The sequence below is a fragment of the Amblyraja radiata genome, chromosome 15, assembly GCF_010909765.2.
Source record: "Amblyraja radiata isolate CabotCenter1 chromosome 15, sAmbRad1.1.pri, whole genome shotgun sequence".
Classification (NCBI taxonomy): domain Eukaryota; kingdom Metazoa; phylum Chordata; class Chondrichthyes; order Rajiformes; family Rajidae; genus Amblyraja; species Amblyraja radiata.
In genome coordinates this window covers 4235033-4379211 of record NC_045970.1, presented here as the reverse complement: position 1 = coordinate 4379211, position 144179 = coordinate 4235033, and the positions used below count along the sequence as shown (strand labels likewise).

The 144179-nt window shown below is 45.1% G+C and overlaps 1 protein-coding gene across 2 annotated transcripts; it reads left to right on the top strand.

Annotated features, from left to right (window-relative positions):
- The first annotated feature begins 35380 nt into the window (after positions 1-35380).
- pank1 (pantothenate kinase 1) lies at positions 35381-134449 on the top strand. 2 transcript variants are annotated; one of them, XM_033033554.1, is made up of 8 exons: positions 35381-35617; positions 35660-35764; positions 99576-99928; positions 106813-107066; positions 112997-113173; positions 117589-117712; positions 122661-122786; positions 132060-134449. In XM_033033554.1, exons 1-8 carry the CDS (start codon positions 35473-35475, stop codon positions 132117-132119), a joined length of 1344 nt encoding a protein of 447 aa, XP_032889445.1. In that variant the 5' UTR covers positions 35381-35472; the 3' UTR covers positions 132120-134449. The 2 variants fall into 2 exon arrangements, with proteins under 2 accessions (XP_032889445.1, XP_032889446.1); XM_033033555.1 differs by lacking the exons at positions 35381-35617; positions 35660-35764 and adding an exon at positions 41285-41608.
- Positions 134450-144179: the final 9730 nt, after the last annotated feature.

The following is a 144179-nucleotide window of genomic DNA, read 5'->3' as shown; positions in this document are numbered from 1 at the left end:
GACAGTAATGGATGAATGCTGATGCCTTAATCCAACTGTCTAATGCTTGAATCAGCCTGAGATTCACTGACTTTAATGCTCTGGTATTAGTTTTAGTAATTGATGTTTGCTAAGTGGTATAATTATTTATGTAGAGACAATGAACTGCAGATGCTGGTTAATACACAAAAAGACACAAACTGCCGGAGTAACTCAGCAGGTCTGGTGCAACCTCTGGAGAAAATGAATAGGCAACATTTTGGGTCAGGACCCCTCTGCAGATTCATTTTTTGTGTAGGAAGGAACTGCAGATGTCGGTTTACACCAAAGATGTATACAAAAAGCTGGAGTAACTCAGCGGGACAGGCAGCGTCTCTGGAGAGAAGGAATGGGTGACGTTTCATCACAGAATCATCACCTATTCCTTTTCTCCAGAGATGCTGTATGACCTGCTGTGTAACTCCAGCTTTTTATGTCTATTTGCAATGTTTTGTGTTTGTTTAATGAATGCACCACATTGTTCTTGAGCTTGCACATTGTGAAATTTGATTGGTGATGAATTGATAAACTTCATTACTAATAAAGTAGGGGCAGATGAGAGGAAAGCTTAGAAAGGGTAGAGAGAAGATTTACGAGGAAGTTGCCAGGACTAGTGGGTCGGAGCTATAGGAAGAGGGTGAGTAGACTGGGACTCTATTCCTTGGAGAGCAGAACGATGAGGGGTGATCTTATAGAAGTGTATAAAATCCTGAGAGGACAAGTCAGGTCGATACACAGTGTTTCTTGCCCAGAGTAGGTGAATCGAGGACCACAGGACCTGGTTTTAAGGTGAAGGGGAAAAGATTGAATAAGAATTTGAGGGGTAACATTTTCACACAAAGGGTGGTGGGTGTGTGCAACACACCACCAGAGGAAGCAGTTGAGGCAGGGACTATCCTTACATTTATGAAACAGTTCGACAGGTACATGAATAGGACAGGTTTGGAGGGATATGGGCCAAACGCGGGCGGGTGGGACTAGTGTAGCTGGGACATTTTGGTCTGTGAGGGCAAGTTGGGCCGAAGGTCCTGTTTCCACACAGTATCACTCTATGACTATGAGTCCATGAGATCAGCTTCATCTGACACAGCATATTATATTTATCTGTTTTAACAAAGCTTTTATTGGAAGTGAATTCAATAATATGCAGCAATTTATTGTTCTACCGGTAGTGGATTTAGAAAGACATGAGTTTTGCAGCTGACCATTCTGTCCATCACAACTATATTTACATATATTACATATAAGAGGAGTTACTTAGTTGCTATTTGAATGTTGGTCAATTTTGCTCTCTGCTCTAGGTGCTAAGACAGATTGATGAAAAATAAATCCCTGGTAGCTCCGGCCAAACCAGGAGAGAAGGCATTAAGAGTTAGCTATATAATTTGAACAGCAATTCATGATTGATCACCTCCAGAAGGCGACTTCTGTCATCAAGGATCCGCACAAACTGGTTCTTGCTGCTTCTATCAGATAGGAAGTCCCATACCACCTGGTTCAGATTCTTAAACCGGCCTGCACAACACTAATTCTACCTCAGTAACGACATCACAAGCCACCTCTTGCACTACCATGGACTTGTTTCCTCATTCTATTCTGCACATGTCTTGTTTTTTGCACAGTCATTTATTTTCATGGTCCTGTAGAATTTATGAATAATTTAAGTAAGAATTATATATAATTTATGTTTTTTGTTTTGTGTCTGATTCTATGTGCCGATGAAATTGCTGCGAGCAAGGTTTTCAATGTACATGCACCTCACCCTTCCCCACATGTATCTGTACCTCACACGTACCTCATGTACACATGTGTAGAAAGGAACTGCAGATGTTCGTTTATACTGAAGATAGACACAAGGTGCTGGAGTAACTCTGTGGGTCAGGCAGCATCTCTCGAGATAAAGGATGGGTGACGTTTCAGGTCAGGACCCTTCTTCAGACTGAAAGTAGAGGGGAGGGAACTGGAATTAAGAAAAGGCCAGAACAAGAAGTTTACAACATTGATTTCTATAATTTTAAACAACCCCCCCCCCCCCCCCGCCTAGCCATCCTCCTAGTTCCACTGTACATATCCTTGTGTCCCTTGTGATCACCTCTTCCCAGCCAACAATCCTTGGAAGGGCTCCTCCCTTCCTTGGCTATCTGTTGCCAGCCCTGCTTTGTTCTGGCCTTTTCTTACCTCCAGTTTTTGTTTTTAGTTTTAGTTTTAAAGATGCAGTGTGGAAACAGACCCTTTGGCCCACCGAGTCCGCACCGACCAGTGATCCCCGCACATTAACACTCTCCTACACGAGGGACAATTTAAACATTTTTACCAAGCCATTTAACATACAAACCTGTATGTCTTTTGAGTGTGTGAGGAAAATAATAATAAAAATAATAAAAAAAATAATAATAATAATAATAATAATTAAAAAAAAAAAAATAAAAAAAAAATAATAATAATAATAATAATAATAATAATAATAATAATAATAATAATAATAATAATAATAATAATAATAATAATACACTTTATTGTCATTGTAAATACATACAATAAAATTTCAGGCCGAGCCCGAGCGGAGCTCCAACATAACAGATAAATAATGACGACAGTATAAACAACAAAAACAGCAAGAAAAACATTGTCAAGTCAGAATTTGCAAAATTTCACAATATAGTGTTGTGGCAGTATAAATATTGACTATGGGGGCTGTGTGTTCAGTGCAGAGTTCAGTGTGGTGATGGCCTTGGGGTAGAAACAGTTTGTTAGTCATGTGGTGTGAGCTTGATGGACCTGTAGCGTTTCCTGTGGGCAGAAGGGCAAACAAGTGATGTGCGGGGTGAGATGGGTCCTTTAGGATGCAGGATGCCTTCTGCAGGTGGGACTAGTGTAGCTGGGACATTTTGGTCTGTGAGGGCAAGTTGGGCCGAAGGTCCTGTTTCCACACAGTATCACTCTATGACTATGAGTCCATGAGATCAGCTTCATCTGACACAGCATATTATATTTATCTGTTTTAACAAAGCTTTTATTGGAAGTGAATTCAATAATATGCAGCAATTTATTGTTCTACCGGTAGTGGATTTAGAAAGACATGAGTTTTGCAGCTAACCATTCTGTCCATCACAACTATATTTACATATATTACATATAAGAGGAGTTACTTAGTTGCTATTTGAATGTTGGTCAATTTTGCTCTCTGCTCTAGGTGCTACGACAGATTGATGAAAAATAAATCCCTGGTAGCTCCGGCCAAACCAGGAGAGAAGGCATTAAGAGTTAACTATATAATTTGAACAGCAATTCATGATTGATCACGTCCAGAAGGCGACTTCTGTCATCAAGGATCCGCACAAACTGGTTCTTGCTGCTTCTATCAGATAGGAAGTCCCATACCACCTGGTTCAGATTCTTAAACCGGCCTGCACAACACTAATTCTACCTCAGTAACGACATCACAAGCCACCTCTTGCACTACCATGGACTTGTTTCCTCATTCTATTCTGCACATGTCTTGTTTTTTGCACAGTCATTTATTTTCATGGTCCTGTAGAATTTATGAATAATTTAAGTAAGAATTATATATAATTTATGTTTTTTGTTTTGTGTCTGATTCTATGTGCCGATGAAATTGCTGCGAGCAAGGTTTTCAATGTACATGCACCTCACCCTTCCCCACATGTATCTGTACCTCACACGTACCTCATGTACACGTGTGTAGAAAGGAACTGCAGATGTTCGTTTATACTGAAGATAGACACAAGGTGCTGGAGTAACTCTGTGGGTCAGGCAGCATCTCTCGAGATTGAGGATGGGTGACGTTTCAGGTCAGGACCCTTCTTCAGACTGAAAGTAGAGGGGAGGGAACTGGAATTAAGAAAAGGCCAGAACAAGAAGTTTACAACATTGATTTCTCTAATTTTAAACAACCACCCCCCCCCCCCCCCCCCCCCCCCCCCCCCGCCTAGCCATCCTCCTAGTTCCACTGTACATATCCTTGTGTCCCTTGTGATCACCTCTTCCCAGCCAACAATCCTTGGAAGGGCTCCTCCCTTCCTTGGCTATCTGTTGCCAGCCCTGCTTTGTTCTGGCCTTTTCTTACCTCCAGTTTTTGTTTTTAGTTTTAGTTTTAGAGATGCAGTGTGGAAACAGACCCTTTGGCCCACCGAGTCCGCACCGACCAGTGATCCCCGCACATTAACACTCTCCTACACGAGGGACAATTTAAACATTTTTACCAAGCCATTTAACATACAAACCTGTATGTCTTTTGAGTGTGTGAGAAAAATAATAATAAAAATAATAAAAATAATAATAATAATAATAATAATAATAATAATAATAATAATAATAATAATAATAATAATAATAATAATAATAATAATCTTTATTGTCATTGTAAATACATACAATAAAATTTCAGGCCGAGCCCGAGCGGAGCTCCAACATAACAGATAAATAATGACGACAGTATAAACAACAAAAACAGCAAGAAAAACATTGTCAAGTCAGAATTTGCAAAATTTCACAATATAGTGTTGTGGCAGTATAAATATTGACTATGGGGGCTGTGTGTTCAGTGCAGAGTTCAGTGTGGTGATGGCCTTGGGGTAGAAACTGTTTGTTAGTCTTGTGGTGTGAGCTTGATGGACCTGTAGTGTTTCCTGTGGGCAGAAGGGCAAACAAGTGATGGGCGGGGTGAGATGGGTCCTTTAGGATGCAGGATGCCTTCTGCAGGTGGGACTAGTGTAGCTGGGACATTTTGGTCTGTGAGGGCAAGTTGGGCCGAAGGTCCTGTTTCCACACAGTATCACTCTATGACTATGAGTCCATGAGATCAGCTTCATCTGACACAGCATATTATATTTATCTGTTTTAACAAAGCTTTTATTGGAAGTGAATTCAATAATATGCAGCAATTTATTGTTCTACCGGTAGTGGATTTAGAAAGACATGAGTTTTGCAGCTAACCATTCTGTCCATCACAACTATATTTACATATATTACATATAAGAGGAGTTACTTAGTTGCTATTTGAATGTTGGTCAATTTTGCTCTCTGCTCTAGGTGCTAAGACAGATTGATGAAAAATAAATCCCTGTTAGCTCCGGCCAAACCAGGAGAGAAGGCATTAAGAGTTAGCTATATAATTTGAACAGCAATTCATGATTGATCACCTCCAGAAGGCGACTTCTGTCATAAAGGATCCGCACAAACTGGTTCTTGCTGCTTCTATCAGATAGGAAGTCCCATACCACCTGGTTCAGATTCTTAAACCGGCCTGCACAACACTAATTCTACCTCAGTAACGACATCACAAGCCACCTCTTGCACTACCATGGACTTGTTTCCTCATTCTATTCTGCACATGTCTTGTTTTTTGCACAGTCATTTATTTTCATGGTCCTGTAGAATTTATGAATAATTTAAGTAAGAATTATATATAATTTATGTTTTTTGTTTTGTGTCTGATTCTATGTGCCGATGAAATTGCTGCGAGCAAGGTTTTCAATGTACATGCACCTCACCCTTCCCCACATGTATCTGTACCTCACACGTACCTCATGTACACATGTGTAGAAAGGAACTGCAGATGTTCGTTTATACTGAAGATAGACACAAGGTGCTGGAGTAACTCTGTGGGTCAGGCAGCATCTCTCGAGATAAAGGATGGGTGACGTTTCAGGTCAGGACCCTTCTTCAGACTGAAAGTAGAGGGGAGGGAACTGGAATTAAGAAAAGGCCAGAACAAGAAGTTTACAACATTGATTTCTATAATTTAAAAAAACCCCCCCCCCCCCCCCCCGCCTAGCCATCCTCCTAGTTCCACTGTACATATCCTTGTGTCCCTTGTGATCACCTCTTCCCAGCCAACAATCCTTGGAAGGGCTCCTCCCTTCCTTGGCTATCTGTTGCCAGCCCTGCTTTGTTCTGGCCTTTTCTTACCTCCAGTTTTTGTTTTTAGTTTTAGTTTTAGAGATGCAGTGTGGAAACAGGCCCTTTGGCCCACCGAGTCCGCACCGACCAGTGATCCCCGCACATTAACACTCTCCTACACGAGGGACAATTTAAACATTTTTACCAAGCCATTTAACATACAAACCTGTATGTCTTTTGAGTGTGTGAGGAAAATAATAATAAAAATAATAAAAATAATAATAATAATAATAATAATAATAATAATAATAATAATAATAATAATAATAATAATAATAATAATAATAATAATAATAATAATAATAATACACTTTATTGTCATTGTAAATACATACAATAAAATTTCAGGCCGAGCCTGAGCGGAGCTCCAACATAACAGATAAATAATGACGACAGTATAAACAACAAAAACAGCAAGAAAAACATTGTCAAGTCAGAATTTGCAAAATTTCACAATATAGTGTTGTGGCAGTATAAATATTGACTATAGGGGCTGTGTGTTCAGTGCAGAGTTCAGTGTGGTGATGGCCTTGGGGTAGAAACTGTTTGTTTATCTTGTGGTGTGAGCTTGATGGACCTGTAGTGTTTCCTGTGGGCAGAAGGGCAAACAAGTGATGGGCGGGGTGAGATGGGTCCTTTAGGATGCAGGATGCCTTCTGCAGGCAACAGGATCTATAAATGTCTATCAGGACAGGCAGGTGTGTGTTGGTGATCTGTGCTGTGTTGATGACTCTCTACAGAGCCTTCTTGTCAGCTGCAGAACTGTTGCCGTACCACACCAGGAGACCATGTGTCAGGACACTCTCCGTGGAGCAGCAGTAGAATGACACTAGCAGCTGTTGTGACAAGTTGACTTTCCTGAGAGTTGTTAGGAAGTGAAGCCGTTGTTGTGCTTTCTTTACCAGGGAGTGCGTGTTAGTTGACCACGTGAGATCTGCTGAGATGTGGGTGCCCAGGAACCTGAAACTGGAGACTCGATCCACTCTTTCTCCGTTGATGTACAGTGGGGGATGGTCACCCTGCTTCTTCCTGAAGTCAAGGATAGGTTATTTTGTTTTTTTGGTGTTGAGTACCAAGTTGTTCTCTGAGCACCAGCCTATTAGCCTCTGTACCTCCTCCCTGTGAGCTGACTCATCGCCCTCAGTGATCAGCCCCACTAGTCGTGTCATCTGTAAATTTAATGATTGTGTTTGTGTTGTGGGTTGGTATACAGTCATAGGTGTAGAGAGAGTAGAGGAGGGGGCTCAACACACAGCCTTGTGGAGCCCCTGTGCTGAGTGACAGAGTGGGAGAGTGGTGGGGGCCCATCCTGACTGACTGAGGCCGGTCTGTTAGGAAGTCCTTTATCCAAAGACAGATGTTGTGTTTGAAGTCGAGGTCGGACAGCTTATGGAGAGCAGTCTGCTGGGTATGATTGTATTAAATGCAGAGCTGTAATCAACAAACAGCAGCCGTGTGTATGGTCCCTGTTGTTCTAGATGGAGCAGTACAGTATGGAGGGCAGTGGCAATGGCGTCATCTGTTGATCTGTTGGCTCTGTAGGCATATTGGTGTGGATCCAGGGTGGGTGGGAGAGCAGCCTTGATGTGCTTAAGGACCAGTCTCTCCAGGCACTTCATGATTATTGGAGTTAGTGCAACCGTCCTGTAGTTGTTGAGGCAGGTTATGGCTGTCTGCTTCAGAACCAAAGTTCTCGGAGTTCTCAGGTCAAGGAGAGAACATACAAACAGGCAAGCACCCATAGCCAGGATCGAACCTGGGTCTCTGGCATTGTAAGCGCTGTGAGGCAGCAACTCTACCGCTGTGCCACCATGCCACCACAGTCCCGCCCCCACCAACCACCCTCTACTTACAGTCTGAAGACCTGACCCAAAAAGCCACCTTTTTGTCCAGAGATGCTGCCTGACCGTTGAGTTACTCCAGCACTTGAGTCTATCTTCACTACCTCACCATACATGCTTGTGACAGTAAACTCAACTTGACTTGATCCTGCAGCTTGCCAACAATCAGAATCAGTATTTAGATTCATCTGTTTGTTGCGGATTTGAGACAGATTACTGTAAACTCTGATAATGATACTAAGTTGTGGGAGATTTTACAGGATGTATAGTTTGTGGAATCCCGCATATGTATAATGACACCAAGAGTGGGAAGTAAGAAGAAACTGATGTGGGAGGAAACCGGAACACCTGGATGAAGCCCACATGGTCACGAGGAGAACATGCAAACACCACACTGATAGCACCCCAGGTCAGGATCAAACCCAGATCTCTGGTGGTATGAAGCAGGTGTGCAACAGTGCAGTCAATGACCCATTCATATGAATGGAGAGGAATCGTAGCATTGGATTAAGGCACTCATTCTACAACCATTGATGTGCAATTTGTAGCTCTTCATGATGGGACAGCATGGTGTCACAGCTGGTAGAGCTCTTGCTTCTCAGCGCCAGAGACCCGGGTTCAATCCTGACCTCAGGTGCTGTCCGTGTGGAGTTTCCATGTTCTCCTTGTGACCGCGTGGGTTTCCTCCGATGCTCCGGTTTCCTCCCACATCCCAAAGATGTGCAGGTTTGTAAGTTAATACCACAATACCTCAACTCTGGTCAAGAAGGCTCACCAGCGTCTCTTCTTCCTGAGGAGACTAAAGAAGGTCCATCTGTCTCCTCAGATTCTGGTGAACTTCTACTGCTGCACCATCAAGAGCATCCTTACCAACTGTATCACAGTATGGTATGGCAACTGCTCTGTCTCCGACCGGAAAGCACTGCAGAGGGTGGTGAAAATTGCCCAACGCATCACCGGTTCCTCACTCCCCTCCATTGAGTCTGTCCAAAGCAAGCGATGTCTGCGAAGGACTGCTTTCACCCCAGGACTGGGGCCAAGGAAAGAGCGTTCACGTCGCGGCCCTGTTTCAACCAATCTTTCCACCACCACGCACAAGAAGCACAAGAAGCGCAAGACAGACACCATTGTGCAGATGCCGAGAAGTGTGTTCAGCTCTGGCTGAGCAACTTCTAATCTTGTGTGTGGACTCGATAAGAAGAAGAAGACCCCAGGACTGCTCTCACCCCAGCCACAGTCTGTTTACCCTCCTACCATCCTGGAGGCGCTACAGGTCTCTCCGTTGCCGGACCAGCAGGTCCAGGAACAGCTTCTTCCCTGCGGCTGTTACATTACTTAACTCTGCACCTCGGTGATTGCCAATCACCCCCCCCCCCCCCCCCCCCGGACACTCCTTCCCCCAGAAAAATTGCACTACTACAACTGTATGTACGTATATATATTTATTGCTCATTATTCTATGTTCGCTCTTCTAGGGAGATGCTAACTGCATTTCGTTGTCTCTGTATTGTACACTTCACAATGGCAATAAAGATTGAACCTGAATCTGAATCTGTAATTGGCTGCTGTAAATTGCCCTGAGTGTGTAGCAAGTCGATGGGAAAGTGGGAGAATATATAACTAGTGTGAACAGGTGATCAATGGTTGGCATGGACTCAGTGGGCCGAAGGGCCTGTTTCCGTGCTGTATCGCTAAGTATCTGTAATTTCTGCATTAGAATATGATATTTTATTACAGTAGAGTGCCATAATTATGCCACATTCCCTGTCATATATTGCAAACAATATAGTACCAATAAAAACGGTTATGGGGCTTTCTCCTACGGGGCGACTTGATGCAAGAGGTAACCAGAGTTGAACATCGTGGGAACCTCGTACGATAACCGTACGGCATTCGTGGACCACCGTGGACCACCGTGGCGCTAACGGCAGGTACTCGTGTAACTTGTTGACTCGGGAGAAAATTCAAGCAAGCTTGAATTTCTCCAAGAGTGACTTGTACACTTGTGGTTGAACATTGAAACATTATATGAACGTAGTGGCCAGTGCGATATCCGTAATAACTCTTGCGGTTACCGTGGGAACTCCTGCGAACGGTGAACCCGGAAGCTGGACAGAGGTGACAGAAGGTGAGTAAAAAAGGAGGTCTCAATATCGCCAATGGAACATGTGTCCATCGAGGACGTCCCACCTCATTGTCATTGTTGGAGAATCTTTTTCACTGGAACACTTGCAGAGATGGCTCCCAGAAAAGGTCAAAGAAAGGGGGTAAAGCATGTCAGAAAGGCTTTTGCCATGCAGGAGAATGAGGAGGAGACGCAGCAAGAGAGACAGGTGGAGAGGCAACAGGAGATGCCACAGTTAACACTGCCTGTGGGCTCCTTGGAGCAGGGAGAGGGTGACCGTGGTGGATTTCAGATCGCCTCCCCAGTAGCCGTTGTAGGAATAGCCTCAACAGACGCGTATATAAAGGGAAGATGGCAGAAGGTAAGGCCATATAACTTCACCAGGGAACAAGAGGGGGAACTTGTAGAATGGTACCAATTCAACGAAATTCTTTACGATAAATCCAGAGAGGATTACAGAAACAGGGAGAAAAAACGGAACCTGCTGGAGACGAAGGCTGCGGAGTATCCCGGGTGCTCATGTGAGTATATATAACGATATATTAGTACATCAACAGGAAAACCATTTAATGTTATCCATGATTTAAAAACATACATTACTATTGATGTAAAAGTGCTGTTTTTGCAGTTAACTTAAACTTCGCTTATAAGTGTGTCTATGCCCTGCAGCTGCAAAGTAAAAAAGTCGCAGACAGCTTTTACACGCTCTGTGTTTGAAGTTGGAATCATGTCTCCAAGAGCCATAAAATAAATTATGCATGAGGGCAGGCAATTCTCACTTGTAATGCTTGTCTTAAAAAAGGCTATCTGTATTTACAAACTTGTGCTCAGGTATCCAAGAAGCACAAGAAATACCACATTAAATGCGGAGGGCAGACTCTTAAACAGGCCTCTATTTACTGTCCAGAACTTTCTCATTACAGTGTCAGTCTTCTTCAGCAGAGGTCCCAAATTATTCTTCAGCTCATTAAAGAGCTCGGGTGAAATTCTGACAAAGTTTGTGAATGCACTTTTATCTTCTTCGCACAGCACATTAAGCAGTTTATCATATTGTCCAAATAGAGGTCTCCGTTGAAAGATGGGCTTCACCCAGTGAGACTTCCTCTTAATTCTCTTTTTAATTAATCTCACCCTTCTGCCTTCACGCAAGCGTCCTCGATTCACATAGAGGGCTGCTGCATACAGCGCGTCAATGAAAAACACCACCATCCTGTACTCGAAACTACTTAGTACAGGCATGTCTCCAAATGAGCCAATTCAACCAAGGGAGGATATTTATAGTGTGTGAAAAATAAAGTGACATCATTTGTGCCACGTCATGATTTAACAACACTTCACAGTTCACAATGTTCATTCAAGATTTAACGGAAAGCTCGGGAGACGGACAAGTCACTCGCACAAATAACAGAAATGCCGAGTACCCGTGGGAACTCTTTATCTACCCCCCGTTATATTGTGTGATATCGTGCTAGACCACGACCACTTCACTCTGGTTACATCCTGCGTCAAGTCGCCGCGTGAGAAAGCCCCATTAGGGAATAGAAAAACATATCAGATAGTTCTGCATTTGCACAGAACAGAGACAGGGCCACAGTACAAGATCATAGCTCAATGAAGGTGCCGCACAAGTAGATAGGGTGGTAAAGAACATGTATGGTATGGTGCCTTCATTGCTCAGGTCAATGAGTATAAGAGTCACAAAGTCATGATACAGCTCTTTTTTAGGCCATATTTGAAGTATTGCATGCAAGTGCATGTAGCAGAGGGTTATGGATCATATGCATGCAGATTAGATCAGTTTAACTACTGATCATGTTTGGCACCAACATTGTGGGCTGAAGGGCCTGTTCTTGTACCGTACTGTTCTATGTTTTATTAGACGGTGAATGCACAATAGGAGAATCAAAAACCAGAGGACCTAGATTTAAGATGAGAGGGGCAAGATTTAATAGGAACCTAAGGGGCAGGACGGAGGGTGGTGAGTATATGGAATGAGCTGCCAGGGAAGATAGTTGAGGCAGGTAATGTAACAGCATTTAAAAGACTCTTGGACAGGTACATGGACAAGAAAGGTTTGGAGGGAGATGGACCAAATGCAGCCAAATGGGACTAGCTTAGATGGGGCATCTTAGTTGATGTGAACAAGTCGAATAACTTGATGACTCTCATTGCAGAAATACAATGTTCTCTACACAACATACCTTCCCATCTAGTCTCAGATCAAACTTGGAAACATTATCTCCTTGGGGTCATTAATGTTAAGGACCATGAACATCAGGTACGTCACGTTATATCCGTGCAGCCCAAAAATGAATCATTCATTCCAAATCTTGGCAGATGGAGTTTAATCTGGGCAAGTATGAGGCTTTGCATTTTGGGAGGTCAAATGTAAAGGGAAAATATACAATTAATAGCATGATCCTTAACAGCATTACATTTTATCTTTGTGTGCTTCATTGTCACCTTCCCCTAGCTAACAATGATCTATTCTACATTTTCTTTGATACTTGTCCCACTTTGATGTCTCATTTTCACACCTTAAGCCCCGTCCCACTTATGTGTCCTTGGCACGCTAATTACGTGACCTCGTCATCGTGTTGAGGCGCAGGGGTATCGTGTGAGCCGCTCAGGACGGTGGTATGGAGAAGCGCGGAGGGGTATGGAGTTGTGCGCGGTATCGCGCAGCGCTTTGGGATTTTGTAGGAAAACTAAACCTTCGCGCACCTCCGGCGTGACGTAGCGCGTACACGCGCAGGCATATTACGGTCGCACACAGGTGTCTTGACGTTGTACACGTAGCGAATTGCATGGTAACGTCACAGTGCGATGCCCAAAATCAGTCGGCCTGCCTTTTTTGCATCAACAATAAAAGCGCGCGCGATTTGAAAATCCTCACCACACTCACCGCGTTTCTTGCCAGCTGTAACGATGCACAGCGCACATTAAAATTTTGTTTCTTGTTTTTCAAGACGTTATTTGTTTGCTTGCACTAATTAAACACTTTAATTCTTATAAAGTCATGGGTCTTTGTATTTATTGCAAATAAATCCACCTACAACTTGATTATTAAACTTCAGTGTAACCTTTTCCTGTAGTGGGAAAAGCAGTTTGTTAATCATGGCATTGATCTCACATATGGAAACCACGTCTAATCATGGAAAGCATCTCACATATAAAAACATCGATTTATTAGACAAATAAAACACACACAGACATTAAACTACATTAAAATGCAAAATGTCTCATGAAACGTCATATAAAGCAGACAAAGGCATTTAACCACTTTTTAAATTATGGCATTTCTCTGAAAGTCCGATGTGTGAGGCATTATTATTATCACAGTATTACTAGTTTAACATACAAAAATCCTCCATTAACATACGTAGATCCTCCTTTTATGAGATCCCGTAGTGGTGGTGCTCCGTTTGTGGTGTGGGATGTTTGCTGCTGATCTTCAGCACATGTCGTTCTGCCAGGGTACACTGCCCAGCTCGCTCAGAGTTGTAGTAAGCACAGAGATGGTCTCTCTGCTCCTTGGCTCCTTTGTTGCTGGTGTTTCCTTGCAATGTGTCTAGTGCCACCATCGGTGCAGCCTGTCTTCCAGCTCTCCATGAACCTGGTGTGACTTCTCCTGTCTGTTTGTCCATCGTGTCACCCTCCACCATGGCTGCTGCATCTCTGGTGGGGATCAGGTTGTGGAGGACACATGCCGCGTAGACAATGGTCTGCACATTCTCGGGCTCCTGCTCCATTGTAGTCAGCAGGAATCTGAATCTGCTGGCAAGGATACCAAAGGCATTTTCCACGACCCTCCTGGCCCTGGACAGCCTGTAATTAAAGATCCTTCTCTCCCTTGACATCTGCCTGTGAGGGTATGGCTTCACCATCCATGGCCTGAGTGCGAAGGCATCATCACCAACCATTGCTTAGGGGATGTCAGGGTTGTCTTCTCCCGGCAAAGGCACTGGATCAGGAAGGCCTGCTCTCCCTTCTTCCAGTGCTTGCCCAAGGCAGGTCTCTCTCCAGATCCCTCCATCTGTGGCAGTGCCAGGTGTGCCCACATCCACAAACAGGAAGTTGTAGTTTGCATTGACCACAGCTAGCAGCACGATGGAATGGAACTTCTTGTAGTTAAAGTACACAGAACCTCCCCTGGGTGGACACCAGATGGCCACATGCTTCCCGTCAACTGCCCCACATGTGTGCAGGAAGTTCCATCTGGTTTGAAAGCCGTGCGCCACTCTCCTCCACTCGTCAGGTGTACTAGGGCAGTCAATCATTTTTACATATGCATTGTTGATGGCGTCACAGGTCTCTCGGACAACCTTGCTGATGGTGTAGTGAGCCACACGGAGGCTGTAGGAGAGGCTCTTGTAGGAATCCCCTGATGCAAGGTAACGGAGGGTGATGGCTAGGCGTAGGCCCAGAGCCTTCCTTATGAAGGTGTCCGTTTTCTGCAGAAGAGAAACGACTTGTGTCTTTAGCTCCTGAAACGGGTCAGGGGGGATCTTGGTGAAATTTCTAAAGGCAGCCTCATCTTTCCGCTGCAGATCAGTCATCATGGTCTCATACTGGCCCAAAGTGGGTTTCATCCGGAACAAGGACCTTGTCCACACAGACCTCTTCCTGGGTTTCTTGTTAGCCTTCCTTGTTGTACTCCTGCCTGGCTGATCTGTAAGCATGAGGGCTGCTGCTAACGGAAGTCTCTGTTGCTGTTGTAGCAATGCATTCTGTATTTCTTCCATGATGATCATGGAATAGCAGCCAGCAACCCCCCTTTTTATGCGCAAATGACATCACGCAGTGTGCTGGTGCATGGAGACGCATGAGGCGCGTGATGACCCGCGCGACCGTCGCTTCCGGCCTGTTGCGCCAATCGCATGCAAGTGGGACAGGCCCTTTACCGTTCCTTACCTCTCCCTCTCTTCTGACTCTGAAGAAGGGTCTCAACCCGAAACATCTTCTATCCAGAGATGATGCCTGTCCCTCTGAGTTACTCCAGCATTTTGTGTCTATCTTTGATATTAACCAGCATCTGCAGTTCCTTCCTACACAATAACTGTGTATTATTTAATGTGTCGTGGAATAGACAGGGAGGTTGAGAGGAATCCAATATTTCCCGTTGAAGGGGAATGTTGCTCTCAGTAATTCTGCCAACTTGACGTAGAAAATAAGCAGTATTTGTCAAAAATACAATCCAAATCACCCAGCAGCAACTCTGACTCAGTTAGGATGAATGGCGGGAGACAGCAATTTGGTAAATCCTCATTCATTATTAAATCACATGGACAAAAAACTTACTTCACGTATACACCCACATTGTGTGATTACAGTTGAGTCACACTCAGTGCAGGAGTCACTTAGATAGATAAAATAAGCTACATTTATTATAATTAACCAGAGTTTTCTTAGATGTAGCTATTTACCTCAGTGTGCGTAGTATTTATGGAGCAATTTAGATAATACAGTACTTCGCATTTTCTATCAATGCAACAAAATGTTATGTTGCTGCCATAAATAACCAACAAGCATTTTGCTAAACCAGCCATAATAAATCCACACAACTACATTATGATGCACTATTACTTCATTTTCTAAATGTCTGCAAGCTAAATTATTATAGGAAACATTGTCCTTTTATTGCTTTTGAGCAATCCACTCTGTTGTGTAAAAGGTGCATTTTCCTCAATTCACATGCAATAAATATTAATGTGGTATGTTCCCAAGCATACAGTAATATACAAAACACAACGTTTTGTACACAGTGGTGCAGCTAGTAGTGCTGGTAGAGCTAGTAGCTCACAGAGCCAGAGACCCGGGTTCGATTCTGACCTCGGGTGCTGTCTGTGTGAAGTTTGCAAGTTCTCCCTGTGACTGCGTGGGTTTCCTCTGTGCGGTCCGGTTTCCATCCACATTCCAAAGATGTGCAGGTTTGTAGGTTAATTGGATGCTGTGAATTGCCACTGGTGTAGGGAGTGGGTGTAAAAGTGGTACAACATATAACTAGTATGAACGGGCGATTGATGGTTGACGTGGACTTGGTGGGCCGAAGTACCTGTCTCAATGCTGTATCCCTAAAGTAAACTCAATTCAGATTCTCAAGAAGGGCCCAAACCTAAACCGCAGCCTGTTCATTCCATCGCTAGATGTTGTCTGACCAGCTGATGTCCTCCAGCACTTTGTGTTTTAGAAACATAGAAACATCGAAAATAGGTGCAGGAAGAGGCCATTCGGCCCTTGGGGCCAGCACCACCATTCATTATGATCATGGCTGATCGTCCCCAATCAATAACCCGTGCCTGTCTTCTCCCCATATCCCTTGATTCCACCTATATCTATATTATATCTATATATAAAAGTCTCATCTTGACCACTTCCTGTCTGCGCTGTATATTGATTTTAGAAAAAAAGCTACCATATATCACTATGATTTTGCCCATCTTACTCACAGTCCTCCTCCGCTGAGGCAGCCCCGATCGACGAAAAAATAAAAAAGTTATGAGTGTTTCAAAAATCTTGAGATCAGCTGCTTGGTCCTCTCGCCTGTCAATCACGATGATGAAGGTAACGCCCCTTCCGGGGCGGGGGGGGGGCAGGACTATATAACCCCGGATGCATGGACGTGAGTCAGTCACTCTGAAAGATCACGAGGGAGAGGCCATAACTGTGAATCTAAGCTGTGAATCAACTGAACTGTGAGTCTGCAATGTACTTGCAATGACTTATGTGTTTAAGAAGGAACTGCAGATGCTGGAAAATCGAAGGTAGACAAAAATGCTGGAGAAACTCAGCAGGTGCAGCAGCATCCATAGATGCTGCTGCACCCGCTGAGTTTCTCCAGCATTTTTGTGTACTTGCAATGACTGATTTGTTAGCCCTTAATGAACATGCAATGAGCTGTTTGGCCTGCCCTGTGCTTGAAACTGCAATGGAAATGGAAATGAAATGAAAATGCAATGAGCTGTTTGGCTTGCCCTGTACTTGAAACTGCAATGGAAATGGAAATGAAATGAACATGCAATGAGCTGTTTGGCCTGCCCTGTGCTTGAAACTGCAATGGGAATGGAAATGAAAATGCAATGAGTTGTTTGGCCTGCCCTGTGCTTGAAACTGCAATGGAAATAGAAATGAAATGAAAATGCAATGAGCTGTTTGGCCTGCCCTGTGCTTGAAACTGCAATGGAAATGAAAATGCAATGAGCTGTTTGGCCTGCCCAGTTCTTGAAACTGCAATGGAAATGGAAATGAAATGATAATGCAATGAGCTGCTTGGCCTACCCTGTGCTTGAAACTGCAATGGAAATGGAAATTAAATGAAAATGCCATGAGTTGTTTGGCCTGCCCTGTGCTTGAAACTGCAATGGAGATGGAAATTAAATGAAAATGCCATGAGTTGTTTGGCGGGAGGGAGTGGAGGAGGGGGTGTGCAGGAGGGGGTGTTGTGGGGGGGGGGGGGTGGGGTGGTGGGGGGGGGGGGGGGAAGAACAGGGGTGGGGTAAAGGGGGTGTGTGTGGGAGAGGGGTGTGTGGGGAGGGTGAAGGGGGGGTCTGTGGGAGGAGGGGGACAGGGAAGGGGGGGTGTGGGGAGGAGGGGGAAGGGGGAGGGGGTGTGTGGGGAGGAGGGGGAAGGGAGGAAGGGGGGGTCTGTGGGGAGGAGGGGGAGAGGGGAAGTGGGGGTGTGTGGGGAGGAGGGGAGGGGGAAGTGGGGAAGGGGGGTGCGGGGAGGAGGAGGAGGGGAGGAAGGGGGGGTCTGTGGGGAGGAGGGGGAGGAGGGAAGGGGGGAGCAGGAAGAGGGGGTGTGGGGGGGATGGGGAAGTGGGGGTGTGTGGGGGGGAGGAGGGGAGAAGGGGGGAGCAGGAAGAGGGGGTGTGGCGGGGGGAGGGGGGTGGAGGGACTCCACTCAGCGGCCACCAGCCACGGCACCACACAGCACCTCCCGACTCCACACACACACAAAGTGGAATCTAACTACTACAGTTCTGACCCCAGACGTATGTGGAGTGGATTATGCTGCATCATGGATTACAATGGGAAAAACAGGAGCACTGTGCAGCCTACCGCCTCGCTCCCGGACGAGCTTAACACCTTCTATGCCTGGTTCAATGCAGACAACACAGCACCCACCATGAGTCCACGGGTGTGCAGGGGGACTACCTCACTGACCCTACAAGCGGCAGACGTGAGGCGGTCCTTCAGACGCAAAGCTCCAGGGCCGGATGGTATTCCAGGGCGGGCTCTCAGGGCGTGCGCTGATCAACTGGCAGAGGTGTTCACCAACATCTTCAACCTCCCCCTGAGTCAGTCTGTGGTTCCCACTCCCTTCAAAGCATCCATCATTGTTCCTGTTACAAAGAAACCATTAATTTCCTGTTTAAATGACTACCGTCCTGTCGCACTGACACATCATGAAGTGCTTTGAGCGGCTAGTCAAAACTCACATCTGCTCCTCTCTCCCTGACACCTTGGACCCTCTTCAGTTTGCGTATAGACCAAACAGGGCCACGGACCATGCCATCGCCATGGCAACTCACACTGTGCTCACCCATCTGTACAAAGGGAATACATATGTGAGAATGCTCTTCATTGGCTACAGCTCGGCATTCAACACTATCATTCCCTCAAAACCCGTCCCCAAGCTCCTTGATCTTGGACTGGAGACCTCCATCTGCGGCTGGATATTCGACTTCCTGACGGGCAGGCCCCAGGTGGTGAGAATTGGCAGCTACACCTCTTCCTCACTGGTCCTCAACACAGGTGCACCACAGGGCTGTGTGCTCAGTTCTCTCCTGTACTCCCTGTTCACGCACGTCTGTACTGCTAAGCACAGCCCCAACATCATCCTAAAGTTTGCTGACGACACGACCATCCTGGGCCTCATCACAGACAACAATGAGACGGCCTATAGAGAGGAGGTAAAGGCACTAAACAGCTGGTGTCAGGAAAATAACCTCTCTCTCAATGTCAGCAAAACTAAAGAGATGATCGTGGACTACAGGAGACAGCAGGGGAGTGGACACCTCCCCATCCACATCGGTGATGCTGAGGTTGAAAGGGTCAGCAGCTTCAAGTTCCTCGGTGTGCACATCACTGAGGACCTCTCTTGGTCACTGCACACGGACACAGTAACTAAGAAAGCCCGCCAGCGGCTCTTTTTCTGAGAAGACTGAGGAAATGTGGCATGAACACCAAACTTCTACAGATGCACCATCGAGAGCCTGCTGACGGGCTGCATCACAGTCTGGTACGGGAACTGTTCTGCCCACAGCCGCAAATCACTACAGAGAGTGGTGAAGGCGGCATAGTACATAATTGGCAACTGTCTCCCATAGAAACAAAGAAACATAGAAACAAGGTGCAGGAGTAGGCCATTCGGCCCTTCGAGCCTGCACCGCCATTCAATATGATCATGGCTGATCATCCAACTCAGTATCCTGTACCTGCCTTCTCTCCATACCCCCTGATCCCTTTAGCCACAAGGGCCACATCTTCTTAAATATAGCCAATGAACTGGCCTCAACTACCTTCTATGGGAGAGAATTCCAGAGATTCACCACTCTCTGTGTGAAAAATGTTTTACTCATCCCCAACATCAGGAACAATCTTCCTGCATCTAGCCTGTCCAACCACTTAAGAATTTTGTAAGTTCCTATAAGATCCCCCTCAATCTTCTAAATTCTAGTGAGTACAAGCCGTGTCTATCCAGTGTTTCTTCATATGAAAGTCCTCCCAGCCATTCAGGGTACACAGCATCATCAAGGACCACAGCCACCCAGCACACAGACTGGTCTCCTTGTTACCGTCATGCAGACGATACAGGAGCATGGCTGCACGTACCACTAGACTTAAGAACAGTTTTTATTATCATGCCATCAGGCTTCTGAACAGAAACACATCATATATGTTGATTATTTTATTTATTATTGTCTTTTACCTACCAATGTCACTTTTATCTTATCTTTTTTTTACATTAATTTTATCCTTGTAATATCATTGCTGAGGTGACGCGTTGTCTTGTCAAAAACATTTCATTGTACCGTTGACTCTGTGTTAACCTACGTATGATAAATAAAACTGAACTGAACTGGACCTCCCGACTCCACACGAAGACCTCGGAGAAAACCCACGCAGGTCACAGGGAGAACGTACAAGCTCCGTACAGACAGCACCCGTAGTCAGAATCTAACCCTGGTCTCCGGCGCTGCAAGCGCTGCAAGGCGGCCACTCTACCGCTATACCACCATGACTGCCCATGCTGATTTTGCCAATCACTTTGTATCATTATTCATTCTTCAGTGACTAGAAAGAGGTTTTCATTCTTTTTCTACATACACTATTCATGGTTTTAAATTCCTATCAGTTTTCTCTAATGAAGCAACAGCCAAGTAACTGATCCATTGCCTGAGATCTTTTTAACAAATGTCCACTGTAGCCTTTGCCAAAACCTACATATTCTTTCTCATGAATGGTGCACTGAATCGAAAATGATGCTTCACCTGGTTTAGGATAATTTCTGCTCTCTGTGGCTTCACCTTTACAAAGTTGCGCATCTCCTATTAGCTGCTTGATCAGAACCTCTTCCCTGTCATTCTACGATTTGTGCACCAATTCTTCTTGAGAGGATTAGCAGAGAACATTCTGATTCTCATCTTCCCTCCAAGAAAATTAGAACCTGTCCCATCCGGATTAAGAAATGTATCCACTTAAAGCACTACCAGCTATTCCCTATATATTCACATGTCTATCTAAAAGTATTTTTAATGCTACAAACGTATCTGCCTCGACTACCCAGCCCTGGCAGCTCATTCCAGGCACTCACCACCTCCGTGTAAAATATCTTGCCCCACACATCTCCTTTAAAGTATACCCCATCTCACCTTCTATGCCCTCTGGTATTTGATTTTTGTACCCCGGAAAAAGGCTGTGACTGTCTACCCTGTTTATGCCTCTCATATTTGTTTATACTTCTATCAGGACTCCCCTTAGCCTATGATATTCCAGAAAAAACAATTCAAGTCTGTCCAACTGCTCCCTGTAGCTAATACCTTGATACCAGCATCATTGTGGCAACCTTCTTTTACACCCTTTCCAAAGCCTCCACATCCTTCCTGTACTAGGGCGATGAGAATTGCATGCTGTACTGCATGTATCCCACTGTATTATTTGACAGCCGTCCTCACAGTCCATGGCCACAGCAATCTTGGTGCAATCTGCACATTTACTCACCAACCCATCTACGTTTACATTGAAATCATTTGTATGTATCACAAACAGCAGAGTTCCCAGCACAAATCTTTGTGGAGCCCTAGTGGTCACAGACTTCCAGCTTCCACTTAGTGTCATTCCACCACAACCTTCTATCTTCTATCAGTAAGCCAATTCTGAATTCATACGAGAAAGTCACTGTAAATCCTGTGCATTTAAATCTTCTGGATCAGCCTACCATGTGGGACTTAATCAAATGCCTTACTAAAATCCTTGTAGACAATATCTACCACCCTACCCTCATTGATCACCTTCATCACCTCCTCAAAAAACCCAATCAATTTAGTAAGACACACCATGTCCTATGACCGTCCCCAATTAACCCATTCTGTTATAAAATGGGAATAAATCCAATGGTGAAGAATCCTCCAATAGCTTCCCGATGACTGACATGAAGCTCAGCGTCCTATAATTACCTACATTCTCTCTAATTACCTTCTGAAATAAATGACCAACATTAGCTACTCTCCAGTCCCCCACAAACTCGCCTGTAGCTGGAGAACACTAGAGATGTTTGACAAGGCTCCTGCAATCTCCTCTCCTGCCTCACTCAGGAACCTGGAATAGATCCCATCAGGTCCTGGGGATTTGTCCACCTTAATGCTCTTCAGGAACCTCAAACCTCCTCCTTGTTAATCTCAAACCGCCCTTGCGTATTTGTGTTCTCCACACTGATCTTATCATGTTCCTCTTGGAGAAAACAAATGCAAAGTACTCATTTATTAACTCACCTACGCCCAAGGCAAAAATTCCTTCCTTTATCCATGACCCAGGTTACCCTCTCGTTTCCAATGTCATTATAAAAAGCTTTGAGATTTCCGTTAATCAAACTTGTGGCCCCTTTTGGCCCTTCTAATCACCTGCTCATGTTGTTGCCTCCTTTCTTTATATTCCTCAAAGGCCCAGGCAGATTCTATCCTCTTTAGCCTTGCACTATACTTCTTTTTTCTTTTACTTTTTGACCAAATCTACAATCCATGCAGTGTTTTCCTGAAAGGTCCAGCCTTCTCTTTTTAGACTTTAGAGAGACAGCGTGAAAACAGGCCCTTTGGCCCACGGAGTCTGCGCCGACCAGTAAGCCCCCTGTACGCAACATGTTCCAGACTGATTCCTGGGATGTCAGGACTTTCATATGAAGAAAGACTGGATACACTCGGCTTGTACTCGCTAGTATTTAGAAGATTGAGGGGGGATCTTATAGAAACTTACAAAATTCTTAAGGGGTTGGACAGGCTAGATGCAGGAAGATTGGTCCCGATGTTGGGGAAGTCCAGAACAAGGGGTCACAGTTTAAGGATAAGGGGGAAATCTTTTAGGACCGACATGAGGAAAACATTTTTCACACAGAGAGTGGTGAATCTCTGGAATTCTCTGCCACAGAAGGTAGTTGAGGCCAGTTCATTGGCTATATTTAAGAGGGAGTTAGATGTGGCCCTTGTGGCTAAAGGGATCAGGGGGTATGGAGAGATGGCAGGTACAGGATACTGAGTTGGATGATCAGCCATGATCATATTGAATGGCGGTGCAGGCTCGAAGGGCCGAATGGCCTACTCCTGCACCTATTTTCTATGTTTCTATGTGCGCTGCACTCCAGGCTCAGGGCACAAACTCTTGCCTTTCTCATTGAAGGGAGCTCCAGTGAGCGCTGTGCCAGTGCAGATATAGCCACAGTGAACCAGGGTAAGCACGGCAGCGAAGCGAGAGGGGTGTCGGCGAGGAGAGTGGAGGTGGGTGAGTGAGAGTGGGGGATGTGAGTGGAGGGAGGTGGGTGAGTGGAGGGAGGAGGGTGAGTGGAGGGAGGAGGGTGAGTGGAGGGAGGAGGGTGAGTGATTGGAGGTCAGAGCGTGAGTTCCGGTAGTCAGATAAAGACGTGCCGCCGAGAACAGAGGGATCCGCCAAGTGGGGGGGGAGATGGGCCGCAAGAAGCACGATCATAAGATCATAAAGGGTAGGAGTAGAATTAGGCCATTCAGTCCATCAAGTCTACTCCACCATTCAATCATGGCTGATCTATCTCTCCCTCATAACCCCATTCTCCTGCCTTCTCCCCATAAACCTTGACACCTGTACTAATCAAGAATCTATCTCTACCTTAAAAATATTCACTGACTTTGCTTCCACAGCCTTCTGTGGCAAAGAATTCCACAAATTCACCACCTTCTAACTAAAGTAATTCGTCTTCATCTCCTTCCTAAAAGAACGTCCTTTAATTCTGAGGCTATGACCTCTGGTTCTAGATTCACCCACTAGTGGAAACATCCTCTCCACATCCACTCTGTCCAAGCCTTTCACTATTCTGTACGTTTCAATGAGGTCGCCCCCCCCCATTCTTATAAACTCCAGCGAGTTCCGGCCCAGTGTTATATGGGCTCATCATAGGTTAACCTACTCATTCCTGAGATCTTTCTTGTAAACCTCCGCTGGACCCTCTCCAGAGCCAGCACATCTTTCCTCAGATATGGTGCCCAAAATTGCTCACAATATTCCAAATGCGGCCTTATAGAGCCTCAACATTACAACCCTTTGTATACAAGCCCTCTCGAAGTAAATAGGATTTGCTTCTTTACTACCGATTCGACTTCCAGATTAACTTTTTGGGAATCCTGCACCTGCACTCCCATGTACCTTTGCACCTCGGATTTCTGGATTCTCTCCTCATTTAGAAAATAATCTACGCTTTTATTCCTACTACCAAAATGCGTGACACCACACTTTGCTACACTATATTTCATCTGCAACTTTTCTGCCCACTCTCCCAACCTGCCCCAGTGCTTCTGCAGAGTCCCTGCTTTCTCTATACTACCTGCCCCTCCACCTATTTTCATATTATCCGCAAACATGGCCACAAAGGTGACAAAGCCTTCAATCCCCTCATCCAAATCATTAATATACAACATGAAGAGTACCAGCAGTGAGCCCTGCGGAACTCCATCGGGACTATATTGAGTACTTAATAACTTTACAGCACCCTGTACAAATGAAATTGTTTGTATTGAATACAAAGCAAAGAATTTCACTGTTCCATGTGACAATAAAGTATCACTTCATTCATTATAATAAATAACTAATTAATCACTATCCTACACACTAGTGATAATCTACAGAAGCCAATTAACCTACAAACACGCATGTCTTTGGGATGTGGGAAGAAACCATACCCGGAGAAAACCCACGTGGTCGCAGGAAGAACGTACAAACTCCACACAGGCAGCATCTGTAGTCAGGATCAAACCCAAGTCTCTGGCGCAGTAAGGCAGCAATACTGCTGCGCCACCGTGCATTGTCCATTCTAAACAATTAAAAAACGTATGGAGTTGTCTAAAATGCTCTGTCACTTTAACCAGTCATCTTGCTGCAGTTCCCAGTACAAGGTCCAGTATGGTCCCTTTGCGGATTGGGCAATCCACACACTGTTTCAAGACACCCTCTTGCATGCACATTACAAATTCTACCCCATCTACGTTTTTGGCACTGAGCAAGGCCCTGTCAATATTGGGGAAGTTAATCAACCTGGAGAAGGGTCTCGACCCATTAGTGAATTTCAGCAAAACATTTGGTTGAACAGATTCAGGAGAGATTATAAAATATATTTCCACATAACAATAAGAATTGTGGTAGACAAATCTCCAAGTTAGACAAATCTCCAGGGCCTGATCAGATATATTTGAGGACTGTGGGAAACTACAGAGGAAATTGCAGGATCCCTGGTCGAAATCTACGAGTCATCTTTGAGTACAGGAGAGGTGCCGGAAGACTGGAGGGTGGCAAATGTTGTGCCTCTATTCAAGAAGGGCTGCAGGAAAATTGCTGGGAACTATAGGCCAGTGAGCTTAACATCTGTAGTTGGAAAGTTACTAGAGAGTATTCTGAGGGATAGATTATACAGGCATTTAAAGGCTGATTAGGGATAGTCAACATGGTTTGGTATGTGGGAGGTAATCTTTCACAAATCTGACTGAGTTCATTGAAGATGTGAACAAAAAGATCGATGAGGGCAGAATTGTAGATGTTGTGCACACAGAGAACTGTGAGGTGTTGCATTTTGGGAAGTCTAACATGGGCAGGACTTACACAGTGAATGGTTGGGCTCGGGGGATGTTGTAGAGCAGAGAGATCTAGGTGTGCAGGTGTGGCCAAGTTTGCAAATGACACAGAGATAGGAGGAAGGGCAGGTAGTGTGGAGAAAGCAAGGGCTCTACAGAAGGACTTGGACAAGTTGGGAGAGTGGGCTGAGAAGTGACAAATGGAATACTCTGTAGCAAAGTATGGAGTCACGTATTTTGGTAGTTGGAATAAAGGTGTAGACTATTTTCTAAATGGGGAGAGAATTCGGAAATCGGCAGTGCAAGGGGACTTGGGAGTGCTGGTGCAAGATTCCCAAAAAGTTGAATCTGAAGTAAGAAATGCGTATGCAAAGCGAACATTTATTTCAAGAGGTCTAGACAGGGATGTAATGCTGAGGCTTTATAAGGCACTGGTCAGGCCGCATTTGGGATATTGTGAGCAGTTATGGGCCCCATATCTGAGGAAGGATGTGCTGGCTCTGGAGAGGGTCCAGAGGAGGTTTACAAGAATGATCCCTGGAAGGAATGGGTTAACATATGATGAGTGTTTGTCAATAGACAATAGACAATAGGTGCAGGATTAGACAATTTGGCCCTTCGAGCCAGCACCGCCATTCAATATGATCATGGCTGATCATCCCCAATCAGTACCCCATTCCTGCCTTCTCCCCATATCACCTGACTCCGTTATCTGTATATTCTGAAGCAGAGAATTCCACAGACTCACAACTCTCTGTGTGAAAAAGTGTTTCCTCGTCTCTGTTCTAAATGACTTACCCCTTCTTCTTAAACTGTGGCCCCTGATTCTGGACTCCCCCAACATCGGGAACATGTTTCCTGCCTCTAGCGTGTCCAAACCCTTAATAATCTTATATGTTTCAATACGATTCCCTCTCATCCTTCTAAACTCCTGGGTATACAAGCCCAGCCGCTCCATTCTCTCAGCATATGACTGTCCCGCCATCCCTGGAATTAAGCTTGTAAACCTACACTGCACTCCCTCAATAGCAAGAATGTCCTTCCTCAAGGGACCCAAACTGCACCCAATACTCCAGATGTGGTCTCACTAGGGCCGTATACAACCTACAAGGGCCCTATACAACAATTGTCGGCACTGGGCCTGTACTCGCTGGAATTTAGAAAGATGAGGGGGGACTTCATTGAAACATGCAGAATAGTGAAAGGCCTGGATAGAGTGAATGTGGAGAGGATGTTTCCATAATGGGAGATTCTTGGACCAGTGGCTATATCCTTAGAGTAAAAGGACATACCTTTAGAAAGGAAATGAGAAGTAATTTCTTTAGTCAGAGGGTGGTGAATCTGTGGAATTCATTGCCACAGTCAGCTGTAGAGGCCATCAATTGATATTTCTACGGCTGAGATTGACATATTTTTAATTAGTAATGGGGCCTTTTCATGGGGCGAGTTGACGCAAGATGTCACCAGAGTGAAGAGGTCGTGGTCCAGCACGAGTCTCGCACGATATAACGGGGGTAGATAAAGAGTTCCCACGGTACTCGGCATTTCTGTTATTTGTGCGAGTGACTTGTCCGTTTCCCGAGCTTTCGCGTTAAATCTTGAATGAACATCGTGAACTACACGTGACACAAATGATGTAACTTTTTTTTTCACACACTATATATATCCTCCCTTGGTTGAATTGGCTCATTTGGAGACATATTTTACTGTGTATGTGGGAGACACAGATGGACTGAGCACAGTACCTCGGTCTTACTGTGTGTGGGAGAGGGGGAGAAAGAGACGTACACTCACAGAGGCAGAGTCTCTCAGCCTGTGTAAGAGGGAGGGAGAGAGAGAGAGAGGCACACACAAGGTGGATGTGAAATCTCACCTGCCTGTTTCAGTGACAGACACCCGCCGCCAGTAAATGAAGACACCCCCATCTGTCTCCCCCTCCTCTCCCTCGACTCCCCCACCTTTCCCTCCCAACTCCAGTCCCGTCCCGACCCCCTGGGAAACTGAATAGAGCAACAATATAGATATAGAAACTGAAACAATATAGAAACTGAATAGCGCAACATGGCAAAAACATTTCTGACACGCTTTACCCCCTTTCTTTGAGATTTTCTGGGAGCCATCTCTGCAAGTGTTCCTGTTAAAAAGATTATCCAACAATGACAATTAGGTGGGACGTCCTCGAAGGACACATACTCACCTTCTGTCCCCTCTGTCCAGCTTCCGGGTTTACCGTTCGCAGGAGTTCCCACGCGCTATATCTCTAAAATCTGAAGTTAGGTAATGTCTAAAGGAACTGCAGACGCTGGTTAATGCTGGTTAATACGCACAGAAGGACACAAAATGTTGGTGTAACTCAGCAGGTAAGTCAGATCTGGGAAGAAAAACATAAAAAGCTGGAGTAAGTCAGCGGGTCAGGCAGCATCTCTGGAGAAAAAGAATAGGTGACGATTCGAATCGGAGCCCTTCTTCAGACAGCCTAATCGGAATTGAGTCTGAAGATGTGTCTCGTCCCGAAACATCAGCTTTTTTTCTCCAGAGATGCTGCTTGACTCGCTGAGTTACTCCAGCTTTTTGTGTCTGTCTTCGGTTTAAACCAGCATGTGCAGTTCACTCCTTACACGGGTCTCTGTACAACATTGATTGGTAGCGTTCCGGACCCCTGGCCCGAGGACTCCGACCTGTATCTCTCAAAGAAGTACATGTGAAAAATTTCTCACGGACCATAAAAATGCGTAACCTTTCAGTAAAGTCCCTTTTAAAGTCCCTTTTAAAGATTATAGTTATTTTCTTGAATCTCATTAACATAACTCATGAATAAGTTGATGTCCATATGCGGATGCAAATCTTTATTTTTATTTATTTTTTAAATTCAATCCCACAGAAGATAATTTTTACTCACCTTCTGTCCCCTCTGTCCAGCTTCCGGGTTCACCGTTCGCAGGAGTTCCCACGGTACCCGCAAGAGTTATTACGGATATCGCACTGGCCACTACGTTCATATAATGTTGCAATACTCAACCACAAGTGTACAAGTCAATCTTGGAGAAATTCAAACTTTCTTGAATTTTCTCCCGAGTGACCAAGTTACACGATGACCTGCCGTTAGCGCCACGGTGGTCCACGGTGGTCCACGAATGCCGTACTGTTATCGCACGAGGTTCCCACGATGTTAAACTCCGGTTAACTCTTGCGTCAAGTCGCCCCGTGAAAAGGCCGCTTTAGGGTGTCTGGGGTTATGGGGTGAAAGCAGGAGAATAGCATTGAGAGGGAGAGATAGATCAGCCATGATTGAATGGTGGAGTAGACTTGATGGGCCAAATGGCATAATTCTGCTCTTGGAACTTATGAACATTAGTAGAATAGGAGCAGATCGCAGCAGGTTGATGAGAGGGTGGAGGGCCAGGGGATAGTTGAGGCAGTTACTATATGAGTATTTAAAAGATACATGAGTAGGTATATGGATAGGAAATCTTTAGAGAATATTGGACCAAATGTGGGCATCTTTGGCTTGCATGGGCAGGTTGGACTGAAGGCCCTATTTCCATGGTGTATGCCCCTATGACTCTGACCTATTGGTTCTAGGTTTTCTAAGCCAAGAAATGTATCTCCACATATCTTCTACTATAGATGAGGCTCTCACCAGGATCTCTTCTATACCCCGTAACTCTGCTCTCACTCCCCATCCCCCCACTCGTAACAAGGGCATAGTTCCCCTTGTCCTCACATTCCACCCTATCAGCCGTCACATACAACAAATAATCCTCCAACATTTTTGCCACCTCCAACGGGATCCCACCACTGGCCACATCTTCCCATCTCCTCCCCTGTCCGCTTTCCGCAGAGACCGCTCCCTCCGTAACACCTATTGCCTATTTCCTCCGTTGCCTATTTCCTCCGCTCCATAGATGCTGCCTCACCCGCTGAGTTGCTCCAGCATTTTTATCTACCTCCACATATCTCTCAATCTCTCTCAGAAATGTGTATATGATAACGTGATCACTTCTTGCAGCCTCCAATCAGTAAATAGAGATTTTATGCAATCTCCTCTCATCACAGCATTAAAGCACAAAGCAGCTTGAAATCCAAAATAAAAGCAGATGATGCTGGTAATACTCAGCAGGTCAGGCAGTATGTTTAGTCTAGTTTAGTTTATAGATACAGCGTGGAAATAGGCCTTTCAGCCCACCGACTCAGCAACGACCAGCGATCCCCAGACACTATCCGGGGACGACAGATGGCACAATGGGCTAAGTGTTCGGCTGGCAACCGGAAGGTAGCCGGTTCGAATCCCGCTTGGAGTGCATACTGTCGTTGTGTCCTTGGGCAAGACACTTCACCCACCTTTGCCTGTGTGTGAATGTGTGTGAATGTGTGTGAGTGATTGGTGGCGGTCGGAGGAGCCGTAGGCGCAGATTGGCAGCCACGCTTCCGTCAGTCTGCCCCAGGGCAGCTGTGGCTACAGAAGTAGCTTACCACCACCGAGTGTGACTGAGGAGTGAATGAATAATGCGATGTAAAGCGCCTTGAGTATTAGAAAGGCGCTATATAAATCCCATCCATTATTATTATTATTATCCTACGCACTAGAGACAATTTACAATTTTACTGAAGCCAATTAACCTACAAACCTGCACATCTTTGGAGTGTGGGAGGAAATTGGAGCACCCGGAGAAAATCCACGTGGTCACGGGGAGAACGTACAAGCTCCATACAGACCGCATCTGTAGTCAGGATTGAACCCGGGTCTCTGGCACTGTAATGCAGCAACCCTACCACTGTGCCACCGTACTGCCACTAACGTGCGAAGAGAGAAAATCCGTTAACATTTCCAGTTAAAGGTCTGATGAAAGGTCTTTTTTATTCTCTCAATAGTTGCGGTCAAACTACTGTGCATCCCTAACATTTTCTGTTATACAGTTATAGAGTGATACAGGTCCTTCATAGAGTCATACAATTATACAGCGTGGAAATAGGTCCTTCATAGAGTCATAGAGTGATACAGCGTGGAAACAGACCCTTTGGCCCAACTTGCCCACATCGGCCAACATGTCCCAGCTACACTAGTCCCATCTGCCTGCATTTGGTCCATATCCCTCCAAACCTGTCCTATCCATGTACCTGTCTAACTGATTCTTAAATGTTGGGATAGCCCCAGCCTCAACAACCTCCACTGGCAGCTCGTTCCATACACCCACCACCCTTTGTGTGAAAAAGTTACCAGTCAGATTCCTATTAAATCATTTCCCTTTCACCTTAAAACTATGTCCTCTGGTCCTCGATTCCTTTACTCTGGGCAAGAGACTCTGTGCATCCGCCCAATCTATTCCTTTCATGATTTTATACACCTCAAAAAGATCACCCCACATCCACCTGCACTCCAAGGAACAGAGACCCAGCCTGCTCAACCTCTCACTATAGCTCACACCCTCTAGTCCTGGCAACATCCGTGTAAATCTTCAATGTACCCTTTCCAGCTTGACATCTCTCCTATAACACGGTGCCCAGAACTGAACACAATATTCTAAATGCGGCCTCACCAACATCTTATACAACTGTAAAATGACCTCCCAACTTCTATACTCAATACTCTGACTGATGAAGGCCAAAGTGCCAAAAGCCTTTTTGACCACCTGCAACTCGACCTTCAATGAACCATGCACCTGTACTCCTAGTTCCCTCTGCTCTACAACACTACACAGAGGCCTACCATTCACTGCCCATTTTAGACTTCCCAAATTGCAACACCACATTCCCTGCATTAAGCAATTCTTCAGCCCACCTGGCCAATCGATCAAGATCCTGCTGCAATTTTTCACACCCATCTTCACTTTCTGCAAAACCACCCAGTTTTGTATCAACTGCAAACTTGCTAATATTGCCATGTATGTTCTCATCCAAATCACCGATGTAGATGACAAACAGCAACGGGCCCAGCACCGAACCCTGAGGCACACCACTAGTCACAGGCCTCCAGTCCGAGAAGCAACCTTCCACCATCACCCTCTGCTTCCTTCCATAAAGCCAATTTGCTATCCATTCAGCTATCTCTCCTTGGATCCCATTCGATCTAACCTTCCAGAGCAGCCTACCATGCGGAACCTTGTCGAATGCTTTGCCGAAGTCCATGTAGACACCATCTACAGCTCTGCCCTCATCAACCTTTTTGGTCACACCTTCAAAAAACATTCAGCTTTGTGAGACACGACCTCCCATGTACAAAACAATGTTGACTATCCCTAATCAACCCTTGTCCATCTAAATCCTATCCCTACAGATGTTAAGCTCACTGGCCTATAGTTCCCAGCATTTTCCCTGCAGCCCTTCTTGAAACGAGGCACATTTGCCACCCTCCAGTCTTCCAGCACCTCTCCTGTATTTAAAGACCATTCATAAATTTCAACCAAGGTTCCCGCAATTTCATCTCTGGTTTCCCACAATGTCCTCGGATATATCTGATCTGGCCCTGGAGATTTGTCTACCTTCATACACAATGGTACCTTCAGCACCTCTTCGACTGTAAGACAGACTGACCACAAGACGTCGCCTTACCTGGAGCCTGGACTCTACACTGGGCCTGAAGCCTCCACGCTGCTTACTCCATCTCTCCTGGGTTTGACTCCACTGGGTCCCAGTGCCACTCTGCCCAGCCTTGCTAACCTCAGTGGCTGTTCCACTGAGTCTTCCCCATCCCCCTCTAACTATGTGACCCCTGCTCTTCCCCACCCACATTACAGCCCTCACCATCCCCATCCCCTGACCACCCACCACCCCCCCACCACCCACCCTCCCCCCCACCACACATCACCTCGTCCCAAGTCCACCTACCTGCCGAACGGTCTGTCCTCAGCAGAGGACTTACCTTTGTCCCCCTCAGTCCCCACCTCAATGAGTTCCGCACCCACCACGACTTGGAGCTCTTCTACCGTCGCCTCCGCCTCACAGCGCACTTCCACGGGAAGGAGTCCTCGCCCCCCATTGATGACCCCTTTTCCCGTCTCCAATGCAACCCTTCCTCGTGGAACCCCCCTCGTGACCTCCCGGCTTTGGAACTCTTTATCCAAAACTGCCGTCGCGACGTCAACCGCCTCAACTTCTCCACTCCCCTGTCTCACTCCAATCTCTACCCCCCTGAAAGCACTGCCATCGAATCACTCCGCAACAACCCAGATTGGGTTATCAAGCCAGCCGACAAGGGAGGTGCCGTGGTAGTCTGGCGCGTCGATCTCTACAAAGCTGAGGCCACGCGCCAACTCTCGGACACCTCCTCCTACTTACCCCTGGACCATGACCCCACTGACGAGCACCAGGCCACCATCTCTAGCACCATCACCGACTTCATCAACTCCCACGCCCTGACCGACCGAGCCTCCAACCTCATCGTTCCCCAGCCCCGCATGGCCCGATTTTACCTTCTCCCCAATATCCACAAATCTGACTGTCCCGGTAGACCCATTGTCTCTGCCTGTTCGTGCCCCATCGAACTCATCTCCACATACCTTGACTCCATACTATCCCCCTTGGTCAAATCCCTTCCTACCTATGTTCAAGACACCTCAGACAATCTCCGCCGCCTCCGCGCATTCCATTCTCTAGGCCCTCACCCCCTCATCTTCACCATGGACGTCCAGTCACTCTACACCTCCATCCCCCACCAGGATGGCCTCACAACCCTCCGGTTCTTCCTCGACCAGAGGAGCAACCTATACCCAGCCACTGACACTCTCCTCTGCCTAACGGAGCTGGTCCTTACCCTCAATAACTTCACGTTTGACTCCTCCCATTTCCTCCAAACACAAGGCATAGCTATGGGCACACGCATGGGCCCCAGCTATGCCTGCCTCTTTGTCGGGTACGTCGAACAATCCTTGTTCAATACGTACCAGGGCCCCATCCCCGACCTCTACCTCCGTTACATCAACGACTGCTTTGGGGCCACCTCCTGCACCCACACACAACTGACTGACTTCATCCACTTCACCACCAACTTCCATCCGGCACTGAAATACACCTGGACTACAACGGGGATTCCCCTCCTCCACCATAGATGAGGCTCGCACCAGGGTCTCTTCCATACCCCGCAACACTGCTCTCTCTCCCCATCCCCGCACTCGCAACAAGGGCAGAGTCTCCCTAGTCCTCACCTTTCACCCCACCAGCCGGCAAATACAACACATAATCCTATGTCATTTTCGCCACCTCCAACGTGACCCCACCACTCGCCACATCTTCCCATCTCCCCCAATGTCTGCCTTCCGCAAAGACTGCTCCCTCCGCAACTCCCTTGTCAATTCTTCCCTTCCCTCCTGTACCACCCCCTCCCCGGTCACTTTCCGTTGCAACCACAGGAAATGCAACACCTGCCCCATCACCTCCCCCCTCGACTCCATTCAAGGACCCAAGCAGTCGTTCCAGGTGCGACAGAGGTTCACCTGTATCTCCTCCAACCTCATCTACTGCATCCGCTGCTCTAGATGTCAGCTGATCTATATCGGTGAGACTAAGCGAAGGTTGGGCGATCGTTTCGCCGAACACCTCCGCTCAGTCCGCAATAACCATCCTGACCTCCCGGTGGCTCAGCACTTCAACTCCCCCTCCCATTCCCAATCCGACCTCTCTGTCCTGGGTCTCCTCCATTGCCAGAGTGAGCAACACTGGAAATTGGAGGAACAACACCTCATATTCCGTTTGGGGAGCCTGCATCCGGCGGGCATGAACATTGAATTCTCCCAATTTTGTTAGCCCTTGATGTCTCCTCCCCTTCCTTAGCCCTCGAGCTGTCTCCTCCCATCCCCCAGCCCTCGGGCTCCTCCTCCTCCCTTTTTCCTTCCTACTCCCCGCCACCCCCATCAGTCTGAAGAAGGGTTTCGGCCCGAAACGTTACCTATCTCCTTCGCTCCATAGATGCTGCTGCACCCGCTGAGTTTCTCCAGCATTTTTGTGTACCCTGACCACAAGACACTTCCATTAACTGCCCCAAGTTTCTCCGTCCTCTGGTTTTTCTTCTTGGTAAAAACAGAGGCGAAACACTCATTGAGGACCTTACACATCTCCAGTGGCTCCACACAGATTTGATTGCTTTGGTTCCTGAGGGGTCCCATTCTCTCTCTAGTTACCCTTTTCCCCCTTATGTACTTATAAAATCTCTTTGCCGTCTGCATTGATACAATGAGCTCTCATCTTCTTTAGCAGCCTCACCTTATCAAAGGCCTTCTGAAAATCTAAGTAAACAACATCCACTCTCCTTTGCCTATCCTGCTGTTTACTTCCTCAAAGAAATCCAGCAGGTTTGTCAGACATAAAACAATGCTGACTTCAGCCTATTTTATTATGTGCATCTAAAAGGCCTGTCTCACTTAGGCGATTTTTTAGGCGACTACAGGCGACTAGGCTGTCACCACATGGTCGCCGGGGTGTCGCCTGTATGGTCGTGAGTCATCTCCTCAGTCGCCCAAAGAGTCGTAGTATTTTTCTGGTCGCTGCTGGGTTTTCAAATGTTCAAAAGTCGGCGACCGTGGGCTTGTCATAGCTTGTCTTCTCCTGACGTAGGTGCTGTCGTAGGCTGTCGCCAGGTGACGTAGGTTGTCACCGGTGCTGACTTTGGTGAATTCCATTGTGGTAGTCGCTGGCAGTCGCCTAAAAAATCGCCTAAGTGGGACAGTCCCATTAGTCCAGTCGCCGGTTTGTTGGCGACCTGCTACGACTATGACAGTCGCTGCAAGTCGTCTAAAAACTCACCCAATGGGACAGGCCCTTAATTATTTGGAAACATCATCTTTAATAACCGGCTCTAACACTTTACCAACCACCGGAGTCAGGCTCACTGGCCTTTTGTTTTCCCCTCTTTTGCTTTGCTCCCTTCTTGAACAGCGGAGCAACATTTGTAATTTTATACAGTTTTATAAAGAGTACTCAGAAACCTCATCCTTTATAATGGAATCTAAAATGTTGCCCATAAAGTAAAAGAGCAAGGAATCTGCAAGTAATAAAGGGGGTGGCTGGGTGAGGAGAGCGTGGAGACTGGGGTGAAGGGATTATTGTGTAGGTGCTGGAGGAGGGAACGGTAGAGGGATGGGGTGTTGGAGGGAGAGTGGGGCGGGGAATGGGCGGCTGCAGCGCTGTACAGGGCGGGTACAAGGCACAGGCGTGTCTGTGTGTGTGGGTGACGCCGGGCGGGAGGAGCGGAGCGGCGATATGACCGTGAGTGACCTCGCAGCGCCGTGGGAGCGGGGCTGAGCGGAGCGGGGAAGGGAAGGCAGCGAGCAATGGAGGGCAAAGCCCCAGCCCAGCCCCGGACCGACGCCGCTGCAGCCGCCGCTCCTCCCGCCACCGCCGCCCAGCCGCGCAGCAACGGGCTGCAGAACGGCTTCCACACCGGCAGTGGAGGCGGCGGCGGCGGCAGCAGCAGCGGCAGCTTCCACACCAACAGTGGAGGCGGCAGCGGCGGCAGCAGCAGCTTCCACACCAGCAGTGGCGGCTTGCAGCACGAACACGGCTCCCCCGCTAAGAAATGTCGCATCCGGAGGAGGCTGGATTCCGGCAAGAGAAACAGACCGCGTAAGTGAGGGGGGAAGGGGAAGAAGGGAAGGGGAGAGGGAGAGGAAAGGGTGACAAGGGCGGGGGTGGCCAGGTGGAGAGGCGGGGGCAGGTGTGTTGCTGCTGCTACTGCAGGGAATGGGACTGTGAGGAGACGATGCAAATGTGTGGGTGCATCTGTGCGGAGGCGTGAGGCTGTCTGTGAGATGTACACGGGTAAAGGTGTGTACAGTGTGGAAACAGGCCCTTCGGCCCAACTTGCCCACACTGGTCAACAATGTCCCAGCTACACTAGTCCCACCTGCCTGCGCTTGGTCCATATCCCTCCAAACCTGTCCTATCCATGTACCTGTCTAACTGTTTATTTGATGATGGCATAGTCCCAGCCTCAACTACCTCCTGTGGCAGCTTGTTCCATACACCCACCACCCTTTGTGTGGGAAAAGTTACCCCTCGGATTCCTATTAAATCTTTTCCCCTTCACCTTGAACCTATGTCCTCTGGTCCTCGGTTCCCCTACTCTGGGCAAGGGATTCTGTGCATCTACCTGATCTATTCCGTTCATGATTTTGTACACCTCTATAAGATCTCCCCTCATCCTCCTGCGTTCCAAGGAATAAAGATCCAGCCGACTCAACCTCTCCCTATAGCTCAGACGCACGAGTCCTGGCAACATCCTCGTAAATCTTTTCTGAACCCTTTAAAGCTTTATCTTTCCTATATTTTTCCTATAACATGGTGCCCACAATACTCTAAATGTGGTCTCACCAACGTCTTGTATAACTGCAACATGTCTTCCCAACTTCTATACTCAATACTCTGACTGATGAAGGCCAATGTGCCAAAAGCCATTTTGACCACCCTATCTACCTGGTGTACGGCGTGCAAGTGGAGTGTGACATGTTGGTTGGCTTGTGTGCGGTGTTAGGTGGATACATTTACCTATGCATACTGTTAAGTTGCTGAAGATCGACACAAAATGCTGGAGTAACTCAGCGGGACAGGCAGCATCTCTTGAGAGAAAGAATGGGTGACGTTCTGAGATCCTTCTTCAGAGATGCCGCCTGTCTGCTGAGTTACTGCAGCATTTTGTGTCCATCTTCAGTGTAAACCAGCATCTGCAGTTCCTCACTACACTATCAAGTTGCTGTATGTGTTGCAGGTGTATGTATGTGGAGTGTGAGAATGTCGTGCAGACACATGAATAAATACAGAGACACAAGCAACTGCAAGGGGTCACAGTTTAAGGATAAGGGGGAAATCTTTTAGGACCGAGATGAGAAAAACATTTTTCACACAAAGAGTGGTGAATCTCTGGAATTCTCTGCCACAGAAGGTAGTTGAGGCCAGTTAATTGGCTATATTTAAGAGGGAGTTAGATGTGGCCATTGTGGCTAAAGGGATCAGGGGGTATGGAGAGAAGGCAGGTACAGGATACTGAGTCGGATGATCAGCCATGATCATATTGAATGGCGGTGCAGGCTCGAAGGGCCGAATGGCCTACTCCTGCACCGATTTTCTATGTTTCTATGCAGTTGCTAAATTCTTAAGCAGAAAACAGTCTGAGATACTCGGAGCGTTAGGCAGTATCTATGGGGGGGAATGGACAGACCACATTTCAGTGTGGGACCCTTCTTCACAGCTGATTGTATAAATGCAGATGTTTAGGCCTGTGGTTATATTATGAGGTTAAAGTATAGATCGCTGCACAATGAATTAGTAATGATGTAGATGTGTGCAATGGGATTGTACTGTGATTTTATTGAGAGATGATGGCGCATATGAGGAGGTGTTGCATGTGGGTGTAGTTGTGTGAACAAATGTACACATTAGAAAAACAGATTAAAAGGTAAATATGTGTTTGGGTCCAAATATAGAGGTACAGATAAGCATATATACAATTACAAATACAAATGTGCACTGAAATGCAGTGGGATGTGCATAACTGTAGCATATACTGAGGTGTAAATCGATGTGTGTAAATATGCAAATACAAATATTCAAATGAATTTGCTTGTTGGATTGTACAAGCGTAGCAAAGTGCATGGTGATGCATTATGGTCGAAGGAATAAAGGCGTAGATTATTTTCTAAATGGGGAGAGAATTCAAAAATCAGAGGTGCAAAGGGACTTTGGGATGCAGGATGCCCAAAGGCCAGGCCGACCCTGCAACGCCGCCAGGACAACAGAAGTCAAGATCCCTGCACTTACAACAACTGGGACTTGAAAATGGGGCCAAACTAGCGACTCTGTGTACTGTCTCAGTGTACTACTGCTATACGCTTGTACTCCATCTGAGATGCTTATCTAACATGTATCTAAGTGCTTATGCATCGTAATACTTGTACTGAATTTTGTAGAAAAATGAATTTCACTGTACCTCAATAGACAATAGGTGCAGGAGTAGGCACCTTCGAGCCAGCACCGCCATTCACTGTGATCATGGCTGATCATCCACAATCAGTACCCCATTCCTGCTTTCTCCACATATCCATTGACTCTCCTAATCATTAAGCGCTCTAGCTAACACTCTCTAGAAGGCATCCAGAGAATTGGCTCCACTATATTCTGAGGCAGAGAATTCGACAGATTAACAACTCTGGGTGAAAAAGTATTTCCTCATCTCCATTCTAAATGGCCTACCCCTTATTCTTAAACTGTGGCACCTGGTTCTGGACTCCCCCAACATTGGGAACATGTTTATTGCCTCTCGCGTGTCCAATCTTGTATGTTCCCTCTCATCCTTCTAAATTCCAGTGTATACAAACCCAGTTGCTCTATTCTATCAACATACTACAGTCCCGCCATCCCGGGAATTAACCTCGTGAACCTACGCTGCACTTCCTCAATAGCACCAATGTCCTTCCTCAAATTAGGGGACCAAAACTGCACACAATACTCCAGGTGTGGTCTCACTAGGGCCCTGTACAACTGCAGAAGGACCTCTTTGATCCTGTACTCGACTCCTCTTGTTATGAAGGCCAACATGCCATTAGAATTTTTCACTGCCTGCTTCTTCTTACTGAGTCCACACACAAGATTAGAAGTTGTTCAGCCAGAGCTGAACACACTTCTCGGCATCTGCGTACAATGGTGTCTGTCTTGTGCGTGGTGGTGGAACAGGGCCGCGACGTGAACACTCTTTCCTTGACCCCACTGCCTGCTGTACGTGCATGCTTACTTTCAGTGACTGATGAACAAGGACCCCCAGACCTTGGTACATGTGACAATTAAAATCCCATACCTTGCCATACTAAAAGGTTAATTTGCAGGTTAAGTTGGTAGTAAGGAAAGCAAATGCATTGTGAGAGGACTGGAATATGAAAGCAAGTATGGAATACCAAGGCTTATAAGGCACTGACCAGGCACATTTAGAGTATTGTGAGCAGTTGAGGGCCTGTCCCACTTGGGCGACCTAATCCGCGAGTTCTGGCGAGTTTGCCCTCGACTCGTACTCGCTGCATGGTCGACACGAGGTCATAGGATGTCTTCGTAACTCTGCTTCATGCTCGAGAGTGGTCTCCGCGTACTCGAGGCCTCATCTAGTTTGCGGCGTTTTGTTTCAATATGTTAAAAAATGGTCGCCATGGAAAAAATCAATACTTTCTTTACTCGTAGGCTTAGTCGTAATAGGAGGTTGGCATGTTAGGCGTAGGTAATCGAGGGTAGTCGTAGATAGTCTTCATCATAGTCGAAGGGAGGTTGTCTTCACTCTCCACTATTCGGTGTCCAATTTTCCCGAAGTTAGTCCTAGCTAGTCGAAACTAGTCTTCAACATGGTCGAAGGAGGTCTTATACATAGTCAAAAGAGGTCTTCAACATGACATTTTTTCAAACTCTTCTAAACTCGCCAATTAGGTCGCCCAAGTGGGACAGCCCCTTTATAATACATTTATAGTATTGTGAGCAGTTCTGAGCCTCAAATGTGAGGAAGGATAAGTTGGCTTCAGGGAAGGTCCAGAGGAGGTTTAGAAGAATTATACTAGGGATGACCGGGTTAACATATGAGTAATGTTTGATGGCTCTGGGCTTGTATTTGCTGGAGTTTAGAAGACTGAGGGGGGAATCTCATTGAAACTTACCCAATAATGAATGGTCTAGATAGAGTGGATGTGGAGAGGATGTTTATACTAATGGAAGAGTCTAGACCAGAGGGAACAGCCTCACAATAAAACAAATACTCTTAAGAATGGGATGGAGAGGAATTTCTGTAGCCAGGGGGTGGTGAATTTGTGTAATTCATTCCCACAGATGGCTGTGGAGGCTAAGTTATTGGGTCATTTTAAATTGGAGATTGATAGGTTCTTGATGAGTAAGGTTGTTGTTGGAGGTTACAGGGAGAAGGCAGGAGAATGAAGTCGAGAGGGAAAGATAGATCAGCCATGGTCGAATGACGGAATGGGGTACAAATGGGGTACGAATTTCACTCGATGGGTTGAATGGTTTAATTCTGCTCCGATGTCTTGTGTTCTTCTCTACAAATGTCTAAGGTGCAAGTGTAGATATGCTGGGTGCAGGGGTGTATAATCACAGTTGCACAGAAGAGATGCATTGATGCGTGATACAACAAATGCACGTCTTTAGAAGGTGGGAGAAAACCGGAGCACCCGGAGAGAACCCACATGCTCACAGGGAGAACGTACAAACTCTGTACAGACAGCACCTGTGGTCAGGATCGAACTCGGGTCTCTGGCGTTTTAAGGCAGCAACTCCACCTTTGCCAACTGTGCTGCCCTAGTTTTCATTGTGTGGATGTGTACAATTATAAAGGTACATGGTGAATGTACAGATATGTGCACTATAGAGCAAGCGGTACACAGTTGCATGCCCCCATGTTACACATTGCATATTGAGAGGCCGATCTGAAATGTGACTGCATAGTTTTATGTTTAAAATTATGCAGATGCTGGAAAAATCGAAGGTAAACAAAAATGCTGGAGAAACTCAGCGGTTGAGGCAGCATCTGTGGAGAGAAAGAATAGGCGACGTTTCGGGTCGAGACCCTTCTTCAGACTGATATCGGGGGGGTGGGGGGTGGGGGGAGGCGGAGACTGTAGGCTTGTGGGAGAGCTGGGAAGGGGAGGGGTAGTTTTATGTGTAACTTTACAGATTGAGTAGCATGATTACAATTTTGGATGCTTGCGTTGTAAAATGGGGTGAGACAAGGTGTGGATGGGTTCCAAAGATGCAGGTTTTTGTTATACGTGTGCCTGGTGTATATGTGTAGATACTGAAAGGAACGCACATATGTTCAGGGCAAAAAAAAAAACAGACTGGAAAGTATTAACAATGAATATATAACCCATAATTATGACGCACCACTTTCTTTGAGTGTGTGTGTGTGTGTGTGTGTGTGTGTGTGTGTGTGCGCGCGCGCGCGGAGGGGGGGGGGGTTGGGTTTGGTGCTGTGGTGTGATCAGTGTTAATGCTGGATCTGTCTGCAGTGTGTTTTGTCTGATTGGGCAAATCTCTCAGGAGGTTGTGGTCTGTTGCTAATATTCATTGGTGACTTAGTGAACCATCTGTAATGGCCAATAAAACCTCTTCATGTAAAATACACCCACTGACACCAGGAGAGAGGTAACTTGATTCCTACCAAAGTGCAAAGGCAGGTTTCTGGTCCACTTTATTTCTGGTCCACTTTATTTCTGGAGGTGCTGAATATCGGCAAATTCAGTATAAATGTACATTTATTCATTCAGAACCACTTCTGACCGAGTGGGCATTACAACATATCTGTTTGAAACTTCCTTTGAGGAAAGGATCCAGCAAAGTGTTTGCCGGTTACTGTGCCTTGTGTCTGGTGATACGCTGTTATAATGAAGCTGAAAGAAACTATGAAGATGAAAGATGCAAAAAGGCCATGTAAGTACCATGCCTAATGCAACTTTGCCTGTTGAGTTACTCCAGCATTTGGTGTCCTTTTTCAGGCTGAGGAGTGAGTTTGTGGGAGACCCTTCAATTTATGATGGGATTTGATAGGAAAGATAGAGAACAGATTTCTTCACCTGAAGGAGATCCTGAACATGGAACTCATTGACTCATGGAGTAGTTGAAGCAAGTAACAGTCTTGCACTTGAGGGCAAGCCAGATACATAAGTAACATTATACTGATAGTGTGTGATGCAGGTGGACATTAACATCAGCATAAATCATTAGCTGAGGGACTTCTTCTTGTAGTTGTTCATCTTGGGTGCTTTTATCAAGCTGTGGCAAGCCATGTTACTTAGTTTTTGGTGTGTTGTGACTCAAACTTTGGAAGGCATTTATAAATGTCTGTGTTAATGTCAAATGTTCGATTAACGTTAGACACACATTGATCCAATATAAAATTGTACACTGATAATATTCTCAAAAACAAAATTAAATAAAATCTTTCCAAATGTCTCTCCCATCTGTGATAAGTGCCTAACTAAAGAGGCAACAATAGCACACTCATTGGTTTCCTGTGCAAAACTTCAGAAATTTTGGAAGGAAATTTTTGAAAGCTTTTCAAAAATATTTAAATTAAGACTGGACCCAAATACAGAATTGATTATTTTCGGAGCAAGGGAAGACTGTTCCGAACTAACTATATTTCAAAGATGTTTCCTAAACTATGGTTTGATATCGGCAAAAAAACTTATACTTAAATTCTGGAAAAACGCTCCTATCCCATCGTTGAAAATGTGGATCACAAATATGTCGGAAATATTACATCTCGAGGAAATGAGACTCGTTCTAGCAGGAAAACAAGATCAATTCTTAAGAATATGGTCACCTTTTATTGATTTATTACGTATAATATGGTGCAGCATAACCCTTGAAAGTTATTGTTTTAGAACTAGGTGATGGGTGTGAATCGTTATGAATTAGGCACATTCCCTTTCTTTTTGTTTAGCTCTACCTTCTTTGGAATCTTTACTGATTTCCTTTCCCTTCTTAAGGCCCTCTTCTTTGGGGCCTTGTTTTTTTTTCTTTTTTCTTCACATTCTCAAGCACGCAGTCTACTTAACCATCATCATTCATTTAACGCCCACTACTGCGGACTACACTTCACTACTATCCTCATTCTCCTCTTCTTTCTCTTTTCTCTTTTTCGATTCCAGCTTAAAGTTTAAAAAAAAGAGAAGCTGTACTCGAAATGTATTATGTTGCATATCATGATTAAGGTGCATGCACAATGCTTTTAATAAATAAATAAATAAAATAAAATAAAATATAATAAATTTCTGAATGAAGTTTCAGTTCAGTTTATTTTATTGTCGAGGTGCAGTGAAAAGCTTTTGTTGCGTGCTACCCAGTCGGAATTCAAGTTGAAGCTTGGGAAGGGGTATAGACTTTGCTGAAAGCCAGAAAGTATGTTGTTGGCATCAGAGAGGCAGTTGTGATAGTTGTCAAGAATGGAGAGTGTTGCCCCCTGGGTCGGTTGTGAACTGTTGCCATTTCAGATTTTTCACCAGCGTGAATTGCCAATTTTATATTTGATACAGGAAGAATTGTTGAATTAAAGGAGGCAGCTAGAACTACATATAGGGCTTAGAGTCCAAATGTAAATAGTGGCATGTAGCAGTTAGAGCTATTGGCTCTATCAAAAAGCAGCCCAGGTTTAATCCTGACCTCGGCGACCTGTGTGGAGTTATCGTGATCTCCCTGTGACTGCGTGGATTTCCACTGGGTGTGATGGCAGGTTAATTGTCGATTGTAAATTACTTTGTATAGGCAAGTGGGAAAATGAATCGAGGAACTATGGGCATAGAGGAGAGAATAAGATGGTGAATGGGACCGATAAGATTACTCGTATAGATGGAACAAAATTCAGTGACTAAAAGCTCCTGAAAATCTTTGAATCACTTCCCTCTGGAAGGCGACTCCGGACTGTCAAAGCTGCCACAGCCAGACATAAAAACAGTTTTTATCCACGAGCAGTTACTCTACTCAACAGCCAAAAATCTGTAGCCTCCCTTTGATCTGGTATTTAATTGGTTCACATGCTTGATCAATGGTGTTTTATCATTAATGTTTTATTATTATTAATGTTTAGTGTTTTCTGGGTCATTCATAACTGTCACTATGTCATGTTACTTGTGGGCGGAGCACCAAGGCAAATTCCTTGTATGTGCATACTTGGCCAATAAACTTACTTAAATTGAAAATCAGGCCAGCGCGAAGAGAATGCACTTTAATGTAGGATCTCCAGGCATCCAAACACATTGACAACCAATGTTAGATATGGAGTGACTGTTATACATGTAGAGTTGTAGCTTAAAATTTAGAGCATTTTCTAAATGGTGATCGGAAGTGAAAACTAATCTTGAAATAATTCTCACCAACTTGGTTTGTCATTTGCTCTGTTCAGGCTGTCAACAAACTGCACAGAGCTGTGAATGCATCTGTGAATGTAGCCTGGTCAATCTCAGCGATGGACCCCATCTACACTTCACACTGCCCTGGGAAAGAGACCAAAGTGAACAAAGACCACTTACACTTCCGTCATTCCCTCTCCACTGCTATCAGCCTGTGGAACAAACCTTTTTATAAGATAAGGGTGTAGTCCTGATCTCCCAATCTTGTCCCATGACAATCCTTGAACTTTTTTTTATCTGCACTTTCTCAGCAGCTGTAACCCTCTATTCTACACTCTGGTTATTTTTTCTCTGCACTACCTGTGGGCTTGTGCATGCTTTGATTGTATTTATATTTGCTTTGATTTGACTGGATGGCGCCAAGAAATATTTTTTTGCTGTATCTTGGTACATGTGACAATAACAAACTGATACTAATATTAAGCCTCATTTACCAATTGCTGTGGATTTTTGATGTGATTTTTTTTGTTTTTTTTGTTAATAGACCTGAATGATCCATTAATCAATTGCTTTCCTTGTGGGCAAAATAGAACAGTCCAGCACAGGACCAGGCCCTTTGGCTCACAATGTCTGTACTGAACACGATGCCAAGACCATCTTGTATCTGGCTGCGCATAATCCATATCCCTCCATTCCTGCACATCCATATGCCTATTTAAAAAGCCTCAACACTACTATCATATCGGTCTCAACCACCAACTTTGGCAGCGTGTTCCATCTGCTCACTCTCCTCTATGTAAAGAGTCATAGACTCATAAAGCGTGGTAACGGGCTCTTCAGCTTAACTTGCCCACACCTACCAATATAAACTACTTGCCAACCCCTTTAAACTAGGCCCACCTGCCTGCTTTTAGCCCATAACCCTCCAAACCAACCCTATCCATCAGGCACGTGCCCCCAAGGTAGGCACTGCCTACCCTGACTAAAATTATAACATAGTAATTACTAAATTTAAATAGTAAAGGCATGGGAGAATTATGCCTATCTAAGAGATCGATCTCTTAGGTAGGCATAATTCTCCGTGCCTTTCATCCGTAGCACTTGCAACACGCGAAGGTCTGTGCAGTCCACGTGCCGTCAGCACTGCTTCAAGCCGTCAATGACAAGCGGGGCTGAAGGCAGCAGAAATTCTACCTTTGCTGTACTGCGCAGGCGCAGTAGTCTACTGCGCATGCTCAGGCGCTAGTTTCTTGGTGGGGTTTTCAAATATGGATTGTCATTATCTGAAGAGTATCTTCGGAAACAAAGAGAGAAGAATGGAGTTCGTGATTGAATTTACTCGGCTGTGGGAATGTAAGGATTTGTGGGAAGCGGCTGACATGAGCGAAGTCGGCGAGCGGCAGGTGAGAGGTGTTCAGACGGAGAGCACTGCCAAAGGTGAGCGGGCCGGCAGAAGGCGCTGAAGTGGTGGCCAGTTCTGCTGTCGGGTCCTGGCGGCCGCTCGCAGCTACCCGAGTTGCTTCCCTCCCCGGCTACAATGCGGTGGCTCGGCGCCCAGAGCGCTGCGGCAGTGGTGAGTGAGTTACTGGCATTATCCCCGACCCCCTCCTTCTCAACACTCCTGCCCTCCACGCAACTTTACCCCTGGCACAGACTCTCCACATGCTGTGAAAGGAACTGTCCCTCCCAATTGGTCCCTTGAACAAGTGTTGTCATTCAATAAGATGACAACTGATTCAACATTTTCCTGTACTTCCGTTTTTCCCACTATCTCTCCACCTGCCATCACCCTTCACCCCCCACCCATTCAGTAATTCAGAATAAAGGAGACTTGGAAGCCTTGGGCAAATTGAATTGTTACTGTCTTTATTTTTATTTTTTATTTTTACGGAGAGAACAATCTGCGCATGCGCGGTTTAAGTTATTTTTTAAAAGCCGACTGACTGCCTACCCTGAGTAATTACTCACGGCACGTGCCTGCTATCCATGTACTTGTCTAAATGTTTCTTAAAATAAAAATCGCCCAACACATCTCCTTTAAAATATGCCCCTCTCATCTTAAAGATATGCACTCTAATATTTGACTTTTCCAAGCTGGGAAAACGGTTCTGACTATCTATGCCTCTCCTGATTTTATATACTTCTATCATGCCTCCCCACAGCCTCTGGTGTTGCAGAGAAAACAATCCAGATCTGACCAGGCTCTCCCTGCGGGCTGCTATAGGCCCATTAATCCAGGCAACATTATAGTACATCTGCTCTGCACCCATTTCAAAGCCTCCACAGCATTGGAGAAGAAGAATTCTGAAGAAGGATCCTGACCTAAAATGTCACCCATTCTTTTTCTCCAGAGATGCCGCCTGACCAGCTATGTCACTCCAGCACTTTGTGTCTATCGTTGGTATATAGCAACATCTGCAGTTCCTTTTTACTAAAACCCTGTACATCCTTCCTGCAGTTAGTTGACCAGAACTGCACAGAACATTCCAAATGTGGCCTTAAAGTCCTATAAAGCTGCATTGTGACACCCTGACTCTTATACTCAATGCCATGACCCATGAAGGCAAGCATATCATATGGCAGCTTTACCACTTGTGTTGCCCCTTTCAGAGAGCTATGGACATGGATCCCAAAATCCCTCTGTACATCAATGCTGTTGAGCGACATGCCATTCATTTTATTTTTGCCCCTTGCATTTGACTTCTGAATGTTCAACGCCTCACACTTGCTCGGATTAAACTCCATCTGCCATTTCGCCTCCCATTTCTGTAGCTGATCTCTATCCCGCTGTATAGCTTGACAACCCACATCATAGTCCATAGTTGCTCCCTCTTAGAACCAGAGACACGGGTTTGATCCTGACTACGGGTGCTGTCTATATTGAGTTTGTACCTTTTCCCCATGACCGCGTGGGTTTTCTTCAGGTGCTCCGGTTTCCTCCCACACTACAAAGTCGTGCAGGTTTGTAAGTTAATTGGCTTCGGTAAATAATTAAAATTGTCCCTAGTGTGTAGGATATTGTTAGTGTACACTGATCGCTGGTCGGCGTGGACTCGGTGGGCTGAAGGGCCTGTTCACGTGCTGTATCTCTAAACTAAACTATTCTGCCTATGGGTTGATCAGAAAAGATTTGCATCCACAAAAAGGAAATGCACAAGAAAAAACGAATAGTTGAAATTATAACCACCCAGAGTCGGCCGTTCAGATCTGTTCTGCAATTCTATTAGAAGTCCTCTCCCAGTTCAATGATTTATCTCCTAAACCTTTAATGGTGAATCATATTATTGATATTGGTCATGAATATTTCGATTAGCTCGATATCTATAGTCATTTGGCGGAGAGTTCCAGAATTCCACCAAAGTTTACACTAAATGCTGGAAACTATCAGCTTGTCAGGCAACCTGTGTGGAAAGTTACAGAATTTGTGTTTCTGGTCAATGACCTTTCAACAGAGCTCTTGGAAAGCCGTCAACCTGAACTATTCGAGGCACAGCAGCTTGCAGAAGCTGGAATCTTGCAAAACAAGAGCATCTAAAGGAAGGCAGCAGGTTGAGCAGCATTCTGGCGGGAAGAGGACAGTCAACATTTCTGGTCATTTCCATCCACAGATGCTGTCTGACCTGCTGACTTCAGATTAAAGGTAAACACCAGTGACAATAGCTCAGTTTTTGTCTCTTTGGATGTGTCCTGATCTGTTTGTTCCAGCAATCCCCTTTATCACATTTCGAAGTACAAGAGTCTAACCCTCATAATTCCAACCTGCTCTTTTGGTTTTTCTCTCGCTAGCTACCCTCATTACTCAATTAATTGAATGGTACAAAGGTATTTTAGCTCCTGGACAGCCTTGGTCTCATTCTTATCGTAGGCATCCCCCTTGTTCGCTCCAACTTCTTTGCAACTTAAAACACTTGTTTTCTCACTTTTCCATTCTGATGAAGGGTCTTTGACCTGAAATGTGAACCGTTTCTCCCTCCACAGATACCTTCTCGCTGAACATTTCCTGCAATTTCTACTTTTATTTCTGATTTCCAACATCTGCAGTTTTTGAGCTTTTCATTTTATGCATCGTAGAGTCATAGAGTGATACAGTTTGGAAACAGGCCCTTCGGCCCAACTTGCCCACACCGGCCAACATGTCCCACTTGCCTGCGTTTGGTTCATATCCCATGTCCTATCCATGTACCTGTCCAAATGTTTCTTAATGAATGAATGAATAAGTTTATTGGCCAAGTATTCACATACAAGGAATTTGCCTTGGTGCTCCGCCCGCAAGTGACAACATGACATACAGTGACAGTTAGGAATGACACATAAAACATTAAACATTAATAATAAAACATTATTGATTAAACATGTGAATTAAATAAAATACCAGAGCAAAAAGAGGCTACAGATTTTAGGTTATTGAGTAGAGCTACTGCTCGTGGAAAAAGGCTGTTTTTATGTCTGGCTGTGGCAGCTTTGACAGTCCGGAGTCGCCTTTCAGAAGGAAGTGATTCGAAGAGTTTATGGCTAGAGTGAGAGGGGTCAGAGATTATCTTATCCGCTCACTTCCTGGCCCTTGCAGAGTTCAGTTCCTCAATGGGGGGAATGTTGCAGCCAATAACCTTCTCAGTTGATCGGACGATTCGCTGCAGCCTCCAGGTGTCGTGCTTGGTGGCCGAGTCAAACCAGACCATGATGGAGAAGGTCAGGACAGACTCTACGATGGCCGCCTAGAATTGGACCATCATTGCCTGTGGCAGATTGTGCTTCCTCAGCTGCCGCGGGAAGTACATCCTCTGTTGTGCCTTTTGCCTGTGGAGTCGATGGTTGCGATACTACCTGCTCCAATTACCTCCTCTGGCAGCTTGTTCCATACACCCACCACCTTTTGTGTGAGAAAGTTAGCCCTCAGATTCCTATTAAATCTTTTCCCTTTAGCTTAAACCTATGTCCTCTTGTCCTTGACTCACCTACTCTGGGCAAGAGACTCTGTGCATCTACCTGATCTATTCCTCTCATGATTCTATATATTTGTAGGTTCATAATTTAACGTGTGAAACTGAGGATCATTGTGGATGATTGGATTTTACCCTATCCAAGCCCATTACCTTCCAACTGATGCAGTCTGCAGAGCTGGCAGCAATCCTATAGTTAGGATCTGATCGTTAAACATTGTGGTTTTGTATCCAGCCCTCAAGATAAACACTAAACTTGATTAGATTTTCTAGTTGTACTCTGTACTGTGGACGTTGAATTTGTGTACAGAGGCACAGTTGTAAAATAGTAAGATTAAATGAGAACTTACCAGTTTAAAGTTTGATCTGTATTTTATGAGGAGTTACGATGAGGGATTACGTGAAGAACCCGTTCAGCACGCATGCGCGACATACTTCAAAGCAGCGGTGTGGAATCACAGAAAGACAGTAATTGAAATAAATATAGTAAAGAAAAGGAGAGCTTAGATACCAGTTTGATCTCTGTTATTCAATTCAATTCAATTCAATTCAACTTTAATGTTCTCGCCATTATAAACAGTAGCTTGTGTTCTGGGGTTGTCCCCATAAATTTTAAACATGCTGTAGTGCAACCACTACTTAAAAAACCAGGCCTGGATCAAACTGATCTGTCCAATTTTAGGCCGATCTCCAAGTTGCCTTTTATCTCCAAGATCATGGAGAAGGTAGTTTATGCGCAGCTGAAACTCTTCCTGGATGAGCACAATATTCGGGAGGTTTTCCAGTCTGGATTCAAGGCTATGCATAGCACAGAGTCGGCTCTGCTAAGGGTCTTCAACGACATCCTCCTGGCAAACGACTCAGGTAATTATGTGGTTCTTGTCTTGCTGGACCTATCTGCCGCCTTCGATACAGTGGACCATGGAATTTTAATTTCCAGACTACAGCACCAAGTGGGCATTTGTGGCAGTGCCCTGGGATGGTTCAGGTCCTATCTGGCAGACAGAACCATGCGGGTAAGCCTTGCTGACTTTGAATCCTCCTCCACTCCCTTGGTATATGGGGTTCCACAGGGCTCAATTTTAGGGCCCCTGCTCTTCTCCTTATACCTACTTCCTCTGGGCTCAATTTTAAGAAGGCATGGCATCTCCTTTCACTTTTATGCAGATGATAGCCAGTTATATATGCCACTCAGGAAAGAGGAAGACTATTCTCTAAAATCACTTCTGTCTTGTCTTGAGGACATTAAGTCCTGGATGGCCTTAAACTTTCTGGGACTTAATGAAGAGAAGACAGAGGTGATTTTGTTTGGCCCCAATGGCTGCCGTGAACCTCCCTTTGTTGACTTGGGTCCACTGGCATTGTCTGTAAAGCCAACCGTCTTGAACCTGGGTTTTAGGATGGACGGTGATTTTAAACTAGACAAACAAATAGGCGCGGTGGTTAAGTCCAGCTTCTTTCACCTAAGGAAGCTGGCAAAGGTGAAGCCCATTCTCGAGCGGGAGCATTTTGAAACAGTAATCCATGCCTTTATTACATCTAGGCTGGATTACTGTAACGCACTCTACTCTGGAGTCGCACGAGCTTCATTGGCTCGTCTCCAGCTTGTTCAAAATGCTGCCGCTCGCCTTTTGACTGGAACTCGAAAGAGGGAGCACATTACGCCAATTTTGGCCTCCCTACACTGGCTCCCAGTGCACTTTCGAGTTCATTTCAAAATTCTTTTATTTGTTTTTAAATCATTGAATGGGCTCGCCCCGCCTTACCTCTCTGAGCTGCTCCACCTATATGCTCCTGCCCGGTGCCTCAGGTCAGCTGATCAGCTGCTCCTTGAGGTACCAAGGTCTAAGCGGAAGCTCAGAGGGGATAGAGCCTTTTCTGTTGCTGCTCCGGCACTCTGGAACACCTTGCCGTTGCACATCAGACAGGCCCCCTCACTGTCCATCTTCAAATCCTCCCTAAAAACATATTTTTATTCTTTGGCTTTCGACACTGGCTGAGGCATTGCTCCTGTTTTTAGTGCTTTTAATGTCTTTTAATTTTTAGTGTGTTTTTTATAGTCCTTCGTTGTACGGTTTTTAATGGTTTTTAATTGTTTGTAATAGCTTTTTGTTCATGATTTCTCATGTACAGCACTTTGTGGCAACTGTAGTTGTTTAAAGTGCTTTATAAATAAAGTTATTATTATTATTATTATTATTGCACAAATACTGAGTATGGGTACAACGAAATGCAGTTTTGCGTCAGTCCGTAGTAGTGCAATATAGAAATTTAAAAAAAAGAGGATACAGAATAATAAAAAATACAGAATAATTAAACAATGGGGACGGAGGGTGGGAGCGGAGGGCACGTAATCCCTCATCGTAACTCCTCATAAAATACAGATCAAACTTCAAACTGGTAAATTCTTGTTTAATCTTACTATTTTACTTCGGAGTCACGTGAGTGGACTACGTGAAGATTTTAAAGCTCTGTGATTTCAAACCGTGTAACAGTTCATACTTCACTCACTGCCCAAGTCATTTGAGGGAGGAAGTATGTTATCGTAATCAACCATGAATCTGTTTGTCAAAAACAATAATGGTGTTTATTAACAATAACAAAAAAACAAATTGCTCCCCCGGGCTAAATTATATATTTGCAGATTGTAATATTTTCTCTGCAAATGAAGCAGGTTCTGCCAACGGCTTATTATCAAAAGTTCGAAACGTTCTTTCCCCAGACCACCCCGCTGTAGCCAGGATGTGGTCTATTGGTACGTCCATTCTCTTAGCCGCCGACGTGGATGCTGCCCTGGTGGAGTGAGATTTATACATGTTAGTATTTATACCAGCGGCTTTCATCACCTGCTTGAGCCATCTTGAAATGGTTTGGCTCGTCACCCGACCATAAGGTTTCTTGTGGCTGACCCATAAGGCTTTTTCTCCCTCGATGGATTTTAGTTGTGTCAATATAGTTCAGTAGATGGGTCATGGCACATAACCGTGGTTCTGGTGGGTAGGCCCGGAATTCCATGACTGGATTTGATGTTCCTGGCCTGCTCTGTTTGACCAGCCCCTGGATAGTAAATGAGACATGGTCTGGAGTTATGATCATGTTATCCAGTCGTAATAGGTGAAGTGACTGGACTCTTTGTGCTGACACAAGTGACATCAGCATGGCCATCTTCAGAGTTAATTGTTCCAGGGTGAGGGACCTGGCTGGTGACCATCCCCTGAGGTATGTCAGGACCACACTGACATCCCAGATATGGGTGTACCTTGGTCTAGGGGTGTTGGAGTTAAATATCCCCCTCATGAGTTTGACCACCAGCGGGTGGGATCCCATGGCCTGTTGTCCTGGTGCCTGTATTAAATAGGCAGACAGAGCACTTCTGGCTGTGTTAATGGCGCTGTAGCTGAGTCCATCATTATGGTGAAGGCCTGCCAGGAACTCCAGTACATTGGTTACTGTTGTGGTTGAATAAGTGGTTCCTGTATCCGAACAGTATTTCTCCCACTTCTTGATACTTGATAAGTATTGTTTCCTTGTGGATACACGGTGGGATGCTGTCATGGTGTTGATGGTGGTTTCTGACAATCCCAGGCCCAGCAGAGGCCTTTTCAAAATCTGCAACCCAGGAGTATAATTATATCGTGGCATGGGTGGCTTATGCCAGATACTGGGTGGGTTAGCAATTCTGGGCTACTGGGAAAAGTCATTGGGGTCTCGACAATCATGTCGAGGAGCACTGGCAACCATGGCTGTGTAGGTCAGTCGGGTACTATCAAAATACATGAAGCAGAGTCCATCTGTATTTTGCGCAGTACCCGACTGATGAGGCAGAAGGGAGGAAATGCATAAAAGAAGAAATTTCCCCAGTCCAGTGCGAACGGATCTACCGCTGCTGCCTCGGGGTCTGGTTCCCAAGCGACATACATAGGAACCCGGTGATTTAGTCTGGATGCAAATTGATCGATATCTGGCGTGCCATATTGCTTGGTAATTTTAGCAAATACTTTGGGATTTAACATCCATTCGGTGTTGTCATTGAATTTGCGTGACCTGGTGTCTGCCACTGTATTTAGCTTACCTGGCAGGTAAGTTGCTGATAGCCAAATATGTCTGTCGACACACCATTGCCAGATTGTGTTGACCAATTTGGCACATGATATCGATTTTATGCTGCCCATATGGTTAATATAGGCCACCACCGTGGTATTGTCTATTTGTAAACGAACATGCAAGTGATGCATATTCGTTGAATATGCTTTTAATCCATAAAATGCACCCAACATTTCTAGATAATTTATGCCCAGTGTAAGTAGTAACGATGACTCTAGGTTAGTCCATCTACCACCTGTGCTGGATATGGAATTAGTTGCTCCCCAGACTTGAGCACTGGCATCTGTTTGAATAATTAACATAGGGTTAACGATGATGATAGGGCTGGAACTATGCCAAATGTTCCCTACCCACCACTGTAACTCTGATATTGCTTCAGTGGGTAATTTCATGACTCGGTCAAAGTGACCTGCATGTCGTTTTAGTGCCTGCACTTTTGCTCTTTGTAAGTTTTGATAGTGCAGAGGTCCAAATTGTGTAGCTGGGAATGCTGCTACCATCTTTCCAATTACTCTCGCCACTTGTCGAATGGTTGGTCGATCGTTGACCATTAAATTGTTACATGTTTGTGCCAATTCTGCTGTTTTGTCTTTTGGCAAAGTTACAGACATGTGGACTGAGTTAATTGTGAAGCCCAGATAGTCCATGGTTGTGGATGGCGTCAACTTAGATTTATCTGGATGTAAGACAAATCCCAAGGTTTCAAACAATTGTTTGGTAGCTGACACAGCTGATATAGCCAGTTTTGCCTACTATTAAGATATCATCAAGATATGCCATGACAATATGTTTTTGTTTTCTTAATATTGCCAAGGCTGGTTTTAGTATCTTGGTGAATAATCTTGGGGCTGATGTTAACCCGTTAGGCAATGCTTTAAACTGCCATTGTTGCCTCATCCAGGTATATTTCAGGTATCTGCAATGATCCTTATGAATGGGTACTGAATAGTAAGCATCTTTAAGGTCGATGCTTGCCATGAAGTATCCTTTGGAAATCAGTTGTTTGGCATTTACAAACGTTTCCATTTTGAAATGTATATACTTAACAAACATATTTAGTGAAGTTAAGTCAATGATGATGCGACATCCACCATCTTTTTTGGTTTTAGTGAATATATTAGAGACAAATTCCAAGGGTTCATGTTTGTTTTTTTCAATGATACCCTTTGTGATTAGCCTCACCAGTTCAGCTTGTCCCTCTCGTTTTTCTTTAACTGAGAGGGAAAAGACCCTTTGGGGTGAGTGCTGAACTGGTGGCAAGTTTTCTAGAGTAAACCCTATTTTGTATCCACGAATGCTGTTGAGTATATACTTGTCATTCGTGATAGACTTCCATGCTTGCACAAACAGGTGTAATCTCCCCCCTGTTAGTATAGAACCCCCACTTTTTATATGCTGGTAGGAACCAGACCCACCTACCTCCATGGTTACGGGTGTTTCTTCTGTTTCTTTGTCGGACGATGAGTCTTCTGATATGTTGTCTGATGTGTTGCTGTTGGTTGGGGGTGGCGCATTTTCCATGGGGTCCGCTCTGGGCCTTGGCCTAAAAAAGGCTTCCGGTGGTGATGTGCGGACCCCGAGCTTTCACCAGTCTCATAGGGTTGACGTCGACTGGTGGACGCGGTGGGGTACTGCCGCTTGGGTTTAGTGGGTTTGCTCGTCCCGGGGCCTGCCCTCATGAGGCCAAATGTTTTGGACTCCTCCTCCATGTCTTTTACTTTCTTGGAGAGGTCCTTGCCGAAGAGCAGGATTTGTCTGATGATAGACAGCTCTGTGGTCGGCGTCTTGCTCAAACCTGCGAATTTCAGGTTGAGGGCAGGTCTTATAATCTCTTTACGGAGGTTGTTAATTTCGAACTGGGTATTGCACAGCAGTGCGAGTGTATCCTGCTGATTCGTGGTCATATCCACCCCACCCACGGAACGATCATATGAAGTGATGGCTGACGTCAGGAGCCTGAGGATCCGCTGTAGTTTGAGCTCTTGATTGCGGATGTTTGGCCCAACGTGCCCCCAGATTTGGCTATTGACAGCCGGCACGTTGAGCGAGGCGCAATTCTCTGGGGCCGAATACAGCTATAGGGCCTCATTAACTACCTGCTCCTGTAGGGGCTTGAAGGACAGGTAGTTAATGCTGGCCGCCAGTTTTGGCTCTAATGGCCATCCTGCACGTGGAGCTGTCACGTAGCGGTCTACCACACCCATCAGCTCTTCCTGGTCCTGTACCCCAAGCGTACTCCCGACATCTTCGGCAGTGACCCCTCTTCTTGACCAGCCCAGACCTGGTCGCCAAAGCTGCCCTCGGATGAGGGGGAAGCGATGGCCAGTGCGTTGTGAGGCACTGTGGTGGGAGTGCCTGAACTCCCTTTGCGAGACTGCTCCTCTCGAAGCAAGTCTCGCTGGAGCATTTACTCCACGAGCCGCTCCAAGCGGCTCAAGCGGCTGTCTCAGCTCCGCGCGGGCGGTGAGACGTCCCCGTCCGAAGAATTGGATACCACCGGCCGGTTGGTCTTCCGTGCTGCTTTACATCCAGCCTGCTGCTCAGGCTGCGCTAGTGGGACTGGGCTCGGCACGGTGTCGGGGATGGCGGATCGCTGAGTTAGCGGTCCTACCGCTTCTTGTCCCCCACTGATGGAATGCTCCTCCGTTGGAGTCGAACGGGGGGCAGACTTCTTGGTTTGTCTTGTTTTGCTCATTGTTCCTGGTGAGACAAAACAAAACACTTCTTTTTCGGAAAAAATGACCTCAGAATAAACTTACCTAACGGTCCGTCTTTTTTAAGCTGTAGCAGGAGCGCCTGACTCCCGCTGCGTCGCTGTTGCACTGCGTGAATGCTCATGTCGCGCATGCGTGCTGGACGGGTTCTTCACGTAGTCACTCGCGTGACTCCGAAGTAAAATTCCTAGTTTCTCAGCGTTAATAGAATATACCAGATTTGCCTGAAAAGGTGCCCTTTCATTTTTTTGAACTACATTTAGCACAATTTTGATCACTCATTTGATGTTGCTTTACTTTGCCAATTACTTGCTTCACACTTCACAGTGCCTCCAAATCCAGTGTAATCTTATACTTGGATGTAGAACTCTGCATACAATCCAAATCTTTGATATAAACCCGAGGCTCAATGCAATGAAGATAGACACAAAATGCTGGAGTAACTCAGTGGGACAGGCAGCATCTCTGGAGAGAAAGAATGGGTGACGTTTCGGTCCAGGCCCTTCTTTAGGCTGACCCAATACAGTGCGTGGTAAACACCATTTGTTAAATCATATTAATCAAAGTACAAAAAACTTTCTTCTTCAAAAGTTATGCAGCAAACTCTACACCTTTGATCCTTTGTTCTGCCTCCTGCTTCATAACCAACTGTCAACCATTTCAGAAAATGTATTTCCAGTGGCAATGCTTTCATATATAATCCTTGCATGGAACCTTCCCAGATACTATGTGGGAGTCGCTGTGAAGACATCTGTGTGTATTCTCTCTATCCATAATGTTAGGATTCATCCTCGAGTTAGTTCCTCAATTCACTTAGATTGGCACCTTGCTTCGTGCTCAAGATGACTTTTCAAAAATGGGAGCACTGGTGAAATTGGTACGTATGAGTCGATAGATGCAAAATGCTGGTGTCACCCGGGTTAGACAGCATCTCTGGAGAAAAGCAATAGGTGACGTTTCGGGTCGGGTTAATCAGGTAAGAACAAGAAGGCAGATTATTATTTCAATGGTGTCAGATTAGGAAAAGGGGAAGTGCAACGAGACCTGGGTGTCCTTGTTCATCAGTCACTGAAAGTAAGCATGCAGGCACAGCAGGCTGTGAAGAAAGCAAATGGCATGTTGACCTTCATAGCGAGAGGATTTGACTATTGGAGCAAGGAGGTCCAACTGCAGTTGTTCAGGACCCTAGTGAGACCACACCTGGAGTATTGTGTGCAGTTTTGGTCTCCTAATTTGAAGAAGGACATTCTTGCTATTGAGAGAGTGCAGCGAAGGTTCACCAGGTTAATTCCCGGGATGGCGGTACTGACATATGATGAAAGAATGTATCAACTGGGCTTGTATTCACTGGAAATTAGGAGGATGAGAAGGGATCTTATAGAAACATAAACATTCTTAAGGGATTAGACAGGCTAGATGCCAGGGAGAAATCTCTTGGCTGGAGAGTGATGCAGTGAAGCAGGGGCAGAGGGAAGCAGCAGGAACCCGTACCACCAGGGCAGCCTGCCATGTGGAGCTGGAGCTGCTGGTGCCCTGTACTGGCCCACAGTCACGCTCCTGGCCAGCACGCAATCCTGAGATACACATCTGGGCATTGGCCGACTGCACTACTCACCCCACCCTGCACATCGCCAGCCCTCACTGGCAGCCACCGTGGGGGGGGGGGGGGGGGGGGGGGGAAGGAAGGAGGACCCGAAGAGGGGGAGACTATGATGAGGAGGGAACAACAATGGGGGTCCCGGCGTAGGGGGCCACCGTGAGGAAGGGGGTAGAACAAAGGGGGAGTCTGACGCGGGATACTTTGTAACTTTGTCAGTGTCCTTTATGTGGCGACTCTTTGCATACCATGAGTATGTAAAATATCAAGTGTGACTTGTCACGTGACAATAAAGTTTCATTCATTCATTTAGTCTGTGGGCTGATTCCTTGCTGCGAAAGCATGTGTACAGGGCAGGAATTTGGACAATTCTTGCCCTATAATCTGTGTGAAGGCCAATGGTTTGTGTCAGGCTCTCAACAGCCTGGCCCAAAGTCTATACAAGTCCAGATGACATCTCCTGCGTCCATTCAGAAAGGAGGAACAGGAGCACTGTAATGAATCGGCACCCAGTAGCCTGAACTAGTAACAAATGCTGTGAGTATATATGATAGAGCCCGTGGTGGCAGGAGATGTATTAGTTCTGCTCAAAGTTCTGACCATTTCTGAAATTCTTTGTGGGAAAAATTCAATCATCACTTTTAAGAGGAATTTGATATGGCCCAAAAAAGGAAAATTATGTGAGTGAAAGTGAGTGCATTCCTCCAGCTTTTTTTTTTTAAATTTGAGGACCCAAACCGTAATGATGAGCTGAATACTTGGCCTACTTTGGACTACCCCACTGAATATCGGTTCATTATGGAGCCCACTATAGCCTACTTCTCACAGATGCTGACTCGCCCGCTGGTGCATTTATAACAAACACTCGGGTTCCTCAGTTGCTGATGATGTTCTCCAGTAATCCTGCACCTGATGCTGATCATCAAAATGGAGACTGGGTGACACTGCAGGACTCTCGCTTAACTTTTTTCCCCTGTTGCCAGCCGGGCAACCGTGGCAGCTTTTTCGGTTGCCAAATGACAGTTTAGGTGGTCATTTAAGATGGCTTGCATTGACGTGTGCGATAATGTGCTCGAACGAAGTGCGTAGTTACCAGTCGGAATTATGCTCAATGAAGCATTCACATGTTATTTCTGCTTCAAATAAAGTCACAAATTAAATACATTCACCAATCAAGACATGATATATACCAGAATGACATGCAGCAAAATTACAATACAGTATCTCATCTCTTTTTACACGATGAAATGAATGCAATTTCTATTATCTCTTTCCACTTCCAAACAAAAATATGGTTATTCAGCGTATGATCAACCACGGTGAGACCAAGCGCAGGCTTGGCGATCGCTTCGCACAACATCTCCACTCAGTTCGCAATAACCAACCTGATCTCCCAGTGGCTCAGCACTTCAACTCCCCCTCCCATTCCGTCCTGGGCCTCCTCCATGGCCAGAGTGAGGCCCACCGCAAATTGGAGGAACAGCACCTCATATTTTGCTTGGGTAGTTTACACCCCAGCGGTATGAACATTGGCTTCTCCAATTTAGGTAGTCCTTGCTTTCTCCCTCCTTCCCTTCCCATTCCCAGCTCTCCCGCAGCCTACTGTCTCCGCCTCTTCCTTTCTTTCCCCCCCCCCCCCCCCCCCGACATCAGTCTGAAGAAGGGTCTCGACCCGAAACGTCGCCTATTTCTTTCGCTCCATAGATGCTGCCTCACCTGCTGAGTTTCTCCAGCATTTTTGTCTACCCATTCACACAAGTTCTGTTATCCCACTTTCCTCACCCACTCCATGCACATTAGGGGCAATTTTACAGAGACAAGTTAACCTACAAAGCCAATGCGTCTTTGAGATGTGGGAGGAAACCCACATGCTTGCAGGGAGAATGTGCAAATTCAACACAGACAGTGCCCGAGAACAGGATCGAACACAGATCTCTGGCGTGTGGGACAGCAAGTCCACCAGCTGTGCCACTATATTTTATTTTCCAACACGCAAAAAATTATACGTTGATAACTTTGGTTACTAAAAAAAAAGAAACGATCCATTATCAGTCTTAAATCTCTAAGTGACAGAGAATTACCATCAACAGAGGCACTTAGAGATTGGGAACAAGAATTAATGATAAAAATCTCGAAAGAAACATGGGAAAAGTATTTGATATATATACATAAATGTTCGATTAATGCTAGACACAATTTAATTCAATTCAAAATACTACATAGACTATATTATTCAAAAACTAGGCTGAATAAATTTTACCCAAATATTTCTCCCATCTGATAAATGTCTCTCAAAATGCCAATATTCCACATTCTTTTGTTTCTTGTACAAAACTTCACAAATTTTGGTGTGATACTTTTGATATATTCACAAATCTATTTAAGATAAAAATGGAACCTAATACTGAAATGATTATATTTGGAGTAATGGGAGACGGGAACAAATTAAACATATCCCAAAACTCATTTTTTAATTATGGGTTAATAATAGCAAAAAAACTCATACTCAAATTTTGGAAAAATACAACTATACCAACGCTCAAAATGTGGATTAGAAATATGTTGGACACAGCACACCTTGAAGAAATGAGACTTCTCCTAATAGATAACCAAGATCAATTCTTAACGAGTTGGCCTCCATTCATTGACTTTTTGGATTCATATGGTGCAACAGTATCGTAAAAATCAATTGTTTCAGGTATGGGTGAAAGATGATCAACAATATAAAAACTCATCTCCTATCGTCTATTTGCTAATCTCTCTCCTGCTCTCTCTTCTTTCTTATTTCTCTTCCTCACTCTCTCTCTTTTTTTATACACACTACACGTTTTTCTACTCTCTACTATCTCTTTCTTATTTCTCTCTTTAAAAAAAAAAAATGAAATTGTACAGAGAATGTATCATGTTAACATATATTTGGCACCTGGAAAAAGGTACCACTGTATTGTACTTCTAATAAATAAATAAAAAATAAAAAAATCTAAAAAAAAAATCTCTAAGTGACGCTATGTCCCCCTTTACAGCTACTGTATGTTTTAATTCAGTTATTCACTATTTTCCTTAATCTGACTCGCCAATGACATTCCATTACCCCTTTTGGCCATTCTAATCGCCCGCCTGAGTTCTTTCCAACTAACTTTATATTCCTCAAGACCCATCTGATGAACCTGACACTCGCTTTTTAAAAGACACAAAGCTGGAGTTTTGACCCGGAATGTCATCCATTCCTTCTCTCCAGTGATGCTGCCTGTCCCGCTGAGTTACCCCAGCTTTTTGAGTCTATCTTCAGTTTAAACCGGCATCTGCAGTTCCTTCCTACACAAATGTTGCTATGTGGAAATAGATGTTAGAAAATAATCTGTTTAGCAGTGGCAGTGCTTGCAAATCTGGCACTTGTATTTTAATGTGTCCATTCAAATTAATTTAATCTGCAGTAGAATCCTGTGTCTCATTTGATGAACAGTGAAATACTATGTGTGATGTTATGCAGGATGCTCTGTGTTATCTTTACTTAGTTATTTCATGATAGTTAGGGCTTCAAAATGAAAAGCAACAGGTGAGTGGGTGGCAAAAGTGGAATTAAAAGCCCTGCAATTTTTAGCAGTTTTCCAGTGAGGATGTACTGAACAAGAGTTTAATGTGATGCTGACTCGGTCGTTTTAATTCACGGTGATGGTGGCACAGCGGTAGAGTTGATGCCATACAGCGTATGCAGCGCTGGAGACTCAGGTTTGATCCCGACTACGGGTGCTGTCAATACGGAGTTTGTACATTCTCCCCGTGACCTGCGTGGGTTTTCTCCGAGATCTTCGGTTTCCTCCCACGCTCCAAAGACGTACAGGTTTGTGGTTAAAGGCCATTCTCACGTTACGAGCTGACGCAAGAGGTAACCCGAGTGAAGGGGCCGTGGTTGAGCACGATATAACAAGTGAAAGATCAAGAGGTTAACCGAGTTCCCACGGGTAGACGGCAGTTTGCCGTTTACTTGTCATTTCTGCGATGTTCCCAGTTCGTCTCCTGAGTTACTCTTGAGCCAATCCTGATTGAAGTTTTGTTTTAATAAGCAACAGTGTTATGTTTTAATAAGCAACAGTGTTAAAGAAGACCTCTCCATTCTGTGGCTTTGTTTTAAATATAGAATTCAGCGCGGCCGCATCTATTGATGTGACCTACAAAGGGAAAATGCGCACCATCCAGTGCCAGAGCAGTTATACTTATGATTTGTTTGAAACACACAGGTTTGATATGTTTTAATTGAATTTACTGCCATGTCTACACACTGCGGGGAGACGGGAGATTAAATCTTTGAATGTGGACGGATGTGCACATCAGATTGTTGTGAGACGGCGCTCAAGGTTCGCCTCCTGAGTTGCTTCGGTGCCCAGGCGTGAGTTGAGATGGAGAGAGGTTGGGGGGGAGGGTGCGTCATTAATCTGTCTGGGGTGACATGGCTCTTGGGTTAGGCTGGGATCATTCTCTGCGGGGTGATCTTAGTGCGGGAGACAAGTGTAGGAGAGGTGTACTGACTGTGTGGGCAGAACTTTGGAAGTGATTGCCCACCAGTCTCAAAAGCAGCTGTGTCTCCCTGTCCCTGGGATAGCAGGGGGCGATCAAACAGCACAATACCCCCCTCCCCCTCCAACTCCAGAGGAATCCGCTCCCCGATGGGCCGCTACGGCGACAAGTGGCAGTTCGCCCACAGCCCGAGCTGCGCCCCCTCATCCGCAACCCAGGGCAATCATCACTATCATTAACACTTATGAATGAAGCCTTACATCCTTTCAGATTTGTGCAAATATTCTCATACTAAACGTATACAGGTGTCGCTGTTGCTGGAGTGCTGAGTACACTTTATGCATGATATCCAAATACAAAGATTTGTGGAAATCAGTTTAATTCCAAGGAAACTCCTTGGTGTATGTCTTAACCTTAATTTTCTCAGACTATGTTATGAGTATGTGGGCTTCACACTTTACACGAGGTTGGTTGTTTAAAATTTCAATGTATCTTGCCTCCAAGGCCTGGTAATCTAATTATCACATGTGTCCCCAACAGGGAAGAATACAGATATGAGCAATCAATCAGCTGGAAGTTTACCGACAGCTTCTTTCAGATACCCAATTGCACGGGTCCAGGCAGTCTTTTGCTATTGGAAGGAAGGATTGAATTTTATCAGTGCTCCACACTCCATTGTTCTGCCTCTTACTATAAAAGCTTTAAGCTTCCACTGAACACACTGATGCTCCAAGACTACCAAAATGAAGTGAGCTATTTCTACCATAGGGTTAAGTTTATGTGCTTTAAAAAAAAAGATTAGCAGTGACACAGGCCCTTTGGCCCACAGAGTCCATGCGAACCAGCGATCCCTGCACATTAACACTATCCTACACACACTAGGGACAATTTACGCTTATACCAAGCCAATTAACCTACAAACCTGTACGTCTTTGGAGTGTGGGAAATATTCATGTTAAGACTACATGCAGCATAGTACTCACTGTCTTACATATCTTACAAGTAGAAAATTCTTCAATAAAACGTGGCAGTCCCTATCCGCTGCTGATAATATACACGTATCTTTCTTTGAAAGTAGCCAGAATTTCTGCCGTTGATTTTGCATACCGAGTAATGTATTATCATTGTACAAGTATTAGAAACAAACAGCTGCAGTAGCTGGTTAATACATCGAAGGGCACAGAGTGCTGGAGTAACTCAGCGGGTCAGGCAGCATCTCTGGAGAACATGGATAGGTGATGTTTTGGGTAAACTATTGGTCTGGAACTGGTCCTGGAATCCAAGTGGGGTTGACAGCCCTAGCCTGCTGGTGGCCAGGGGAGAGAAGAGGATTGTCCGAGTTGGTGGTGGTGCCAGGCGTGGCCTGGAAGTGGCTGAGGAAGCTGTGTGGGCCGGCAGTGGCAGCAGTAGGTCTGGCCTGGAAGTGGAGGTGATGCCGGCCGTGAGTTTTTGGGGAGACCATGCAGCCTGATGTGGGCAGCCTGGGCAGTAATTGGCTGGGGGGGGGGGGGGGTCGGTGTAGGCCAGTGTTGGCAGCCATGGCCAGGGAGGCAGGGTGGGCCGGAGGTGATGCAGGCTAGGGGTGGTGTGGGCAGCCGGGGCAGTAAGTGGCCAGGCAGGGGGTATGGATTGGTGTTGGCAGCCATGGCCAGGGAGGGGGTGTTGGCAGCTGTGGTGTAAGTGGCCAGGGAGGTGATGCAGGCTTGGGATGGCGCAGGTCAACGTTGCAGTGAGTGGCCGGGGAGGCAGTGCCGGCTATGGGAGTCGCAGGCAGCTAGAACTAAGTGACTGGGGAGGTGGTTATGGGTCTCTGACATTCCTGTCAGCCCCAACATGATCCCACCTCCTTCATCTTCCCAACTCATTCCCTTTCTGCCTTCTGCAGAGATCACTCCCTCTGCAAATCCTTGGTTCACCCGTTCCTTCCCACCCAAACCTCCCCCCTCTCCACGTACTTCCCCTACAACTGCAGAGGTGTGTAGGTCCCCATGCCTCCTCCCTTGCCTCTATCTCAGAATATCCTAGTTAATAATAAATTCTAGTGTAAAATATTTTATTATGTGAAGGATTAGCTTGTCTTTTTTGGGTTCTGATTAAGCTGAAGTTGCAAAGCTGTGGGAATCAGGAAGTTGGAGGCCAGCATTCAAGCTGCCCAAGCAAAAGACCATTAACAATAGTGGGAGAGGACGTGTTTCCTGGGGACTTGGTAGTTTCTGTAAACAGAAATCTTCTGTGCTGCTAATGATTTTAATGCTTACATTGTTAAGACGGTATTGCAAATGTTGGGCTTTTGACTAAGTTCCCGTTGTTCAGGCTTGTGATCAACAGTTTGTGATTGTTATCACCATAGATGACAAGTATTGTATTAGTAACAAGCATACATTGAATGGGTACAGCCTGTGATTGATTTGTGCTCAATGTCATTGCTGCAACTCTGTATAAACATGTGGCTACGTTTCCAAAATGCTATAAAAAGATGCTGTATGTCTTCATTCATTAGAGTAGTAGCTCATGGAGCGTTATGTATCTGTTGCATACTTGACTTTGTACCCCTGACACTCTCGCCGGCTGATGATCAGGAAAGCTTGTGTTGGTTTACCTTACCCATTGTGAGCTGTCTGTCCTTAAGAAATGAACCTTAACATATCCAAGGACCCTTGTAGCCCTTGCAGTGAGACAGAGGTTCACACGCACCTTTAATTAGTCTGCTGCGTTTTGGTGCTCCTGATGTGGCCTCCTTTACATCACTGGGACCGAGCAAATCCAAGGCGACCATTTTGCCAAACATTTATTCTCTGTTCCCAAGACCTGCAGAATCATTTTAACTCCCCTTCCCATGCTGTGGCCTCCTGTAGGTCAGCAAGAACAGGTACAGACTCGGCAACCGTTACACTGAACACTTGTGCTAGGTACTACTGGATCTCCTGGTTGCTAGCCATTGTAACTCCTCATTCCCACACTGACCTTTCTGTCCAGGCTCTCCATTGCCAGAGTGAGGCCACACGCAAACTGGAGGAGCAGCATCTTGGATTTTACTTAGGAGCTTACAATCCACCTGTATGACCATTGATTGTCCCATTTTAGGTACCCCTACCCCCCCCCCCCCCCCCCCTTTCGTTCTCCCTCGATCCCACCTCCCCCACTCCCCTTTGCCTCACCTGGACTTGCACCTATTGCTCTCCTCCCTATCCACCAACATTCTTTTCTCTGCATTCACAATTCGCAACACAATCCTTTGTCTCACACCCTCAATTTGAATATCTGGTCTTTGTTTCAACCATCTGCCTGTCTACCCATCACCTGCCCTCTTTATCCTGCCTCCTCGCTCACAGCCTTCTTATCTGCCCCCCCGTCCCGTCCCCCCCCCCCCCCCCCCCCCCCCCCGTCCCCTCTGCCCTCAATCAGACTGAAGAAATGTAACTCGAAATGTGTTGTGTTCCATAGATCACTGGATTCAGATAACAGCTTTGATTCACTCAGTAATTTATTGGACTACTAAATAAGGCACACACACTCACATATCCCCGAATATCCCCGAGTACATAGCACTCGCAAACCTTGAGTGCATAGAAACATAGAAACATAGAAAATCGGTGCAGGAGTAGGCCGTTCGGCCCTTTGAGCCTGCACCACCATTCAATATGATCATGGCTGATCATCCAATTCAGTATCCTGTACCTGCCTTCTCTCCATACCCCCTGATACCTTTAGCCACAAGGGCCACATCTAACTCCCTCTTAAATATAGCCAATGAACTGGCCTCAACTACCTTCTGTGGCAGAGAATTCGAGAGATTCACCACTCTCTGTGTGAAAAATGTTTTCTCATCTCGGTCCTAAAAGATTTCCCCCTTATCCTTAAACTGTGACCCCTTGTTCTGGACTTCCCCAACATCGGGAACAATCTTCCTGCATCTAGCATGTCCAACCCCTTAAGAATGTTATATGTTTCTATAAGATCCCCCCTCAATCTTCTAAATTCTAGCGAGTACAAGCCGAGTCTATCCAGTCTTTCTTCATATGAAAGTCCTGACATCCCAGGAATCAGTCTGGTGAGCCTTCTCTGTACTCCCTCTATGGCAAGAATGTCTTTCCTCAGATTAGGAGACCAAAACTGTACGCAATACTCCAGGTGCGGTCTCACCAAGACCCTGTACAACTGCAGTAGAACCTCCCTGTTCCTATACTCAAATCCTTTTGCTATGAATGCCAACATACCATTCGCTTTCTTCACTGCCTGCTGCACCTGCATGCCTACTTTCAATGACTGGTGTACCATGACACCCAGGTCTCGTTGCATCTCCCCTTTTCCTAATCGGCCACCATTCAGATAATAGTCTACTTTCCTGTTTTTCCCACCAAAGTGGATAACCTCACATTTATCCACATTATACTGTATCTGCCATGCATTTGCCCACTCACCCAGCCTATCCAAGTCACATTGCAGCCTCCTAGCATCCTCCTCACAGCTAACACTGCCCCCCAGCTTCATGTCATCCGCACACTTGGAGATGTTGCATTCAATTCCCTCGTCCAAATCATTAATATATATTGTAAATAGCTGGGGTCCCAGCACTGAGCCTTGCGGTACCCCACTAGTCATGCCTGCCATTGTGAAAAGGACCCGTTTACTCCTACTCTTTGCTTCCTGTCTGCCAGCCAGTTCTCTATCCACATCAATACTGAACTCCCAATGCCGTGTACACAGCAGGGTGTTTCCACATACACTCACGTAAACCAGTACACACTCGCTAACTCATCAGAGCACGCCACAGGATGTTTGATCACCCGGCACTGTTTGCGACACGGTCCAAGGCTGAGGTTCTCTCCCCGAAAGGGCGCCCAGCGTCAATCTTTATGGCATTTCTTATCAAGGGAGCGCCTTGACCTCTTCATGCAGACAGCTAACACTGTCGGGGCATCTGAGAGCCCTATTAGAGATGTATCATTACCATTTTATAATAGTGGACTTCTGTGCATGTCCCTCTTTATGGGAGACGTTGGTGGACTTAACCCAGGTCATAATATGTAAGTGAGGGCACATAACCACTATCCCACCCGCCGTAGCAAGAAATGCCAATATGCAAATAACTGTCGTTATGAGAGTCCTGAGGACCGTGACATTACTGCCTCCCTCCTTTCTTATATCACGCGATGTCTTTGTCCAGAAGCTGAGATGAGCCTGCCGTCCGTCATGCTGTTGCCCCAGACTCCACTCTTCCTCACGAGCAGTAGCCGACACCTGCAATTCAAAAGAAACATTCTCCCGCCCTAAAGCAAGCGGGAACGCTTGTTCCTCCCTCCTCCCAGCCATGTACTGGGACACAGCCACCCCATCGGGGAGGGTAACAGGGGCATAAGGCCAATGGTCGCTCGGTCGAGCGAGGGCCACCGAGAAAGCCCACTGCGGACCCTGGACACACCCCTAGTCTAGGGGAACTGGCACGGTCCATCCCCACGGGCTGGCTTTTCTTTATTCTGCCCGGGATTCCCCTTTTTCTCACACTTTATTTTCCAAAGGACACAGAGGGTGTAGTGGGAACGCCATCTATCTGTTCCTTATCCACTCTAGCTCAGAAGAGGGCCAGAAACTGTTCCTTTCTGGATAGACGCCCCTTGGCCCTGACCCTGGTCTGGGATTGGATGCATCAATTCTCCTCACTTCTTGCCTCGAGGAGCCGTGGTCAGTCAGATGGTCCAACCCCTCGAGTGCAGTGACGGTTGTCCCTATAGATTCTTTAACCACCGGTCCCAGGAGCAGGAGTGCCACCCACCTGATGCCTGGCGCCGCAGTCTGAACAAAATAAGAACGGAGGGAGGCAGTAATGTCACGGTCCTCAGGACTCTCATAAGTCCAGTCATCGTCATACAAGGACATAATCAGTGCCCATTGTCTTCGTGCCACTGCCCCCTCCTCGGCTGTGAGCCATGGGGGGGGGGGGGGTGTCGTAAGTCTGTTGGTGGGGCAAGGTACGGACCTTGATCCACTGCCTGTTTCCCGCTGTGGTTATCAAACCAGATGTCCCCATTCCAGGTATTAACATCCTCCCCCCTTATCATTAGTGAACGGACTTTAATCGGGTCAACTTGCCAGTCCACACACGCTTAGCTGCATCAACTTGCTGGAGTCCGGCCAACTCACAAGCAGTGTCCACCACACGGTTTCTTATCTCCACTGCCCGGTTTCTGGATGTCTACACTGCCTCTAGAGTCAGTCGGTGCTCCTTTAATTGATCAATTTCATCTTTTAGGTTTTTTACTTGTTCTTCTTGTTTAAGATTCTCATGTTGAGATTTAACTATAGATAGTAACAGCCAGAATGCTCCTTTGTGGCTCCCCTTTTCCTCAGGGAATCTGCTCACTTTTAACTGTGTCAATATATTGTTCGATTGTAACATTGGGATTGTTGTTTAGTGCATCGGACGGGCATCTCAGACTGGGCAATTAAGTTGGTTCCACTCGCAAACCTGTCTATGATCCACCCCGCCTGGAATCCGACAAGTTTCAGGCTCCACTGCTTTCTTTGACTTGCACATTATTTATCACTAAAGGGGCTGTCCCACTTGGGCGTCCTAATCCGCGAGTTCTGGCGAGTTTGCCCTCGACTCATACTCGCTGCATGGTCGACACAAGGTCATATGAGGTCTTTGTAAAAGCCCTGTCCCACTGTGCGAGTTCACCCAAGAGCTCTCCCGAGTTTAAATAAAAATCAAACTCGTGGTAAGCACGTGGAATGAATGTAGCGGGTACGTCGGAGCTCGGGACGTCTCTTAGCGTTAACGGCAGGTACCTGGGAAACGTGGTAACTCGTGAAGATTTTTCAACATGTTGAAAAATGTCCACGAGTAAAATATACTCAGGATGGAAAAATATGACACTTTTTAACTCGTAGTTATACCGTAGTAGCTCGTGAGTTTACCGTAGTAGGACCTGGTGTCCTATATCACTATTGCATGTTCATGATGGAAATAAGAATACTCTGTATATTCATTACCTTTGAATTGTAGTTTTATGTAATCCTCCCATAATTTCTGAGTTCCATTTCACAATATCTATCAGACATACAGAATGTTGCAAGGTAATATTTTGCCCAAACTCAGTTGTATCGTTCTATCTCAATAAATATCACAAAATATGCCATTGTTTCAGCCACATTATGAGAAAATATAGAATGTAGGTGATTTGTAATCAATCACCCCATCCCAGAAACAAGATAAGATAAGATAAGATAGAATTTATTTGCCACACAACCAGGGTCGGTGGAATTTGGGTTGTCAGCAGCGATACAATAATAAAGAACACACAACCATAATAAAAATGTAACACAAACATCCACCACAGCATTCATCACTGTGGTGGAAGGCACAAAATTTGGCCAGTCCTCCTCCATTCCCCCCCGTGGACAGGACCAGAGTCCAGAGTCAGTCCAGGATCGGCTCTTCCTCACCGGAGACCGCGGCTTTAAGTTGGTGCAGGCCGGCGGTCGAGATTTAAAGTCTCCGCCGCAGCCAGAAGCACCGTAGACTGCAGGGCCGGCGGTCGAAGCTCCCCTCCAGGGGTGATGGTAAGTCCATGCCGGCCCCGCGGTAGAAGTTGGCCGCGGGCCGGCAGTGGTGGCTTCTTCTTCCCCCGGGTCCCCCACGAGGGATCCCGGGCTGTAGACGCCGCACCAGCTGGAGCCCTGCAGACCGCGGCTTCAGGCTGCGACTTCAGGCTGCCGGCAGCCCCGGACCAGCGAAACGGAGCGCTCCCCTCCAGCGAGCCCCAGCGAGGGTTCAACCGCTCCACAACGAGAGTCCACGCTGCGCCCGCCGCTGAAGCCCCGGGCACGTCTCCGGGAAATGCCGCGCCGATCCTTGATGTTAGGCCACGGGGGAGGCGACCTGGAAAAAGTCGCCTCTCCATGGAGGAGGCGACCGAAGCGGTTTCCCCCTCACCCCCCCCCCCCCCACACAAGACACACAAAAAACACACGAAGGAACATTAAATACATACTTTAAAACATACCAAAAATTTAAAAAAAGTTGAAAAAACTGACGCGCTGCTGACATGGCAGCACACAGGAGCGCCCCCCCAACAGTACTTAAAGAAGAACATTTGTTTTACTAATTTACAAGCATGTACCATACATAGTCCGTTGATCCATATCCAGCATAATGTTGTGATATTTGAATAAAAGGACTAAGAAATTTGATGTGGAATGATAATCCATCTCAGTACTCATTTAGGCAAGTCCCAAGCTAGAGATACTTTTCCCCCAATCCCCCTCGCCTGATCTTCATTGAACCTACCATTTGACCAATCTTTTACTCAGCTGCTGTAACGTTTCCTTCCTATCAAAATCTCAGTGGATGACAATGTACAGGGCATGATTAGTAAGTTTGCAGATAATTCTATAGTGGGTTGTATCAGCAATCTAGGAGTGCAGGTACCTAGTTTCCTGAAAGTGGTGTCACAGGTAGACGGGGTGGTCAAGTAGACTTTTGGTACGTTGGCCTCCATCGGTCAGTATTTAGTTTAGAAGTTGGGATGTTGCATTGTGTCGTACAAGACGTTGATGAGTGTCTTTGAAGTATTGTGTTGAGTTTTGGCCACCCTGCCATGGAAAGGATGTTAAGATGGAAAGAGTGCAGAGAAGATTTACGAGGATGTTGCCATGAGCTACAAGGAGAGGTTGAGTAGGTAGGACTCTATTCCTTGTGATGAGGAAGGCTGAGGGGTGATCTTATAGAGGTGTATCTGATCATGAGGGGAATAGATAGGGTGAATGTGCAGAGTCTTTTACCAATAAAAGGTTCTCTAGCCACAGGTGAGGTCCTGGTATAAATGTAGATGGGTTGGTAAGTAAGTAAACTGACACCAACGTTCCTGCAAAAGATGTAGCGGATTTGGATCAGCAATAGGTGGAGAAATGGCAGATGGAGTTTAACCCGAGCAAGTGTGAGGTGTTGCACTTTGGAGGTTGAATGTAAGGGGGAATTATGCAGTTAATGACATGATCCTTAACAGCATTGATGTGTAGAGGAATCTTGGTGTCCAAGTTCATAGCTCACTTAAGGTGGCAGCACTAGTGTGTAAGGTGGTATCCAAGGTATGCTTGCCTTCATTATGTTCAATATAAGAGTCAGGAAGTCCTGCTGCAGTTCTGTGGGACTTTCTTTAGAGCATTTGGAGCAATGCGGACAATTCTTGTCGCCATTTCAGGAAAGTAGAGGGTCCAAAGTAGGTTTGCCAGAATGCTGCCTGGATCAGAGGGTTTCAGCTACTGGTAGAGGTTGGATAGACTTGGATTGTTTTCCTTGGCATGCTGCAGGTTGAGGGGAGTATATAATATGATGAGGCATAGATAAGATAGATATCAGAAGCTTTTTCCCTGGGTGGAAATATCCAACACTAGAGGGCAAGGCTTTAATAGGAAAGGGGAGAGGTTTAAAGGGGAGAAGATGTGCAGGGCAAGTTTTTTTTTAAGATGATGGGGACAGGGAATGCGTTTGCAAGGCTGGTGGTAAAGGCAAATACGGTTAGGGCGTTTAAGACGCTTTTAGATCGGTGCATGGAAGTGCAGGGAATATAGGGATATGGCTCTTGTACAGGCAGATGAGTTTAACGGCATCATGAACAGTACAAACTTGGGCCGAAGGGCCTGTTGCTGTGCTGTACTGGTTTATGTTCTATGTTAATAGTTGGGGAATCAAGAACGTGAGGACGTAGATTTAATAGTTTTTTTAGTTTAGAGATAGAGCAAGTCCGCACACTGACATTATCCTACACACACTATGGACAATTTACCCCTCCACCAAGCCAATTAACCTACACACCTGAACTCCTTTGGAGTGTGGGAGGAAACAGAAGATCCCAGAGAACACCTAAGCTGTCACAGGGAGAACGTACAAACTCTGTACAGACAACACCCGTAGTCGGGATCGAACCCGGGTCTCTGGCAAGGCAGCAACTCTACCGCTGTGCCATCGTGCTGCCCTAATAGGAACCTGAGGGGCATCTTTTTTCACAGAGGCCAGTGGGTATATGGAGCGAGCTGCCAGAGGAGGTAGTTGAGGCAGGCATATAAAAAAACGTTCAAAAGACATTTGGAAGGATATGGCAAGGAAGTGTTTAGAGGGATATGAGCTAAGCACAGACAACCGGGACTAACAAAGGTGGGTATGGGCAGGTTGGGCTGAAGGGCCTATTTCTGTGTTGTATGATTATGACTGCTGCGGGAACTCAGTGGGCCAGGGACGCAATCTGGAAAATATGGACAGGCGGCATTTTTGGTCGGGATACATCTTCAGACTGGTGAGTTGGGGAGGGACAATAGACAATAGGTGCAGGAGTAGACCATTTGGCCCTTCGAGCCAGCACCACCATTCAATGTGATCATGGCTGATCATCCCCAATCATTACCCCGTTCCTGCCTTCTCCCCATATCCACTGACGCCGCTATTTTTAAGAGCCCTATCTAGCTTTCTCTTGAAAGCATCCAGAGAACCTGCCTCCACCGCCCTCTGAGGCAGAGCATTCCAAAGACTCACCACTGCCTGTGAGAAAAAGTGTTTCCTCGTCTCCGTTCTAAATGGCTTACTCCTTATTCTTAAACTGTGGCCCCTGGTTCTGGACTCCCCCAACGTCGGGAACATGTTTTTTGCCTCTAGCGTGTCCAAGCCCTTAACAATCTTATGTTTCAATGAGATCCCGTCTCATCCTTCTAAACTCCAGAGTGCACAAGCCCAGCTGCTCAATTCTTTCAGCATATGACAGTCCTGCCATCCCGGGAATTAACCTTGTAAACCTACGCTGCACTCCCCCAATAGCAAGAATGTCCTTCCTCAAATTAGGGGATCAAAACTGCACACAATACTCCAGGTGTGGTCTCACTAGGGTTCTGTACAACTGCAGAAGGACCACTTTGCTCCTATATTCGATTCCTCTTGTTATAGAGGCCAACATGCCATTCGCTTTCTTTACTGCTTGCTGTACGTGCATGCTTACTTTCATAGACTGATGTAGAAAGATGGAAAAGAGAAATGGGGACAGAACATACCCTGGCAAGTGACAGGTGGATACAGGTGAGAGGAGAGGGGGGGGGGGGGGGGGCATGCAGATGGGTGGAGTAACTGATAAAGATTGGGGGAGAAAAAGCGATAAAGGGTGTCAGATAAGGAGGGATGTGTGAAGATTAAGCTAGAGGATGGAATAGGGAGGAGTGAAGATTGAAAAGTATAGCCAGAGGGACGGACAGGAGTGGAAGGAGCAGATATACAGGAACTGAGAGACTCGGGTATGGGAGATGAGGGGAAAGGAGCACGGTGACTGAGATGGTTGGAGTTAGTGGGCATAATCGGTGAGTGTTGGGAACAGGGGGGACATGGAGAGGGTAGGGGAGTATTACTTGAAAATTGAGGTTTCAATATTCAAACGTAGAAACATAGAAAATAGTTGCAGGAGGAGGCCATTCGGCCCTTCAAGCCAGCACCGCCATTCATTGTGATCATGGCTGATCGTCCCCAATCAATAACCCGTGCCTGCCTTCTTCCCATATTCCTTGATTCCACTAGCCCCTTGAGCTCTATCTAACTCTCTCTTAAATCCATCCAGTGATTTGGCCTCCACTGCCCTCTATGGCAGGGAATTCCACAAAAACGTTTTTTCTCACCTCAGTCTTAAATGGCCTCCCCTTTATTCTAAGACTGTGGCCCCTGGTTCTGGACTTGCCCAACATTGGGAACATTTTTCCTGCATCTAGCTTGTCCAGTCCTTTTATCATTGTGTATGTTTCTATAAGATAACCCCTCATCCTTCTAAACTCCAGTGAATACAAGCCTAGTCTTTTGAATCTTTCCTCATGTGACTGTCCCGCCATCCTATGCTGCACTGCCTCGATCACAAGGATGTCCTTCCTCAAATTAGGAGACCTAAACTGTACGCAATACTCCAGATGTGGTCTTACCAGAGCCCCATATAACTACAGAAGAACCTCTTTTCTCCTGTACTCCTATTTTGGGTTTTTGGATACCTAAATGAGGTGTTGTTTCCCCAATTTGTTTGTGGCCCGACTCTGGCAATGGAAGAGGCCAAGGACAGAAAGATGGGTGTGGGGAGGAGAGTTAAAATGATTCAGCAGGTCAGAGCATCAATGTTTGGTGAAACAGCTGCCAAGGACACACTTGGTCCCATTGACGGGTCCATGGATGAAGGTGAGGGAGGAGGTAGAGGGATAGGTGTTGCATCTCCTGTGATTTTCGGGGAAGTACCTGGGGAGAGAGCGGGCTGTTGGGAAGAAATGAGTGTTCCAAGGAGTAACGGAACAAGTGGTTTCTGCGGAATACCGTAAGGGGTGGGGATGGGAAGATATGATTGATGGTGGGTTTACATTTAATTTTCTTATTTAAAGCAATGCTTCCACATTCCCTATCCCTTCCCAGTGTGCCTCCCCATCCCAATGTCCACTAATTCCTCCCACCCTCCCAGTCTACCTTCCTTCGTCCACCCATCTCCCATCCACCCAGCCCCTCATTTCCCCTGCAATCCTCTTCTCACCCCTCCCTCTGCCTTATCCCTCCCTCAGGCTTTACATTTCACTCTTCCTCTACCCACATATTTTCAGGTCTATCCCATGACACTTCCTCCATCCATCTGCCTATTAAACTCCTCTCACCTGTATCACATGTCAGGCTTTGTCCTGCCCCCACCTCCCTTTTAGACTCTCCCCCCCCCCCCCCCCCCCCCCCCTCCCCACCACTAACAGTCTGAACAAAGGTCGTGATCCAAAATGTTGTCTGTCCATTTCCTCCGTGATCCACAAATGTTGCTGGCCTGCCCCGCTGTCTTATATTACTCTTGCAGTTTACTTAACTTAAAATGTTTCTCCATATATCTCACCTTCTAAATTATTCCTCCGAAGTTGTGGAGCAATCAGTTCAATTTAGAGTGATACAGTGTGGAAAAAGGCCCTTCGGCCCAACTCACCCACACCGGCCAACAATGTCCCAGCTACACTAGTCCCACCTGCCTGCGCTTGGTCCATATCCCTCCAAACCTGTCCAATCCATGTTCCTGTCTAATTGTTTCTTAAACAATGCAATAATTCCAGCCTCAACTACCTCCTCTAGCAGCTTGTTCCATACACCCACCACCCCTTGTGTGAAAAAGTTACCCCTCTGATTCCTATTAAATCTTTTCCCCTTCACCTTGAACCTTATGTCCTCTGGTCCTTGATTCCCCTACTCTGGGCAAAAGACTCTGTGCATCTACCCGATCTATTCCTCTCAATTTTGTATACCTCTATAAGATCTCCCCTCATCCTCCTACGCTCCATGGAATAGAGACCCAGCCTTCTCAACCTCTCTCTATAGCTCACACCCTCTAGTCCTAGCAACATCCTTATAAATCTTTTCGGAACCCTTTCAAGCTTAACAATATCTTTCCTATAACGTGGTGCCCAGAACTGAACACAATATTCTAAATGCGGTCTCACCAACGTCTTATACAACTGCAACATGACCTCCCAACTTCTATACTCAATATTCTGACTGAAGAAGGCCAAAGTGCCAAAAGCCTTTTTGACCACCTGCAACTCGTCCTTCAAGGAACCATGCACCTGTACTCCTAGATCCCTCTGCTCTACAACACTACCCAGAGACCCACCATTTACTGTGTAGGTCCTGCCCTTGTTCGACTCCCAAAATGCAACACCTCACACTTTTCTGTATTCAATTCCATCAACCATTCCTCTGCCCACCTGGCCAATTGATCCAGATCCTGCTGCAATCATTCACAACCATCTTCACTATCTGCCAAACCACTAACTTTTATATCATCAGCAAACTTGCTAATCTTGCCCTCATGTTCTCATTCAAATCATTGATGTAGATGACAAACAGTAACGGGCCCAGCACCAAACCCTGAGGCACACCACTAGTCACAGGCCTCCAGTCTGAGAACCAACCTTCCACCATCAAACTCTGCTTCCTTCCAAGGAGCCAATTTGTTATCCCTTTAGCTATCTCTCCTTGGATCCCATGCGATCTAACCTTCCAGAGCAGCCTAACATGCAGAACCTTGTCAAATGCCTTACTGAAGTCCATGTACACAACATCTACAGCTCTGCCCTCATCGACCTTTTTGGTCACGGCTTCAAAAAAATCAATCAGATTTGTGAGACATGACCTCCCACGTACAAAACCATGCTGACTATCCCTAATCAGCCCTTGTCTGTCTAAATGCCTGTATAACCTATCCCTCAGAATACTCTCCAGTAACGTACCAGCTGCAGATGTTAAGCTCACCGGCCTATAGTTACCAACATTTTCCCTGCAGCCCTTCTTGAATAGAGGCACAACATTTGCCACCCTCCAGTCTACCGGCACCTCTCCTTTATTTAAGGATGCCTCATAAATTACAACCAGGGCTCCCGCAATTTCCTCTTCAGTTTCCCCACAATGTCCACGGATATATCTGATCAAGCCCTGGAGATTTACCTACCTTCAAACACGACAGTACCTTAAGTACTTATTTGACGATAACCCTAACTGCTGTCAAGACACTCCCAGTGACTGCTCCGTCCTACTGTCTTTCTCCTTGGTAAATACAGAAGAGAAATACTCATTTAGGACCTTGCCCATCTCCTGTGGTTCCACACAGATGCGATTTGATTCCTGAGAGATCCCACTCTCTCTCAAGTTACCCTTTTCCCCCTTATGTATTTATAAAATCTCTTGGGATTGTCCTTAATGCTACCTGCCAGAGCTACAGTATCTCCTGGCCCCTTTTTGCCCTTCTCATTTCCTTTGTTAGTTTATTCCTTAGTTCCTGAAACTCCTCCAGGGATGCACTTGATCCCCCCCCCCCCCTGCCAGGCATCCTTCTTGTTTTTGACAAATATCTCAATTTCCCTCGTCAGCCAAGCTTCCTTGCGTTTGCCCACTTTGCCCTTCACTCTAACGGGGACGTACACATCCTAAGCTTTCGTCAGTACACTTTTAAAAACATCCCACTTGGCCCATGTTCGTTTCCCCTCAAATAACCTGCTCCAGTCAACTTGAGCGAGACCTTCTCTCATACCCTCAAAGTTGGCCTTACCCTAGTTGAGCATTTTAACTCGTGGACCCTCTCTGTCCCTATCCATAACTATCTTAAACCTTATCGAACTGTGTGACTGGTCCCAAAACGCTCCTCCACACACACTTATTGTCACGTGTACTGAGGTACAGTGAAAAGCTTTTGTTGCGTGTTAACCAGCCAGTAGAAAGACAATACATGATTACAGTCGAGCCAGTCACAGTGTACAGGTACATGATAAAGATATAATGAGTAAGCAGTTTCTGTTTGAAGGGTATTTTCTTTCAAAAATCCAATGTCTTTTACTTATTTTATATTGCAAATATGCTTGGTTCCATTATTTGTGTGCTATATTAAGATTTTTGTATTCCATTGATTCTTCTACATTTAACTGGTAGTTCAGTATATTGTGTGTCTCGGGTAAAATGGATCTAAAGTGAGTTGCAAATAATGTTCTAATGGTCTCCCTTCTACTGTCAGGCATTGCTCTCCACAGAATGTGGGATTGCAGAATCATCATTGAAATGTGTGTAATGGTTTTCTGAAAGAATATTTTTACTTCACTAGCTCTGCCACTCATCTGAGCATTTATTTCCGGCTGTCATTGCCAAGAGTCCCCAGTGTCTTGTTATTGTTCCAGGCACTGAGTTATTTTATATAAAACGGGTGAGTCAATGTGACAGAAATTGTGCTTTATAAAAAAATCGGGAAATTTCCGGAGACAGTTGCTGGGATACTGTCCATGGAGACAACTGAGAAAGGTTATCCCACGGTGTTAAATAGCAGCACATTGTGGTTGGGGGAAATATAATCACATTATTCATTGGCTTAAATTTAGTGATATAATGTCTAATGACACAGAAGGAGACTGTTTGGCCCTTCGAGTGTATGCCACCTCTCTGACCATTCCCATTAGTTCTATTCCCACACTTATCTCCCTGTAACCTCTCACAAACTCAATTCTCCACTCCCCCCCCACCCCACCTACACTAATGGGGGCATACAGTCGCTAATTAACTGACCAACCAGCAAAGTTGGTTGCTCAGGAAGAAATCTGAGCCCATGCACAAGATGGATGCCACTCGCTGACTTGCTGTACAAAATAAAATACTGCTACGAGTGTTTTACCTCGGGTCATTTTTGACAAACAAGTTAAAATTCATTGCCGTGTAATGTGTTCTCTATTATTGATTTGTTCCTGGCTAGATTTATTTCCAAACACGCTCAAAGGGCATTCTGACAGCGAGCAGTTTTCCCAGCCTAAGACTTGGCAAACCTGCAGACGTCTGCTCTTTTTTCTAGACGATTTATGTTTTCTAATAACAGGGCACAATTGTCTCGAGACCAACAATTGGCTGGTTTGTTGGGAAGTCCCAAACCCCCATCGGGTTAGGTAGCGAGAGGCTGGCGATTCAGAACAAAACCACTGGCTCTTTTGTAAAAACTGCAGGCAAGTATTTTATGATTCTGTTTGTGCTTCAGGATGAGTATGGTACAATTCTGTGAGCCCGATATAATGTTCGAACTATTTGAAAATTTGTGCAAATAAATGTGGTAGTTTAATTTTAAAGGAACTTTGGGGAATAAAGGATTTGAGGATTTTAAGGGTTTCTAAGGAACAAACTGCAGGCTTTCCTGCTTGAACTATATTCAACATTCAAACTGTATAAATATCAATGCTTGACGCAAACATTGTACTGTTGACCAACTAATTCATGGTTTGAATTTAACCCCTATGGACCCATATTTTCAAGAATGTAGTGGCTGGGATTGTTCATTTGCTCACTCACTCAGTTGGAAACAAGTGGTCTATTGCTCTTTGCCTTGTTTACTCGGGACTATGATGTCAAGCTCTGGTTTTACAATGCAGGCTGAGCTCTGCTCTGCAATATTCTATGATCGCAATAATTGTAGAACAGATAAAGGCCTTTCACCCAAATGGGTGTCTGCAAGTTCCTGAACACACATCACGAGAGGATCTCAGCAGGTCAGCACCATCTGTGGAAGGAACGAACGGACAGATGAGATTTTGGGACAGCGCCCTTCTTCACAATGATTTAAGTAGTGGGGAGAAAGCTGGAAAGGAGAGGTGGGATCGGGACAAGCCCAGCAAGCGATAGGTGGATACAGGCGGGTGGGGGGGGGGGGGAGGTTGATGAATAGATGAAACAACGGTTGGAGGTCAGGAGACAAAATCGTATCAGATGAGGAGGTGTGAAATGTAAAATTAGAGTGAAGGATACGGGTGGAAGGAGAAAGAGGACAAAAATAAAATATAGGGCTTGGGGAAGGGAGATGAGTGTACAAAGGTGGGGAAAAGAGCATGATAACTGGGCATGGGTGAACTGGATGTGCACCTGTGTTACAGGATGAGTGATGGGATATTACTTAAGATTGGTGAATTCACCGCTCATATTATTGGGTTGTAAGCTACACAAGCAGAATATGAGGTGTGTTAATCTGGTTTTCATGTGGTCTCAGTCTGGCAACGAAGGATGCCAGTGGATGGGTTGTATGGACAGGGGAGTTGTTAAAATGCTCGCCAAGCCAGAGATCCAGCAGGCATTGGAGGACAGAGTATAAGTGTTCGGCAAAACGGACTCTTGTTCAATGCTTGCTCTTGGATGGGCGATGTTTTGGGTCGAGACCTCTTTTCAACGTGAAAAATTGTCCTGATCCGAAACATCAGCTGCCCATCTCCAACGATAATAATAATAATAATAATAATAAACTTTATTTATAAAGCGCTTTAAACAACCGCAGTTGCCACAAAGTGCTGTACATGAGATGCTGCTTGGCTTGTTCAATTACTCCAGCATTTGTAGTCTGCTAAGATTCAAGCATCTGCAGTTCCTTGTTTTTCTCTTCTCAATGCTTGGTCTTGCCAATGGAAAGGAGACCACATCGGGAGCACTGAGTGCAGAAGATGCAGTTTGAAGAAGTGTCTGAAGAAGGGTCTCTACCCGAAACGACACCCATTCTTTCTGTCCAGAGATGCTGCCTGTCCCGCTGAGTTACTCCAGCATTTTGTGTCTATCTTAAAGAAGTGAACGTCTGTTTCACCTGGAAAGGCTGCTGAGGTCCATGGATGGGAGAGGAGGTGTAGGGACAAGTTACACCTGCAGTTACAGGGGAGAGTACCACAGGAGGGTGCAGGTTGCGGGGGAAGTGAGAAGTGAACCAAGGAGTTGTGGAAGGAGTGGTAATTCTATGCCTGTGTAGGTGCCTTAAAACGTGGTGGTTTATCATCAGCTGACTTAGATGTGTATAAGATTATGAGGCATGGATAGGGTAGACAGTCAGAACCTTCTTCCCAGGCTGGAAATGTGCAACAATAGAGGGCCAAGCTACAGTGCCCTCCATATTGTTTTGGACAAAGACCCATCATTTATTTATTTGCCTCTGTACTCTACAATTTGAGATTTGTAATAGAAAAAATTCACATGTGGTTAAAGTGCACATTGTCAGAGTTCATTAAAGTGTGTTTTTATACATTTTGTTTTCACCATGTAGAAATTACAGCTGTGTTTATACATAGTCCCCCCATTTCAGGACACCATAATGTTTGGGACACATGGCCTCACAGGTGTTTGTAATTGCTCAGGTGTGTTTAAATCCTTCCTTAATGCAGGTACAAAAGAGCTCTCAGCACATAGTCTTTCCTCCAGTCTTTCTATCACGAAAATGTTATTGCTGTTTATCAACATGAGGACCAAAGTTGTGTCAATGAAAGTCAAAGAAGCCATTATGAGACTGAGAAACAAGAATAAAAATGTTATAGATATCAGCCAATCAGATAATCTTAGGCTTACCAAAATCAACTGTTTGGAACATCATTAAGAAGAAAGAGAGTACTGGTGAGCTTACTAATCGCAAAGGAACTAGCAGGCCAACAGCTGAAGACAGAAGAATTCTCTATAGTAAGGAAAAATCCCCAAACACCTGTCTGACAGATCAGAAACACTCTTCAGGAATCAGGTGTGAATTTGTCAATGACCACTGTCCGCAGAAGACTTCATGAACAGAAATACAAAGGCTATACGGCAAGATGCAAACCACTGGTTAGCAGCAAATATAGGATGACCAGGTTACAGTTTGCCAAGAAGTACTTAAAAGAGCAACCACAGTCTGGAAAAAGGTCTTGTGGACAGATGAGATGAAGATTAACTTATATCAGTGTGATGGCAGGAGCTAAATATGGAGGAGAGAAGGAACTGCCCAAGATCCAAAGCATACCACCTCATCTGTGAAACACGGTGGTGGGGGTGTTATGGCCGCTATTTTTTACCCTAAAATAAGGCCTGAAAATGTACCTGCGTCTTGGTGGCTGAAGGTTCGGTTGTTAGCCAAGAAATATAGACTTGGAGTGGAATTGGCCGAGCGATGCCACTCTCGTAGCGACTGCTACGCCTTCGACCCTGGAACTGTGAAGTGCGAAGCTGCTGTAAAAGGACAGCGCCGCGGGGGGTGGGGGGGGGAGGGGAGTTCCTTTCCACAAAGTGGAGTCTGGCCTAGGTCAGCACGGCCTGGGCTGCACAAAGGAGCAAACATAGCTGGGCCGCCAGGGGTAAAGTTGCGGGGACGGCAGGAGCGTTGAGAAGGAGGAGGTCGGAGATCATGCCATCAACTCACCACTGCCGCTGCGCTCCACACAGAGTTTATACCAAGGTAATAAACCTACAAACCTGTACGTCTTATGTATGTGGAGGGAAACTGAAGATCTTGGAGAAAACACACGCAGGTCACGGGGCGAACGTATAACTCCGTATAGAGAAGCACCCATAGTCGGGATCGAACCCCGGTCTCTGGCGCTGTAACCCTGTCCCACTTTCCCGAGTTACTCACAAACTCTCCTGAGTTTTCCCCTTGATTTGAACTCGGAGAATTACGGTAATAGCCGTTTGTAGGTACGCGGGGCTATTTTTTTAACTCGTGGACATGTTGAAAAAACCTCCCGACTTAACTGATGCCCAGAGTTCCTACGGCTGGCATTACGAGCCGCTACGAAACATCTACGGATTCCTACGGGCTCGATACCGAGTTTGAATCAAGGGGAAATCTCGGGAGAGTTTGTGAGTAACTCGGGAAAGTGGGACAGGGCCTTAACTCTACTGCTACACCTTGTTTACATATTCATAGTACTATGTTTTCATATTCTGTTGTGCTGCTGCAAGTCAAAATTTCATTATTCTATCTGGTACATATGACAATAAAACACTCTTGACTCTTGTTGGGAAGGCCAGGGGTTCAGATGTAGGTGGGCCTGTAGGTTGTATGTGGGAATGTAGGTGGACTAGTGGTTGCAACGGGTCCAGAGTGTTTCTGTGTTTCAGCTTGTTTTGTCAAGCTGAAACATTCAACCCGATCCTGCAGCTAAAAGAGTCATGAGTGTTTTATTGTCATTTGTCCCGGATGGGACAATGAAATACTTACTTGCTGCAGTACAACAGAATATGTAAATATGTAAACATTGTACATAACGCGAATAAAAAGTTAAATAAATAACAAATATAGTGCAAATAACAAATAATAATATAGTCTTTTGCAGTTCAGAGCTCAGAGCTTATTCGTTGTTGTGTTTAATAGCCTGATGGCTGTAGGGTAGAAGCTGTTCCTGAACCTGGACATTACAATTTATCAGGCTTCTGTACCTTCTGACTGTAAAACTGACTGGGTTCTGGTTTCCATATTGCGGGATTCATTTCCCTGACCCTTTTAAACACGCTGGATTCCCTGGAATATTTGTTGCACTTCATCAACAGATTCAGAGTTCTATGGAGTGCTTTAAATTGATACGAGTAAAGTTGTGCTTTGGTGTAAAAAAGAGAAACTGAAATTCATTATGGTAAGCGTGCTCAGCCACCAGCTGTACTCACTCTATACTTATGACTGCGTAGCCGGACATAGTGCGAACTCCATCATCAAGTTCACTGATAACACCACTGTTGTGGGACGAGTCAGAGTATAGGGAGGTTTCACGGCACTCGGGTCACGACCCATGACCCGTACTGTTGCTAAGCTACACCAAGTGCAGTACACGCGATGAACTGCAGGTAAGCACTGACCATTGATTCCAGTGTAGCGGGCCCGTTAAAACCCGCCGAAATTGTCAATTTTTGCGCTGTAAATAATTATGGAAATCGGGATAAGCGTGAGAGACATTTAGCCTACTTCAGAATTCCAAAAGTGAGGAGAAATTATGGTAGATAGAAGCGAGAGCTGAAGGGACAACAACAGCCAGAGTGCTTGGCGAACATTGGCCATTTGCTCACTGCATTTCATCAACAGTAAGGCATTATTTGTGTTTTTTCTTGATTCTTTAGGCATCTAAAAAGTTTTAGAATTGATAAATCTGTCTGTAAAATTTAAAAATCGCCCATGATTCTCAAGTGGGTTTTTACATACAAAAAGAAAACGCCTCTGAAGCAAAATTTACAGCCAGATTTATCACTTCTGAGACTTTTTAGATACCAAAGGAATCAAGAAAAAACACAAATAATGCCTTACTGTTGATGAAATGCAGTGAGAAAACGCGATCATTCCCAATATTTTAAATTCCGATATCTGCACAGCCAATGTTCGCCAAGCACTTTAGCTGCTGTTGTCCCTTCAGTTCTCGCTTCTCTTTACCTTCATTTTGCTTCACGTTTGGAATTCTGAAGTTGGGTACATGTCTCTCACGCTTACCCCGACTTCCACAATTTTTTACAGCGCAAAAATTCAACATTTTGGCGGTTTTTAACAGGTAGGAAAGTACGCGTTTCTTGCATTAATAACATATACCGGAAGTTACGGCTGTCCTCCAGATGGATTGAGCGGCTCTATGCGTCAAGCCCTATGACCCAGTGACCTTACGTGGAACTCCCCTATAGAAGTGAGATCGACCGATTGACCAAATGGTGCCAGCACAATAACCTGGCTCTTAACACCAGCAAAACCAAGGAACTGATGTGGACTTCGGAAGGGGTAGGATGGGGACCCACAGTCCCGTTTAGGTCGATGGTGGAAAGGGTCAAGAGCTTCAAATTCCTGGGCGTGCATATTTCCGAAGATCTCTCCTGGTCCCAGAGCACTGATGCAATTATAAAGACAGCACATCAGTGCCTCTACTTCCTGAGAAGATTATGGAGAGTCGGTATGTCAAGGAGGACTCTCTCGAACTTCTACAGGTACACAGTAGAGAGCATGCTGACCGGTTGCATCGTTGCTTGGTTCGGCAACTTGAGCGTCCAGGAGCAGAAAAGGCTGCAAAAAGTTGTAAACACTGCCCAGTCGATCATCGGCTCTGACCTCCCTACCATCAAGGGAATCTATCGCAGTTGCTGCCTCAAAAAGACTGGCAGCATCATCAAGGACCCACACCATCCTGGCCACACACTCATCTCTCCGCTGCCATCAGGTCGAATGTACAGGAGCCTGAAATCTGCAACATCCCGGTTCAGGAACAGCTACTTTCCCACAGCCATCAAACTATTAAACACAACTTCAAACAAACTCTGAACTATAACAGTTATTGCATGTTATCTGTTTATTTATATGTGTGTGTGTGTATATATGTATTCTATGGTATATGGACACACTGATGTGTTCTGTATTTATGCCTACAATATTCTGTTGTGCTGCAGCAAAGCAAGAATTTCATTGTCCTATCTGGGACACATGACAATAAACTCTCTTGACTTGACTCGACTAAGAGTGTAAGCAGTGGGAGCAGGAATTGGCCCTGACCCCTCATGCCTTGATTTGACTCAATAACTTGGGCTTAATGACTCTGTCTCCACTCAAAAACTAAAACTCAAAGATAGACACACAATGCTGGAGTATCTCAGCAGGACAGGCAGCCTCTCTGGAGAGAAGGAATGGGTGACGTTTCGGGTCTAGACCCTTCTTCAGACCTCAAAGCTTCATCGAATACCCTTGGGTTTTGTCCGACAGCACCGTCATGTCCCATCTTTTTGTAACTTTCTTCCTTATGAGGTAGCCTCGTTCTCAAAACCAAACCAATGAACCTTTTCCAAATAGCTCCTTTCAAGACAAATGAATCTTTGATTGAATGAGGAAACCAAGGCTGTTTTTAATGCTCCAGGTGTGATTTCACCAAAGTCCTATACAATTGTAGCAAAAATCCCATTCATCCCCCTTAACGCCATGTGTACTGAGGCCAACATCCTAATTATTACTTGTGCCTCCATACTAATTTTCAACGGTAGAGTTGCTGCCTAATGGGCCTGTCCCACTTAGGTGATTTTTTTCGGCGGCTGTCATAGTCGTAGCAGGTAGCTGAAAAACTGGTGCCTGGGGGGGGAAGGGAGTTGGAATACCAGATATGTGGTGGAGGGGCAGGGGGGGGGCGCAGGATAGCGGTGAGCATCTGAGTGCGACATAGGGATAGATAAGGGGTGTATGGGAGGATTGTGTTGAAACCTAAAATTGGAGAACTCAATACTGATACCCATGGGTTGTAAGCTACCCAAGCAGAATATGAGGTGCTTTCCCCCCCCAGTTTGCTTGTGGTCTCACTCTGGCAATTCTGCTTGAAGAAGGGTCATAAGGATTTTTCCATCAACAAATATTTAGATAATATTCCTTAATCTACTGACTCCCACAACAATCTCGGCTACACTTCTTCCCACCCTGCCTCCTGCAAAGACTCTATCCCCTACTCCCAATTCCTCCGTCCACATCGCATCTGCGCCCAAGATGGGGTGTTCCATAACAGGACATCCGAGATGTCCTGATACTTTAGGTAATGGGAGTTCCTCTCTTCCATCATTGATGGGCCCTCACACATGTCTCCTCGGTACCCCACAGCTCTGCACATCCTCCCCCTCCCCCCAGTCACAAGAGTGACAGAATCCCCCAGTACTTACCATCCACCTCCATAATCCTCCATTTTCGTCACCTCCAACGAGACCCCAACACGAGCCACATTTCCATTTCCACCCCTTTCCGCTTAACGCAGAGACCGTCCCCCCCGCAACTCCCTGGTTAACTCGCCCCTTCCCACTCAAACCACCCCCTGCCAAGGTACACTCTCTGTATGTCACCAATGTAATGTTTGTAAACCCCTTCATTACATGTTCTCGCCTTCCATATTCCAGGTAACTTATTTCACGTATAAATATATTAAATTTAGGCTCGCCGGTCTCGTCATAAAACTGCAATGAAAAAGCACCAGGGGAGGCAGCGATCACATCTGCCTCACAAGGGGACGTGTCTTGAGCCCAGTAGAGGGAGAGTGAGCGACAATTACGGAGGCTCAGCCCACGTTATTGACGCTACCTCACTCTCCCTCCACGGTAGCTACCTTCAGCAGCGGCGGCGCAGCACTGGATTCCACGCTGGCGGCGCTGACTGGTAGGTTGATTCGTTGATTCGGAGGCAGCGGCCAATTTGGAGGCTCAGGGCTCCCAATTGGGCCCCCCGCGCTGGAGTCATGTACTCTAGGCTCAGGTAGATCTACCCCGGGTGGAGGGGGAGGGGAGTGTGAGGGGGAATGGAGAAGGGGGAGGTGGTTCGTTCCCTCACGCTCCCGCCCCTCCAGTCTCCGTGCTTCCCGCACGCAGCCCCGGCTCCACCCCTCTCCCTGGGAAGACGCGGTGATCAATACAGGGAGGGCCGTGCCACTGATACTAGTCAATGCCTCCCCAGTCACTGACCTCACCGCACGTCACTGCCATGCACCTGTCTAAATGTTAACTGTTGCAATAGTCCCAGCCTCAACTACCTCCTCCAGCAGCTTGTTCCATACACCCACCTCCCTTTTTGTAACAGAAAAGTTACCTGTCAGGTTCCTATTAAATTTTTCCCCCTATCATGGCTCACAACCTCTGTGATCTGGTTTTATTCTGACCTTTAGTGCAGCCTGTGTGGAGTTTGCAGGATCTCTCTGTGACAGCGTGAGCTTCCCCTAAGTACTCTGATTTCCTCCCATGTCTCAAAGACACGCTGGCTAATAGGTCAACTGACCATCATACGTTGCCCCGAGTGTGTGGGTGGATTGCAAAAGAATCAAAGGGAATTATTGTTTTAATCTTGTTACGATTCCCATTATTCCTTTATTACTTTTTAGTTTGGACATACAGCGTGGAATTAGCCCCTTCGGCCCACAGTGTCCAAGCTGACCAGCAATCGCTGCACACTAGCACTACCCTACACACTCGGGACAAATTACAATCTTACCAAGCCAATTAACCTAGTAACCTGTACGCCTTTGGCGTGTTGGAGGCAACCGGAGCACCCAGGTCATGGGGAGAACGTACGATCTCCGTATAGGCAAGCACCCGTAGTCAGGATTGAACCCGTGTCTGGCACTGTAAGGCAGCAACTCTACCGCTGTCCCACCCTGCTGCCACGCTCTCTGACAGCTCAGTTACTGTTAAACCTGGAGACCATTCCCAGCAATGATTTATTTGCCATTACTTATCACCAGCTGTGTTGATTCACTCTTCCCTCTTGTGGCAAGATCATTTCTTACTACTGTCTCAATGCCTTCCTTGTTCAAAGAACAGCCCATTCTACTTTTCCATTTTGTCTATCCCTATGAAAAGTCAGGTATCCAGAATATTCGGTTGAGTCTTGTCTCTCATGTGGGACGACAGATGGCACAATGGGCTAAGTGTTCGGCTGGCAACCGGAAGGTGGCCGGTTCGAATCCCGCTTGGAGTACACACTGTCGTTGTGTCCTTGGGCAAGACACTTCACCCACCTTTGCCTGTGTGTGAATGTGTGTGATTGATTGGTGGTGGTCGGAGGGGCCGTAGGCGCAGATTGGCAGCCACGCTTCCGTCAGTCTGCCCCAGGGCAGCTGTGGCTACAGAAGTAGCTTACCACCACCGAGTGTGACTGAGGAGTGAATGAATAATGCGATGTAAAGCGCCTTGAGTATTAGAAAGGCGCTATATAAATCCCATCCATTATTATTATTATTATCTATTACAGCAGTTAGATCATAACCATTTAATGTGAATTATATTAGCAATTTATCTATACTGTTTTGACTTTTTACCTGCCTTGTCCCTATTTGTTGCTACACCACAACTATTTATGTACTGCCCCTTTCTGTCATGCAGCCCAGTTTAGTTTAGAGATACTGCGTGGAAACAGGCCCTTCGGCCCACTGAGTCACTGACCAGCGATCCCCGCACATTAGCACTATTAAGGAACAATTTATAATCTACCGGCCAATTATCCTACAAGCCTGTATGTCTGGAGTGTGGGAGGAAACTGGAAAACCTGGGGAAAACCCACGCAGGTCACCAGAAGAACGTCCAAACGCCGTTCAGACAGCGCCCGTGGTCAGGATCGAACCTGGATCTCTGGCGCTGTAAGGCAGCAACTCTACCGCTGCGCCACGGTTATCATGAATCACATGGCTATACTTCCTATAGAGGCCGATTAGGAAAAGGGGAGACCTGGGTGCCATGGTACACCAGTCATTGAAAGTAGGCATGCAGGTGCAGCAGGCAGTGAAGAAAGCGAATGGTATGTTAGCATTCATAGCAAAAGGATTGAGTATAGGAGCAGGGAGGTTCTACTGCAGTTGTACAGGGTCTTGGTGAGACCACACCTGGAGTATTGCGTACAGTTTTGGTTCTCCTAATCTGAGGAAAGACATTCTTGTCTTAGAGGGAGTACAGAGAAGGTTCACCAGACTGATTCCTGGGATGTCAGGACTTTCATATGAAGAAAGACTGGTTAGACTCGGCTTGTACTCGCTAGAATTTAGAAGATTGAGGGGGGGTCTTATAGAAACTTATAAAATTCTTAAGGGGTTGGACAGGCTAGATGCAGGAAGATTGTTCCCGATGTTGGGGAAGTCCAGAACCAGGGGTCACAGTTTAAGGATAAGGGGGAAGTGTTTTAGGACCGAGATGAGAAAAACATTTTTCACACAGAGAGTGGTGAATCTGTGGAACTCTCTGCCACAGAAGGTAGTTGAGGCCAGTTCATTGGCTATATTTAAGAGAGAGTTAGATGTGGCCCTTATGGCTAAGGTTGATCAGGGGGTATGGAGAGAAGGCAGGCACAGGATACTGAGTTGGATGATCAGCCATGATCATATTGAATGGTGGTGCAGGGCTGCCAACTCGAAGGGCCGAATGGCCTACTCCTGCCCCTATTTTCTATGTTTCTATGTTCTCATTAGCCACTATCCGTCTCCTCAAAGCAGGAGTACTGTACTTTCATTCATGGATTGCTGGTGTTTTCTACCATTTTGGTGGTCCTGATGGTATGTAATCCTGCCCTCCTTTGCATTGCTGCAGTGCCTGAGGTGATGCAGGGCTGCCAACTCTGACCCATTGAGCTTGAGACTCACGCATTTCACAACATGCCACCCTTGAAGAATCCAAACAAACCAAGTATCTTGGCATCAAATTGCAGAATGATCTACGTTGGAATGGTCAGACTCATCATGCAACGGTGAAAGCAACAGGTGTCCTAAATTTTCTGAGGCACAACTTTCATCATTGTTCAACTTCTGTCACGGAGAAGCTATACTTCACCCTCGTTAGACCTCATTTGGACTACGCAGTTGCAACATGGAACCCATACACAAATAAAAACATTTCTTCCATCGAACGTGTCCAAAGACAGGCAGCTCGATTTGTTACTAACACCTATGAGAGAGAAACGAGTGTCACCAAACTGTTTGACCTGTTTTTACAAAATGTTAAATGGTCAGCTCGACATAGATTACAAGACCTACACCAAACCCAAACCAATTAGGAGCAGATGAGGGCATTCGATCCAATTTGAGATTCCAGCTACCAAGACAGATGTGTACAGCAATTTGTTCTTCCCCCGCACAATTAAAGCATGGAATAATCTCCACCCTACTATAGTTACTCAACCAGATTCTACTGTGGAATGTAATTACGAATGTAATTTAGCCTAACTTTATTCATACCTAATCCAATTTATAGCATAAATGGTGCATTCAAGTGTAAGTTAAAAGACTCGCTACAGTATGCACCAAATTGCACAATTTCAAGCTGAAAAATGTAAAAGCTCCCTACCTTTGGAGGGGGGCCACCCCCCTCCCATACCCTCCCTCCCTCAGGCTTGGTCGCTACACTCCCCCCCACCCCCCCCCCCGATTTCTTACTCTCGACTCTCACCCAATGTTGGCAGCCCTGGTTGATGGCGTTTCCACAGAGCCTTTGGGAAATTCCAGGATTTTGATTCAAGTTTGCGGTTATTGTCACTTAACCAATTAAGGTACAGTGACTTCTCGACGAAGTAGCAATGGTATTACATTTCCATAGGGGGATGTTTTCTAACTTGGAAAGGAGTTTGCAGGCAGCAGTGTTCCTTTAGGTCTGCTGCCCTGTTGAGGAATTGCTGCTGAGGAAGTCAATTTGTGGTGCTTGTGTTATCCACCGTTCCATACGCTCGCTCATGTTGCATCTTCCATTGTTAATGATTAATGTGGTAAATGCATCTTTCTTGCTATGGGACGGATTTCAACGGTTTGGCAGTAAACTGACTTGACTGGTTCTAATCAAAAAAATAATTGTCCTTGTTTACAGATAAGGACTGCACCAACCCAAGTTAAAATGATTTGACTGGGCATGTGTCCACAAAACAGCTATTATGAAATCATAATGCACATGGGAAATGATAGTCCTTGTGAAAGTAAAAGCTATTGACAAAGAAGAATGAATCAAGTAGCATACCAATAGACAGCATATAGAGTGTGCTTCAATATAATGCTTGTTTTCTAGTACAAAGCGACTGGTTGTGTTGGAGCAGGATTCCCAAAAAGGTTAATCTGCAAGTCAAATCAGTCGAATCGGCAAGTCGAACTCAATGTTAACATTTATTTCAAGAGGACTTGTACACACAAGCAGAGATGTAAAACAAAGAGTAGGAGTAAACGGGTCCTTTTCAGAATGGCAGGCAGTGACTAGTGGGGTACCGCAAGGCTCAGTGCTGGGACCCCAGCTATTTACAATATATATTAATGATCTGGATGAGCGAATTGAATGCAACATCTCCAATGACACGAAGCTGGGGGGCAGTGTTAGCTGTGAGGAGGATGCTAGGAGGCTGCAAGGTGACTTGGATAGGTTGGGTGAGTGGGCAAATGCATGGCAGATGCAGTATAATGTGGATAAATGTGAGGTTATCCACTTTGGTGGCAAAAACAGGAAAGTAGACATATCTGAATGGTGGCCGATTAGGAAAAGGGGAGATGCAACGAGACCTGGGTGTCATTGTACACCAGTCATTGAAAGTAGGAATGCAGGTGCAGCAGGCAGTGAAGAAAGCAAATAGTATGTTAGCATTCATAGCAAAAGGATTTGAGTATAAGAGCAGGGAGGTTCTACTGCAGTTGTACAGGGTCTTGGTGAGACCACACCTGGAGTATTGCGTACGGTTTTGGTCTCCTAATCTGAGGAAAGACATTCTTGCCATAGAGGGAGTACAGAGAAGGTTCACCAGACTGATTCCTGGGATGTCAGGACTTTCATATGAAGAAAGACTGGGTAGACTCGGCTTGTACACGCTAGAATTTAGAAGATTGAGGGGGGATCTTATAGAAACTTACAACATTCTTAAGGGGTTGGACAGGCTAGATGCAGGAAGATTATTCCCGATGTTGGGGAAGTCCAGGACAAGGGGTCACAGTTTAAGGATAAGGGGGAAGTCTTTTTGGACCGAGATGAGAAAATCATTTTTTACACAGAGAGTGGTGAATCTGTGGAATTCTCTGCCACAGAAGGTAGTTGAGGCCAGTTCATTGGCTATATTTAAGAGGGAGTTAGATGTGGCCCTTGTGGCTTATGGAGAGAAGGCAGAGATGGGATACTGAGTTGGATGATCAGCCATGATCATATTGAATGGCGGTGCTGGCTCGAAGGGCCGAATGGCCTACTCCTGCACCTATTTTCTATGTTTCTATGTCTATGTTTCTATGTAATGCTGAGACTCTGTAAGGCCACATTTGGAATATTGTGAGCAATATTGGGCAGCATATCTGAGAAAGGATGTGCAGGCTCTGGAGAGGGTCCAGAGGAGGTTTACAAGAAAGATCTCAGGAATGAGTAGGTTAACATATGATGAGGGTTTTTCAGCGCTGGGCCTGTACTCGCTGTAGTTTAGAATAATGAGGGGGGACCTCACTGAAACATACAGAACAGTGAAAGGCTTGGATAGAGTGGATGTGGAGAGGATGTTTACACTTGTGGAGAGTCTAGGACTAGAGGTCATAGCCTCCGAATTAAAGGACGTTCTTTTTGGAAGAAGATGAGGAGAAATTTCTTTATTCCGAGGGTGGTGAATCTGGATTCACAGAAGGTTGTGGAGGCCAAGTCAGTGGATACTTTTCAAGGTCAGTTTGTCACATGTACCAATTAAGATACAATGAAATTCAAATTACCATACAGCCATACTAAAAAAAAGCAAGACACACAACTACATAAAGTTAACATAAACATCCACCACAGTGGATTCCCCACATTCCTCACTGTGATGGAAAACAATGATGTCCAATCTTCTTCCTCTGTCAAGGTAGAGATAGATAGATTGTTGATTAGTGCGGGTGTCAGGTTATGGGGAGAAGGCAGGGGAATGGGGTTAGGAGGGAGAGATAGATCAGCCATGATTGAATGGCAGAGTAGACATGATGGCCTAATTGTAGGCCTAATTAGACTGAATGGCCTAATTCTACTCATAGAAACATAGAAAATAGGTGCAGGAGGAGGCCATTTGGCCCTTCGAGCCAACACCGCCATTCATTGTGATCATGGCTGATCGTCCACAATCAATAACCCGTGCCTGCCTTCTCCCCATATCCCTTGATTCCACTAGCCCTTAGAGCTCTATCTAATTCTCTATTAAATCCACCCAGTGATTTGGCCTCCACTGTCCTCTGTGGCAGGGAATTCTACAAATTCACAACTCTCTGGGTGAAAACGTTTTTTCTCACCTCAGTCTTAAATGGCTTCCCCTTTATTCTAAGACTGTGGCCCCTGATTCTGGACTCGCCCAACATTGGGAACATTTTTCCTGCATCTAGCTTGTACAGTCCTTTTATAATTTTATATGTTTCTATAAGATCCCCCTCATCCTTCTAAACTCCCGTGAATACAAGCCTAGTCTTTTCAATCTTTCCTCATATGACAGTCCCGCCATCCCAGGGATCAATCTCGTGAACCTACGCTGCACTGCCTCAATCACAAGGATGTCCTTCCTCAAAGTTGGAGACCAAAACTGGACACAATACTCCAGATGTGGTCTCACCAGAGCCCTATACAACTGCAGAAGAACCTCTTTACTCCTATACTGAAATCCTCTTGTTATGAAGGCCAACATTCCATTAGCTTTCTTCACTGCCTGCTGTACCTGCACGCCAACTTTCAGTGACTGATGTACAAGGACGCCCAGGTCTTGCTGCACCTCCCCCTTGCCTAGCCTAATTCCATTGAGATAATAATCTTCCCCCATTATTTTTGCCGCCAAAGTGGATAACCTCACATTTATCTATATTATACTGCATCTGCCACGCATCTGCCCACTCACTCAACCTGTCCAGGTCACCCTGCAACCTCCTAACATCCTCTTCACAGTTCACACTGCCACCCAGCTTTGTGTCATCCGCAAACTTGCTAGTGTTGCACCTTTTTTCCTCTTCCAAATCATTAATATATAAGGTAAACAGTTGCGGCCACCGAGCCTTGCGGCACTCCACTCGCCACTGCCTGCCATTCTGAAAAGGACCCGTTCACTCCTACTCTTTGCTAACCAATTTTCTATCCATGTCAACACCCTACCCCCAATACCATGTGCTCTAAATGTTGTCACTAGTCTCCCGTGTGGGACTTTATCAAAGGCTTTCTGAAAGTCTAGATACACTACATCCACTGGCACTCCTTCATCCATTTTACTTGTCACATCCTCAAAAAATTCCAGAAGATTAGTCAAGCGTGATTTCCCTTTCATAAATCCATGTAGACTTGGACTAATCCTTTTACTGCTATCCAAATGCCCCATTATTACCTCTTTTTTATTTTAATTTTTTTATTTAAATTTTTTAATTTTATTTTAAACAGGAGTAAGGAAGAAAAGAGTAGAAATGAGGAGATTGACATAAGTGGTGCGTGAAATAGAAAGATAGTCCGAAAGAAGAAGGAAGAAAGAAGAAGAAGTAGAAAGAGAAAGAGACAAAAAAGAGAAAAGAAAAAAAAAGAAAAAAAGGAAAAAGGAGATTGAAAGCGATATATCTATTTTATGTTCCAGGCCACTCGTCACCTGATTCTGAAACATTTTATTTCTATGGTTGTGTTGCACCATATGCTTGTAAGAAGTCGATAAAAGGAGACCAAATCAATAAGAATTGGTCTGCTTTACCTGCTATAAGGAGTCGCATTTCTTCCAGATATGCCGTTTCCGACATATTTGAAATCCACATTTTGAGCGTTGGTGTTGGCGCATTTTCCCAAAATTTAGGTATGAGTTTTTTTGCCGTTATTAAACCATAATTAAGTAGAGATTTTTGAAACGTATTTAGCTTATTCCCTTCTTCCATTGATCGAAAGATAATCATTTCTGTATTAGGTTCAAGTCTTCTATTAAATAGTTTTGTAAAAATTTCAAAAATTTCATTCCAAAATGTGTAAAGTTTTATACAGGAAACTAAAGAGTGTGTTATAGTGGCATTCTCAGATAAGCATTTATCACAGATGGGGGAGATATTTGGATAGATTTTATTCAATCTTGTTTTCGGGTAGTATAATCTATGTAACATTTTAAATTGATTTAAATTATGTTTTGCATTAATCGAACATTTATGTATATACAGTGGCTTGCAAAAGTATTCATACCCCTTGAACATTTCCACATTTTGTCACGTTACAACCACAAACGTAAATGTATTTTATTGGGATTTTATGTGATAGACCAACACAAAGTGGCGCATAATTGTGAAGTGGAAGGAAAATGATACATGGTTTTCAAATTTTTTTACAAATAAAAAACTGAAAAGTGTGGCGTGCAAAAGTATTCAGCCCCCTTTACTCTGATACCCCTAAATAAAATCCATTGCAACCAATTGCCTTCAGAAGTCACCTAATTAGTAAATAGAGTCCACTTGTGTGTAATCTAATCTCAGTATAAATACAGCTGTTCTGTGAAGGCCTCAGAGGTTTATTAGAGAACATTAGTGAACAAACAGCATCATGAAGCCCAAGGAACACACCAGACAGGTCAGGGATAAAGTTGTGGAGAAGTTTAAAGCAGGGTTAGGTTATAAAAAAATATCCCAAGCTTTGAACATCTCACGGAGCACTGTTCAATCCATCATCCGAAAATGGAAAGAGTATGGCACAACTGCAAACCTACATGGCCGTCCACCTAAACTGACAGGCCGGGCAAGGAGAGCATTAATCAGAGAAGCAGCCAAGAGGCCCATGGTAACTCTGGAGGAGCTGCAGAGATCCACAGCTCAGGTGGGAGAATCTGTCCACAGGACAACTATTAGTCGTGCACTCCACAAATCAGGCCTTCATGGAAGAGTGGCAAGAAGAAAGCCATTGTTGAAAAAAAGCCATAAGAAGTCCCGTTTGCAGTTTGCCACAAGCCATGTGGGGAACACAGCAAACATGTGGAGGAAGGTGCTCTGGTCAGATGAGACCAAAATTGAAGTTTTTGGCCTAAATGCAAAACGCTATGTGTGGCGGAAAACTAACACTGCACATCACCCTGAACACACCATCCCCACTGTGAAACATGGTGGTGGCAGCATCGTGCTGTGGGGATGCTTTTCTTCAGCAGGGACAGGGAAGCTGGTCAGAGTTGATGGGAAGATGGATGGAGCCAAATACAGGGCAATCTTGGAAGAAAACCTGTTAGTGTCTGCAAAAGACTTGAGACTGGGGCGGAGGTTCACCTTCCAGCAGGACAACGACCCTAAACATACAGCCAGAGCTACAATGGAATGGTTTAGATCAAAGCATATTCATGTGTTGGATATGGCCCAGTCAAAGTCCAGACCTAAATCCAATTGAGAATCTCTGGCAAGACTTGAAAATTGCTGTTCACAGACGCTCTCCATCCAATCTGACTGAGATTGAGCTATTTTGCAAAGAAGAATGGGCAAAAATTTCAGTATCTAGATGTGCAAAGCTGGTAGAGACATACCCCAAAAGACTTGCAGCTGTAATTGCAGCGAAAGGTTGTTCTACAAAGTATTGACTCAGGGGTGCTGAATACTTTTGCACGCCACATTTTTCAGTTTTTTATTTGTAAAAAAATTTGAAAACCATGTATTATTTTCCTTCCACTTCACAATTATGCACCACTTTGTGTTGGTCTATCACATGAAATCCCAATAAAATACATTTACGTTTGTGGTTGTAACGTGACAAAATGTGGAAAAGTTCAAGGGGTATGAAAACTTTTGCAAGCCACTGTATATCAGGTATTTTTCCCATGTTTCTTCGAAATTTTTATCTGTAGTTCTCGTTCCCAATCTGCTCTGATTGCCTCTGTCGGTGGTGATTCTATATTTAAAATTATATTATATAAGTATGATATTAAATTGCATGAATATGCCTTAATATTCATTGCTTCATCTAATAAATCTAGAGTTAGACTTTGATATCCTTGTATATGTTTTTTCAAATAATCTCTTTGAAGGTATTTAAAGTATTGGTTATTTTTCCAGTTGTATTTTAATTGTAATTGTTGAAATAATAAAAATGTTCCCATTTCATACAAGTCTCCAATCTTTTTAATTCCTAATCTTTCCGAATAGGTATACGTTTTGTCAGTGAGAGATGGTTTAAATGAGGTATTATTTATTATTGGAGATAAAAGCGATAAGTTTCTTAATTTTAACGTTAGTCTTATTTGTTTCCAAATTCGAATTGTATTGTGGATAATTGGGTTTGTCTTATATATTGTGTTGTCGGAGGATCGCTTCTATATTAAAAGGAGAACAATCCTCTTTCTCCATTCTTATCCATTCTACCTGTTGGGCAGAGCTGTCCAACCAAAAAATCATGTTTTTAATATGTACTGCCCAATAGTAGTATAAAAAGTTCGGAACTGTCAGTCCCCCAGATTCTTTAGGTTTACACAGGTGTTTTCTTTGGATTCTGTGCGATCTGTAGTCCCATATGAAGTTTGTAATTTTGGAGTCTAATTTTTTTAAGACATTTTCTGGTAAGTATATTGGTACTGATTGAAATAGATATAATATTTGTGGTAGAAAAATCATTTTTATAGCATTTATTCTACCTATTAAAGACACCGGTAGGGTTTTCCAGAATTTAATCGACGCATTCAATTTAGTTAGTAAAGGCATAAAATTTGCATTAAATAGTGATTTATATTTTCTAGTAATTTGGATACCCAAATACTTAAATTTTTCTGTTGCACTTTTTTACAACTTCTTTTTTTTTTTTTTGTTACACTGAAAAAAGATTAGAATAAGAAAAAGAAGTTAGATAGTAAAGGATAGAAAGATGTGAAATATATAGTGTGTGAAAAAAGAAAACGAGTAAATGAAGAAAGTTGAGAGAGAGAATAGAGAAAAGAAAATAAAATAAAAAAGAAAAGGAGATCATTATTTATAATCTTGACCAACCCTCGTCCAGTCCTGAAACAGTTATTTTTTACAATTGTGTTGCACCATATGATTCCAAAAAAACGACGAATGGAGACCAACTCGTTATGAATTGGTCTGATTTATCCATTAGGAGGAATCGCATTTCCTCAAGATGAGCTGTGTCCAACATACTTGCAATCCACATTTTAAGCGTTGGTATTGATGTACCCTTCCAAAATTTAAGAATTAATTTTTTTGCTATTATTAAACCATAGTTAAGGAATAGATTTTGAGATGTGTTCAATTTATTCCCATCTTCCATTACGCCAAATATAATCATTTCAGTATTAGGTTCCATTCTTGTCTTGAATAATTTTGTAAATATTTCAAAAATATCATTCCAAAATCTATAAAGTTTTATGCAGGAAACTAAGGAGTGTGTTATAGTTGCCTTTTGGGCTAGACATTTATCACAAGTGGCGGATATTCTGTTGCACTTTTAAATGGAAATTTTAACAGGTGTCGAATCTTGGGGTTTTAACGTCATAATTTCACTTTTATTCCAGTTTATTCTATATCCTGAAAAGGAGCCAAAATCCTCTATTAAATTTAGTATATTTGGTATACTAACTTGCGAGTTTGTAATGTATAATAATACGTCGTCTGCGTATAGTGAAATTTTATTATTTGAATCTTTGGTATTATATCCCCGGATATTCGGATGGCTTCTTATATTTTCTGCTAAAGGCTCTATGACAAGGGCGAATAGCTCTGGTGATAATGCACACCCCTGTCTATTGCCTCTTGATAAATGAAATTTTAAAGATAACATATTGTTAGTCAGTATTCTGGCTGTTGGCTTGTCATATAATAATTTTACCCATGACATGAAATTCTCTCCCATGTTAAATTTTTGCAATACTTTATACATATATTGCCATTCTACTTGATCAAATGCCTTTTCTGCGTCCAATGAAATAATTGATACATCTGCTTCTTCAGTTTTTTGTGAATACATTATATTAAACAAGCGCCTCAAATTATTAGCTGAGTATCTTTTAGGTATAAACCCTATTTGATCCGGATTTATTAGTTTACTAACATATTTACTCAGTCTTCTCGCTAAAGTCTTTGCTAGTATTTTCTGATCTGTATTTAAGAGTGCTATAGCTCTATATGAACCTGGTTCTTCTAGATATTTATCTTTTTTTGGTATAAGTGTAATAGTTGATTCAGCTAATGTTTCTGGTAATGTAAAGGCATGAGTATATAATCTATCTATATGTCCACTGTAACTTTGGCAACCCCCCTCACTGTCTCAAACTCCATTAATGTTGGTGTTGGCTTCAAACTTATTAATCGTTGTACATTTACGTCCAGGTTGTTTATATATATACCACAAAAACAGGAACGAGCACAGATCCCTGTGCATCTCCACTGCTTTATTTTGATGAAAGCTTGCAATTCAATGTTTTATTTTCCAAACTTGGGCACCAAAGATATCATGGTTTTAAGAGGTCAAATTAGTCTGGCTGTTATGATGTGTTTATTGCTTTGTATGTAACTTGCTAGGCCTCTTTGTGCCTAGTTCTGAGGAATTTAGTCTTGTGTCATAGAGTCATAGAGTGATACAGTGTGGAAACGGGCCCTTTGGCCCAAGTTGCCCACACCGGCCAACATGTCCCAGCTACACTAGTCCCACCTGCCCGCATTTGGTCCATATCCCTCCAAACCTGTCCTACTCATGTACCTGTCTAACTGTTTCTTAAATGTTGGGATAGTCCCAGCCTCAACTACCTCTGCCAGCTTGTTCCGTACACCCACCACCCTTTGTATGAAGAGGTCCTTTGTGTGTTATGATGGTCACCCTGGTATTTTTTTAAGCTAACGCAGTTGTATCATGAGCATTTGTATTTGCTCTTCTGATAGCTGAGGAAAGAAAGTTGTTTCATATTATACCTCCTCATTTTAGATTTGAAATTGTCTGGATTTTGGTACGTCAACTATTGTTGCATAAGTTAAACAATAATAAATAGTTAACAAAGATTCATATTTTTTTCCTCTTAGCATTCCCTTGGTTTGGAATGGATATTGGTGGAACTCTTGTCAAACTTGTATATTTTGAGCCAAAAGACATCACAACTGAAGAAGAGCAGGAGGAGGTGGAGAATCTGAAGAGCATTAGGAAGTATCTAACATCTAACGTAGCTTATGGAAATACAGGGATTCGCGACGTGCACCTGGAGCTGACCAATCTGCTCATGTGTGGACGCAAAGGGAACTTGCATTTCATCCGCTTTCCAACACATTCCATGCCCAAGTTCATCCAAATGGGCAGAGACAAAAACTTTTCCAGTTTACACACTACTATGTGTGCCACAGGAGGCGGGGCCTACAAATTCGAGGATGACTTCAGAAAGGTAATTTATACTAGTGGACCGAGTATGTATAAGTACTAGTATAAGTATGTATAAGTACTAGTATGAACAATGCACCAATTTTATCCCTTGCCCAACAATTAGACTTTTTTACATTTTTTACACAGAGAGTCGTGAATCTGTGGAATTCTCTGCCACAGAAGGTAGTTGAGGCCAGTTCATTGGCTATATTTAAGAGGGAGTTAGATGTGGCCCTTGTGGCTAAAGGGATCAGGGGGTATGGAGAGAAGGCAGGGATGGGATACTGAGTTGGATGATCAGCCATGATCATATTGAAAGGTGCAGGCTCAAAGGGCCGAATGGCCTACTCCTGCACCTATTTTCTATGCTTCTATGTAAATGTTTGCCTGATGCAAGGCTTTCCTGTTTGCCCTTCCCGAGATCTAAAATTCTCACGATCCAAAGCTCAGAATTACAATCGCAGCACTATCTTGACGTATCTGTTTTATTTTTCATGTTTTTTTCCCGCTTAAATTCCCATATTTAAATTTCTCTTTGACTTTGTTCCAAGATCTTCTACATCATCGTAAAATCTCCTGCCGTTTAAGCCACACTTTCTTTCTGCCTGTTATTGTCCTGCCTGTTTTTTTATCTGCCATCATTCCACCTTTCCATTCCGGTAACCCATGGATCTTGCATCCTTTCTCAAAACTATCATGATTTCTAATTTTGAACCTGCCAGCAAACAGCTCAGAAACAGGCCCTTCCGCACCGACCAACGATCCCTGCACATTAACACTATCCTACACACACTGGAGACAATTTACATTTATATAAAGCCACAAACAAACCTGTATGTGCAAGGAGACTGAAGTTCTCGGAGAAAACCCACGCAGGTCACGGTACAAACTCGAACGTTAAACTTAAAGGTTTAGATCGTATATGACAGAACAAATCCTGAGACAGAACGGATCTAAAACATTTATGCCTCGTCACGCTATCATTCTATAGTACCATTATTGCCACAGGGATTCGAAGTCATGGTACAAAATCATTTAAAATGATGAACAAATATTTTTCTAGTTGCCACCAGACCACAGGGTATATATGCATTTTTTCTTAAATGTTTGGAAATTATTGCAGTAGGTAACAATTATATTTTGATTAGTTCATTTGTTTCTCATGGTCACACAGCGTGGAAACAGACATTTTGGCCCAACTTGCCTATCCCAACCAAGATGTCCCATCTACACCTGTCCCACCTGCCTGCGTTTGGCCCATATCCTGCTAAACCTTTCCTATCTATGTACCTGCCCAAATGTGTTTTGAATGGTGTATCTGCCTTATCTACCTCCACTGGCAGCTCATATCCGGCATTCAACTGTATACATGGAAATCAAAATTGTTAGTGCAGCCCCAGACTGCATCTCATTCACTTCCTGTACCTCCTCCTCAAAGACAGAACAGGGGTAACATCGTCACAGACTTATACAGCAGGGAAATAGGTCTTTCGGCCCAACTCGTCCATGCCGACTAAGTTTGTTAACCGAGCTATTTTCACTTGCCTGCACCTGCCCCATATCCCTCCAAACCTTTCTTATCTGTGTACATTTCCAAGTATCTTTTAGTTTAGGATTTAGTTGTAGAGATACAACGTGGAAATAGGCTCATTGGCCCATCAATTCCACGCCATCCAGCGATCACCCGTATCCTACACACGAGGGACAATTTACAGCAACCAATTAGCCTACAAATCTACACGTCCTTGGAATGTGGGAGGAAACCGGTACAGCCGGAGAAAACCCATGCGGTCACTGGGAGAATGTACAAAAACGGCACAGACAGCACCTATAGTCAGGATGAAGTCTGGGTCTCTGGCTCTGTAAGGCAGCAACTCTATTGCTGTACAATTATGCAGCCCTCAAAAATTGTAATTGTACCTACACCCCTTTGTCTCCATATCCTACAACACTCCGCAGGGCTCTACCATTTATTGTACAAGTCCTGCCCTAGTTAATCTTGCCAGAATGCAACACCTAGCATTTATCTGAATTAAACGGCATCTGCCGTTCCATGGAGCGTTGGCCCAGTTGATCAAGATGCGCTTGCCATCTTAGAAAACCTTCTACACTGTTCAACTGTAACACCAGTTTTCATCTGCAAACTAATGAATCATGGCACTTACATTCTCAAGACAAGGCAACACAAGAGTGTTTATTGTCATGTGTCCCAGATAGGACAATGAAATTCTTGTTTGCTGCAGCACAACAGAATATTATAGGCATAAATACAGATCAGATCAGTGTGTCCATATACCATAGAATATATATATATATATATATATATATATATATACGCACATAAATAAACAGATAAAGTGCAATAGGCTGTTATAGTTCAGAGTTTGTTTGAAGTTGTGCTTAATAGTCTGATGGCTGTGGGGAAGCAGCTGTTCCTGAACCTGGATGTTGCAGATTTCAGGCTCCTGTACCTCTACCTGATGGCAGCAGAGAGATGAGTGTGTGGCCAGGATGGTGTGGGTCCTTGATGATGTTGGCAGCCTTCTTGAGGCAGCGACTGCGATAGATCCCCTCGATGGTGGGGAGAACCGAGTCGATGATGGACTGGGCGGTGTTTACAACTTTTTGCAGCCTTTTCCACTCCTGGACACTCAAGTTGCCGTACCAAACCACGATGCAACTGGTCAGCATGCTCTCTACTGTGCACATGTAGAAGTTTGAGAGAGTCCTCCTCGACATACCGACTCTCCGTAATCTTCTCAGGAAGTAGAGGCGCTGATGTGCTTTCTTTATGATTGCATCAGTGTTCTGGGACCAGGAGCGATCTTCGGAAATATGCACGCCCAGGAATTTGAAGTTCTTGACCCTTTCTACCATCGACCCATTGATATAACGGGACTGTGGGTCCCCATCCTACCCCTTCCGAAGTCCACAATCAGTTCCTTGGTTTTGCTGGTGTTGAGAGCCAGGCTATTGTGCTGGCACCATTTGGTCAATCGGTCGATCTCACTTCTATACTCTGACTCGTCCCCATCAGTGATATGTCCCACAACAGTGGTGTCGTCAGCGAACTTGATGATGGAGTTCGCACTATGTCCGGCTACGCAGTCATGAGTATAGAGTGAGTACAGCAGGGGGCTGAGCACGCAGCCTTGAGGTGCTCCCGTGCTGATTGTTATCGAGGATGACACATTTCCACCAATACGGACAGACAGTGGTCTGTGAATGAGGAAATCGAGGATCCAATTGCAGAGCGATGCGCAGAGACCCAGATCTGAGAGCTTCGTAACCAGCTTGGAGGGGATGATGGTTTTAAAGGCCGAGCTGTAATCAATGAATAACAGCCTGACATATGAGTTTTTGTTGTCCAAGTGGTCCAGTGCGGAGTGGAGAGCCAGTGAGATCGCATTCACCGTTGATCTGTTGTGGCAGTATGCGAACTGCAGTGGGTCCAGGTTTTTCTCGAGGTAGGAGTTGATATGCACCATGATCAACCTCTCGAAGCACTTCATCACCACTGGCGTTAGTGCCACTGGTCGATAGTCATTGAGGCACGTCACCTTACTCTTCTTGGGCACCAGTAGTATTGATGCCCTTTTAAAGCAGGTGGGAACCTCAGACCTCAGAAGTGAGAGGTTGAAAATGTCCGTAAAAACTCCAGCCAGTTGGTCCGCACAGGTTTTCAGAACACGCCCGGGTATACCATCAGGTCCAGGTGCTTTCCGAGGGTTAACCCCTCTGAAGGATCTTCTGACGTCGGCCTATGTGACTGTGACCGAAATACCGTCACGGCGAATGGAGGCTCGGGAAGACGCATCAGTATTCTCCCTATCAAAGTGTGTGCGTAAAACGCATTGAGTGATGGAGTGATGCTTCGCTGACATTTGCGCTGCCTCCTGATTTCGCCTTGTAGGAGGTGATTGCATTCAAGCCCTGCCACAGCTGCCGAACATCTGTCTGATCCTCCAGTTTGGAGCAGAAGTCTCTTTTGGCCTTTTTGATGGCCTTACCAAGGTCATATCTGGACTGCTTATAGTCGCCTCTATATCTCCAGACCTGAATGCCCGGGATCTGGTCTTCAGAAGAATGCGGATCTCATGGTTCATCCAGGGTTTCTGGGTAGTAAACACTCGGAAGGTTTTTGTTGGCATGCAGTCCTCCACACATTTCTTTATGAAGTCTGTAACGACTGTGGCGTATTCATTCAGGTCCATTGCCGAGTTCCTGAACATTGCCCAGTCTACAGACTCCAAACAGTCCTGAAGTTGTTCCTCTGCGCCCCCCCCCCCCCTCCCCACCACACACACAAAGCATTATTTGTTATTATTTATATTAAGAAAATTATTTACATTAAGAATTCTCATCCAATTTCTTAATATGAATAATGAACAACAGTGGTCCCAGCACCAATCTCTGTGGCACACCACTTGTTTCAGGTCTCTGGTCTAAACAACGACATTCTACTGTTACCCTCTCTCTCCTAATTAAGCCAATTAAGACCTTGAATTAGCTAGCTCGCCCTGAATTCCATGTGATCTAACCTTCATGATCAGCCGACAATGTGTTATCTTGTCAAAGACCTTGCTAAAGTCAGCGTAGACAGAAAGATAGACACAAAATGCAGGAATAACTCAGCGGGACAGACAGCATCTCAGGAGAGAAGGAGTGGGTGACGCTTTGGGTCGATACCCTTCTTCAGACAATGTCTACATCGCCCTCTGGTGGGGTGGAAGGTGAGGGTCAGTTTGCATGGTCCTCGTCAAACACACCGCCACAATTTGCATTCATAGAAACATAGACAATAGGTGCAGGATGAGGCCATTCGGCCCTTCGGGCCAGCACCGCCATTCATTGTGATCATGTCTGACAATCCACAATCAGTACCCTGTTCCTTCCTTCTCCCCATATCCCTTGATTCTGCTAGCCCCCAGAGCTCTATCTAACTCTCTTTTAAATTCATCCGGTGAATTGGCCTCTACTGTGGCAGAGAATTCGACAAATTGACAACTCTCTGGGTGTAAAAGTTTTTTTCTCATCTCAGTTTTAAATGGCCTCCCCTTTATTCTTGGACTGTGGCTTCTGGACTCCCCCAACATTGGGAACATTTTTCCTGCATCTAGCTTGTCCAGTTCTTCTATAATTTTATACGTTTCTATAAGAAATCCTCTCATCCTTCTAAACTCCAGTGAATACAAGCCTAGTCTTTCAAATCTTTCCTCATATGACAGTCCCGTCATCCCGGGGATTCCACAGATATTTCTCTGCCATCTCTGCTTCCTTCACCAGTCACCTTTCTGCCTCTTCCCATTTAAGCACTCTGCAGAACTCATTCCTTTTTCAACTCCTTGGTCGCCTCATCCATTGCTATGAATTACTCGCCGAATGGCAATTTCCTCTGCAATTGCAAGTGATGCTTTCATCTCTTCCCTTCCCACCATCCCTGCCCAAATAGTTTCCAGGTGAAGGGACTGGAAGTCCACTTGTATTTCGTCCAATCTAGTGGTATACATTGGGTGTTCACACTGTGATCCTTTACATTGGAAAAAGCAACGCAGATAGGGTGACTGCTCTGCGGAGCATCTGCCCTCAGTTTACTGTGACGGCCCTGAACTAATTGCAGCCTGCAACTTTAATTCCCACTCTGACGTATCGACGTGTGGCCTCCTGAACTGTTACAGTGAGGCCCAATCCAATGAGATACAGCATCTGCCATTCCTGCAGGCTGCAGCTTACCGCCTTGTACTTTTGTTCTTGTCGTCAACTTGGTTTCTGTCTGCATCGGGCATTCATTTGTTATATTGGCTCAGCCTGTGTTTTTGTTCCCCCTCCCCCCCCCCCACCACCCTGGGAGAAGAGAAAATTCCTATTCGGACCTGTTTAGTGTTGAAATAAGGCGTAGAAACAGGCCCTTCAGCCCATCAAGTCCGCACGGACCACCGATTACCAGTACACTAGTTCTGTTATCCCCACTTTTGCACCATACATGCTAGGGCCAATTTACAGAAGTCAATCAACCTACCAATCTGTAGGAAAGAACTGCAGATGCTGGTTTTAATCGAAGGTAGACACAAAATGCAGGAATAACTCTGCGGGCCAGGCAGCATCTCTCGATAGAAGGTATGGGTGATGTTCCTGGTCGAGTCCCTTCTTCAGACTGATTGACGTTTCGGGTCAAGACTCTTCTTCAGTCTGAAGAAGGGTCTTGACCCAAAACGTCACCCATTCCTTCTCTCCAGAGATGCTGCCTGTCTCGCATTTTGTGCTCCAGCATTTTGTGTCCACCTATAAATCTGTATGTCTTTGGAATATGGGCGGAAACAGGAGCCCCCGAAGAAAGCCCACACAGTCATATGAAGAACGTATAAGCTCCACACAAATCTGCTGGGCTTGGTTTCCTGCTCTGTTTTTCACAACTCCCACACTCCTTTGTCTGGGCTTCACATTCTGGCTCTTCCCGTTCATTCAATGATAACCTTTTTTACAACTTCTCCTCATGGTTGGTAGATAGAAAATGCTGGAGTAATTCAGCGGGACAGGCAGCATCTCGGGAGAGAAGAAATGGGTGACGTTTTGGGTCGAGACCCTTCTTCAGACTGAAACGTCACCCATTCCTTCTCTCCCGAGATGCGACCAGCCCATTTAACTGTTTCTGTCCCCACATATGAGGCCCGGCCTAATGCACCAGCATTTTCTGTTATTATTTAAAAAAAATATGTACTGGCTTAGTTGAGAAGAATCCGAGAAGAAATGTCTTGCCCCGAAACGTCACCTATTCCTTTTCTTCAAAGATGGTGTCTGTACCGCTGAGTTACTCTGGATTTTTATGTCTATCTTCTGTGTATTTCACCACTTGAGTTTGACGTTTGGTTGAGCATGGTAATCACACAGGAATTTGCTGTTTTCTAGATGGCTGATTTGCAGCTTCTCAAACTGGATGAATTGGACTGTTTGATCCAAGGTCTGCTCTACATTGATTCCGTTGGATACAATGGTCTGTCTGAGTGCTACTACTTTGAAAAATCCACTGACTTTGAGCAGTGCCAGAAAAAGCCATACTGCTTGGATAACCCTTACCCTATGCTGCTGGTCAACATAGGCTCAGGAGTCAGTGTCTTGGCTCTTTATTCCAAAGATAATTACAAACGGGTAACTGGAACCAGGTAAGCATGCACTCTCACTGTTAGTTATGTTTATAAAATGATAAAGTGAGATCTATAATCCTGTGCAAACCTGAAACGTCACCTATTCCTTTTCTCCAGAGATGCTCTCTGTCCCGCTGAGTTACTCCAGCTCTTCGGTTTAAACCAGCATCTGCAGTTCCTTCCTACACATGGACACTGAATATATTAATGATTGAGGAGACTCTTTTTTTCATCATCATCAGGGGTCAAGGCAAAATTGGGTATGAGATGAGGTTTAAACCCTGATATTGAATAATAGAAAAATTATGGTTCTCCTATTTCTTATGTCTGAAGACTGGAGCCATTGTAAAAGATATTTGGAAAAACAAGTGTTTTAAGGGTGGCATAGTGTCCCAGCTGGTAGAGCCATTTTCTCACAACGCCAGAGACCAGGGTTCGATCCTGGCCTTGGTTACTGTCTGTGTGGAGTTTGCACATTCTCCCTGTGACTATGTAAGGTTTCTCTGAGTGCACCAGGCGATGTTTGGGCTTATAGGCTAATTGGCCTCTGTAAAATTGGCCCGATAATGAGTGGATGAGAAAGTGGAATAACATAGAACTGGTGTGAACAGGTGATTGGAGTTCTCGGTGGGCTGAAGGTCCTGTTTTCATGCCGTAACTCTACGCAAAATAAAACTAAAGTGTATATTTGTAGTGTGGTTTGACTGATTCTCAGAAATTACGTTAATGTTCACTCTTAGAAGGGTGATGTGAAAGATAGACAATGAAGGGGAGAAGAGATGGGCATGATCATTAGTATTTGCATGCATAAAGGTAAATGAACAAGGACCCCCAGATCTCTTTGTACTTCCCCTTTTCCCAACTTGTCACCATTCAGATAATAATCTGCCTTCCTGTTTTTGCTACCAAAGTGGATAAATTCACATTTAACCACATTAAACTGCATCTGCCATGCATCTGCCCACTCACCCAACCTGTCCAAGTCACCCTGCATCCTCATAGCATCCTCCTCATAGTTCACACTGCCACCTAGCTTTGTGTCATCTGCAAATTTGCGAATGTTACTTTGAATCCCTTCATCTAAATCATTGATGTATATTGTAAATAGCTGCGGTCCCAGCATCGAGCATTGCGGTACCCCACTAGTCAATGCCTGCCATTCTGAAAGGGACCCGTTAATCCCTACTCTTTGTTTCCTGTCTGCCAACCAATTTTAGAAACTTAGAAAATAGGTGCAGGAGGAGGTCATTCGGCCCTTCGAGCCAGCACCACCATTCAGTGTGCTCATGGCTGATCGTCCCCAATCAATAACCCGTGCCTGCCTTCTCCCCAGCAATCAGCTCCAAAGTTACTCACCAACCATCTATGATTACATTCAAGTCATTTATATATATGACAAACAGCAGCAGTCCCAGCACAGATCACCACAGAATTCCACTGGTCACAGACCTCTAGCCTGAGTATTGTTTTTCCACCACAACCTTCTTCTATGAGTAAGACAGATCTGAATCCACACAACCAAGTCAATATTAATCCCATGCATCTTAATCTTCTGGATCAGCCCACCATGGGGGACTTTATCAAAAGCCTTACTAAAATCCATCTGCTAAAATACTCACTGTCCTAACCTCATTAATCCCCTTCATCACCACCTCAATAAACGCAATCATTGGTAATACCTGAGGGGCAACTTTTTCGATCAGAGGGTAGTGGATATAAGGAATGCGCTGCCAGAGGAGGTTGTTGAGGCAGGTCCTTGTTTGGTTTAGAGATACAACGAGGTAACAAACAGGCCGTTCGGCCCACTGGGTCCGTGCCAACCATTGATCGACCGTACACTGGTGCTTTCTTATCCCACTTTCACATCCTACGCAGCATCCTTTACAGGAGCCAATTAACCTAATTGCCTGCACATCTTTAAAATGTAGGAGGAAACCCGAGCACCCAGAGAAAACCCACGTGGTCACAGGGAAAATGCACAAACTCCACACAGACAACACCCGTAGTCAGGATCAAAACCAGATATTTGAGCATGTAAACGGCTCTTGGACAGGTAAATGGATAGGAAAGGGTTAGAGGGATATGGGCCAAACATGTGCAAATGCAACTGGCTTAGATGTGGCATCTTGGTTGGCATGAAGAAATTGGGCCAAAGGACCTGTTTCTGTGTTGTTTGATTCTATGACACTGTGACTTTATGACCTTTAACAATAAACCTGTTTAAAAATGTTGCATGACAAATCTATTTAATGCTTAACGATTGCAATGTTGTAGTTTATGTGATAATAACTCATGGACAAATAGTTTTCCAAGTAACAGGCATAGTTCCGTGCTGTTCTTCGAGATTATGACTGGAATGTGTTCATGGAAGCAACCTCGATGAGTATACAGACACTGTGACATCATATGTCAGCTTTTGTGAGGACAGTTGCATTCCCACTAGGACCCGGACCTGGTTCAACAAGGACAAGCCCTGGTTTACAGCAGAACTCAGACAACTCCGCCAGTCTAAAGAGGAGGCCTACAGGAGCGGGGATGCAGACCTCTAAAGGCAGGCCAAGTACAAGCTGAGAAGAGGAATCAGAGCTGCCAAGGAAAGGTACTCTGAGAAGTTGAGGAACAAGTTCTCAGCTAGTGACTCTTCTTCAGTGTGGAAGGGCTTGCAAGAAATTACCAGCTACAAGAGGAAAATCCCCCGCTCCTTGTCAGCTGACCAACAACTTGAACAAGTTCTATTGCAGGTTCGATAAACAGAAACCCTGGGAGCCCCTCACCCCCTCCCCAATAAACACTTCACACCTACTCACAGCCTGACTTCAGTCTGCAAAGACTGGGCCCTCTTCCACTACCCACCCCCTCCGTGCTGCACAACATCAGTCTGGCCACTTCTCCATCATCAACAATACAAATTGAGGAGGTGGAGAGGCTGTTCAGAAGACCCAGAAGCCGGAAATCTCCAGGACCGGACAATGTTTCCCCCTCTACCCTCAAGCTCTGTGCCGAACAACTGGCACCGACCGGTCTACACAGACATTTTCAACCAGTCCCTGCAAATCTGTACCGTCCCTGCTTGCTTCAAAGTTTCCACTATTGTCCCTGTACCCAAAAAAGCAAAGATTACTGGTCTTAATGACCACAGGCCTGTCGCACTGACCTCTGTAGTTATGAAGACTTGAAAGACTTGTGCTGGCCAAGCTGAAAAATATCACAAAAATATCTCCATTTTGCATACCGGGCTAATAGATCTGTGGATGATGCAGTCAACCTGGGCCTGCACTTCATCCTCCAGCACCTAGACTGCCAGGGAACCTATGCGAGGATTTAGTTTGTTGATTTTAGCTCTGCATTCAACACCATTGTGCCAGAGCTACTACACTCCAAACTCTCCAAGTTGACTGTGCCTGGACCCCTCTGTCGGTGGATCACCAACTTCCTGACAGATAGGAAGCAGCATGTGAGGCTGGGAAAGCACATCTCGGACCGGCAAACCCTCAGCATAGGAGCACCGCAAGGCTGCGTAATCTCCCCTCTCCTCTACTCTCTCTACACCAATGACTGCACCTTCACTGACTCCTCCGTCAAGCTTCTCAAGTTTGCGGACGATACAACCCTGATTGGACTGATCTAGGATGGGGAAGAATTTGCCTACAGACAGGAAGTGGCACAGCTGGCGTCCTGGTGCCATCGCAACAACCTAGAGCTCAATGCTCTTAAGACAGTGGAATTGATTGTAGACTTTAGGAGAGCTCCCCCTCCCCTCACCCCACTCACCATCAACAACACCACAGTCACATCTGTGGAGTCTTGTAGGTTCCTTGGAACAATCATCTCCATGGATCTTAAATGGAGGGCTACCATCGACTCCACAGTCAAAAAGGCACAACAGAGGATGTACTTCCTGCGGCAGCTGAGGAAGCAGAATCTGCCACAGGCAATGATGGTCCAATTCTACACGGCCATCGTAGACTCTGTCCTCACCTTCTCCATCATGTGCTGGTTTGGCTCAGCCACCAAGCACGACATCCGGAGGCTGCAGCGAATCGTCCGATCAGCTGAGAAGGTTGTTGGCTGCAACCTTCCCCCCATTGACGAACTGTACACTGCAAGGGCCAGGAAGCGAGCGGGTAAGATCATCTCTGACCCCTCTCACCCTGGCCACAAACTCTTTGAATCACTTCCCACTGGAAGGCGACTCTGGACTGTCAAAGCTGCCACAGCCAGACATAAAAACAGCTTTTTTTCCACGAGTAGTAGCTCTACTCTATAACAAAAGTCTTTAGCCTCCTATTGCTCTGGTATTTTATTTAATTCACATGTTTAATCAGTAATGTTTTATTATTAATGTTTTATGTGTCATTCGTAACTGTCACTGTATGTCGTTGTCACTTGTGGGCAGAGCACCAAGGCAAATTCCTTGTATGTGAATATACTTGGACAATAAACTTATTCATTCATTCATATGATCTGTGCAAAGGCAGGCACGGGTTATTGATTTGGGACGATCAGCCATGATCACAATGAATGGCGGTGCTGGCTCGAAGGGCCGAATGGCCTCTTCCTGCACGTATTTTCTATGTTTCTATGAAAGACTGATTGGACCTGGGTTGACTTCCTCATTGAATAGGGATCATGTCAGGCAGTGTGGTAAGCCCACAGTATTCTGATCAAAGGGGATCTGGAATATGTGCACTGAGTGGGGCTTGAACAGAACTCTAACTTAGGGAAATGCTCAAATTAAACAGAAACGGTTTGCACAAGTAACTCGTGATTGGACTGCTGCCGGATGACATAAAGGCTTTGAGGCCATAACCAGGAGGACAAGAATTTAAAACTAAACCTTTGTAGATGACGAGAATCCTCTATAGTTTCATGCAGTATCTTTTTTTTAGTTTAGTTTAGAGATACAACGCGGAAACTGGCCCTTCAGCCCACCGAGTCTGCACCGACCAGTGATCCCCGCATATTAATATTATCTGACACACACTAGGGACAATTTACATTTATACCAAGCTAATTATTCTACAAACATAGAAACATAGACAATAGGTGCAGGAGTAGGCCATTCGGCCCTTCGAGCCGGCACCACCATTCAATATGATCATGGCTGTCTTTGAAATGTGGGAGGAAACCGAAGATCTTGGAGAAAACCCACGCAGGTCACGGTGGGGGGGAACGTACATACTCCGTACAGACAAGCACCCGTAGTCGGAATTGAATCCGGTTCTGGCGCTGCAAGGCAGCAACTCTACCGCTGCGCCACCACTTCCCTTGTCAGAGAAGAAGATTGGCCATCGTTGCCCTTGGCAATCTCTGACCTGCAACCATTGTCTTATAGAAGATTACAGCAGGATATCAGGATTTGAGTGAGCTATGATCTGCCATCTCCCATCCAACAACATTTACTATTGAGCCTCTCAAGTGAATAACATCCAAATAGGTAGGAGACAATGAAGCAAAACTACTCCTGATGGGATTATGCCCTTACAATGAATCAAAGCCCCCAGAACAGAAATGAGGTGCAGAATAAACAAACATCATTTAGAATGGTTGAATTTTCTTGTGAATTTTAATAAATAAAGGATTAAAATATGTTATTACTGGATGAAGTGGGAAGTGGAATATCTAGTGAGCCCTGTGGTATTGGAATCCTACAAATAATCGAACAAGAATTTGCACATTTTGTACATTTGCAAATCCTAAATAATTTGTACTTCACCTTTTTTGGTTTCTTTTGCCATTCAGTGTAGTGCCAGATCTAATGAGTATTTGTTATTTTGCTGAGTAATTACTTTATTTATTGTGCGCTGAACTAAGCTAAACTAAGGTTTTTTTTAAAAACAGCTCATCTCAGCACAAAAACTCAAATAATACATCTGGAAAATAATAAATGCAGCCATTTGAAGTGCTTTGTATTTATGTTTACTTCATTTCTTTTCCGCTGTCCACAGTCTTGGCGGAGGGACTTTCCTTGGCCTATGTTGTCTGCTTACTGGATGTGAGACCTTTGAAGAAGCTTTGGAGATGGCAGCAAAAGGAGACAGCACCAACGTGGATAAATTAGTTAAAGATATCTATGGAGGGGATTATGAACGGTTTGGTCTACTGGGATGTGCAGTAGCATCCAGGTAATTCCCCAAAATCTGTTACTATATGACTACCCATTCTTAGTGATGGGATTGGGTGGCGATCGATGCCTGTGGGAACTGTTGAGAATTGGGATAAGGTTCTATGCTCTAAAAATGAATAGCCTGTTGCAACTTAGTGTTCAAAACATACTGTGTTCTATAAAGCATATCTGTTGGATGGCCTTTAGATCCGGAAATTCCTGGAAGGTTAATGCGACATACAGTAGCTGAAAATGTGTTTTACAACAGGATCCTTTCCATGTGAACACTTTGTGAAGCAGAGAAAGAAAACCTTTCTAACTACACATTGGTCTTGCAGCAAGGAGTGAAAACCAGAGTGGTCAATAGGTCTTGTGCAGCCCCAACCTCTGCCTTTGTAAACATTGGTGGATCTACTAGGCTTTGAGTGAATAGAACCTGTTTGTAACGTGGCTGAGTTTCACTAAGCAACTAGATGCTGGACAGAATTTACTGGAGTCTAACTCTATTCATTTTTTGTTCCTGTGTTTTGTCTTGTAAGTTGCTGGAACTGTAGAGTTGGGAAGGAGAAGCACAGGCATCTTGTGCATGTGAATAATGGGTTCAACGCTGTTACCCACTTCACATTTATCAGACGCAGGAGTAGTTTGGATCAAATCAGGATTAATTAGATCAAATAAAACAAAAAAGTGTAAAAATAATTATACTAAGACAAGAAATAGAAACACGATACGATATGATAGAACTTTATTCATCCCTGGAAGGAAATTGATCTGCCACCAGTCATAACACACAACAAGGTACACGAAATCTCGAAATTAAAATTAAATCAAAATTGGAAAAAAAAGAAAAAGACAAGTGACCTTTGTCTGGCAGCCGTGTGCACAGTGCCGTGATCGGAACACACACACACAAACACACGAACGAACGAACGCAGGCTTATCCCCTGGGCAGAGGATTCTAAAACTAGAGTCTTCCACCCCCCCACAACATGTCTCCCTTTGTTCTCCCATCATCCCCCAGGCCGGGTCCCCATTGTCTTTCCCTCCCCCACAAGCCGAGACTTCCACAGCCGCCAAGGCTCCCATCGCCGCCGAAGCTCCTTTGGGCCAGACAGGCCTTGCCGCCCGGCTTCTCCTCAGTTCCCAGGGAGACCTGTGGGGTGAGTCGGGCCTACCGGGGCACGTTCCGGTCAGTGGCACGGTTGTCCGGCGGGTTGATCGGGCCCACGCGGCTGGACGGGACACTCCCGCCATGCGAGCGGCTTACTAGGACATACGGCGGGACAGGAAGCAAAAGTAGGAAAAATAATTGCAGAAATAAAAGGTTCCATAGATCAGTTTGTTGAGTTTCTAGACTGCAGTGGGTGTGAGGCATTCGGGGAGTCCCAGCTACTCATTGAATTGGTACTTGGGGTATTGAGTCAATAACTATCTGAAGTGAGCTTCATTAGACCTATTATCATTGTATCTTTATTTTCATTGCATCACACACAGCACCGATTTAAAATAGAGACCGAGGACACTTTGGTGGGATTTGTCATAGGATTCTCAATTCAATCGTGCATAGATAAGCTTGCTTAAGGAAGCAAGTGAAGTATTGTTTTCTAGAAAGAGAATACAAATGGTAGTAGATGAGTTCCTAGAGATTATTTGCATTCTTGTTGCTGTTGCAGTATTGTATCCCATTACAAAACCAGTAGAGAAGTTGTAGATTTACTGGGATGTGACTGGGATGGTAAAGATTTAGGGCTTTTTCAGCAGAAGTAGGTTGAGGGACATAAAGTGCTACTCAGCAGGTCAGGCAGCATCCCTGGAGAACATTGCTAAGTGACGTTTCGGGTCGGGACCCTTCCTCACACTGATTGTAGGGTGAGCAGGCAGAGAGGGGAAGAAAGCTATTCATTAACTTTCATTAACTTCACCACTAACCTCCATCCTGCCCTCAAATTCACCTGGACTATCTCTGACACCTCTCTCCCCTTTCTTGATCTCTCTGTCTTCATCGCAGGGGACAGACTATCACCTGACGTCTACTACAAACCTGCCTCCTACAGTTCCCTACACTACACTTCCTCCCACCTTGCCTCTTGCAAAGACACTGTACCCTACTCAATTACACCGTCTCTGCTGCATCTGTCCCAAGATGAGGCTTTCCATTCTAGGACATCCGAGATGTCTTCCTTCTTTAGTACATTTAATCTCTGCTACCATAGATGGATCCCTCACCCCCCGTCTCCTCTGTGTCCTGCGGTTCTGCTCTTACTCCCTGCCCCTCCCCCCCCCCCCCCCCCCCCAGACGGAACAAAGATAGAGTATTCCTGGTCCTCTCCTCTCTTCCCACCAGCCTCACCATCCAACGCATCATCCTCTGACAATTCCGTCACCTCCTAAGGGATCCCACCACTAGTCGCATCTTCCCAAGCCCTCCCCTACCGACTTCCGCAAAGATCATTCCCCCCGCAACTCTTTGGTTCGCTCATGCCTTCCAACCCATCCCCCCCTTTCCCAGGTACGTTCCCCTGCAACCATAGGAGATGTAACACCTGTCCCTATACCTCCTTCCTCACCTCCATCCAGGGACCCCAACAGTCCTTCCAGGTGAGACAGAGGTTCACTTGCTCCTCCTTTAACCTCATCTATTGCATCTAGTGTTCCCAACATGGCCTCCTGTACATGGGCGACACCAAGCGTAAACTCAGAGACCGTTTCACCTAACACTTGTGCTTGGTCCACCAAGGCCTTTTAACTTGCCTTAACATAGAAACATAGAAAATAGGTACAGGAGGAGGCCATTCAGCCCTTCGAGCCAGCACCACATTCATTGTGATCATGGCTAATCTTCCCCAATCAACAACCCGTGCCTGCCTTCTCCCCATATCCCTTGATTCCACTAGCCCCTAGAGCTCTATCTAACTCTCTCTTAAATCCATCCAGTGATTTGGCCTCCACTGCCATCTGTGGCAGGGAATTCCACAAATTCACAACTCTCTAGGTGAAAACGTTTTTTCTCACCTCAGTCTTAAATGACCTCCCCTTTATTCTAAGACTGTGGCCCCTGGTTCTGGACGCCCAACATTGGGAACATTTTTCCTGCATCTAGCTTGTCCAGTCCTTTTATAATTTTATATGTTTCTATAAGATGCCCCCTCATCCTTCTAAACTCCAGTGAATACAAGCCTAGTCTTGTCAATCTTTCCTCATATGACAGTCCCGCCATCCCAGGAATCAATCTCGTGAACCTACGCTGCACTGCCTCAATCACAAGGAAGTGAGCCTTCTCATTCCCATACTGACCTTTCTGTCCTGGGCTGCCTCCATTGCCAAGGTGAGGCCTTGTGCAAACCGGAGGAACAGCACCTCATATTCCGCTTGGGCAGCTGACAACCCAATGGTATGAATATTGAATTCTCCGTATAGGTTACCTCTCCCCCTCCATTTTCACCCCCACACACCCCCTCCCCTGTGCCCCACCTAGACTCATACAGAATTCTCCCCTTCCTCTCCATCTACATTCCTTCCTCCAGCTTCATATCTCATAAGTTTTCAATAATTTTGTCTAACACCTTTTAGTTAATCTCTGTGTGAGTCTAGGTGGGGCACAGGGGAGAGATGGGGGAGGGGAGAATACCTAAATGGAGAATTCAATATTCATACCGATGGGTTGTCAGCTGCCCGAATGGAATATGAGGTGTTGTTCCTCCAGTTTGCATGCGGCCACACTCTGGCCTTTGTCCAACCAAGTGCCTATCAAAAACCACCCTGGCCTGTTCACCTATTATCTGCCACACTTTGTGCTGCCCCTCCTCTATTCGGGCTTTCTTTCCCCTCTTCCTAAAATCAATCTGTAGAAGGACCCCAACCCAATACTTCACCGATCCATGTCCCCCAGGGATGCTGCCTGACCCGCTGAGTTACTCTTTTTTTATAAGCCAGCATCTGCAGTTCTTTGTTTCTTGGCTGAGAAGGAACCTGATTAGAGGTCTTAAGGTCATCCACTAAATAAGGCTACATTGATATGAAAATTGTAATAAACATGGATAAGGTCATCAGAAAAGATTAATTTGGATGGATGAGCTGGAAAGAGCTTCTGTTTCTGCTGAGTTAGTGAAGAATGATGAATAATATGACAGATTTCATGAAGGGTCTTTGGAATATTTTAGTGGGTAAACAAGACATATTTTATCAATTATAATTATTGATCTATGAATAATTAATTTCTTTTAGTACAGAAATTAAGTCTACCTTCTGTAAACTTAATTATTGGGCCAGACTAATTGAAATATGTGAGACATGAGTAAAGAACATTACTTTATGTAAAACATTAAAACAGTGTAATAATAATTAAATCAAAGATTGAGGACCAATTTTGACATAGAGCAATCCAATAATTCCAGTACATTCCGTGTCTTTAGCCATTACTTTAATTTTGTGCAGCTTTGGACACATGATGAGTAAGGAGAAGCGAGATTCCATTAGTAAGGAAGACCTGGCCAGAGCAACACTGGTCACTATCACAAACAACATTGGATCAATAGCTCGCATGTGTGCACTGAATGAGGTAAGATTCGTTTTTTAGAAACTATAATTTAGTTACATTATTTGCTGTTGTAGATGGCTTTCTCTTTGCTCGCCTTAGTATATCAGCAAACATTAGTTGAAAGAGTTAAGTACGAAGGGTGAACATCTGAAGTCTGGGTGTTGTTTAGGATTGTTTTCAAACTGTTTCAAGTGCTATTTTGTTTTTTTGCCTTGCAAATTCACAATTGCTTTGTTATTTATATGATTGAAAGTGCCTGTGCGACATACCTCCTTCTCAAAAAAAGCTGAAAATTAGATTCACATTTAGCAGACAATAGCATAGCATGAAATGTTATATGCATACCAGCACTTTTTTTGATCTGTCACTGTCTGAGAGAAATAGCCTTTTTTTGTAAATGGATAAAATTTGGAACTTTTGCAATCAGACCAAAGAATTCTCCAATAGACACAAGATGCTGGAGCAACTCAGCGGGACAGGCAGCATCTATGGAGAGAAGGAATGGGTAATGTTTCGGGCCAAGACCCTTCTTCAGACTGAGAGTCGGGGAGAGAGAGACTAGAGTTTTGGAAGGGTAATGGGTGAAAACGACAGATCAAAGCAGATGATGATCAAGGAAATGTAGAATGGTTCATTGTTAGCTGAGGTGAAGGCCGTCCACAAGGCGTGCAAACAGTAAAATTAATCAGGAAGACAGTGAAACTAGTCGGAGAGCTTGGTTGGGGGAGGGACGGAGAGAAAGGGAAAGCAAGAGTTACGTGAAGTTAGAGAAATCAATATTCATACCGCTGGGTTGTATGATGCCCAAGCAAAATATGAGGTGCCGTTCCTCTAATTTGCGTTGAGCCTCACTCTGATAGTGGAGGGTTCTGTTAAACACGTTTTCAAACCGCAAGGAAATCCGAGTGACTGCTGAAGGATTCCATGTCGGTGTTTGTAGCAAAGTATTGTCTGAAAGAAAGGATTTGGGAAATTCAAAAACAAGGGACCAAAATCCGAAAATTCAAGCTACTTCAGTCACCGCTGACATAGGATAGCACCATTCCTGCACAAAGGGTTGTGGAAATTTGAAATTCTACCTCCTTAAATGCACTCTGGAGGCAGAAGCAATTGAGGCAGCACTTGGGCAAATTCTGTTCCCTACCAGCTAGGTTATATATCATTTTGTGTTATGAGACACCAGAGGGTGTATTTTAAGCAGTTTTGCTCTTGGGTCTGTCTGGGGGATCTCTAGGTCTGTGATCTGACCCAGCCCCTGAACTTAAATTACTGCCAATGATCACATCTCTGGCCCAGGATAATTGCTTTTTCTTAGGCTCCCCATTCCATAATGGGGGCATGAGATCAATTGGGTAACTCGGTAGAGGAGAATTACCTGCAGAACACGGCAAAACTTTTGGAATGTAATCAGTGATCGATATTTGCATAAGTTGCTTTAATAAAAGAAAATCCAGGGAGAAAATTTATTTAAAATTGGAGACCTGCCTGCCCTTCACGAGTGCTCAATGCTTTGAGCTTCTTTACAGTGTTGCCTTGTAGCATGGAGATCAAGCAGCATTGTACAGGGCTATCAAAGTATGGGGATTGGCATCTTGGACTCGGCAATGAAAGCTTTTCTCTGTGCTGCATAATTCTGCCTAACGTGAGTATACGTGACAATATTTTCAATGTTGAAAGTGATGCTTCGTTTTAAATATCATGCATTTAAAGGAAGTAAAATAGATAAATGTAGCACACAACCATTTGCTCCAAATGCACAACAAACGTTCTGAAAATGTTAAACCTGCTCAAAGTGTTTGTAATTAAATGTGAATTATGCTACATAAATAGAAGTTGGTTCTGACCAAAGTTTCTGGCTTTTGGATCATGTCTCTGCTTATGAGGTGGTTGGCTCCAGTTCGCATTAAGAGGATTTGCATTAGTTATTTATTCCTTAGGGGCTTCAAACAATTTAAATACCAGAACTAGTAAAAGAGTTCACTAATAACTTGAACACAGAGGCCTTGTTCTCACGTGCAGGGGGACATTCCAGGCTGGTGCATCCTGTATCAAGGAGTTTAGTGAAAGATTAACCAAAGTTTTGCTTAAAACTTCTGTATTAAGTAGTTCAGTAGTTCAGTCCAATTAGTTCAGTAATAAAGTACCTCAGGAAAATTACCTTTTACTACCTATTTGAAACATCAAATTAAAGCAAGTGATGGTACTCCCTTGCTTGCTTGCAAATAGATATTCAGTCCAGCCATAGAAAGAAGGCCCAACAGAGGGGGAGTGGGAGGGAAGGAGACGCTGCCTGTCCCGCTGAGTTACTCCAGCATTTTATGTCTACCTTAGACCCAACAGAGTGCAGTTTGCTGGAACATGTAGCTCAAACACACTGCTGGAGTAACTCAACAAGTCGAGCAGTATCAGAGGGGAAATGAACGGTGAAGTTTCAGGTCTGGACCCTTCTCTAGACTGAGAGAACGGAGAGGAATAGCGGTGTAAAGAGCTGAGGGGTACTGCCAGAGCTGGTAAGCATTAGGTAGATCCAGGTAAGAAAGAGTGCATTGACTGATGGAGAAGGGTAGGGGGTGGAGAGGTGGAAATAATGACAGAAGCTGGGAGCTGGCAGATGGAGGGAACAAAACACTGAAGGAATGGAATCTGGTTGGAAAGGAAGGTGAAACAAGGAACCAAATATGGGAGGTGGGATAAGCAGATGAGACACTTAGGGGAAGGGACCCAGTGGGAGGGGAGCGTGACTGATGCAGAGATGGAGTGGTGTGTGGGGGGGGGGGAGAAACTAATTGGGTGATGGGGGGCTGAGGTTGAAAAGGTGTGTGCGTGTGTAACACAGTAGATCACAAGGATAGAGAGGGACACGAGAGCCAGGTGGGATATGAGGTGCTGTTCCTCTAATTTACCCTCACCCTGGCAGTGGAGGAGGTTGAGGATGGATGGATCGGTGAGCGAATGGGAAGAGGAATGAAAGTGGCTTGCCTTCGGAATCTCGGGGTGGCCATGGTTGGTAGAGTGCAGGTACACAGACAAGCATTTGCCTAGTCTGCGCCTGGACTCGCCAATATAGAGTGGGGACAGCCTAGTGCAGGGCTCCATGTTGTCACCTCAGTCTTGTTACTTGTTAGATTAGTCAGAAAAAGACCCAAAGTGCTGGAGTAACTCAGCAGGTCAGGCAGCATCGCAGGAGAACATGGATGGTTGACCTTTTGGGCCGGGACACTCCTTCAGATTGGTTGTAGGGTGGAAGGGATGTGGGAAAGAAAGCTGGAAGCAAGGAGGGATAAGACAGCCTGGCATGTAATCGATGGTTACAGGTGAGGTGGGTTTATCATAGGCAGATAGATGGCTGGACAAAAGACAGAGATGAAAAGACAAATGGTTTGAAGAATTGTTCATTATGAAGCTATAGGAGGGAAGGTAGGTACAAGGGGGAAGGAAGAAATAGGTGTGAGTCCAGATGGGAGAGAGAGGGGGGGGGGGGGCAAGTGTGGTTTAGGTGGAAAGGGTGAGGATGGAATCTGTAGGTAACTAAAGTTGGAGAATTCAATGTTCATACCCATTGGATTTTTGAATAAGAGGTGCTGTTCCTCCAGTTTGTGTGTGGCCTCGTTCTGGCAATGTAGGAAGGCCAGGACAGTAATATCAGTATGTGACTGGGAAGAGGAGTTAAAATGAATAACAACTGGGCATTCCTGTAGACCTTGGTGGACAGAGCATGTGTTCGGTGAAACGGTCTCCTTGGCTACGCTTGGTACATCAGAGGGGGAACCATATTTACCATACAAAGAGGACATATGGATAACCTAGAATGGAAAGCCTCGTCTTGGGAGCAGATATGGCGCTGACGTAGAAATTGAGAGTAGGGGACAGGACCTTTTTGCAAAAGGCAAGGTAGGAAGAAGTGTAGGTCAGGTAAATGGAGGTTTGTATTAGATTCCAGTCGATAGTCTGTCTTTGATGCAGACATAGAAATAAAGAAAGGGAGAGAGAGGTGCCAGATATGGTCCAGGTGAATTTGAGGACAGGGTGGAGGTGTGTGGTAAAGTTGATGAAATCAGTGACCTCTGCATGGGTGCAGGAGGCAGCTTCATCCAGTCATTGTTGTAGCAGAGAATGTTAGGGGTTGGTGCCAGTGTATATTTGGAACAAGGATTCTTCAACGTAACCGATTAAAAGGCAGGTGTAGCTGGAGCCCATTGAAGGGACTGGACAAGAGGTTGGTTTACAAAAAAATGATACAGTGCTGGAGTAACTGGTAGCATCTCTGGAGAACATTGATAGGTGACATTTCGAGTCAGAACCCTTCTTCAAACTGCTTGTCGATGGGGGAGAAAGCTGGGAAGGGACAAACCTGGCAGGTAATAGGTTGTACAGCAAGGGGGGTTTGATAAGCAGAAGGTAGACAGGGCCCAGAGTTGAAAAGACAAAAGGTGTGAGACAAATGGTTTGAAGAGTTGTGAAGGTATCTGGGAAATATTATTTGGAGATGAGTTCTGTGGGGCAGGAGCAGGAAGGGCAGTCTGTGGATTTGCCAGGTTCCTGATTGTGGATGTTGGGAAGGAGATAGAAGCGGGCAGTGTGCGGCTCGGGAACTATGCGACTGGAGGCAGCGAGGGGAGATTGGCCGAGGTTATGAGATCAAAAACAGTTTTGGAAATGATGGCCTGGTGTTCGCCTGTGGGGTCATGATCATAGAGTAGGTATGAGGAGTCTGAGTGAAGTCTTTAATCTTTCAATATCAGTCATATCTCCGTGTAAGATTTCCAGTATCTCCCACAAAATCAATAGCTAAAGATACATTAGCTGTAGTTACACACTCGCACATTTACTAGTTGAACGCTAACTGTGACAGATTAACAATGAGGGATAAGATTTGCCGTATCTGATGCACTTAATTGGGCACAGGTTTTCTGAAATTGATCATGTTGCTTTTTATGTCTCAATCTACAAAATATTGGCTGTTTTATAGAATATCAACAGAGTGGTATTTGTTGGAAATTTCTTGAGAGTTAATATGGTCTCAATGAAGTTACTCGCCTATGCAATGGATTATTGGTCGAATGGGCAACTGAAAGCCTTGTTCTTGGAACATGAGGTGAGTGCTGTTTTATATTAGTTGAATTGGTATACAGCAAATTAGTCAAAACCAAGGCAAGATCTAAATATTAACATCTCTATTCACGGCATGATTTCATCCAAGAGACTCGAGTGGACTTACTTTAACTCATCACAGAAACCATGTCATGAAGAGTAAATTCAAAAGGGAAGGATGAGAATTGTTCAAATAGTCTTTTACCAAATGTATTAATGAACTGGGCCACTTCAGTATTGTACAAGGATGAGTCAAGATCACTGTTTTCCCCTTTGTTCCTGATGCCAAGGTATCTAGGTAGATGGACACAAAATGTTGGCGTAACTCAGCGGGACGGGCAGCATCTCTGGGGAGAAGCAATGGGTGATGTTTGGGGTCGAGAGGTAGATGCTTCAGTTTCAATGGGTAGATGCCAGGGAATCACACCAGTAGGTGGTGCCATGGTCATGTTATGGAGCATATTGGAGTCCCATTAAATTATGAGACATGCTGTTCTTTCAACAAAGCATGCACCACTTTAAAAAAAGCTGGCTATGCGGATGAAACTGTACACTATACCACCTGTGACACCCAAAGGATACATGATCTAAATAAAATCAAATGCTCATCTGTTTGAAATATTTGTTGACTTTTTATGAATACCAGGTATTTTTTGTTCCACGCTCAGTAAAGCAAAAGGAAGAAATTTAAAGTGAATCTATTGTTGTATTTAGGACACACAAGGAGTTTAAAGGTGACTAAAAATTTGGGTTAGAGGTTGAAGAGTCCTTAAGGTAGATTTTTGTGATTGGTTTAGAATCTAGGTTCTTCTATTGATTTCAGTGGAACCCCTTTTATCATGGTAGACACAGCTCATCAGTTTAGTTTTAGTTTTCTAGATTTACTTTTAGAGATACAGTGTGGAAAGAGGCCCTTTGGCCCACCAACAATCACCCGTACACTAGTTCCATGGTTTCCCCAGTTTTGCATCCTATGCATTAGGGACAATTTACAATGGCCAGTTAACCTACAAACTTGCACATCTTTGGAATGTGGGAGGAAATCTGTGCACTTGGAGAAAACCCACATTGTCACAGGGAGAGCGTACAAACTCCGTACAGACAGTACCCGTAGTCAGGACGGAACCCGGGTCTCTGGCGTTGTAAGTCAGCAACCCTACCACTGTGTCACCTAGAATTGAACTGCTCGTGATAATTCCGTTCCCTTTATGTGACTCAGCAGCAGGGAGGCCAGGTCCTGGGTATCTAACACTTTTTAAAAGCTCTCTACAGTTCTTAAAGGGAAAGCAGACTTTTTTCCAAATGTAATGGGTGCATGGTTTCAGCCACAGCGTGCTGCGTGTACACTTCATGAAGTGTACAAACTCCATGCAGCCAACACCCGTAGTAAGGATGGAACCCGGGTCACTGGTGCTGTAAGGCAGCAACTCCACCACTGCACCACCGTGCCTTGGTGGAAGACATTTCAAGACCAGTTGATCAAAGTTCAAGACCACTATGTTCCTGTAAAGTAACGAGGAGAGTAGGGGTGCTGTGGATGACCTAAAGGAGGTCAAAAAGGACGTGCATGTAAATTTGAACAAGATTAAATTGGTCAGTGCCATTGAGGAATATTAAGCATGTAGGAAACAACAGGCGATTAGGAGGCTCAAAATGGGTCATAAAATGGCTTTGAGTCGGATTCAAATCCCAAGGCTTTTTATACCTCCATTAAAAGCAAGTGGGTAACCACAGAGAAGCTAAATTGCTCAAGCATAAAGGGGAACATTTCTGCTTGGAATCAGGGAATATAAGCGATATAATAATGAACACTAGGAGAAGCACGTGGAGGGCAGTGAGATCAGTGGGCAGAATACTGATATGTAAGGGCAGTTTGAGATCAAGGAGGAGGTGGTATTGGGGTTCATGAAGCGCTTTGAGGTGGATAAATCTGGGCCGGGTGGGATCTATTCCAGGTTATTTATAGAGGCAACACTGGAGATTGCAGAATCCTTGGCGAAGGTATTTGCATCTTCTCCAGCCATGGTGAGGTTCTAGTGAACTGGAGTGTAGCCAATGTTGTTCCTTTGTTTAAGAAGAGAAGTAGGGAGAATCCAGGGAATTATAGGCTGTTGAGCTTCACGTCAGTGGTAGGGAAGATAATAGAGAAAATCCTTCCGGATAGAATTGAGACCGATTTGGAAAACATTGAGTGACTTAGGGACAATCAGCCTGGCTTTGTACGTAAGTCATACCTCACTTTACTTGATCAAGTTCTTTGAGGACTTTGATTAGGCCGCATTTGGAGAGTTGCCCCAATTCAGGAAGGATCCAGAAACCTCGGAGAGAGTGCAGGTCGTTTTACCAGAATGAGACCTGGATTAGAGGGAATTCGCTATTAGAAGAGGTTAGATAAACTTGTGTAGGGAAGAACTGCAGATGCTGGTTTAAATCAAAGGTAGACACAAAATGCTGGAGTAACTCAGTGTGTCAGGCAGCATCTCTGGAGAGAAGGAATGGGTGATCTAACGTCAACATTATGTGTCTACCTTGGATAAATGTATTGTGTTCTTTGGAGTGTTGGAAGCTGAGGGGAGACCTGATAGAAATATATAAAATTATAAGAGGCATACGCAAGGTAGACAGTCAGAACCTTTTCCCCAGGGTGGAAGTGTCAAAGACTAGAGGGCAGGGCTTTAAGGTGAAAGGGGCCAATGTTAATGGAGAAGTGTGGGGCAAGATGTTTGCATATAAGGAGGTGGGTATGGATCGCTCTGATGTGTGACGTGGTGTTGGAGGCAAATACGATTAAGAGGCTTTTGGAGGTGCACATGGAAGTGCAGGAAATGGAGGAATCTTGATCCTGTGCCAACAGTTGCGAGTAGTTTGGCAACATGTTCTGCACAGACATTGTGGGAGGGCAGTGTTTCTGTACTCTACCATGTTCCATGTGTGATGAGAGGGTATATCTAGCTGCCAAGGCAGAGGGTAGTTCATCGGTAATAGACTGTAGAGCCTGTGCTCACACAATTGTTTCTGTACATCTGTGTAAAGCACGAATATAATGATTTGAACAGTTACACAAAATTCTTAAGGGGTTGGACAGGCTAGATGCAGGAAGATTGTTCCCGATGTTGGGGAAGTCCAGAACAAGGGGTCACAGTTTAAGGATAAGGGGGAAATCCTTTAGGACCGAGATGAGAAAAACATTTTTCACACAGAGAGTGGTGAATCTCTGGAATTCTCTGCCACGGAATGTAGTTGAGGCCAGTTCATTGGCTATATTTAAGAGGGAGATAGATGTGGCCCTTGTAGCTAAAGGGATCATGGGGTATGGAGAGAAGGCAGGTACCGGATACTGAGTTGGATGATCAGCCATGATCATATTGAATGGTGGTGCAGGCTCGAAGGGCCGAATGGCCTACTCCTGCACCTGTTTTCTATGTTTCTATGAATCTCACCGTGGCAGCTTGGGAATTTATCCCAGGCTCATCGACTAAATCCACAGGGATCACACTGTCACAGCGGTTCTATGTTTTCCCCTTTCTCATCCAATCCCTGCTTATTTGGAGCAATTTACAGAGGGCATGTCTTTTGGAAGTGGGAGGAAACCAGAGCACCTGAAACATGCAAACTCCTCACAGATAGCATCGTAGGCTAGGATGGAACCCAGGTCTGTGGTGTTGTAAAGCAGCAGCTCCACCAGCTGTGTCATTGTGCTGTCCATATGTTAATCATAAAGCTGCAGCATTAACACACATACCCAAGATAGACACAAAAAGCTGGAGTAACAGGTCAGGCAGCATCTCTGGAGCGAAGGAGCAGGTGATGTTTTGGGTAAAGGCCCTTCAGACTGACAGTCAGGGGAAAGGGAAACGAGAGATATAGATGGTGTTATGGAGAGATATAGAACAAATGAATGAACGATATGCAAAAAGGTAAGGATGATCAAGGACACAATAAATACCCATCGGGTTTCACGCATGTCCTTCAGGAGAAGAAATAGTCATGGAATCTAAGACCGAAAAGGACTGGAGGGTACGTCTACTGAGGCATTATGGGTCGAGCATGGAAATAAGAAAGGAGCAATCACTGTAATGGGATTATATTATAGACCAACCAATGGCCAGTGGGAGAGAGAGGATCGATAACATTATCCTATGTCTGACTTCTATTCATAAACTAAGCTCTGCTCTCAATACCATTACCCCATCCAAGATCATCTCCAAACCCCTGGAACTTGGAGTCGGCACTTCCCTCCACAACTGGATCCTCAACTTCCTGACCAACAAACCCCAATCAGTGACAAATCATCCTGTACGATAGTCCTCAACACTGGTGCCCCACCAGGATGCGTTCTCAGCCCCTACTATATTCCTCGTACCCTCACGACCCTGCAGTCAAATACCGATCCAACTCAATCATGTCCGAAATTGGCCGGATATCAAGTAATGACATTTAATGTATGGATACAGTGTGGAAATATTCCCCTCGGCCCACCATCAATCACTTGTACACTGGTTAGATGTCCTACACACTAGGGGCAACGTACAGAAGTCAATTAACCTCCAAACCTGCATGTCTTTGGAATGTGGGAGGAAACCGGAGCACCCAGAGAAAACTCACACGGTTACAGGGAGAACATTGAAACTCTGCACAGGTCAAAGTAGTCAAATATCCTTTATTGTCATTCAGAATTTTCAGTCTGAACGAAATTTCGTGCCTTGCAGTCATAACATAGAATAAAATCACAAAACACACAATGAACACAGATTTAACATCCACCACAGTGAGTCTACCAGGCACCTCCTCACTGTGGTGGAAGGCAAAAGTCTTAAAGTCCTTGTCTGTTCCCTCCTTGTTCTCCCTCTCCGGTGAGGCGAACCAGGCTTCCGATGTTGTCCTAACACTCGAGGTCAGGGTTGAACCCACGTCTCTGGCGCTGTGAGGCATTAGTTCTACTGCTGCGCCACAAGGCTGCCCCTTGCCAAGATGGAGTGCAGAAAGGTGATTAAGAACCTTGTAATGTGGTGCCAAAACAACAACCTTTCCTTCAATGTCAGCAATGCAAAGGAGATAGTGACTGACGTGACTGAAGTGAAGCAGTTCATAGACCCCCAGTTCCTAGGAATAAGTATCACCGGTAATTTATCTTGTACTGACCTCATCGAAGCTATGGGCACAAATGCACACCAATGCCTGTGATTCTTTAGAAGGTTTAAGAGGTTCGGCATGTCCCCAGCAACCCTCACCGACTTCTATAGATGCACCATAGAAAGCATTTTATCGGGATGCATCGCAGCCTAGTTTAGGAACAGCTCCATCCAAGACCGCAAGAAATTGCAGTGAACTGTGGACATATCCAGACCGTCACAATAGACAATAGGTACAGGAGTAGGCCATTCGGCCCTTCGAGCCAGCACCGCCATTCACTGTGAACATGGCTGATCATCCCCAATCAGTACCCCGTTCCTGCCTTCTCCCCATATCCCCTGACTACGCTATCTTTAAGAGCCCTATCTAGCTCTCTCTTGAAAGCATCCAGAGAACCTACCTCCACCTGAGGCAGAGAAATCCATACACTCACAACTCTCTGTGTGAAAAAGTGTTTCCTCGTCTCCGTTCTAAATGGCCTACTCCTTATTCTCAAACTGTGGCCCCTGGTTCTGGACTCCCCCAACATCGGGAACATGTTTCCTGCCTCTAGTGTGTCCAAGCCCTTAACAATCTTATGTGTTTCCATGAGATATCCTCTCATCTTTCTAAACTCCAGAGTATACAAGCCCAGCTGCTCCATTCTCTCAGCATATGACAGTCCCGCCATCCCGGGAATTAACCTTGTAAACCTACGCTGCACTCCCTCAATAGCAAAAATGTCCTTCCTCAAATTAGGGGACCAAAACTGCACACAATACTCCAGGTGTGGTCTCACTAGGGCCCTGTACAACTGCAGAAGGACCTCTTTGCTCCTATATTCGATTTCTCTTGTTATAAAGGCCAACATGCCATTCGCTCTCTTCATTGCCTACTGTACCTGCATGCTTACTTTCATAGACTGATGTACACAGACCCCCAGATCCCGTTGTACTTCCCCCTTTTCCAACTTGACGCCATTTAGATAGTATGGTGCTGGCTTTGCCGAGGCAGCATGGTGTAGATTCAGTCAATGGATTCAATAGATTCAGTCACACAAACCAACCTCCCATTGACTGAACCTCGGCAAAGCCAGCAGCATAATCAAGGATGGCTCCGGATCAGGAGAGAAGGTCCAGGGGAGGAGCGAATGCCACCTGAATACAAGTCGTGGTCTGATCAACCACGGCTGGGTCGCCTGGGTGAGGGTGTCTGATGTTGAAAGACCCAAAACACCCAATGACCCCAGGTTACATCACTGATGTGTTCAGGAGCATCAAGAGATATATTTTTATCAATCAACATTCCATAACCTCAGCATTCTTGGTGTCATCTGCAAACCCGTCTACGTTTATGCCCAATACGTATAATATATATATATATATATCACAATCAGCAGTGGTCCCAACACAAATCCTGTGGTCACAGACCTCCAACCTGAATATTGTCTTGCCACCACACCCTCTGTCTTCTATCAGTAAGCCAGTTCCGAATCCATATGATCATCACTATTAATCTTCCTGAGCAACTGACCATGGGGGTCCTTATCGAATTCCTTACTAAAGTCCATGTAGACACCATCCACCCCCCTACCCTTATATCATCACTCACCTCATCACCTCCTCGATCAGGTTAGTACAGCACGACCTGCCATATGGGAAGCTATGCTGACTGTCCCTGATTAATCCGAAATGGGAGTAAACCTTACCCTGAAGAATCCTCTCCAATTGTTTCCCTACCACTTACGTGAGGCCCAGCAGCCTATTATTCCCATATTTAAATGAACAACATTAGCTACTCGCCAATCCTCCCAGTCCTTCCCTGGTCTAGAGAAGAGGCAAAGATCTTCGTCAAGGCTCTCACAATCTCCTCTCTTGCCTCCCACAATGACCTGGGATAGATCCCATCAGGTTTTGGGATTTATCCACCTTGATGCTCTTCAAGTGCTCCAATACCTACTCCTTCTTGCATATTAATATTCTCCACACTTGCCTAAATGAATACTTTGCATCTGTTTCCACCACGGAAAAGGACCATGAAGGTCCACGTCCTTCTCCTTGGTGAAAGCTGATGTAAAGTACTCTTAACACCTCACCTACGTCCCCAGACTCCAAGCACAAATTCTCTCTATTCTTGAGCGGTCTTACCTTTTTCCTGGTTATCTATCGTGTTGTTTTGGGATTTTCTTTAATTGGACTCTCCATTGCCAGGTTGTAAGGACATGTCAAGCTGTTGACTTGTTGCACAATGGATCAGAGACATGCTTGAAATGATAGTCATCGAGTCATAAAGCGTGGAATATCTATGTAAATATTTCTAGCAGAATAGAGAACAAAACTATTATTGATAATGAGTAGTGAAAAAATGAGTGTTTACATTTAGTTTCTCATGTCAATGGTACAGATGAGGACCAGAGATTTCACACTGTTATACAGTGGCTTGCAAAAGTTTTCATACCCCTTGAACTTTTCCACATTTTGTCACGTTACAACCACAAACGTAAATGTATTTTATTTGGATTTTATGTGATAGACCACCACAAAGTGGTGCATAATTGTGAAGTGGAAGGAAAATGATACATGGTTTTCAAATTTTTTTACAAATAAAAAACTGAGAAGTGTGGCATGCAAAAGTATTCAGCCCCCCTGAGTCAATACTTTGTAGAACCACCTTTCGCTGCAATTACAGCTGCAAGTCTTTTGGGGTATGTCTCTACCAGCTTTGCACATCTAGAGACTGAAATTTTTGCCCATTCTTCTTTGCAAAATAGCTCAAGATCAGTCAGATTGGATGGAGAGCGTCTGTGAACAGCAATTTTCAAGTCTTGCCAGAGATTCTCAATTGGATTTAGGTCTGGACTTTGACTGGGCCATTCTAACACATGAATATGCTTTGATCTAAACCATTCCATTGTAGCTCTGGCTGTATGTTTAGGGCCGTTGTCCTGCTGGAAGGTGAACCTCCGCCCCAGTCTCAAGTCTTTTGCAGACTCTAACAGGTTTTCTTCCAAGATTGCCCTGTATTTGGCTTCATCCATCTTCCCATCAACTCTGACCAGCTTCCCTGTCCCTGCTGAAGAAAAGCATCCCCACAGCACGATGCTGCCACCACCATGTTTCACAGTGGGGATGATGTGTTCAGGGTGATGTGCAGTGTTAGTTTTCCGCCACACATAGCGTTTTGCATTTAGGCCAAAAACTTCAATTTTGGTCTCATCTGACCAGAGCACCTTCCTCCACATGTTTGCTGTGTCCTCCACATGGCTTGTGGCAAACTGCAAACGGGACTTCTTATGGCTTTTTTTCAACAATGGCTTTCTTCTTGCCACTCTTCCATAAAGGCCCGATTTGTGGAGTGCATGACTAATAGTTGTCCTGTGGACAGATTCTCCTACCTGAGCTGTGGATCTCTGCAGCTCCTCCAGAGTTACCACAGAGTTGGCTGCTTCTCTGATCAATGCTCTCCTTGCCCGGCCTGTCAGTTTAGGTGGACGGCCATGTCTTGGTAGGTTTGCAGTTGTGCCATACTCTTTCCATTTTCGGATGATGGATTGAACAGTGCTCCGTGAGATGTTCAAAGCTTGGGATATTTTTTTATAACCTAACCCTGTTTTGAACTTCTCCACAACTTTATCCCTGACCTGTCTGGTGTGTTCCTTGGGCTTCATGATGCTGTTTGTTCACTAAAGTTCTCTAACAAACTTCTGAGGCCTTCACAGAACCGCTGTATTTATACTGAGATTAGATTACACACAAGTGGACTCTATTTACTAATTAGGTGACTTCTGAAGGCAATTGGTTGCACTGGATTTTATTTAGGGGTATCAGAGTAAATGGGGCTGAATACTTTTGCACACCACACTTAAGTTTTTTATTTGTAAAAAAATTTGAAAACCATGTATCATTTTCCTTCCACTTCACAATTATGCACCACTTTGTGTTGGTCTATCACATAAAATCCCAATATAATACATTTACGTTTGTGGTTGTAACGTGACAAAATGTGGAAAAGTTCAAGGGGTATGAATACTTTTGCAAGCCACTGTATATGTCACAATGGTATCAGGAATTACAGCAACATAATTTGCTGTGCATTGCTGTTGTCTATCATTCCCTGGGGAAATGGCTGGCAGCCCCTAAAAATCTGTTCCCTGTTGGTCCTGCAGGGTTATTTTGGAGCAGTCGGGGCATTGCTGGAATTGCTGAAGATGACCGATGTCCACTGAGCTGCTGCCTAGACCACCACTATCACCAAAACGTGCGAGTCTTCTAGAAAACCTGGGTCTGAAAATTAGTGACAAAATGAGTTCCTCTCACCAAACAATTAACTTCTAATTTTCTCACACATTTTTACAGTGGTCCTGTTCTGCTGCACTGAGGCTCGTTTCAAAGGGATGTTAAATAACCCGGTTGGTGTAAATTCTGAAGCTATTTTAAACTGTGCAAGATAGCCAAAACCCACTGGTTTTATGTATTAATATTTTAAAATGATTTCTGTATAAATGTGCACTGATAATTTTTTTTTTCCTGGGATGTACTGCCTTGTGAAGGATCAAAATTATAATTGTTTAAATATTATTTATAAACAGCCTGGGATATTTGAATTATTTTCCATCGTATTTCAAATGTTGTCCTTAATTTCAAATGAAACTGCAAAACTGGAAATTAACCTGTTAAAGTTGCAGATCATTAATTTTTTGGCCTTTATATAATGCTCCAGCATAAGAATTTATGAAGGATGACCTTTCTTTGAACACACACTTTAGTGACCATTGACTGATATGCCAGTATAATGACCATCTTAGAAAGCCAGTTCTTTCTTGATGTGGCCATATTATGGATTAAATTGCTTATCTGGATACAACAATATATTTTGTAAAAACACTTTTGATCATGCGAGTGAAGAAACTTTCCCACAAATGTGAAACTGCTTCAATAATTGTGCTGTTTTTGAAGAAAATAATTCTTTAAAAGACTGTGTGATTGCATTTTCTTCAAACTAAATCATTGAATTGTGATTGTTCATTATCTGCTAGGGTAAGACTTTTTTGAAACAATTCTATCATTGTGGTAGATATTTTTTTGGATTGATACGTAAATATTTAAAGTGTGGGGTATATCTGATTGTTTAATTTAATCACAGGAAAGGTACGGAAAGTTGCCAGTATTGGATTTTATGTGTTAAATATGAACATATCTGTGGAATGGATTCCATGATTATTTAAAATCACGTTCCTAAAACAATCGCTTATGTTGAGGACTTTAAAAATAAAATGAACACTAGCAAAAAAAATTTTTTTTCTTTCTACATTTTACATCCTTAATGGCAGGACATGCATAATTTTGTTTTTGTAATATCCTTACAAAGGATTTTGGAACACCCGAACAATTCGGGTGTGTAGCATGTTCTATCCAAATACTATGATTGCATGCATACCTGTCTTAATTGGTTAAATCACTGAAGTGCCACTGCAATGTATCGTTGTATCTCTATTTCTCTCTTGTTTGTATACTCTCACGGGGTCTTTATTTCCATTGCCATGCTCTCACTCTCTTTTTGTTCATTCTTTCTGCCTTTTCCCAAACCCAGCGTATGTTTCACCAGGGACAGATTGAGAGTGTTTTGTTTTCTCTAAGAAAGATCGATGAGTTTTGCTCCACAGCACCCTCCATTATTAATGAATATTTGTATCTCCTCTGATTCTGCTCACTTTCTATAAAGAGATCGTGTCAATGTTTACCACCATGGATGCAGCCTACGCTGTCTCAGTCCCCCCTCACCCCCCCCCCCCCCCCCCCCCCCCCACTGCTTCATTCCAATACATTGATACATTGACTTTCCTGGTGCTACTTCCTCATTACCATAATTTTTGCTTCCAATTTCTACCCTACCGTTATCTTCAGAGCCCATCTCTGACTAGTCTCCATTTCACTCCAAGCCTACATATTCTCAGCTCCTCCCATTCCTCTAGGAACCATTGCATTCTCATGCTTTCTCCATTTCTGTTGTCATCTATACTGAGAGAGGCACATTCTCATATTTCTATTGCATCTTTCTATTAGCTCAATTTTATTTTCCCACTGCAGTTGATAGGACTCCACCTTGTTCCATTTCCTGTGTAGGAAGGAACCGCAGATGCTGGTTTAAACAGAAGATAGATACAAAATGCTGGAGTAACTCAGAGGGTCAGGCCACATCTCTGGAGAGGAGGAGACCCTTCTACAGACTAAGAGTCAGGGGAAAACCAAATGATAGATATAGACGGTGATGTAGAGAGATATGGAACAAATGAATGAAAGATATGAAAAAGTAACCATGGTCAAGGAACAGTGGAGCCCACAATGGTCCAATGTTGGCTGTAGGGTAGGTGATGACGAGATATACTGACAGTAAAATGCAACAGTATGACAGTGAAATTAGTACGACGATGAGTGTGGGGGAGGGATCGAGAGAGAGGGAGTGCTGGGGTTACTTGAAGTTAGAGAATTCAATTATCATACCACTGGGCTGTAAGCTGCCCAAGCGAAATATGAGATGCTGTCCCTCCAATTGGCATTTGGCCTCACTCTGACAATGGAGGAGGCCCAGGACAGAAAGGTCAGTGTGGGAATGGGAAGGGGAGTTAGTGTTTGGCAACTGGGAGATCACTTAGGTCCAGGCGGACTGAGCAAAGGTGTTCAGCGAAACGATTGCCTTGGTCTCGCAGATATGAGTCCACACCTGGAACAGCGGATACAGTAGATCAGGCTGGAGGAGGTGCAAGTGAACCTCTGCGTCACCTGAAAGGACTGTCAGGGTCCCTGGACAGTCATGGGAGGAGGTATAGGGACAGGTGTCGCATCTCCTGCGGTTGCAGGGCAAGGTACCTGGAGAGGGGATGGTTTGGGTGAGAAGGAATGTTAACCAGGGAGTTGAGGAGGGAACGTTCTCTGCGTAAAGGGGTGGAGATGGGAAGATGTGACTAGTGGTGGGATCCTGGAGGAGTGTAGATTAGTGAGAACTTGTAGTTGCTTCTCCTAATAAATTGTGTATAACCTGACATGGTGTGAGGTCATTATTATTACAAGGACTCCAAATCAACAAGGAGATGGTGAATATGTCAGAGGATTGTGTGTTGTATGCAATGGCTGATAGGGTGAAAGGTGAGGACTAGGGGGACTCTGTCCCTGTTGTATATAGGGGGGAGAGGGAGCTAAAGCAGAGCTGCGGGATATTGAGGAATGGCCTCACACGTGTCTCGACCTGAAACATCACCTATTCCTTTTCTCCAGAGATGCTGTCTGACCCGCTGAGTTACCCCAGCATTCCATTTCCTGTATGTTAGCTGTTATTCTTTCTTTCACATTCTTTACCTGGATATAATTCTCCCTGCCTTCTCACCACATGACTCCTCGATGAGAAACAGCGGAAGTCTTCAGCCTCCTGTGCTGTTGCTATGCCACTAAGAAATTACAGCATTGCAGACCTCACATTGAGATCAAGAAACATAGAAACATAGAATTGCAGATGATCAATCTTTCAGGCATTTCTATTCCAGATTTTCAGTATTCACACCACTTTCCCTTGGCAATTTCAGATTATTTGCTTGTATTTCCACATTAACTAGACTAAAACTAGTTTAGAAAACAAGGGTCTCGACCCGAAACATCACCCATGCCTTCTCTCCTGAGATGCTGCCTGTCACGCTGAGTTACTCCCAGCATTTGGTGCCTGTCTTCCGAGCTTCATTCTCTAGTCTTTTACCGCCTTTTCCCATTCACTATCACCCCTTCAGTCGCCATTGATCCTGTCCAGCACAGATCCTTGTCCCTGCTTTCTCTGTTGAAGATTGTTTATCTTGCACATTTAGTGGGTCTCATGAAGTTTCTTTCTCTACAGATGCTGCCTGATCTGCTGCTCACCCAACATTTTTATACCATGTTTCCAACATTTCTATTCTGTTTTACCTAGATCTGTGTTTTTAAAGGTCACTATTATTGACTAAAACTGTGTACTTTGCCATTTATGGAAAGGTTTGTGTGTACATTAGACTAATTAGGTTTACCAGCATTAATCCAGTCAACAAGGTTGCTGAAATTGGCAAGATTAATATGTGAGGTTTGTTGCAAACTGACCTGACTGTTTAACACTAATTGGAAGGGTCTTTTAATGTACATTACTGGTTTTTGTTCTGTCTCATGGAAGAGCATTTAAAATGAGACTGAACAATGTATGTTCTAAGTAATTAGAAAGAAGGAAAAAAATCAATTTTAAAATAAAGTCTTAAAATAAATCCAGTTTCAAGCATCGTTATGGCATTTTTTAACTGAAATGTTCAACTTCATTGCATTATTCCGGTATAGTTTGGGTATAACTAAGTAATTCCAGCCTTATTGAAAGTTTGGAAATTGCTTATTGCTGGATGAAAACTACAGACAAATGAAGGCAACTGTGAAAAAGTACAATGAGGAGTGTCCAGGAATTCTTATAGAAAGATCCAGTGCATAGACTAACTAGACATGCCCTGAGCATTAATGAACCAGAGCTCCATAGACAATAGACAATAAACAATAGGTGTATTCGGCCCTTCGAGCCAGCACAGCCATTCACTGTGATCATGGCTGATCATCCACAATCAGTACACCATTCTTGCCATCTCCCCAAATCCCTTGACTCCGCTATCTTTAAGAGCTCTATCGAACTCTCTCTTGAAAGCATCCAGAGAATCGGCCTCATCTCTGTTCTAAATGGCTTACCCCTTATTCTTAAACTGTGGCCCCTGGTTCTGGACTCCTTCCTAACTTGACTCCATTTGGATAATAATCTGCCTTCTTGTTGCCACCAAAGTGGGTAACCTCACATTTATCCGCATTAAACTTCATCTGCCATGCATCTGCCCACTCACCCAACCTGTCCAAGTCACCGTGCTTCCTCATAGCATTCTCCGCACATATCACACTGCCACCCAGCTTTGTGTCATCTGCAAATTTGCTAATGTTACTTTTAATCCCTTCATCTAAATCATTGATGTATATTGTAAATAGCTGCGGTCCCAGCACCGCACCTTGCTGTACCCCACTAGTCACTGCCTGCTATTCTGAAAGGGACCCGTTAATCCATACTATTTGTTTCCGGTCTGCCAACCAATTTTCTATCCATGTCAGCACCCTACCCCCAATATCATGTGTTCTAATTTTGCCCACTAATTTCCTATGTGAGTCCTTATCATGGCTTTCTGAATAGACAACAGGTGCAGGAGTAGGCCATTCGGCCCTTCGAGCCAGCACTGCCATTCAATGTGATCATGGCTGATCATCCACAATCAGTACCCCGTTCCTGCCTTCTCCCAATATCCCCTTTCTCCGCTGTCTTTAAGAGCCCTATCTAGCTCTCTCTTGAAAGTATCCAGAGAACCGGCCTCTCTGAGACAGAGAATTCCACAGAAAGTCCAGGTACACTACATCCACTGGCTCTCTCTTGTCCATTTTCCTAGTTACATCCTCAAAAAATTCCAGAAGATTAGTCAAATCCATGCTGTCTCGGACCCATCCTGTTACTGCTATCCAAATGTGCCGCTATTTCATCTTTTATGATTGACTCCAGCATCTTCCCCACCACTGATGTCAGGCTAACTGGTCTATAATTCCCTGTTTTTACCCTCTCCCTCCTTTCTTAAAAAGTGGGATAACATTAGCCACCCTCCAATCCACAGGAACGGATCCTGAATTTATAGAACATTGGAAAATGATCACTAATCCATCCACAATTTCTAGAGCCACCTCCTTAAGTACCCAGACCATCAGGCCCTGGGGATTTATCAGCCTTCAGTCCCATCAGTCTACACAACACCATTTCCTGCCTAATGTCAATTTCCTTCAATTACTTTGTCACCCCAGGTTCTCTGGCCACTAGTACATCTGGGAGATTGTATCTTCCTTACTGAACACAGATCCAATGTACCTGTTCAACTCGTCTGCCATTTCTCTTACATAGAAACATAGAAATATAGAAAATAGGTGCAGGAGGAGGCCATTCGACCCTTCGAGCCAGCACCGCCATTCATTGTGATCATGGCTGATCGTCCCAAATCAATAACCCGTGCCTGCCTTCCCCCCATATCCCTTGATTCCACTAGCCCGTAGAGCTCTATCTAACTCTCTCTTAAATCCATCCAGTGCTTTGGCCTCCACTGCCCTCTGTGGCAGGAATTCCACAAATTCACAACTCTCTGGGTGAAAATTGTTCCACATAATAAATTCACCCGTTTCTATTTTCAAGGGACCCACATTTGTCTTAACTATTATTTTCCGCGTCACGGTGGTGCAGCGGTAGAGTTGCTGCCTTGCAGCGAATGCAGCGCCGGAGACCAGGGTTCAATACCGACTACGGGTGCTGCCTGTGCGGAGTTTGTACGTTCTCCCCGTGACCTGCGTGGGTTTTCTCCGAGATCTTCGGTTTCCTCCCACACTCCAAGACATACAGGTTTGTAGTTTAATTTAGTTGGTAAATGTAAAAATTGTCCCTAATGTGCAGGGATCGCTGGTCGGCGCAGACCCGGTGGGCCGAAGAGCCTGTTTCCGCGCTATTTTGTAATACTAAACTAAACTAAACATACCTAAAGAAGCTTTTACTATCCTCCTTTATATTCTTGGCTAGCTTACCTTCGTACCTCATCTTTTCTCCCCATATTGCCATTTTAGTTATCTTCTGTTGCTCTTTAAAAATTTCCCAATCCTCTGGCTTCCCGCTCATCTTTGCTATGTTATATTTCACTTGTATTTTTATACTGTCCCTGACTTCCCTTGTCAGCCATGGTCGCCTCTTACTCCCCTTGGAATCTTTCTTTGATCTTTGGAATGAACTGATCCTGCACCTTCTGTATTATTCCTAGAAATACCTGCCATTGTTGTTCCATTGTCATCCCTGCTAGGATATCTTTCCAGTCAACTTTGGCCAGCTCCTCCCTCATGGCTCCATATTCCCCTTTGTACAACTGCAATATTGACAATTCTGATTTTCCCTTCTCCCTCTCAAATTGTAGATTAAAACTTATCATGTTATGGCCACTATCTCCTAATGACTCCTTTACCTTCAGTTCCTTGATCAAATCTGGTCATTACTCAACACTAAATTCAGAATTGCCTTCTCCCTGGTAGGCTCCAATACAAGCTGCTCTAAGAATTCATCTCGGAGGAACTCCACAAGCTTCCTTTCTTGGGGTCCAGTACCAACCTGTTTTTCCCAGTCTACCTGCATGTTGAAGTCTCCCATAACAACCGTAGCATTACCTTTACAACATGCCAATTTTAACTCTTGATTCAACTTGCACCCTATATCCAGGCTACTGTTTGGGGGCCTGTAGATAACTCCCATTAGGGTCTTCTTACCCTTACAATTCCTCAATTCTATCCATACTGACTCCACATCTCCTGTTTCATTGTCACCCCTCGCAAGGGACTGAATTTCATTCCTCACCAACAGAGCTACCCCACCCCCTCTGCCCACCTGTCTGTCTTTTCGATAGGAGCATCTCTGGTGAACATGAATAGGTGATGTTTCGGGCCAGGACCCTTCTTCAGAATGATTGTGGTGGCGGGGGGAGATAAAGCTGGAAGAGAGGAGTGGCAGGACAAAGCCTGTCGAGAGATATGTGGATACAGATGGGCTGTTTATGATAGGCAGATAGTTGGATAAAGGATAAAGGCCATAGATGAAAAGGTGTGAGATGAGATTGAAGCGGTGTGAATTGTGAAGTCAGATGAAGGGATATAAGTGGGGTGGGGAGTGGAGGTGGGGGGGGGGGGAGATGGAGAAATGGATGCGAGACAATGTAGGACAGGGGTGAGAGGTGGGAAGCAATTAAAAGAAGGACAGGGAAAAGGGTGTGCAGGTTGTATATAAGTTAATCATCTCAAATTGAGATACAACCTTGGTAAGGCCATCAAAAAGGCCAAAAGGGACTTCTGCTCCAAGCTGGAGGATGAGACGGATGTTCGTCAACTGGCAGGGCTTGAATGCCATCACCTCCTACAAGGCAAAATCAGGAGACAGCTCAAATGTCAGCGAAGCATCACTCCCTGACGAGCTCAATGCGTTTTACGCACCCTTTGATAGGGAGAATACTGATGTGCCTTCCCGAGCCCCCATTCGCCGTGACGGTATTTCGGTCACAGACACAGAGGCCGACATCAGAAGATCCTTCAGAGGGGTGAACCCTCGGAAAGCGCCTGGGCCTGATGGTATACCCGGGCGTGTTTTAAAACCTGTGGGGGCCAACTGGCTGGAGTTTTTATGGACATTTTCAACCTCTCACCTCTGAGGTCTGAGGTTCCCACCTGCTTTAAAAGGACATCAATAATAAGAAGAGTAAGGTGACGTGCCTCAATGACTATCGACCAGTGGCACTAATGTCTGTGGTGATGAAGTGCTTTGAGAGGTTGATTATGGCGCATATCAACTCCTATCTCACCAAGAACCTCGACCAACTGCAGTTCGTTTACCGCCACAACAGAACAACGGTGGATGCGATCTCACTGGCTCTCCACTCCGCTCTGGATCACTTGGACAATAAACATTCTGATGTCAGGCTGTTATTCATTGACTACAGCTCGGCGTTTAATACCATAATCCCCTCCAAGCTGGTTACCAAGCTCTCAGATCTGGGTCTCTGCGCATCGCTCTGCAATTGGATTCTCGACTTCCTCATTCACAGACCACTGTCTGTCCGCATTGGTGGAAATGTGTCATCCTCGATAACAATCAGCACGGGAGCACCTCAAGGCTGCGTGCTCAGCCCCCTGCTGTACTCACTCTATACTCATGACTGCGTAGCCGGACATAGTGCGAACTCCATCATCAATTTCACCGACGACACCACTGTTGTGGGACGTATCACTGATGGGGACGAGTCAGAGTATAGAAGTGAGATCGACCGATTGACCAAATGGTGCCAACACAATAACCTGGCTCTCAACACCAGCAAAACCAAGGAACAGATTGTGGACTTTGAAAGGGGTAGGATGAGGACCCACAGTCCATTTATATCAACGGATGGTGGAAAGGGTCAAGAACTTCAAATTCCTGAGCGTGCATATTTCCGAAGATCTCTCCTGGTCCCAGAACACTGATGCAATCATAAAGAAAGCACATCAGCAGCTCTACTTCCTGAGAAGATTACGGAGAGTCGATATGTCAAAGAGGACTCTCTCAAACTTCTACAGGTGCACAGTAGAGCGCATGCTGACCGGTTGCATCGTGGCTTGGTTCGGCAACTTGAGCGTTCAGGAGCGGAAAAGAATGCAGAAGGTTGTGACCACTGCCCAGTCCATCATCAGCTCTGACCTCCCTACCATCGAAGAGATCTATCGTAGTCGCTGCCTCAAAAAGGCTGCCAACATCATCAAGGACCCACACCGTCCTGGCCGCACACTCATCTCTCCACTGCCATCAGGTAGAAGGTACAGGAGCCTGAAATCTGCAACATCCAGGTTCAGGAACAGCTCTTCCCCACAGCCATCAGACTATTAAACACAACTTCAAACAAATTCTGAACTATAACAGTCTATAGCACTTTATCTGCTTATTGATGTGTGTATATATATGGTCTAGACCAAGTGGGACCCGTTAGGTCCCGTCCCCTCAACGCGCAGTTGAGAGGGGGGGAGGGGGTTTCATGCAGCGTCACACACACACTAACTACGCCCTGCGCACACACGCACTATGCACCCCCCTTGATATTATATTAATATTATTCTTTTGCTCCTTTTACCCCATCCCCGCCCTGACGCATAGCCCCAAACTCGCTGGCGCATCTAGAGAGGGAGGGGGGTAGAGAGTGAGGGCAGAGAGAGAAGGGGCAGAGACAGACAGAGAGGGGCAGAGACAGCTGGAGAGGGGGGAAGGGGTGGTGGAGAGGGATGATAGGTGAGGTGGGGAGAGAGGGGGAAAGAAGGGGGAGAGGGGGGGAAGGGAGGAAGTGAGAGGGAGAGGTGGGGTGGAAGGGAGGGGGAGTGGGCAGGGGGGAGGGGAAGGAGGGTGAGAGAGGGGCGGAAGAGAGATGGAGGAGGGGGAGAGAGAGGGAGAAGAGGGGAGAGAGGAGGGGAGAGTGAGAGGAGGGGGGAGAGAGGGAGAGGAGGGGAGATAGGGAGAGGAGGGAGACAGAGAGAGGGGGGAGAGAGAGAAAGGAGGGGGGAGAGAGAGATGAGGGAGAGAGAGGAGGGGAGGAGAAAGAGAGTGGAGGGGGGAGAGCAGAGAGGGAGAGAGGAGGGGAGCGGGACGGCAGCTCGCGGGGGGGGCGGGAGCCTCCCAACCAGGCGCTGGGCCCGAGCGAGGCCCGGATTATCTGAGGACTGTCAAAAGCAGTGGAGGGCTGGCCGATCGGAAGGGTATCCCACCCACCTGCGTGATAGACGATTGGGTGGGAGAGATGGAGAGGTGATCGTCCCCCGTGACGGCCACCTTTTCACTTGGGCTTCCCTGCGCCTGCGCTGTGATAACGACTGCCGCCGCCATGTTATATAATTTCAAGGATCCCAGAGGAGTGCGCAGCGCGACCTGAGCAGCAGTTTAATCCCCGCACCCTCACCCGTGCCTGTGCACCGATAACGACCGCAGCCGCCATGTTGTAGAACTTCAAGGAGCACGCAGCATGACCTGAGCAGCAGTTTAAAACGCTAAGTGACAAATTTAAAGAAGTGAAGGTTAAGAAGCCAAGAAGTACAGAAGACAGAACAGGGGTGACGTCACTCAGTGGCAGGCAGGCAGATACATTGTGACGTCATCAGTCAGCGAGACCATCTAGTTTATTTTCTAATTTATTTGAGATTTGTGAACATTTTCATAAATAACTCGAGAAATAATGCATGACATTTTCAGATAAGGCAATTTTTGATTTCAGGGGATAAATCTCTACTGGAATAAATCTCTACCGTAAAAATGTTCCCGTTAGCGCATAGTTTCTTCGAGTAGATGTGATCGCACACAAATAAATAAACACACGCACGCACGCACGCACGCACACACGCACACACGCACACACACACACACACACACACACACACACACACACACACACACACACACACACACACACACACACACACACACACACACACACACACACACGCGAAGATCAGAGATTTAAAAATTACTAGACTAAGTGGGACCCATTGGGTCCCAGCTTCACACAGGAGGGTTGATATCCCAATGCAATATTCCACCTCTCCACCAATTCCAATATTGCTGGCCAGGGGGGGCTTTCTGGTGCGTTAGTATGTGTGTTGTGGGTCGAAGGGACTGGTTTCCAGAGGGCTGTTATGGACATTGTGGTCTGAATGGATTCTTGGACTTGCAGTTCAGTGAGTCATGGCTGGTGGACTGGCAGTTCACTAAGTCGTGGCTGGTGGGTTGGCACTTCAGTCACTTACAGCTGGTGGGCTGGCAGTTCACTTACTCATGGCTGGTGGGCTAGCAGTCCAGTCACTCATGGCTGGTGTTGTGGCAGTTCTCTCAGTCACCCCTCCTCCCTTCACCCCCCCCCCCCCACTCTGTTCCTTGCCATTTCCCTCCCCCCCCACACATTCAGTCCATCTCCCCTCAACCCCCCCCCCCCCCCCCCCCCATTCAGTCCATCTCCCCTCAAACCCCCCCCCCCCCCCCACCCATGCACTCTTAGTGGCTCTCCGACAGCACAGCCATTCCTGCCTATTAGGTTCCCATTGTGATGAAGAACACACAGGCATGGCAAGTGGAAAAAGGATTTATTAAAGTTTAAAATGTGAATGACTTTTAAAATACAACAACAATTTAAATGTTAAAGATTAAATTTATTACGTTCTTTCTTGGTGTGTCTCCTGTTCTGCTGCTCACTGCCTCTTGATAGCTCTTTGCTGTTGATATATAAAAAACAGGACCATTTTAACATAGTGAGATTGAACGGTCAAATTTGAACAAAGAAAATCTGAGAATTTACTTCATGTCATCATTCAGTGCAGGCCTGTAAATCCAATTTCACAGCACTCCAAGCAGAGAGCAGGCAGCAAGTCCAACCTCACAGCACTTCAAGCAGAGTGCAGGCCAGCAAATCCAATTTCACAGCATTTCAAGCAGATTGTACACTCATACACTCACACACACAGACAGTCATACACAGACACTCACACAGACACACACACAGACACATACACACACACACACGCACGCACACACACACACACACACACAAACACAAAGAAACACACACACTCACAAACACGTTCACATACTCACATAGACACTGACACACACACACCGACACACACACACTTAC

Excerpts from the sequence above, each read along its gene's own strand:
- pank1 (XM_033033554.1), top strand. The coding sequence starts at position 35,473 with ATGGAGGGCAAAGCCCCAGCCCAGCCCCGGACCGACGCCGCTGCAGCC. Across the intron at positions 117,713-122,660 it reads GCATGTGTGCACTGAATGAG|AATATCAACAGAGTGGTATT; the intron begins GTAAGATTCGTT and ends GCTGTTTTATAG. Across the intron at positions 122,787-132,059 it reads CCTTGTTCTTGGAACATGAG|GGTTATTTTGGAGCAGTCGG; the intron begins GTGAGTGCTGTT and ends TTGGTCCTGCAG.